The 143,436-nt window shown below is 45.0% G+C and overlaps 5 protein-coding genes across 11 annotated transcripts; 4 read left to right on the forward strand and 1 right to left on the reverse strand.

The window, feature by feature from the left end:
• The first annotated feature begins 36,122 nt into the window (after nt 1–36,122).
• Nucleotides 36,123–68,940, forward strand: CSF3R (colony stimulating factor 3 receptor). Of its 3 annotated transcripts, none has more exons than XM_029571225.1 (16): nt 36,123–36,170; nt 42,717–42,804; nt 43,323–43,622; nt 43,965–44,088; nt 44,980–45,161; nt 46,465–46,619; nt 46,757–46,925; nt 49,203–49,285; nt 51,637–51,850; nt 52,922–53,104; nt 54,412–54,513; nt 55,634–55,780; nt 56,063–56,203; nt 57,253–57,349; nt 57,840–57,921; nt 65,773–68,940. In XM_029571225.1, the coding sequence occupies exons 1-16, from the start codon at nt 36,123–36,125 to the stop codon at nt 66,319–66,321; spliced, it is 2,664 nt and encodes an 887-aa protein (XP_029427085.1). In that variant the 3' UTR covers nt 66,322–68,940. The 3 variants fall into 3 exon arrangements, with proteins under 3 accessions (XP_029427085.1, XP_029427086.1, XP_029427087.1); XM_029571226.1 differs by having other exon boundaries at nt 57,256–57,349; XM_029571227.1 differs by lacking the exon at nt 36,123–36,170 and adding an exon at nt 41,997–42,091.
• Nucleotides 68,941–76,180: 7,240 nt separating this feature from the next.
• Nucleotides 76,181–89,994, forward strand: MRPS15 (mitochondrial ribosomal protein S15). The gene is made up of 8 exons (XM_029571075.1): nt 76,181–76,389; nt 77,829–77,888; nt 78,913–78,988; nt 79,617–79,665; nt 79,857–79,941; nt 88,287–88,345; nt 88,897–89,088; nt 89,783–89,994. The coding sequence occupies exons 1-8, from the start codon at nt 76,197–76,199 to the stop codon at nt 89,885–89,887; spliced, it is 819 nt and encodes a 272-aa protein (XP_029426935.1). The 5' UTR covers nt 76,181–76,196; the 3' UTR covers nt 89,888–89,994.
• Nucleotides 89,995–92,073: 2,079 nt separating this feature from the next.
• LOC115072993 (cornifelin homolog) lies at nt 92,074–96,610 on the forward strand. Its single transcript, XM_029571076.1, has 4 exons — nt 92,074–92,221; nt 92,405–92,541; nt 95,643–95,757; nt 96,386–96,610. The coding sequence occupies exons 1-3, from the start codon at nt 92,110–92,112 to the stop codon at nt 95,742–95,744; spliced, it is 351 nt and encodes a 116-aa protein (XP_029426936.1). The 5' UTR covers nt 92,074–92,109; the 3' UTR covers nt 95,745–95,757; nt 96,386–96,610.
• Nucleotides 96,611–99,134: 2,524 nt separating this feature from the next.
• On the reverse strand, nt 99,135–120,053 carry OSCP1 (organic solute carrier partner 1). Of its 3 annotated transcripts, none has more exons than XM_029619669.1 (10): nt 119,924–120,053; nt 112,758–112,912; nt 111,911–112,078; nt 110,858–110,938; nt 108,663–108,766; nt 107,249–107,377; nt 102,453–102,522; nt 101,903–102,042; nt 100,813–100,876; nt 99,136–100,493 (listed from the first exon to the last, which is right to left on the reverse strand). In XM_029619669.1, the coding sequence occupies exons 1-10, from the start codon at nt 120,033–120,035 to the stop codon at nt 100,377–100,379; spliced, it is 1,140 nt and encodes a 379-aa protein (XP_029475529.1). In that variant the 5' UTR covers nt 120,036–120,053; the 3' UTR covers nt 99,136–100,376. The 3 variants fall into 3 exon arrangements, with proteins under 3 accessions (XP_029475531.1, XP_029475529.1, XP_029475530.1); XM_029619670.1 differs by lacking the exon at nt 119,924–120,053 and adding an exon at nt 119,694–119,837; XM_029619671.1 differs by lacking the exon at nt 111,911–112,078 and having other exon boundaries at nt 99,135–100,493.
• A 133-nt stretch (nt 120,054–120,186) lies between these two features.
• On the forward strand, nt 120,187–125,255 carry LSM10 (LSM10, U7 small nuclear RNA associated). Of its 3 annotated transcripts, none has more exons than XM_029619672.1 (2): nt 120,187–120,324; nt 124,485–125,255. In XM_029619672.1, the coding sequence occupies exon 2, from the start codon at nt 124,515–124,517 to the stop codon at nt 124,884–124,886; it is 372 nt and encodes a 123-aa protein (XP_029475532.1). In that variant the 5' UTR covers nt 120,187–120,324; nt 124,485–124,514; the 3' UTR covers nt 124,887–125,255. The 3 variants fall into 3 exon arrangements, with proteins under 3 accessions (XP_029475532.1, XP_029475533.1, XP_029475535.1); XM_029619673.1 differs by lacking the exon at nt 120,187–120,324 and adding an exon at nt 120,326–120,379; XM_029619675.1 differs by lacking the exon at nt 120,187–120,324 and adding an exon at nt 120,481–120,620.
• Nucleotides 125,256–143,436: the final 18,181 nt, after the last annotated feature.

A 143,436-nucleotide genomic window follows, 5' to 3' on the forward strand; every position in this document is an offset into this window, starting at 1 on the left:
GTCGGGTTTTCTGGATTTCCACAATGACTTATGCATGAGGGATATATTGCTATTTCATTGTGCAAATCCTGAAAATCAGGCTGGCTGGTGGCCTTCAAGAACAAGACTTGGGACCCCTTGGCTCCAGGGGAATTCTAGGAAATCTTGGCCGGATTTGTGCCTGCAACAAGGAAAAGTCATCCTTTTTCCTCCTACCAGTAACTGGCACCCTTCCAGGAGTGCCACAGCCGCCCTCTCTCTTTATTAAACCTGCCTTAAGTCTTCAGCATTTCACTTACTGTGCAGCAAAGCAGAAGAAAGTCAGGCACAAAATGGACTCCAGGAGGTTCTGTCTGAGAGCACCGCCGACCCTCAGTGCCCTCCCTCTGAGAGTGCACACTGGCTGGCAGGACTGCCGGGCTCACAGACGTCACGGGGCCCCAGCTCGAGCAGGTGACAATGACAGATGCGATTCTCTCTCCTCGGGTCTTGGGTGTATGACAAATGAAGGTTCTTTTTTTTTTTTTTAATATTCTGGCAGCAGAAATTGCCTTTTTAAAGCCCCCTCGGTTCCGCATGCAGATAGAGAAATATAACAAGACAGAGGTCCACAGGCCATTTGTATCTGGGTTTCAGAGCAGAGTTTTATTATTGCTGGGTTTACCTGAGGGTCCAACTCTGTGTGTGAACCCTTCTGAATTTCATCTTCCCAATGAAAGAGAGGAGGGAAAGGCACATCTGTGCCTGTTAGGAGGATTAGGTCTGAATGGATTTAAATGTGGACATTAATTAGGAATCGTTATCCCAAAGCCAGGGGTTAACTGGCTTGTTGACCCAGCTTCTGTTCTGGAGAACTCTGCAGCTCATTGTCCGTCCTCTGCAGTTAATGCAGAGAACTCGTTCAGAAGAAATGCAGGTCCCTGTGTCATACTAAGCTGTCAGAAACTCTCCCTTCTTGGGTTTGTAAAACCGATCCTCAGTGGAAACATCTTTGAGGGGTGCAGGCAAAAAGCAGGCATCCTGTCCTGTCCTGTCCCCCACTCTGTTTGATTCCAGATGTGAACCATCTCATCTGCGCATTTGTCGGCCATCAAACCTGAACAAGTGAAACCAGCCAGAGACAGCTTGAGCAAGGAGCTGCCCTCTGGGATGAAAGGCACAGGTACAATCACAGAGGAATGTGCTGCTTTTAATAAAAAAGCAGATGAAATCATCAACAATATCTGTCACATCATTCTGCATTTCATATTTGAAACAATACAAAAAAACTAATGAATTTTTGTCTTGGGCTGTTATGCCATTTCAGAGTGCACCATTAGTAAAGTACACAAGTTGTAAACCAAAACAGAATGATGGAAACCTCAGACCTCCAACACAAGCCAAAGCTTCTTTCTATGCCCACCTCCTAGAGTCCTGCTGGGCTGGCATCCCATCTCCACCAGGGACAAGCCGAGGCCGCTGAGAGGATGTGAATAAGAACGTTGTCCATCCCCTGTAACGTCCTGCACCGAGGAGGACACCACCCCTGACCATCAGGTTAAGGGCTGATCTATAAATATGTCTAAGCCCTTTTGGAACCCCCAATATAAAATTTGCTCCCACAAAATTCCACGTTAACTATCTGTTGTTAGAAGAAATGCAGAAGACACCACATTGTGTTTGAAATGGTGGATACTGTATGTGACTGTTAGTGATACATTTCTCTATACTTTTGATTTCCACAAAAAATTAAGGGGCAGATTTTAAAAGCCCTGTGCGTCGAGCCTATTTTGCATAGACTTGGCGACGCACGCAAGCCCTGGGACGCGCATATGTCCCGGGGCTTTGAAAAAGGGGCAGGAAGGGGGTGGGGCGTGGGCAGGGCGCTGGTCCAGGGGTGAGGTGGGGGCAGGGTGGGGGCAGGACCAGGCCTCCGGCACAGCGGCCGTGCCGGGGGATTGCGTGCTGGCAGCCGGCTGGTGCACACAAGTTACGCCTGCCAGAGGCAGACGTAAAAAAACAAAACAAAGGTAGAGGGATTTAGGTAGGGCTGGGGGGGGTGGGTTAGATAGGGGAAGGGAGGGGAAGGTGGGGGGAGTGGAAGGAAAGTTCCCTCCGAGGCCACTCCAATTTCGAAGCAGCCTCGGAGGGAACGGGGAAAGCCATCGGGGCTCCCCTAGGGCTCGGCACACACAAGGCGTACAAGTGTGCACCCCCTTGCGCGCACCGACCGCGGATTTTATAACATGCGCGCGCATGTTATAAAATCGGGCATAGATTTGTGCGCGCCGGGTTGCACCCACAAATCTACGCCCGTGCGTAAAATCTGGCCTAACTGTACTTCTATATCTGGGTGCATGGAATTGTTTTTTCCCACCTTTCTGACTGTTTCAAATGTAAAAGGTTCTTGTGCTCCCAAGTGCCATTTTCTTCCCAGATTGGCTCGGCCCACAGAGCGGTCACCAGTGCGGACAGTAGCGCTTCCTGCACCCCAAAGGAGACTTCTAACAGAAAGCTTGAGACTTGTCAGCAGTGGTGCTAGTCCAGGCTTCAGCCCTGGCTGCCGTTCACGTGCAAACCTTTTATATACATTCAATATTCAATCTTCTTAAAACAAATCTGCCATGGCAGCAAATCTTGCATTCACTCACCTCATGCTGCAAAGCTGAAGGCCTTTCCTTGGGAAAGGTAAATATCCGCAGGGGCAATAGACTGTAGGTTTGGGGGGGGGGGTGTAATTGTCTTGGGTAAGAGATCTACCAAGGACAAAGTATAACTTGCAAGGTGAAGGAATCATCTGACAGCCTCTCTCCTGGCTTTCCATCCCTCATCCTGTAATCTGAGGGGACAGCTGAACCAGAAGAGGCGAGGCACGTGCAGAGCAAAACGACCATTAGGTGTTCTGAGCTGTTAATGTTTTCATAAGAACATAAGAACATAAGAACCTGCCATACCGGGTCAGACCAAGGGTCCATCAAGCCTAGCAGTGGCCAATCCAGGCCATAAGAACCCGGCAAGTACCCAAAAACTAAGTCTATTCCATGTAACCATTGCTAGTAATAGCAGTGGTTATCATCTAAGTCAACTTATCCAATCCTTTTTTAAACCCAGCTATACTAACTGCACTAACCACATCTTCTGGCAACAAATTCCAGAGTTTAATTGTGCGTTGAGTAAAAAAGAACTTTCTCCGATTAGTTTTAAATGTGCCCCATGCTAACTTCATGGAGTGCCCCCTAGTCTTTCTACTATCCGAAAGACCTCCCTAAATTACGGTCTGCAAGAAGTCGAACCAAGAAACCTGGCTCCATCTCCTTCTCCAACAGGCGCAGGCTGTAAATCTGCTTTGCAGAGCGGCAGGTGTTAGCTGGACAGACGGCTGTTATTTCGAGGTGGACTGGATTTCTGCCATTGTAACATGGGAGGCTGTGATGAGCTATGGCTCTGCATTCCCCCTGGGTCAGTTGCAGCTCCTGCTTTATGGTGCATGGCAAGATGCAACTTTCTGTTTTCTTTTATCCTTGCATTGGCTTAAAGGTGCACTTTGTTGCCCTTTAATGACCTGCTGACAGCAGCTCCGCCATGTTCCTCACCGGACAGCAGAGGCTTTGAGTACAAGACGATTGTGTTACTGAAAAGAAGGCTTCCCTAGTGAGTGAGGTGCACAATGAACTGAAATCGGTGGGATCTGAGTTTTCACGCTCACACACGGATTTATCTGCTTGGTTTAATGGACGAGACTGCAGGCAATCTGCAAAATTGTCATCAAAGTAAGCAACACCTCCCCCTATTGCTCGATCACTTCCCACACCTTGCAAACTACTTTACTGAGAATAAATTCAGTCCTCAGGCATCCTGAGTGGCAGAGGGATTTCTCCCACCGGGCTCTGTTAGTCGATCCTTCTCTTCCCCAGTTTGTTAACAGGGCTCTTCCCTCCCCTCGGATGGATCAATAATGTGGCTTTTTCTCCTGGAAGGTTAACCCTGGCTCTCACTCCCAGCCTGCTGCATTGACTTTCTAGTCCCCTGCCCCTTTGCAGGAAAAGGACCTCTCCAATTACTGGGGCCCTGTGGGACCCTCTGAGCCCTGCATCTCTTAGCAAGGGCTGCTGCTCCAGAGATGGCAGTGGCCTGGCCACCATGGGAGTGAGGGAAAGATTTGTGACAAAACTACAAAGGATGGAGAAATAAGATGAGTTTACTCCCAGCATGGACTTAAGCGAGAAGGAAGAAAACAGCAAACCAGGAAATGAAAATCTTGTAGCCATATGGCCATCAAGATATACTTTGATCCTCTGGTGTTGGAGACCGATTGCCTGCTGTGTAAGGGTAATTTTAGGCAAGCTGGTTAGACCTCACGAAGACTTTGTACAGCAACTGGCCAGCTATGGATCACAACAGACTCCAATGATTGATAAGTATGAATCAATATATTGCATATAATGTAAGTGCAAAGATTGTACAAAGGCAGGACACTATCACCATGTGTTCCCTCATTCCTGAGACGTCCTGGCACCAATGTGCTGATAAAGAGCTGGGATGGACCCAAGGAAAATTCAGTGTCCCCGGGAAGTTCCCAGGGACACTGAATTTTATCAGCACATGAACTTTATCAGCACATTGGTGCCAAGAAGCTCCCAAGAAAGTCCCAAGCAAGAGACCTGGGAGTATTAATCATCCACTTTCATCAACCACACAACCAAGGACTGCTTCTATAAACTGCAGGTACTAAAAAGAATTAAACCACTTCTACACTTTCAGGATTTCAGAACTGTCCTCCAAGCCGTACTATTCTCCAAGATAGACCTCTGCAATTCCATCTTGCTAGCTCTCCCCGCCTCTTCCATGAAACCCCTTCAGATGCTTCAAAAAGCGGCGGCAAGAATCTTAACAAACACCTGCAGAAGAGACCACACCACACCCATCCTCATTGGCTACCAATAAGTTTCAGAATTCTACACAAGTCCCTCACCATCATCCACAAAACCATCCATAACCAAGCCCTCCTTGACCTTCAACTCCCGCTCAGAATACACACCTCGTCCAGACCTATCAGAGAAGCCTACAGAGGATCCCTGCACCCCCCCACCAAATCCACCCATCATCTAGCAAATAGAGAACGGGCCTTCTCCACAGCGGGACCAACCATATGGGACGCTATTCCCACTGAACTCAGACAAGGACCCTGCCTGGTGACTTTTAGAAAAAGGCTTAAGACTTGGCTATTTAAACAGGCCTTTCCCTAAATCATCGATCCGCCATAACTATCATTACCGAACTCCCAGCACACTGTAAATGTTTGTTTCTGTCATCGAGTTACTTTCTGCTTTGTCGCCTTCCCCCAGTTCCATTACCCCTGTTTCATTGTAATGTTTGCCTCTCACCTCTAGATTAATATTTAAGGTTATGGGTTTTTTTTACCCCGGTTCCTTGTAAACCAACATGATATGATTGTATCATGAATGCCGGTATAGAAAAGCACTAAATAAATAAACAAGTTCAAATGCTAAAGACTAATACAGATAGCAATGAGCTGATAATGAGTTATAACAATTGATGTCTTTTACCAAATGGGAGATCAAAGGACTGGTCCTGAAATGCCTTTGAAACATCTTCCTTGCAGAGGGATATATTAGGCATTGCATTTGCTTATTTTAGTTGGATGGGCTGAACAGACCGGAGCGTTTCAGAATCCCCGAGCTGGTAAAGTCCTCCAGATCTTTATGAACCAGGGGCGGATTGGGCTCGCGGGGGATCGGGCATCCCCCGGTGGGCCGATCGCTCCAGTCACGTGGTCTGCCGTGCGCGGCCGTGACGGAGCCGCGCTCGGCAGACCACGTGATGTGTCCTGGGCCGGCCTGGGCGGCGAATACCCGGGCCGGTCCGACATCGTGAATCCGCCGCTGCTATGATCACTGCCTTATATAGAGGAGGGTGTATAAGGGAGCTCTTCTTTTGTTCTTTATTGTTCTTTGATTAATGTTCCATCTTTATTTCTCTCCCCTTTACCTGTATTGATTTATGTACAGCTTACTGTGATACTGCATTGAATGTTATTACTTTGCTGATTTATTATCCATATATTTACAACATTTAGTAAGCTAAGTTTTGTTTCTGCATGTTCTACGATATAATATACCTCTTACGACCACCGTGCACACCTGATGACCATCGGCTTGCTTTATTATCTTCTCACCTGGCACCTACTATAGCAAAAAGAGAGTTGAAATGACTTCCCAGGCTGCAAGAGCTGAGGTCCTATTGCTGTGCCCCCTCATTCCGACCCAGACATCAAAACACAGCAGCAATTTGCAGGAAGCTTATGTCCCTCTAGCTTCTTGCCATGTTGCAGTCAAGGTGCCACGGGGCATGGGTCCTCCATCGTTTGGATGTTACAGGGACACCGATCTCACTTGCTGCCTGTGAGTCCTCGGACTACAAAGACAGACACGCAGCTCCTAGACATCCGTGTTTTCAGCTTTGGAATTCAGAGCTCGTGTGTGGCAGCAGGGATTCCTCTTCCTCTCCTCCGCAGAGATGGGAGTCAGTACGACAGAGAAACCTTCACAGCACACAAGACTCAGAAGGACAATTTGTGCTCCCGCACTAGAAAAGCCACAGAAAGGCTGGGTTGGTTAACGTGAGCTGTCATGCAATTTAAAAAGGGCACATCACACTAAAGGAGCGAGTAACATAAAATTAACTGTTCACAGCCTTTTTTTTTTTTTAGAAGTTATTGTTGTGTAGCTGGATGCTGCCTAATAACATCTCTAAAATAAGATGTAAATTGCTCTCCTGAAAGGCAGGCGTGTAAAATATTAACAGCCACGTAGGGTTCAGTTGGTGTCAATCACAGCTTTACAGAGGAATTAAAGACAAATCATTTATTTATTTATTTATTTATTTATTTATTTAACAGTTTTATATACCGACCTTCATAGTAAATAACCATATCGGACCGGTTTACAATTAACAAAGAATATAACTGGGGTAACAATTCAAGTAAACAAAAAGTAAACAGTAGGTAGGAATGAGTCAAAGTTACAATCAACAGGGTAAGAGAACTTGGAAGCTTGCAATAAGCTGGAAAGAAGATAAGGCAGGAAATAAATATGAAGTTATATCATAGGGCGCACGGGTTGAAGCTTAATGGTGCTTTAACCTGGAAGATTCAGAGTCCATTCGTGAAGTGTAATCACCATAACGGGTAAGCGTGAGGACAACTAGTGATTGTCTGGTGGGTCGGCGAAGGCTTGGTGAAAGAGCCAGGTTTTGAGTCTTTTTCTAAAAGTTAACAGGCAAGGCTCCACTCTAAGACTTGAAGGGATGCTATTCCATATGGATGGGCCAGCTATCGAAAAAGCTCTGTCTTTGGTCATCGAGAGGCGTGATGCTTTAGTAGGGGGAAATTTCAGGGTGCCTTTTAGAATATCTCTAGTTGGTCTGTTAGAGGAGTGGAGTTTGAATGGGATTTCCAGGTCGAGTTGAAGATGATGATGGATAGTTTTATGTATTACGATGATTGATTTATATAGAATTCTGAAATTAACTGGTAACCAGTGTAGGTTCCTGAGGATGGGAGAGATGTGTTCGCCACGACTGGTACTTGTCAGCAATCTCGCAGCTGCATTTTGTAACATCTGCAGTGGTTTGACAGTGGATTTGGGGAGGCCTAGGAAAAGGGCACTGCAGTAGTCTATTTTGGCGAACAGTAGCGCTTGGAGGATTGTCCTGAAGTCGCGGAAGAATAAGAGTGGTTTGAGTCGTTTTAGAATCTGTAATCTGAAGAAACAGTCTTTGGATGTTGTGTTGACCATTCTCTTCAGGTTTAGACGATTGTCTAGTATTACCCCGAGGTCTCTAACCTGCTTGCAGGTAATGTGAGAGATGTGTGAAGATGGTGGGGAGGTAATGATTTTGTTTGAAGAGATGTGGAGAAGCTCTGTCTTGGAGGTGTTAAGAACCAGGTTTAAACTGTTGAGTAGATTAGTGATGGATAGAAGGCAGTTGTTCCAATGGGTGAGCGCTTTTGAGATTGATTCTGTTATTGGGATTAGAATCTGTACGTCGTCTGCGTACAGATAATGAATTAGGTTGAGGTCTGTTAACAGTTGGCAGAGGGGGAGGAGGTAAATGTTAAAGAGGGTAGGAGATAAGGAGGAACCCTGAGGAACGCCTAGAGTTGATTTAGTTAGGGGTGACTCTTTATTGTTGATTTTGACTTTGAAAGTCCTATTGCTGAGGAAGGACTTGAACCAGTTGTAGGCAGATCCGGAGATGCCGATATCTGCTAGGCGATCCAGCAGGATGGTGTGGTTGACGGTGTCAAATGCCGCCGAGATGTCTAACAGGACTAACAGAAAGGAGTGTCCTTTGTCTAACCCCATGATAATGTGGTCAGTAAGTGAGATGAGAAGGGTTTCCGTGTTGCGAGATTTACGGAACCCATATTGCGACGGGTATAGGATCTTGTGGTCTTCAAGATATTCAGAAAGCTGGGTGTTTACCAGTTTCTCTGTTAGTTTAGCAACGAATGGGAGGTTAGAGATGGGTCATACCTAAGCTTCAGGCAGGTCACCAACCTGGTCCGGCCGAGTCACACCTGCTTTTGCCTGATTGCATCTCTGGACTTGTAGTTCCCTCTAGTTCTGAGAAAAGCTATTTGTAAAACGCCATCGCTGGGATAGGGCTGAAACCAGGACTGACTAGGTGACTTGGCTTCTCAGCCTCAGGTCCAGTTCCCAAAGTCAATGACAATTTTCAGTGCAAGCCCCGAGATCCCCACAAGGAAGTTCCACTATATCCACCCTGTCAGAATTGTGCAAATGTGGCCGCAGAGAGAAAAGATTTTAAAGAAAGAGGCAAGCCAAGGTGCTTCAATACCCAGCTCCCTCCTTGCTGTAGGTTGAGACTCTCATCCGGCATTTGGGTAGTGCATGCTGGGCAGTTGCCTGAGGTGCCAGGAGCTAGGGGGTGCCCTGGACACTGCAGCATCCCCCAACAGCAGATCCCATCCTGCCACAGCCGAAGAGAGGCCCGGGAGGGGGGGAGCACCCTCAGTTAGGGGGGGTGCCATTTGCCCTACAGCTGGCCCTGTGTGAGATTTCAGGAGACCTGGGCAATCGATGCATCACACATTCAGAGTGGCCTCCATCCACGGTGCCAGTTCCCTCCGCTGCTAGAGGATATGAACGGGGTGGGCCATACTGCCAACCTGCAGACTTTAAAAAACCCTATCTTGGAGAAGAAATTATGATTTAATGAGTCCAAAGCTTCTGCAATATTGAGCAGCACCGTGGGCATTCATTTTTCATAATCTACTGAAGGCAAAAAGAATGTGCTTTCATGTATCGATGTTATTTACGATTCTGTTTTCTTCAGATCACTGGCTTCCTTTCCACTCTGCTCAGAGAGCTGACTTTCAGCTGGCAAAGCTTCAGAATACGAATCCGTGAGGACTGGCGAAGGTTTGGCATCAGACGTGGCAGCAGTCGGGCAGATCCAGCGAGCCAGGCGCGCACAGAGGAGATGGGGCGCTCACAGCACCTTGCTTGGCCTTGCCCTTGCTGGTGAAGATTCGACATTGATTAATTCCATTTTGGAGCTCGGACGAGTAATTCTCGTCGCTGGGGTATTGCCGTGGGGGCGGGTTGCTGCTCAGCCTGATGTGTGCATTAAGTAGGAAGGGGAGCTTCTGAGTTCTGCTTGTCCTGAAATTAGTACAGATTAGCGGGGATGGAGATGACTGTGCACACGTTCCTCACGTTCCCAAATCTTCCCCCCTGCAGATAGGTTATTCCTGGTCCTCTCCCTGCCCTATATTTCTTTGCTCTTCGCTCTTTCCCCCCTTCCCCACCCCCTCTCTTCCCCCTGCCCCTTGTGCTTTCCATCTGCTTGTTTTCCCCTCTGCTCACCCTTTTTGCTGGTGCATTCCGGCCTCTTGCAGCTGATTGGTTCCGGCCTCTTGCAGCTGATTGGTTCCGGCCTCCTGCAGCTGATTGGTTCTGGTGACGACAATGAGCCAATCGGCAGCAGGGTTTGGGGAAGCCTTCCCGTCCATTCCTCCTCCTGCGATGGCCGCACTTCTGTGGGTCTTAGTGCCCACTCTGTGTGCCAGCTCCGTCTTTGGTAATGTAAATAAAATTTCAGAGTCTCCAGGTAGATCCCAGAGAGCTCCTACCTATGTAAATGGAAGACTCAGAAGCCTGAAAGAAAGACTGAGAAAAGTGCTTATGACCAAGGGTCTAAGAGCTGTAAATTGTGTGAACAGGAGTTGACGTGTTTTGAGATTCCCAACATATCCAGTCAGGTTTTCAGGATTTCCACAATGAATATGCATGAGATAGATTTGCATGCCCTGGGTCTCCAATGTATGCAAATCTATGTGATGCATATTCATTATGGAAATCCTGAAAACCCGAATGGTTAGGGGAATGTGGGCCACCCAGCTGCAGTGGTCTGAAGAAGGGGGGCTAACTCTGGGCCTCGAGAGCCACAGACAGGCCTGGTTTTCAGGATATCCACACTGAACGGGCACGAGTTAGATTTGCACCCGATGGAGGCAGTGCAGGCAAATCTATTTCAGGCCTGTTTGTGGCTCCTGAGGAGCAGAGTTGGCCCATGTGGTCGCATCGCCTTTGATAATTTCCCTGCTGCTCCAATGAAAAGGGCAGAAAGCATAAGATCCCTCTCCAGGAAACCCCAAATATTAAACTGCAGAGATTAACAGAAGGGAACGATCTCGTGGATGGAGAACTCCATCAGCCTGCCAGGATGTCATTGGATGCCAACCTGCAAGGACTCCAGTGCTGTCCAGAACCAGTCCAGCGGCCGGAACCAATCACCTCTGCAATAATTAATGCGGCCATTCTTCCTCTCACCACCCCCTTAACAAGAAGAAAGCAAAGCTGAAATCCAGAGAGATTTATCCAGAGAATACTGAAATGATTGGACAAGAGAGGAACGAATCCCCGTGTGCGCTGATTACGGGGGCAGCTGCTGGAGAGGTCCTGGGTGGTTGCAGCAGGCAACGCTTAATGTGCACAAAAGTCCTGTCAGGCCTTTCAACGCCGCAAAACCACTTTTGGAAACCCTGTTAAGCATCCTGTCCCCTCATGGGCTACTGAAGCAGCCAGAATCTGCCTTGGGGTATAGGAGTGGCTTCCACCCAATTTACATTTCATTTTTGTTATCAAGCTTTGCCCACACCCCACATCCCCACGCAGCAGCCAGGAACAGAGCAGGGAATTCCTTCCCTTGACATTAATTTTGTAGTCCCGAAGTACAGCAGAAACGCACCAGAAGGCTCACTGCATGGAGAATCGCTCTAGGCCAGACGCCAAGTGCCATGTGACCTGCTGACAGAGGGGATCTGGCTCGTCTTCCTCCTCTACCGCTTGCAGTGCAAGTGGTTAAAAGGTGCCCTGGCGGCACTGCCGTTCTCTGTCTCCCAGACGGCTGGTGACCGGGGGGGGGGGGGGGGGCCTGGACTACCCCCAGGGAAACCCTCCCTTCATTCCGGTGATGTCGGGCAGTGGCTGAACTCTTCCCGCCGCGCAGACTGAGCAGGAGCTTCCCCGCATGGAGAGGGTGCAAAGAATTCCAGTTATAGACTGGTTTGGTAAGAATGCAAGTGCACAATCCAAAAAAAAGAGAAAAAAAATCCCTAACCTTCAGTCAGAATGCGAGGCAGAGAAAGAAATTGACTCTGAGGGGATTTCATGATGATGAAAGAGAAAATCTAGTCCAGGAGGCAGAAATGTGAACGCTGCTCTGCAAATGCCAGGGGAGCCCATCACCAGTGTTATGTTACGTTTTCCAGAGTGAGACAAACACATCGCGTTATATACAGACGCAGGCGTGTGAGTGTGAGTGTGTGTTATTCTAGCAGAAAGGCCTGTGACATAGGACAGGCGGACACAGAGGCCCCAGCTCTCATGGCCTTCCCCCAGCCCACACCCAATCTCCCCTGCAGCACTGCCGGTGCCTCTCATGATGCTTCTGAACGTCCCTGAGCTGCTGGTCTCCAGGGCCCCGGCTGCCATGTGCTCCTGGCCTGCAGGGTTTGCCCCTGGAAGTCAGAGAGCAGCAGGGGGAGCCCTAGTTTTGGGGCAGCTTCAGAATTTGGTGCCTGCATTGCCTGTGCCTACATTCAGCCTTGCCTGGGCTGCTGTCTGTTTCAGTGGCAGACCCTATATAGTACTGCCCCCGCCTCCATGCATGCTGACATGCCCATATGCTCAGAACATACAGGGGCACCAAGATAGACAAATGTACATACAGAGCAGGATGAGGAGAGAATACGTAGGGGTAAATTTGCAAAGATAAGCAGTTCTGTGCCTAAGCAGAATGTTATGGACAGAGATAACTGCACTGTAAGCTCTATGGAGCAGGGACTGTCTCTTATGTACTGGGCATGAAGGAGAAGTAGTAGCACTGGTATTAGATAACTGGCCAGGTTTTTCCTTTTTTTCGATCCGAAAGTTCCTCAGTCTCCTTGGTGCTTCCATCTCAGTCAGAAGCAGGGCTGGGATCTCGTGTCAAGAGCCTTCGTTCAGAAATATCCAGGGAGTTTTACACATTTTATATTCCCCTCCCCCCCCCCCCCCCCCAATCTCGCCAGTCATTGCAGGGACAGTTCCTGTCCAGGGCCCATGCCCCAGGACTCCTTTCCAGAACCCTGTATTCCAGCCACTAGGTGACGCCATTGCGTGAGGACTGGGACTCCCTCCCTCCCCCCAGGGCTGTGAGGTCAGATTTTAAATCATCATTAGATGTGCAAAACTCCATCTGACTATCTGAATGGATGCTAAGCGGGCCTCTCAGTCGGAGGCTGAAATACCTGGTGCACTTCCTCACGGCAGATGCAGGCGTCTCAGTCCGTCCAATCGTAAACCATCACCGTAGCCCCCACCTAAGAGACGTGTGCCTTTCGGCTGTTTCTAAGACATCTGACCGCGCCCCTTGCACATCTGTACCCCAGCTCTAGATGCACAAGCATAGTGCAACCTTCTGAAAACGTAGCCCATAGTGCAGGCGTGCACAAGTACAGTCCCAGAGGGCCGGGTTTCCCAGGTCAGTGACCCCTCCCTGAAACAGGCAAGGGGGGGTCACCCTCAGACAGTGCAAGGTTGAGAGAAACGTGGCTGCAGCACTAGGATCAGGAGTCTTCCCTGGGGAGCAGGAAAGGCCCCAGGACAGCACTCACACCGTCTCGTAATAAAAACTGACCACACGATGAACTGGGATCCAAAACCTGAAGACAAAATCAAGTAAACTGCTTTCATGTAAATGTTTACGGGAAAGCGATATCTTAAGCTTACGAATGAACATAACCAAAGGAAAAAATCCGTACAACAGCAAGAAAATGTGCAGAGTTCCTCTCAAGCATCAATAGGCAAACAGGCTCAAGTCATTAGTAGAGAAAAATCATCCAAAGTCGGTTTCTCAAGCTGCTTGAGCATCACCAGCAGGAATTTGCACCCCTTTTAATCCCTATGGGCTTCCTCTCCCTTGGATCGTGTAATCCTCTTCTCGCTCCCCGACTCCCTGTTTGCTTGCACTCAGCCTCCCCGATGAATCTCCTTAGGGAAGTCAACTCTCCTAGCACTGCTTGCTGAGCACCTTCTGGAGCTCCCTCCAGCCCATGAGAAAGCAAACAGCCTTTCACGTGGAGAGAAAAGGCAAATCTGCCTTCTCCTCTGCTGCAGCCTTGTGCATGTGGAGACGCCTAAATACACTTCATAAAGACACCACCACCTTTTTTGGGATGAAGAAAATCGATCGAAAAACACTCTCCCCCCTCAGACCCTCCCATTGCTAGAATTGTCCTCAATTACAGATGAGCTTGTTTCTTAAAACAAATGCATGCAAATGTTTCCCCAAGAACATCCATCCTGCTTACTCTGAGAACCAGTATATGCCCGTGTTCCCTTTAAAAATCTTTTCATTAAAAGCAGCCGCCCGCATTTACACCTGCTAAGGTGCGTGCAGATACTTTCCAGGATTATCTGAGCACATTTGAAAATGCAAAAGCACGCACATAAATACAAACTCCTCTCAAACTGCACTCCCGGGAACGCTCCTGCAGATAAAAGTGCACACACGCAGGTCCTTCGCATTCCTCCCACGTGCATATCCGGCGGGCAACAGTGTAAAAGGCTGCAGGTGAGGCACTGTTATACCTGGGGAAATGTCTTTGAAAATTACTCTCCCTGGGAGCAATTGTCAGGTTTTATCTTTTTACATTGTTTATGCTTTTAGCAAAAAAATGATAAAGTTGTTTTATAACACAAAAAGAGATTCAATTAGCACAACGTTCGGCTATTTTCTGCATTTGTTAACCATGTGTCCAACACAGGTGCACGTATTTCTCCTTTTCACAGGAAGGCAACATATTCCTCTGTAGATCACTCTTCTTTCTTGGAGGGCAGCACCGTCCTCACTTCAGCCAATGTTTGCTGTTCTGTGCAGCTCCCTGTGTGTGTGTGCAGTAAGGGGTTTCTGCCAGCAGAGGGCATGCAGATATCCTCTGATGATTACTCTTCTTCTTTGGAGAGCAGAACCGTCCTTACTATCGGTCCACGTTTGCTATGTGTAAGAGCCCTGAGCCCTGTGTGTGCAGTAAGGGGTTTCTGCCAGCAGAAACCCCTTCCTCCCTGGAGGGCTGCACTCAGCCCATGTTTGTTATCCTGTGCAGCCCCCTGTGTGTGTAGTAAGGGGTTTCTGCCAGCAGAGGGCATGCAGATATCCTCTGCTCATCACTCTTCCTCCCTAGAGGGCTGCACTCAGCCCATGTTTGTTATCCTGTGCAGCCCCCTGTGTGTGTAGTAAGGGGTTTCTGCCTGCAGAGGGCATGCAGATATCCTCTGCTCATCACTCTTCCTCCCTAGAGGGCTGCACTCAGCCCATGTTTGTTATCCTGTGCAGCTCCCTGTGTGTGCAGTAAGGGGTTTCTGCCTGCAGAGGGCATGCAGATATCCTCTGATGATTACTCTTCTTCTTTGGAGGGCAGAACCGTCCTCACTATTAGTCCACGGTTGCTATGTGTAAGAGCCCTGAGCCTTGCAAACAGAGAATGGCTTGGTCCAGTGCAGCTCCCTGTGTGTGCAGTAAGGGGTTTCTGCCAGCAGAGGGCATGCAGATATACTCTGCTCATCACTCTTCCTCCCTGGAGGGCTGCACTCAGCCCATGTTTGTTATCCTGTGCAGCCCCCTGTGTGTGCAGTAAGTTGTTTCTGCCAGCAGAGGGCATGCAGATATCCTCTGTTTATCACTCTTCCTCCCTGGAGGGCTGCACTCAGCCCATGTCTGTTATCCTGTACGGCCACCTGTGTGTGCAGTAAGGAGTTTCTGCCAGCAGAGGGCATGCAGATATCCTCTGTTTATCACTCTTCCTCCCTGGAGGGCTGCACTCAGCCCATGTCTGTTATCCTGTACGGCCACCTGTGTGTGCAGTAAGGAGTTTCTGCCAGCAGAGGGCATGCAGATATCCTCTGTTTATCACTCTTCCTCCCTGGAGGGCTGCACTCAGCCCATGTCTGTTATCCTGTGCAGCCCCCTGTGTGTGCAGTAAGGGGTTTCTGCCAGCAGAGGGCAGGCAGCTATGACTCCCCAACCTTCCCCATGGAAAGTCTCCAGGGCTGAGGTGCGAGTGTGTCCCGGGCCTGCCATGTCTGGATCGAGGTCCTCAGCCTTCCGCAGCCTTATTTACTTAATTTGAAACTCGCTTCACATCAGACTCATATGCTTGAAGCAGGCTTACAATGCATGACATTAAATTACAACTCATTAAACAAATACTTCCTGGTCTGTCTTTCTCTGCCCCCATCCCCAAATTTTGGCTCCCTAAGTGATTGCCTGGTTTGCCTAATGGAAGCACGGGCCTTGGCCGCATGCTTTCCTGCACACTGGACCATTATTTGCAGTACCTCTTATTGTGGAAATGACCCTTCTCGGGCTGGGTATTCGGGCCCCTCGGAGCAGGCGATGTCTGCATCCCTGGGCTTTGGCAGGCGGTCAGGAAACGTCTGTCGTGTTGCGTTAACCATGAACAGAAAATGGGAATTCCATCCCGCAGAGAGGAGAAAACGCTGACCGACCCCTCTCTAAGGGCAGCAGCAGCCTTCTGCAAAGCTCAGCTTTCTACCGGTTTTTAAGTGTTTGTGGATTACCTTTTAAGGGCTTGAATAATTTTTATTTTATTTTTTTCGCATGTTGTAGTTAGGGTCAACCAATTTCCAGTGCAGTTCTATGCTCCGCAATGAGCACCTCGCTTGCTGAGTGCTGGGGAAGGAGAGGGGAAGAGTTTTGCTAAGAAAGGTGGGAGAACACTGCCATCTGCTGAAGAAAAGGGAACTTTAAGCAGCCGGGGGAGCTGGAGCACTTTATCGACTTTCATTCTGCAGGTAAGGGAGCCCGAGTCCTTGTCCATTATTACAGCAAGCTCTCAGTGACATTAGTTGGGTTGCAGGCAGTCAGGCCGCCTGTCAGGACCAGGGGTGCAGATCATCGGTGCTGTGCTCCGCTGCTGACGAAGCAGACAGCGTCACTCCCAGAGGAAGAGCCTCTGACAGCAGCGCACGTCACAGTGCTGGGCGTTTCCAGAGAGGCGAGGGGATCTGACGTAAGCAGATGCTGACGCCGCTTGGTGGAATTCAATTCCTGCATCTGTCCCGTGACCAGATTCCTGCTGAAGTGCAAGAAATGAAGAGTTAGTGCATCAATAACTGGGACTTTAGGAGAAGTTTACTTTACCTGGAAATCCACTGTTCCAGGGTGATTGCAAAGGAGTTACAGGAAAAGTCCAAATGGTCTTTTTCAGCAGATTAACAGACAAGCGTGGGTGCTAGGCAGCTTAAAACAAAAAATGCTTTCACTTTATACCACCGGATCAATGTGGCCCGCTGACTACAGGGGTGGGGGAAGGGGAAGTCCATGGTGGCGATGCTGACCCCAGAGAAAGCCGAGGGCACCTGAATCATTTAACAAGGACAGAGATCCGTTCTGGGTGACGCCGGGCACTCCTTACCAGGGAATGACATTTCTTTCTTTTTATTTTTTTTTTATTCTTTATTTTCAGAATTTTTACAATTTATAGCCAACACCATGACTTAAATGAAATACTTAAAGCAAATTACTTTCTTTTCATATAATCAATCCTAAAGGAACATTAGTTCAAAAGAGACCTCAATTGGGGACTGTTAAAGAATATATATATATATAAAAAAAGGAAATAAACCAATTATATTAATGAATATCCGCTATTTTCTTATTCCATTAAACACTTGTGTTAACATTTATGAGGAAATATTTATAGGGGTTGTCCTATTCTGCAAAAGACCTTCCAGCTGATCTGGATCATAGAAAACATATTTAACTGAGCCTAATTTTACCATGCATTTGCAGGGATACTGCAATAAAAATGAGGCACCTATTTCTAATACACGTTTTTTCTGTAAGAATACTTTCCGTCTCATCTGCGTAGGTTTAGCAAGATCAGGGAATAATGTAAGCTGTTGACCATAAAACTTTTTTTCCACAGCCCGAAAAACCATTTTCATTGTCCATATTTTATCCGGTTCAAGGGCAAACACTAAGAACATAAGAAAATGCCATATTGGGTCAGACCAAGGGTCCATCAAGCCCAGCATCCTGTTTCCAACAGTGGCCAATCCAGGCCATAAGAACCTGGCAAGTACCCAAAAACTAAGTCTATTCCATGTAACCATTGCTAATGGCAGTGGCTATTCTCTAAGTGAACTTAATAGCAGGTAATGGACTTCTCCTCCAAGAACTTATCCAATCCTTTTTTAAACACAGCTATACTAACTGCACGAACCACATTCTCTGGCAACAAATTCCAGAGTTTAATTGTGCGTTGAGTAAAAAAGAACTTTCTCCGATTAGTTTTAAATGTGCCCCATGCTAACTTCATGGAGTGCCCCCTAGTCTTTCTACTATCTGAAAGAGTAAATAACCGATTCACATCTACCCGTTCTAGACCGCTCATGATTTTAAACACCTCTATCATATCCCCCCTCAGCCGTCTCTTCTCCAAGCGTCTTGTAGAAAATCTGTCAGATTTTCCAATACATTTGGTTGTATAGGGGGAATAGTCAGATTTTCAATAGATCTTAAGGAAAGCAGTGCACTGGAAACTGGGGGAAATCAAACCTTCTATGGGCTGTAGTTTTAAAGGTGTTTCTGGCAAACAGACGACTCTGGTTCATTTAAGCCTTCCTGCCTCCAAGGTCTGCACATCTGCTCTCCCTCAGGTTGATTTTTATAAAGCTTAGAGATTTTTGGGCAGCACCAAAGCTGTAGGTTGGGAGCGGGCTCTGCCTTTGGATTTTCTGGTGCCTCCTCTGCAGCCTCCCCAGTCTCAGGAGGCCAGTCCTACCCTAACTCCGGTGCTGCTATGGAGAGGGAAGGGTGGGGGGGGGGGCGGTTTTAACTTGAGAATCAGACTGGAACTAATGCATCCGTTCCAAACCTGAGCTGAGAATAAAGGAATAGCAAAGGGCTATTCACTTCCAGCACAACCAGATAAAAATGAATTCCATTAAATCTTGAAACTTGCTCATGAATTTCTATCAAAAGAAGCCGGCCCTTCCTCAGCGTGCAGCAGTGTCGGCCTGCTGCTAGGATGGCCTTTCCTTCTTCTGCGGGAACGTGGGAGTCTGGGCTGGGGTCTGAGTGTTAGACTAATTGTATTCCCTGTTTTAATGGAGCTCTATAATTCATGCCTCCACGGGAGGCCTCCTTTAGCACCTGATAGATGTAGGAAATCCATCCACATTTATCCTTTTTCAAATTCCCTGTCTAGAAATCACATTTTCACACTTTTAAGTAACAGCACGCTTGTTAAGAGTAAGGACGAGAGGCACGAACCTGCCAAGTGATGCCAAGTCTGTCAAACTGCTGTTAGGAGAAGGCAAGGTACGAAAAGGGCAGAAACTCACCATTGTTTGGCAGAAAGTGACTGCAATAATCTGACTTTTCCTAATGTCAAAGGACTTTTTTCCCACAAAATAATGGAGGGGTAGGTGGAGTTTTCTCAATGAATTTGGGTTCGTGATAGATGGCACATTAATAGCCCTGGAAACCAGAGTCTTGCATCTTAGGCACAGAACAGGTAGTGCAAGCCTTCCGCCATGGCCCCTATTCTGAAGGGATCCACACCATGGCTGAGAAGGTGAGTGAGCCTTCAGTTCAAACCTTGGTGCCTCTGCTGAGAAAGCCAAAATGAATACCAATAAGTAGTAAGTACCAGGTTTTATACTGAGATAGATATTTGTCCATGAGGAACTGGTCTGAGGCCACCAAATCATTTCACATGAGCCACTGAACGGCTTTCAGTGGCTATGATTTTTGGATACTTCATTGCTGAGAAGACACAAATCCACGGTATTGAGGTAAAAAGTTGTATATTCATAAGCTGGGCCACTTTGGGTAGGCGTTAATTTCTGAAAGTAAAATGTGCGGCTTGGCTGCACATTTTACTTTCTGAATCGCGCGGGAATAACTAATAGGGCCAACATTTGCATGTTGTGGGCGCTATTAGTTTCGGGGGGGTTGGACACACGTTTTCAATGCGCTATTACCCCTTACTGGATAAGGGGTAAAGCTAGCGCGTCAAAAACGCACGTCTAATCGCGGGTTAACAGTGCGCTCCACCGTATCGGCCTGATGGTAAGATGAATGAGAAAATGAAGTCTGGTAGATGAAATAACTTGTGCTAGAGATTTCCTTTAACCATGGGAAATTCTCATAGCCCCACCATTCCTACAGATAAGACTCCTCTTGTTCAATAAAAAATATCCCAAGGCAAATCTCTGACCCCTGCACAACTCTCCCTTAACCTTCCATCATCCATCTGAGCTTCAAGAAATACTTTTCTGCTACTTTCTAAAGCTCATGTAAAATGCAGTAGGGATCCTAATGGCGGAGGAAATGTTACTACCCTGGCTGTGAAACAGAAATCCTGCAACCAACTGTGCTCAGTATCAAAATCAAAAACAACAAGAAGGATCAGTGAATAAATAAAGATAATAGTGGCGAGCAGTTCTTTCCACGTGAAAAATCATTCGTATCAGGGTTTCGGCAAGCCGGGCGCCAGGTAAGACCACCTCAGAAGCTGGTGGCCCAGATCTCTCAGTCATTCACCCCGTACACATGGGCTCTGGAATGTGTCCAGCTAACAAAATATACAAAGCATCCATTTTTTAAGGATTTTGTAAGGCACATAAGTAGGCAGAGGAATCAGCAAGACAAGAGCTCCAGTCAGCTGGCGTTTCGAATTCCTGCATCAGGGAGACTTATCTGGTCAGCTTGAAATTCTTCTCTCTATCCAGGTCCCCCAACCTCCGAAAATGTCAGGAACGGCAGCCACCACCCGACCAGTATATTTATTAATCCCTGGCTGCCCCGTTTTGTACTAACTGTAAAACCTGAATTACATTTTTGGGTAACCCAATAAATAAAGAGTTACAATAATCTATCCTAGAAAGTACCAAAGCTTGAACCACTGAATGAAAGTCGAGAAGTGAACACAACTGTTTGAATGAATGAATTGCCTGCAGTCTACCAAATGCAACCGTTGCCACTGCCTTAACATTTGGCTTTAATGTCCTCTTTGTATCTAATTGAATCCCTAAATTTCTGGCTAGGAAGCGTCACATCTTGAAATGTAGTCTCTAAATTTGTATCTACCTGCTTAATATTTATTTGTAATATTACTTCTTTTTAACATACAAGACTAACTTCTATTGACGTATCCACTCTTGAATCACAAATAAACAGTTCGGGCAATTTATCAGCAGCAAGAGGTAATGTGAATTGCAGGTATCTGCATAGATATAATACGATAAGTCTCCACACCGATTGGTGGCCAGTATACATTAAAAAGTGTTGAAGACAATAATGAACCTTGCAGAACCTGTAACCCCACCAACCACCAGGAAGAAGAATTGGGTTCCATCAGTATTTGCTGAGTTGGAGCAGAAAAAAAGAGGTGAACCAAGCCAATACAGTGGATTTAAGGCCAATAGAGGACAATTGATCTAACAGTAGAGAATGGTTCACTGAGTCAAAAGCTGCAACTCCATCGAGTTGGATTAATAGAACAGATTGACCCTTGTCTAACTCATGGATTAGGAAGGATTAGAAGAATATACCATCCGCATGCTAATATTTAACAACCACCAGCTAGGAAGGAAGATAGCCTGAAAGTGATGCTTTCCATTTTGCGGATGTGTTGGCAATTTTCTCTGTACAGATTTCTACATTGCAAAAGGACACCTGCTGAGAATAAACTGAGTTATTCCTTCTTTGAAACTTATCTGCTGTGTTATCTTTCCTATCCCTCCAGCCCCACCATATTTGCATGCACAGCTTATGTTCTCCCTGGTCCTTGCCTGGGGATGTCTGAACTGGTCCGCCGGTGCTAGCTGAGGGTGTCTTGATTTCATTTAAAGCAAAGTTAGTCTTCCTTCTGAGGGGTAGCACCATTCATCCCTGGCACGTGGGAAACATTTCAACCTGGCAGTTAATGAGGTTTAAAGACAAGCAGCGCAGAGGGACCCTGTTACATCTGGAAACCCTGCACTTGTCTTTCCTGATTTCATTTTCCAACTGTTCCCCAGCTGCGGAGAACCAGAAGAGACGCACAGATGCTGAGATTTGTCTTGGCCCTGCTTTTCTAGTCCCTCGGGCAAACTTCTCTTGTTCTCTTTCTGGAAAAGGCAGCTTTCAGGAAGTGGCAGAACAGCAAAGGACGGGAGTTTTCCTCTCTGTCTGTCAAAGAGGCTCCACACTTTGCCTCTGGCCTGCTGCATCATGGAAATCAATAGGCAGCTTTCTGCTGAAGGAATGTCATGCCTATAACGCTCCCTGCAGCCTGCACTTCTGTCCTTGAGTCCTTACTCAACACTTCAGCCCCACAACTGTTTGTGGTCACTACTGGCGCCAAAAATGTTCAGATCCATTCCAGAAGCTTGCTGACTAATTTTAATCTAAGAGAGGGGAGGCATTAGGTGAACTCTTTGGGACTGAAATGCTGGAGACTCCAGCAAAATGCAGAGGAGACTTCAGCAAAGTGCAGGGGATCAAAATGCTGCAAGAGCCTCCCATGAAATGGGATGCCGGGACAGAAAACCTCTTCAGCCTGCTCACCAGCAGCTAAAAACCTCCGGGATGCTGGGGGTGACAGGTATTTATTTATTTATTTATTTTGGCATTTTATATACCGCCGCTCCAGAATATTCTTACTCAACAATTGCATTCTGTGCCCGCATTCGTAATCTAGTTCTACGTCCCAGCAGATATGTTTTAGTTCAGTTACTGGAGAAAATTCACATTTCACTTTCCAGCTGTGAGGAAGGTGCTGAGAAATCCTGCCTGCCACGCCGCCTTCTCTGCCCAGCTGTGGAGTTTTCTGCCTGAGCAGCTGTTGGCAGGGCACAGAACGGCTGCAGGTGACAGTGGGTGGGTTGAGAATGAGAGAGATTATTAATGGTGGTATTCTCCGGAGCTGCTCAGCTGAAAACGTACTACATCAAACCTTTGTCGGGTACATAATAGCTGAGAGAATGTCAGGAGGGCAGGCAAGGGCGGAGAAGGATTTAATTACCTGTTTGGCATTGAATGACATTGGATGGAGGAGAGGCTTTGCAGAGCGAATTTCCCTTCCAGCTATGTCCTTTTCCATTACTATGTGTTGCAAGCATCGAGACTTCTTTCTGCTCCCATCTGGCTCTGTGCCTGTTCTTCCCAGTCCTGTCTTAAAGCAGCAGTAGCAAGAAATAAAGCAACATTTTTTCTGGGTTAATTAACCAAATCCTTAATATACCCCCTGCTCTGGTTTTTTTTTATGCACAAGGTGATATTAATATTTAAAAATATTTTGGAAGCACGCTCCTGCTTAGCTGCTCCCATCCTTATGAATCTAAGTGAATCAGGGAGAGGGTGCTGCTGAGCTGATGGTCATCAGAGACTCCCCACCCCCGTACAGCACAAACCATTGAGGAACAGAGAAAAATAATTGCAAAATAACAGGTGTGACCACCACATAAGGTGTGAGGGAGACAAATTACACCACAGGGAATAAAATGCACTAGGGTTACAAAAAGAAAGGAGATTTGAGAATAAGATCAACAGAGATTTAGCGGCAGTTATGAAGGACTGAAGCAGGTAGGGATGTGCAGGGAAATTTTCTTGAATCAATTCATTTTATTCATTTTCAGATTAGTTTTTCATTTCATGGGCTGTTTTTCCCTTCATTTTTTGCTTTTGGAAAATAGTGCACATTCTTTTCAGAAACGAATAACCCAAAAATGTTCAGTATTTTTTGGGGAGGTTTGTGAAATGAATCAAAATAAAATGCACAATTTGATTTGTATTACCATTAGCTTTAAAATAAATGTACATCCCTAGAAGCAGTTGAGCTGATGGTCCTGTCACTTTCTGACTGCCTGAGATGTTGACTGCTGTGAAATATCCTAAGAACCTGGAAAGATGAATAAAAACGTCAATCCTGAAACAATCCGCCTTGTCACGATGTTGAGCTAAGCATTCAATAGACTCTAAATAAATATGACTATCCTATAGAGACCCCAGATATACTCATTAATAGAGTTGGCAAAGTCTTGATAATCATTGGTCATCCATGTATGTTTTATTTTTAAAGATTGTTTATTGCAAATAAAAATAACCATATTTCTTCTCTAATATTGCCGCCCACTCAAGGTTATTTTCAAGCTAAGTAATTTTATTTGCAATGAAAAATGTCTAAAAATAATTCATACATGGATGACTGATGATTATAGAATAGACGCGGTCTTATCAGAGAGTTGGATCAAGGGAGAGCGCTAGACGTAGTGCACTTGGATTTCAGCGAGGGCTTTGACACGGTTCCACGCAGAAGACTTCTAAATAAATTGTGCGCCCTTAGGGGCAGATCTTAAAAAAATACATGATCGCGTACTTTTGTTCGCGCACCAGGTGCGCGAACAAAAGTACGCTGGATTTTATAAGATTCGCGCGTAGCCGCGCGTATCTTATAAAATCCGGGGTTGGCACGCGCAAGGGGGTGCACATTTGTGCAACCTGCGCATGCCGAGCCCAGCGCGCGCTGCCTGTTCCCTCCGAGGCCGCTCCGAAATCGGAGCGGCCTCGGAGGGAACTTTCCTTCGCCCTCCCCCCACCTTCCCCTCCCTTCCCCTACATAACCCACCCCCCTGGCCCTATCTAAAAACCCCCCCCCTACCTTTGTAGGCAAAGTTACGCCTGCTGAAAGCGCGCCGGCCAGCAGCCCCGCTCCGTGCTCCGTGTTCCGGTCCCGGGGGCTGGTCCGGAGATCTCAACCACGCCCCCGGGCCGGCGCCAAGCCCCCGAAACGCCCCCGAAACGCCGTGGCACGCCCCCGGAACGCCGCGTCATTTTGGGAACACCCCCGACACAAACCCTCCCCGCCCCTTTTCCAAAGCCCCAGGACTTACGCACGTCCCGGGGATTTACGTGCGCCGGCGGCCTATGCAAAATAGGCGCGCCGGCGCACGAGGGCCCTGTGCGCGTAAATCCTTCCGGATTTACGCGCACAGGCCTTTTCAAATCCGCCCCTTAGTGTGGATCCTAGAGGGACTGAGTGGGTTAGAAACTGGCTGAGTGGGAGGTGACACAGGGGAGTGGTAAAGTGAGTTTTCTCTGAGGAGGGGGATGTTACTAGCGCTGAGCCTCAGGGATCGGTCCTTGGACTGGTTCTTTTCATCATTGTTGTGAGCGACATAACAGAAGAGTTGTCAGGAAGGGGTTTTGTTTTTGCCAATGATATCAAAATCTGTAACAGGGTGGACAGTCAGGAAGGAGTGGAAAACATGAGGAGGGATCTAGCGAAGCTTGAGGAATGATGTAAGGTCTGGCAACTAAAATTTAATGCTAAAAAATGCAGAGTAATGCATTTAGGGAGGAAAAACTCAAGGGAGAGAGGTGCAGTATTGGAGGTGAAATTCTTCTAAGCACAAAGGAAGAGCGGGATCTGGGGGTGATTGTATCTGATGATCTTAAGGTGGCCAAACAAGTGGATAAAGTGATGGTAAAAGTCAGAAAGATGCCTGGCTGCATAGAGAGAGGACTGGTCAGCAGAAAAAGGGAGGTGATATTGCCCCTGTATAGGTCCCTAGTGAGACCTCACCTGGAATACTGTGTACAATTCTGGAGATATAAACAGGATGGAGTTGGTCCAGATGGAGGCTACTAAAAAGGTTAGTGGTCTTCAGTCTACAGCATATGGGGACAAACTTAAAGATCTAAATATGTACACCTAGAGGAAAGGTGAGATAGGGGAGATATGCTAGAGACATTTAAATATCTCAAAGCTTTCCATGCACAGGAGGTGAACCTTTTTCAATGGAAAGGAGGCTCTAGAATAAGGGGTCATGAGATGAGGGTGAAAGGGGGTAGGAGGTTCAAATTCAGAATCAACTTATCCAGATAACTTAGAATTTGTCCAGCTAATGACTATTTGGGCACTTATCTAGCCAAATTCTAGCTAGATAACTTATTACCTGACTAAAATTTGGCTGGACAATTTAAGGTTGTTCTGAGGGCATAACTGGGAGCGTAACTGATAAGTTATTCCGCTGAGTCTGGACATCCCATCGACCTGTCCTAAAGTTAGCCAGATAAACTTATCCGGCCAACTTTAGGATAGCTGGATATAGTCAGTGGCAAGGCCATGCCACTGAACATATAGGCTAATGGCCTGATTTTTAAACCCTTCCCCCCCACGCATAAAAAACGAGGGTTACGCGTGCGGCTGGGCCTCGCGCAAGCTGTGCACATTTTAGAAAAGGCCCAGCCGCGCGTGTAACCCCTGTTACGTGCACAAGAGCCAGGCCTCTATTAAGGGGCGGTCCCGGGGGCGGGGAGGAGCAGTCCGGGTGGGGGAGGCGGGGAGGGCAGAGCAGGAGGCCGCCGGTACAGCTGGCGTAAGTTCAGAAATAAAGAAAACTACTAAAGGTTAGGGCATTGAAAACGGTCACGGATGAGAGGGGAAGAGGGAGGGAGGGTAGGTAGGTGGGGAGGGAGAAAAGTTCCCTCTCAGTCCGCTCCAAATCTCCTCCCCTGCACACGCCGGCCCAGATTTTATAACATGCGTGCACTGGCACACACATGTTATAAAATCACGCATCCTCGTGCAGGCGCTGGGTAGCGCATGTTATAAAATCACGCATCCACAGGCAGGCGCTGGCACGTGCATGTTATAAAATCACGCATCCACGGGCAGGCGCTGGCGTGTGCATGTTATAAAATCACGCATCCACGGGCAGGCGCTGGCGCGTGCATGTTATAAAATCACGCATCCACGGGCAGGCGCTGGCGTGTGCATGTTATAAAATCACTCATCCACGTGCAGGCGCTGAGTAGCGCATGTTATAAAATCACGCATCCACGGGCAGGCGCTGGCGTGTGCATGTTATAAAATCACGCATCCACGTGCAGGCGCTGAGTAGCGCATGTTATAAAATCATGCATCCACGGGCAGGCGCTGGCGTGTGCATGTTATAAAATCACGCATCCACGGGCAGGCGCTGGGTAGTGCATGTTATAAAATCACACATCCACATGCAGGCACAGGGGAGCACATGTTATAAAATCATGCATCCACGTGCAGGCGCTGGCGTGTGCATGTTATAAAATCACGCATCCACGTGCAGGCGCTGAGTAGCGCATGTTATAAAATCACGCATCCACGGGCAGGCGCTGGCGTGTGCATGTTATAAAATCACGCATCCACGGGCAGGCGCTGGCGTGTGCATGTTACAAAATCACGCATCCACGGGCAGGCGTTGGGTAGTGCACACACATGGAGGCGCACGCGTTTTTTAAAAAAATCTACCTTTAAGTTAGCCGGATAATTTTACCGAATCACACAGTGGCTGTATGTGGCCCTCATTGTGTTCTGGTTTAAGAACATAAACAAAGTGGGAATTACATCTCCAGACATGCAAAGGGGCAAAAGCAGGACTGGCTCAGCCTGGCCTAGATAACGTGGATGAAAATATATCTTTTCTTAAAGACAAGACACAAATCCTGCAGTCTGCTTTTCGAGAAAAGATCCTAAACAGTGTTTACAGAGAGACAGGGCAAACTGAGCCATCACATTTACTGCATCAGTGGATACAAGAATGGGCAGGTGAAGCTATGGAAGGAAAGACTAAGCAGAGACCCAGATTTCAGACCCCAGAGGACCTTCCCAGATAGAAACAGCTCAGCACGGCGATGCCTGAACCACCTGTAGAAAGAAACGGAGCTCCTCTAATGATAGAAGCATTCGCAGGTGCGCGGCGCAGCACGGCGTGGCGTGGACCGTGGAGCTCTGCTTGCCTGTATGAGGGAGGAGTTCCCTGTAGCAATGGAAACGCCATCGCTTACTAACAGTTCTGGAAAAGCATCCGGGTTGTGACAAGGACATGAGAAGAAGAAGGTCAGGGCAATGCCTTCATAAAGCATTTGCTAAGTCCCATTTACAAAGCTGTGAGTGTGATTTTAGTTCCTGCTTTGCATACATTAACCAGCGTGACCTCATGCACTTCATCATAACTATGGAAAAACCCTGCAGGAAGAGCTTAAGCTTTCTTCTCCTTTTTTTTTTTTTTTGCTATTCTCAGTTCAGGATAACTCTTCCCCTGGCAGACATTTACTGTAAGCTGGGCAGACTCTTCTCCAAGACTTCTCCAGCTGCTACCACCACCCCCACCATCTCATCTTCTTCAGGCAATTCTGTCTTTCCATTAAGCACCTGCAATAAATTCCATTTCAGCCCTTTTGAACCAGGCCCCACTGCTTTTTGACTTGTGTAGCTCCGTTTTAGAAGCATTTGCCTGCTTCTGCTAATTTCATGCCGTATTCAGTGACACAATCAACATAACCTTGAATAGACCTTGTCTTCTTTCTTGTGCTAAGGTCCGTAGTGATCCTGTGGAAGGCTGAATTCCCCCTGCAGGGCGTGACACCTTTCTTTGCACCAGTGTAAGAGTTGGCCAAAGATGTTGATGGCCATAAGCTTGCCAGGCCACGTAGAAAAGACCCGGGTGGTTTTGAAAGTTCCAGCACCTCCTCATCCTCAGAGAGTGATCCAGACGCATCCACATTCCCACTCCTACTCTGATTGCTCATAGTGACGTCATGAATCCCCTGGAAATATCTTGCTCCACAATGTAAAGATCCTATCAGCATGCTGCCTTCTCTAAGAGCGGCATTGGAGGGAGACTGTCCAGCCGAATTCAGGGTACAGGAGCTGAAGTCCCTCTGACGGCTCAGATAAATAAAAGTGGTTTATTCTTCAGCAGCAGGGAGTCACAGGCAGAACCAAGTCTTCAATCCCTCACCCGTTCACATTTCTCCCTCTCGCTGTCCTTCTCAAGGGACTTTCTTGGCCTGACAGTTCATACCCGTGTTGCCAATACATCGGGGGCCAGATGGATGAAAGGGTTTTCCCCCAGTTTGTGCACACGGAAAACATGCTTAGTACATCAGGCCATCAGTGGCAAAAAGGGAAGAACTGCAGCACACAGAAGTGAAATAAAGACAATGCCAGGGTTGCACCAGGAGACCATTGGTCACTGGAAATAGATATTGGGGAAGAGGTAGACTGACTTGTATAGAAATAAAATTCCTGACGATATGAAAACAGTTTCTTTTCAATGACAACGTGAGTTAACGTGTCTAATAATGACATCACCAATCTATTAGCACAACGTGTGCCTATGTGGAATAAAGACATTTTTACCATTTGGAATGGTATTGACAGGAGGGCTCTACACATAGTGATATTATGGGATAAACACAGGGTATCTCAGAGAGCATGATGGGAATTGTAGAGCCATGCTAAATGGGCCATCCAGTCTTTTGCTGCTGTCACATTTCTCTGCATATAATATAATGAATTACCTGTACCTCTGGAACTTGCCTTCAGCCATGGGCTCGTCAATGAATTCAATGCTAGGACGCAGCAGTTCTGCCACATTCTCACTGCTGCGGGGAAGTGTGATGATAAGGCTGAGAATGAAGGCCCTTGGTCTGATAATTCAGCTGATTGCCGTCTTATCGCTTTACCACAGGCCTGGGTATAGTGTCTGGGCAGGTGCTTCTGCTTTGCAAGGCTGAGAGCCAGCACGAACCTCAAACGATATCACTGCAATGGGCATAGTGTGAAATATTCCTAAAACCAAGGCAAGCAAAAGAGTTATTTGTAAAGCCCATCCCACAACAGCACCAACATTAGTCCTTGTGACATCTGTGACAGTCCCCAGAGGAGGTGGAGGGACCTCCAGTGACATCTCTGAGGGCACCTCCGCGAAAGACCCAGCGAGATTGCTATGTGCTTGTGTGCAAAGTGGGATCTGTGGGCTCCCCCAGCCCCCCCGGTACATTGATACCATCATGTGCTTTTATACTAAGTGGCATCTCCGGGGCCCCTCTCCCCAGGAGCACATTGGGGTACCCTAACCCCCATCCCCCACCAGTGACATTGCTATTGCTGTGCACTCACTTGCCAGAAACTTTAATTTTATTCCTGACGCTGGCCACTGTTCCGAGGCAATAATCAGGGTCTCACCGCCGACCCATCGCAGCATGGATTATTACCTCCCTAACTTTCCTGACGAGGCCGCTCGGCCCTCCCCGCACCCACGCATTGGCGGCGCTCAGGGTGGAGTGGGAATCCAGGGTAAAATCCCCTGCCCCGATAAGTCCACTGCCAGCTGCGTTTTAAGATTTTAAAAAGTGATTGAACCCAAATAGAGGGGGAGAAACCGCTGAGTTTTTCAAAGTGAAGCTGCAGGAAAACAAGCTGTTTACCGGAATGGTGGTGGTAAATAAAGCACAGCATATTGTGTCAAATGTGTTAAAAAGTGAGCAGCGTTGCCCCACACTTCGGATGTGTCGTAACCCAGGACTCCCACATCCCTGGCAACTTTGCCGTGAGAAACGTCTGCCGTGCTGCCCTGCAGGGAAACAATTACATTCTGTGAGTCAGTGATCCCGGAAGGAGCATGCAACGCACTATGAGAAAGGTTTTATTTCTCTGGGGTTCTTAGCTTATTCTTTTTTTATTTGATTTACTGTATATTCTGCTTTTCAGGCACTTCAAAGCAGATTGCATTCAAGGAACATAGGGATTTTCCTATCCGAGAGGGCTTCCAAACTAAGAGAATGACTTTCAAACAACTGCAGGCAGCAGCCTATACGCGTGTACGCGGCCGCGCAGAGTTTTATAACATGCACGTATCACAGGCGCCCTTATTATAAAATACACGCATGTTTATCACCATGCGAATACATGGATGTGTGTACTCTATCCACCAAGTTTAAAAATATACACTCGTATGTAGGACTCGCGCAGCTAAGTAGGGATTTACACAGGGAAATGGGTGGATTTTAAAACCCATGCACGTGAGTGAGATTCCCAATTTAACCAGTTAGACCCCCAGTTTGCCCAGTCCTGCTTCAGGTCATCCAGACCCTCCTGGTTCTTCAGCCTGAAGGCCCCCCAGTCAGTACTGCCCAACAAACACAGTCATTTAATATCACTGACAGCAGATAATTATCAGGTGTATAAATGTACCCGTAAGCTGGAAAATGGATGCACGCGTCTTTTATAACAGTTGGCCTCACCCCCTAGACCCCCAGTTATATTTATCAGCATATATGTGCGTGCACAAGTGAAAATGCGCACGTATTTTGGACTTCTATACAATTTGGAATAGATGCTAATTTTTACATGTGCAGCTTTTGAAAATTCCTCTTTGAGTTCGTACCAGAGGCTATGGAGGGTGAAGGGACTTGCCAAGGTCACAAGGAGCAGCAGTGGCTTCCCTGATTCACAGCCCCTGCACTCCTCCTCCGCTCTCATGCTTGCAGGGTCATGAATCATTTTCTGTAGAGCCACTGGAGATGTGGATGGGAAAATTCGTATTCCTTTCCACTCCACTCTCTTCTCTGCTCTTCTCTTTCTACCTTTTCTGTGAGTAGGGGTCACAGTTGATTCCACTTTTTCCCGGTGCACTGCTCACCGCTTTGGACATCAGAAATGCAGGTCCCTCAGATAAGTGTGCGCTGAAACCATGACTGGCGCCAGCGGTTACCCTCCTAATCATGAAGGCCCCAGGGCAATAGCGGGAAAAAGGTTGAGAGGTCAGGTAAAAGACATGGGGGAGGGGGAAGTTGATGTTGGGGTGCACATGGGAATTTACAGGTGCAGCTTCACAAAGTGGAGACATCTCAGCTAGGTTGCATGGGCCATCATTAAATAACTATGTTACTACATAATCATCTGCACTTCCTTGTACTCCCTGCTAATTAGATAGGTTCCCAGTGTAGGAGAATCCCACAAGCTGAGCTTAAAATACACTGAGATTGGAAGGGTGCATGTGACCTGACTTGATCCCCAAACGACACTGAGGGACAAGGGTCAAGGGTCCCTCAGGTGGAAGGCTGAGCTTCAGAGCTCCTAAAGGTGGTGCTGGTCTCTGAGGAAGAATTTCAAGCCATAAATCAGGGTGTAAGGAAATTGGAAGAACCCTTCTGCCGCTGCGTTCATTTATCTGCTGAGGCACTTCCTCTTCAGCCCAAGATGTTCGTGCCTGGAACTGATAGAGACTTATCTGCAGAGCCCAGACTCAGAGAGAGCCCTGCATGATTTGGGGTATACCCACCGGCAGAGCCCACCGCAGCACAGAGAGGCAAGGAAGCTTCTCCTCGGGGCAGTGATGCAACTTTTTAATCATGGACTCCAAAACTGATTGCACAGGAACAGAGCTCTTTATTGGATTAAATGCATTTGTAAGCAGCTTTTGCAAGCAATGCATTGAGCTGATGAAGTAGAGGGTAGCTCTGGAAAGAACCTCACAAATATATTAAGGTCTCACCGAAAAGTTATTTGTTGACTTTTATTTCAAACAAAAACTCAAACAGCAAATTCTAAATAACAACAAAATATTCAAGTAGAGAAGAATCCAATTATTTTCATATACAAATAACTAATTCTTTCAAGGAGAAACATGGTATCAGATACGGTAATGCTTGTAAATTATAATCTACAGGCTCGTGCTCTCAATGGGCTTCAACCAATATCACATATCAAGCAGTTCTTCACATCATGTACCTTCCCAAAAAAGTCTTAAAATCAATAAACTTTTTATTGGTTTCTTCAAAAACCTTTAAAATCTACTTAACTCAGCATGCTGCTCTTTTCATGAACAATTAGGTCCCATTAAGTCCCAACGTTTCGGCATCAGAGGATATCATTCAAAATTCCTCCAGAAACCAGTCACACGGGTACAAAACAATTTAAATAATGGTGGATTCTCCTCTCCTCAAATATTTTGTTATTTAGAGTTGACTTTTATTTCTACAGATACGAGTGGATTAACACAGCAACAACATTGCTTTATTGAAACATAAAACAGAATGAAGAAGAGCGGGGGTCCTTTAATTCAAAAGAGTTTTGCATAAGTGAGGCTTAATGTTTTCAACTCTAAAATTAATCAGTATATTAAAATTATGCAGTAATACTAATATATATATATAGAGAGAGAGAGGACTATGGGTATTTAATATTACTGTATTTCGTAACCTACTTGGATATGGGGATGAAGGAATAACCTGATTGAACAATGATTGTCCAAATGTCCAGGGCTCTTGAAAGAAACAATGGAGCAGCTTGTATTATTTCTCCACTCAATTGTTGGTTGTGTGTTTCAGTGGCATTCAATACAAAACAACCAAGCTGGCTGCACAGACTGTCCGTCTGTCTGCTTCTGCCACGTACACAGCCCCCCAGCAGCTATCTGCAGTGCGTGGCTGATGTGCAGCTGGAGGCAGATGCAGTACGAATCAGCCACCGTATTACTATGTGTTTTCACCCAGTGTGAATGTGGTAATATCTGTATACTTGATCAGCCCAGGCCTGGACACCTTGCTACCAACGATGACGGCTGGTCCCAACAATACTTGTTGTGGTAGAGTTTCTCCGTTGCCTCATCCGATGGCTCAATGATTCTGCAAGTTTTGTAAGGCGTGCTCTTCCTCTTGGCGACTGTTTTGAAACACAGCAGACAAAGGAAATATTTGTTTTCTCCTTGGTAAATTTTGACTGGAAGTGACTGGAAGGGGTGAAATCACCAGACAGTACTTTTTTTCACAGAACAGTTGGGGTAATAATAGACCTGCTAGCTCCTTTTAACTCAGCGAACAGTTAAAAAAAAGTAGCATTGCCACCTGGCTCCATGTCATTACAAACCAGCTAATCCAGTTCTCCCAATGCATGCATGAATAAATGGTGACAATCAGACTTACAAGTCCCTGTGTTCACTGGGGTGAAACCAGGACTGGATCAGCCTCTTCTTATGGCATGGAGCCAGGTGACAACCTTAGTAAAAAGGGTCACTGTACATTATTCTTTTCTTATTATTAAGCCTTTCTGGTTAAAATCAAAGCAGTTTACAAATTAAAATACATTAAATCAAGAAAAAAAACATATTACATATAATAAAATAATAAAACATTCTAGGTCAACTGATAACATATAATAACGTGCACTTAAATAACTAATCCTATCCCAGTTACAGGAAGTTATACAACATCTCCAGTCATTATTAAAAGTTCCAAACGCCTGTTTAAACAACCAAGTTGTAATAATTTTCATGAATTCCAAGTGGCTGGATTCTTTAGGAAACTCAGATGGCAAAGAATTACATACTAAAAGAAACCAAATGACACAAACAAGTTAATCATTGGCAGATGAAATTTAATGTGGCTAAGAGCAAGGTGATGCTTATAGGGAAAAATAACCCATGCTATAGTTACACAATGTTGGGTTCCATATTAGGAGCTACCAATCAAGAAAGAGATCTAGGTGTCATAGTGGATAACACATTGAAATTGTCGGTTCAGTGTGCTGCGGCAGTCAAAAAAGCAAACAGAATATTAGGAATTATTAGGAAGAGAATGGAGAATAAAACGGAAAATGTCATAATGCCTCTGTATCGCTCCATGGTGAGACCACACCTTGAATACTGTGTACAAATCTGGTCACCGCATCTCAAAAAGGATATAATTGCACTGGAGAAGGTACAGAGAAGGGCAACCAAAATGATAAGGGGAATGGAAATGGAACAGCTCCCCTATGAGGAAAGGCTGAAGAGGTTAGAGCTGTTCAGCTTGGAGAAGAGACGGCTGAGGGGGGATATGATAGAGATGTTTAAAATCATGAGAGGTCTAGAACGGGTAGATGTGAATCAGTTATTTACACTTTCAGATAATAGAAAGACTAGGGGGCACTCCATGAAGTTAGCATGGGGCACATTTAAAACTAATCGGAGAAAGTTCTTTTTCACTCAACACACAATTAAACTCTGGAATTTGTTGCCAGAGGATGTGGTTAGTGTGCTTAGTATAGCTGGGTTTAAAAAAGGATTGGATAAATTCTTGGAGGAGAAGTCCATTAACTGCTATTAATCAAGTTGACTTAGAAAATAGTCACTGCCTTTACTAGCAATGGTTACATGGAATAGACTTAGTTTTGGGGTACTTGCCAGGTTCTTATGGCCTGGATTGGCCACTATTGGAAACAGGATGCTGGGCTTTGATGGACCCTGGGTCTGACCCAGTATGGCATGTTCTTATGTTCTTACATGGCAACAGATGTCGAACTTTCAAACCCCGAGGAAATAGAAATCAGCCATTCCAATTGGCCAATTTGACTTTTCTCACGGAGCCACTAAGAGCCCCATATTCAAATTCCCATTGAGCGGGTAAGTTATCAGGTTAAGTGGGTCCACAGAACATCTGGATAAATGTGCTTCACCCGCCATTGCTTGGGGTGAAGAGTTGAGAACCTGATTTACTAACCCACGGAATGGGAATCAAAGCCTTAGTACATCAGGTGCTCAGACTGTAAGCCCTCTGAGGGGGAAATTCCTGCCTTACCTGAATGCAGCTTGCCTTGATCTGAGTTAAATCTAAAACAAATAAAGTTATCCGGATAACATTAGGCCTACTCTTTGTGTGGACCAACTTATCTGCACAAAATTAGCCTATATCTATTCATTTATTTATCCCACCCCTCCCGAAAAGACACGAGACGGATTGCAGTACTAACAAGGATAAAATACCATCCTTGCAAAACGTAATTTACAATATAACAATTCCATGCCCATGCAGTAAAGCTGCCAGCCCGCCCTTACTTCGCCTCCCCTCACTCTTTTGTGCCCCTGTAATTCCATCTGCACAGAAAAGAGACAAAGTTGCCCACCCCAAGGGAGGGTACTTTTCAAGGTGCAGATTCAGGCGGGTAAAAGCTGCTTTTACCGGCACAAATCTAAGTGATTTTGATTCTGGAGGAGACGGGCCCTTTCTGGGATTTGAACTCAGCTTGCAGTGCTTCTCCTATTGAAGGTCAGCCTTCTGAATACCGATGCCTTTATTTATTTTATTTATTTGTGGGTTTTTATATTAGCTGTGTGTGTATGCAATAAAAGTCTTCCTTCAGAATATGGGCCGCTTGCTGGTTCTGCTAGAAAGTTTGGACAAGTGGCCATATGAAATAAAGGGTACCAGATGAGCCCAAATGGGTTTCTGCCTGTTGAACATCTTCACTAAAGCCTGATGTTTCTAAGCCTGTGAACGGTGGGTAACGCAGAGCTCTGGAGGCCACACTGGAGAAAATGTGGTTCTCTGCAGGTTGGACCGGCATAAGAATTATCCAGAGGAGTTGCATCAGGGTCCACACAGTGTTCACATCTGCAGAAGAGAACCACAACGTCTCCAAAGTTCACCTATGACAGTACCTTTGGGCGATGCCCATTCTCTTGCAATTGAACGCTGGTTTTTGCTTGATTGCTAACCTGCCAGGTGCTCAGTAATAAGTGGAGTTCCATGAAAGTTTGGGCTCAAGCTATGTCTGCAATATTAAAAATGGATATACAGGGTCTGAGTTTAGAAAGAGACCCTACCTCATTGAGTTGCCTTTCACCTGCTATTTGAGGCTCAGGTTCTGTGACTGCTGAGGCTTTTCTCCGGGGCCATGCGAGAGCTGTTGAGTTGAGGGGGAAGTGAGCTTGCACTTTTTGTTGCTATGAAACTCCACAGGCTGGACTGGCTCCATGCATTATGGCCGGTGCTGCCTGGACGACCCACCAAACTTCGCTAAGGTGAGTGCAGACAATCCCAGTTTCTTATGAGGCTTTGTGTGGACTTCTTAAAGTTTATTCTCCATAGCAGCAATGCAGGGAACCTTCCAGGGCAATTCTTTCTGCATTTTTTTTTTTGTTGTTTTTATTTGACAAGAAGTTGAAAAGCTGCTTTAGTCAACCTGCACAATATCTGCAGCAGCTCTGATTTATGGTGTCATTGTGGATGCAAAATTATCATATACATGGAGACCTTGCCATGATGTTGTTATGAATATAAAAGTTATGTCTAGCAAAACCTCACTATAAGAGAAGGGATGAGGCAAAATAAGGCACAAATTTTTAGTAAGAAAAGTAAAGGTTTCATTCTGCAATTTAGCACATATTATGTTGTTTTAGTGTGCACTAACGTGTTAAAAAAACAGGAGCAAAACAAAACAAAAATGTGTTGGTTTGTGTCATTTCAGATTGAAAACAACACAAAATGAAGCAAACAAAATGGTGGTGTTTTCAATATTGTTTTAAATGACTGCACATCCCTAAGGAAAGATTATAAATAAATTATCTTTCAGAAGTGAACGTGAACAAAGTGACAGGACCTGATGGTTTATGCCCCAAGTTACTAACTTTGGGGACGATGCACAAAATCAGTGCAGAAAATGGGCGCCCAGTGCTGGAGCGCCCAGCACCTCTCCTGGGCCCAAGATTGAATATTGAAATGAGGGGTCGCACTGCCAAGGAGGCGCCAGGGACAAATGTGCACCCCTAGCGCCTCCTCGGCAGCAGGCGCCCAGGAGAGATGACTGTTGGCGGGTCCGGAAAACTGATGCTCATTAATTGAGCGTCCCTGTTCCTAACCTGACCCCCGGCACATTCTTCTTTTTTTTAACCTTTTGGGTCCTCCAACTTAATATCGCCACAATATTAAGTCGGGGGATTACAGAAAATAGTATTTTCTCCTTTTCTGTACACTTTTTTGGGCTGCTCAGAAATTATGCAGATCGGGCGCACATTTTTTTGGGATCTGGGGAGAACAGCTAATAGCCTCATCAACATGTATTTGCATGTCATGAGCACTATTAGTTTCACGGGGGGGTTGGACGCGCGTTTTGGACGCGCTAATCCCCTTATAGTGTAAGGGGTTGTGGACACGCATCCAAAACGCACGTCCAACCATGGGTTAAACAGTGCGCTCGTCTGAGCGCACTGTATTGCATCAGCCCCGTTAAGAGGTGATATGAAAACCAGTAGATATAATTTACAGAAATACTTTGCAGATAGGGCTTTGCTCTGTTATTGGATGATGTTTAGTAATATGACTGTTTAAAAAGCCTAACTGAATGGAGCCGGGGAAGTAATGATTTGTCAGAAGGAAACCAGCAATGAAAATTTTGAAATCAATAATAGAGTAGAAGACAAGAGTATCTCAGAGCAGAAGGAATACAAATGGGGTCTTCACCTGTATTCTGTACCTGTCACACACACACGCAATAAACTTTTCAGCAGTGTTGGGTATCAGCTCACCAGGCATCCTTTTCATCAGTCAGAGGAGAGCCATTTCTCTCAGGTAAATGCTTTGAAACGCGTGTACTCCCCATGAAAGCAGGAGGGGGGTCTCTGTCTGTTTGTACAGCGGTGTCTGGGAAGTGCATTTCTTTGAAACAGAATGGGAAGTTTTAACAGTTTCTCCTTTTTCTTTCAATTTATTTTAAAAACTATTCACCACCATCCCTGGGCGCTCCTGCCCCACTGGTGGTGAACTCAGAAATGGCCACGGCCAGGGGCATTGTTAATCTCTTCCATAGGAAGGGTGCCAGTCAGACTCCAGCCAGCGCCATTCTGTGGGGAGGAAATTAACAATGGCATCGGACGTCTGGCTCCTGCCCTGTGAAGAAAGAAAATATGGTAACAGGATTCAGAGGGGTGGGGGCTTCCCTCTCCGCTAATTGTATTATTTTCTTTTTCCCTTTGGTTTTTTAAATTTAAATTATTTTATTGTTTTGTTCTTCTTGTTTTTAATAAAGAAGAAGAAAGGAAACAAACGTGGAATAAAGCAAATAAAAATAGAAAATAAGAGCAAAATGAAACAAAAAAAAGGTCTGTGCACACCCCTAAGTCTATGACAGTGTGAGGCAGATAGTGAGCTGCTCTGCAGCCGCATAAACTTACCTGGCTAGTTTATAATATATACATTCAGGGGCGTGGTCGCACTAGTGAATGTTATCTGGCTACCTTCAACTTAACTGGATAAGTTTATCCAACTAACTTTAGAGCAGCCCTATGGGCCAACCAGCTTAGGGCCAGATTCATTAAGGGGTAAATTTTTATAGGCACTCGCTCACGGACGCACCGATTTTCTAACATGCTCACGTCGCTGCGTGCGTGCTATAAACTCTGATACCCGCGCGCACACGGACGCACCGATTTTCTAACATGCTCACGTAGCTGCGTGCGTGCTATAAACTCTGATACCCGCGCGCGCACACGGACGCACCGATTTTCTAACATGCTGACGTCACTGCGTGCGTGCTATAAACTCTGATATGCGTGCTATAAACTCTGATACCCACGCGCACACGGACGCACCGATTTTCTAACATGCTCACGTCGCTGCGTGCGTGTTATAAGCTCTGATACCCGCGCGCACATGGACGCACCGATTTTCTAACATGCTGACGTCACTGCGTGCGTGCTATAAACTCTGATATGCGTGCTATAAACTCTGATACCCACGCGCACACGGACGCACCGATTTTCTAACATGCTCACGTCGCTGCGTGCGTGCTATAAACTCTGATACCCGCACGCGCACGGACGCACCGATTTTCTAACATGCTCACGTCGCTGCGTGCGTGCTATAAACTCTGATACCCGCGCGCGCACGGACGCACCGATTTTCTAACATGCTCACGTCGCTGCGTGCGTGCTATAAACTCTGATACCCGCGCGCGCACGGACGCACCGATTTTCTAACATGCTCACGTCGCTGCGTGCGTGTTATAAGCTCTGATATGCGTGCTATAAACTCTGATACCCACGCGCACATGGACGCACCGATTTTCTAACATGCTCACGTCGCTGCGTGCGTGCTATAAACTCTGATACCCGCGCGCGCACGGACGCACTGATTTTCTAACATGCTCACGTCGCTGCGTGCGTGTTATAAGCTCTGATATGCGTGCTATAAACTCTGATACCCACGCGCACATGGACGCACCGATTTTCTAACATGCTCACGTCGCTGCGTGCGTGTTATAAGCTCTGATACCCGCGCGCACATGGACGCACCGATTTTCTAACATGCTCACGTCGCTGCGTGCGTGCTATAAACTCTGATACCCGCGCGCACACGGACGCACCGATTTTCTAACATGCTCACGTCGCTGCGTGCATGCTATAAACTCTGATACCCGCGCGCACATGGACGCACCGATTTTCTAACATGCTCACGTCGCTGCGTGCGTGCTATAAGCTCTGATACCCGCGCGCGCACGGACGCACCGATTTTCTAACATGCTCACGTCGCTGCGTGCGTGCTATAAACTCTGATACCCGCGCGCACACGGACGCACCGATTTTCTAATATGCTTATGTCGCTGCGTGCGTGCTATAAACTCTGATACCCGCTCGCGCACGGACGCACCGATTTTCTAACATGCTCACGTCGCTGCGTGCGTGCTATAAACTCTGATACCCGCGCGCACGGACGCACCGATTTTCTAACATGCTCACGTCGCTGCGCGCTATAAACTCTGATACCCGTGCGCACGCGGACGCACAGATTTTCTAACATGCTCACGTTGCTGCGTGCGTGCTATAAACTCTGATACCCGCACGCATATGGACGCACCGATTTTGAATCAGCGCACACGGGTGCCCACTCACACAAGCAGGGGGGAGGGAATTTTTTAAACCATGCGCAGCAACGCAATAGGACCTTTTCCCAGTTCCCTATCTCCTTACCTAACCTTCCTCCCTTTTCCCCTCTCCTCCCTGCCCTCTAAACCCAACTCACCTACCCCATTTTTTTTGTTGTGGAGCTTACCTGCTCTCCTGAGCAGCAGTAAGTTCCGCACGCCAGTGCATGACAGAGCTGCTCAGAAAATGCGCTTGGTGCGTGCACAGCCCGGCCATGCACATATCTCCCATATTTGCACTTGCTGGGTTATGAAAATTTACCCATAAGGCTTTTCTCCCATTTTGTGTCTATGGGAAAAACCCTTTGTGAATCAGGTACTTAGCCAGATAAGTTATCTAGCTAACTCTGAATATCCAAGCTAGCTGGATGCCCTCTCCCCCTTCCTCTACTTAACCGGCTAACTATTTGGCCAGATAACTGGTGGCTGTATGGTGGGGCCAGGTATTCAGCCACTGCTGCGTAGCCCGATAACTTTTAACTTACCCTGATAAGTATCGCTGAATATCGACGTCTGCGAGTGGTTATGTACAATGATGTGAGTCTGACAGTGCGTGTATCTGTGTGTAGGGATGAATGTGGGTGACAGTGCGCCTGGTTATGTACAGTGGTGTGAGTCTGACAGTGCGTGTATCTGTGTGTAGGGATGAATGTGGGTGGCAGTGTGCCTGGTTATGTACAGTGGTGTGAGTCTGACAGTGCGTGTATCTGTGTGTAGGGATGAATGTGGGTGACAGTGTGCCTGCTTATGAACAGTGGTGTGAGTCTGACTGTGCGTGTATCTGTGTGTAGGGATGAATGTGGGTGACAGTGCGCCTGGTTATGTACAGTGGTGTGAGTCTGACTGTGCGTGTATCTATGTGTAGGGATGAATGTGGGTGACAGTGTGCCTGGTTATGTCAAGTGGTGTGAGTCTGACTGTGCGTGTATCTGTGTGTAGGGATGAATGTGGGTGACAGTGTGCCTGCTTATGAACAGTGGTGTGAGTCTGACTGTGCGTGTATCTGTGTGTAGGGATGAATGTGGGTGACAGTGTGCCTGGTTATGTACAGTGGTGTGAGTCTGACAGTGCGTGTATCTGTGTGTAGGGATGAATGTGGGTGACAGTGTGCCTGGTTATGTACAGTGGTGTGAGTCTGACAGTGCGTGTATCTGTGTGTAGGGATGAATGTGGGTGACAGTGCACCTGGTTATGTACAGTGGTGTGAGTCTGACTGTGCGTGTGTCTGTGTGTAGGGATGAATGTGGGTGACAGTGTGCCTGGTTATGTACAGTGGTGTGAGTCTGACTGTGCGTGTGTCTGTGTGTAGGGATGAATGTGGGTGACAGTGTGCCTGGTTATGTACAGTGGTGTGAGTCTGACTGTGCGTGTATCTGTGTGTAGGGATGAATGTGGGTGACAGTGAGCCTGGTTATGTACAGTGATGTGAGTCTGACAGTGCGTGTATCTGTGTGTAGGGATGAATGTGGGTGACAGTGTGCCTGGTTATGTACAGTGATGTGAGTCTGACTGTGCGTGTATCTGTGTGTAGGGATGAATGTGGGTGACAGTGTGCCTGGTTTTGTACAGTGGTGTGAGTCTGACTGTGCGTGTATCTGTGTGTAGGGATGAATGTGGGTGACAGTGTGCCTGGTTATGTACAGTGATGTGAGTCTGACTGTGCGTGTATCTGTGTGTAGGGATGAATGTGGGTGACAGTGTGCCTGGTTATGTACAGTGGTGTGAGTCTGACTGTGCGTGTATCTGTGTGTAGGGATGAATGTGGGTGACAGTGTGCCTGGTTATGATTCTGCAGCTCTTCATGTGTGGTCTTTGTGTGCAGGAGTGGCTGTACGTATGGTCTGTGGTTTCGGTCCTTCCTGTAAGACATGTTCTGGGAAGTGTCTTGCAATCCTTGTGAAGAGTGTCAGAGCTATTAACGACACTTGTCTTCAGAAGCAACAGTCACAGGAAAGTTTTGGTGCCCTGAAACTCTGCCATTTGCAGACTCAGGATGGAGAAATAGCAGCAGGAGCAGCAGGATGGGTATGTAAGAGAAATGTAAATGCTCATTTTCCAGCTGAAACGCAGGATGTGGCCTGAGCCCCTTGTCAGCAGCAGACGGGAGCGGAGCTGCTCCCTGTCAGTGTCGGGCCGAGGTCTGGAGCCAGAATATAGCAGAGCGCTGGCCGAGTGAGTGGACTTAAAGAGCAGGAAACGAGCTGTGGCTGGAGCTTTCCAGGGACGAACCCTCTCCCTCCGAAAATGTGACTGAAAATGCCCTTCTAGTCTTTCCATCTAATGCAGTGCCACTGCCTGCTTGCTTCCTAGAAGAAAGGTTTCACTGATGCTTCAGGCACCCTCTGTACGTTGGGCTCATTCCTTGTCCCCTGACTAGCAATCAACTTCACTGTTTCCTAAGGGTAGTGGCGAAGTCCCAGACGTCACATCCGCCAGTTTATTTTGCTGGGTATGTTTGTTTTATTGTCATCATCATTAGTAGGAGTAGTAATATTAAAATACCATGACTCAAATTCAATCTGCCACTTTCAGCCTGAGGGTATTGACCCTTGTGACTTGTAGAGGGTGCAGGGCTCTTGGCCACTACTACCGGTCCCAGGCTGCATCTTTCCAGGGCAGGATGCTTATTAACTCTTCCTCTGAATTCCAGGCGATCTGGGAGCCCGGGACCATGGTCTTACCTCATAACCGGGAAACGCTGCCTCTGGGGGCTCTGCTCCTGCTTCTCTTTGCCAAAGGTGAGAAACTAAGGCCAGGCTGGCGGAGCCTTTCTGACAGGCCTCCTGCCACTGCCTTCCTTCTGGGCTGGCACCTGAGCTCCCCAGGGGGTACTTTCCAGCTTAGAGAGGGTTCTTTGCGGGCCGTGATGCCTTGAATTGACACAAGGGAAAGCTCCCCCCGCCTTGATGACATTTCTCAGTTTTTGTCTCTGAATAACTCTTAAGCTGACCCAGTGAAAGACAGCGCAGTCTAGGGAGACTCCAGTTTTCTCAGGACCAATATAGTACTTTAAACAGGTGAGAGTTAGGGTCCAGCCTCCTTTCTGGGGTGATTTTAGTGACCTGCTGTGGGCTCATACATGCAAAGGAGGGATTTCTGGCTGCACATTCTACCAAGAGGGTCAGGCAGTAAATCTCCTGTGATGTTAGGAGTCCAGGAGACATCAGGGAAGAGATCTGATGCGCCTGTGCAGACGGGAGTGTTTACCACCGATGGGATGGCTTCCACTGGTTTGAACTTGGTTATGTTCCTGCAGGTGTCCAGCCGTATGCTCACGTAGCAGTACAGTCGCCCATAGTCCCGTTAGGCTCTCCAGTCACAGCCACGTGCACCATCAACAGAACAGGCTGCATCGGCTTGGAAGAGGAGGATATCCAGATCCTGTGGAAACTTGATGATGAATACCTTCCGGACCCCCAGCAAAATAACAGCACCGGGGCCATCAGTTCCAGGGTTACTGTCCGCAGCTTCAACCGCACCATGGCAATTCTCTCGTGCTATGCGGCTGGGATAGGGATACCTCAGCTGATGGGCAGAGTGGAGATCCATGCAGGCTGTAAGTCCATCCTATGCAGGGTTTGAGGAATGACTTTCATTGTATTTCCTGCTATGTTCAGGATTAGCCAAGGGTCTCTAAGAAAACTCTAGAAAACTTCTTAGCTATAGTCAGAAACCAGTTATGGCTACAGGGACATTTGAATAGCAGAAATGATCAGATACAGTGAGTGTCTGGGGTGTTTAGATCATGTTGAGTTTTAAATATTGCATTAATAAATAGTTTTATCTTTTGCCTACCTAAAACGAGTCTGCTGTTTGGAATCAGGGGTACAGTTATAGGGTGCACTGCTAGCACTGGAAGGGGGACGCAGCCTCTCTTTACCTGTTGCGTTCTGCTTAGATCCACCATCAAAGCCCAGCAACTTAAGCTGCATCATGAACCTTACGGAGGAAAGCTTGACCTGCACCTGGAGTCCAGGACAAGAAACTTATCTTGAAACCAATGTCACGCTTGAGAGGCAGAGGTAAGAGCAGCCTCGCATGTCTGTGCTGCCTGGAGAGTATTCAGGAGTTGGGTCAGGACAGTCAGACTCATTTCTCCCATTTTGGGGATCCAGAGGGCAGTTTTAAAACTATGCGCAGAAGGGTGGAATTTGCAGTACTTATTACCTGAAGAATCTACGGCAGTTTTCAAAGGGGAAAAGTACTTGAACAAACCCTGCCTGTGCTATTCATTATACGCATGTAATTTTAAGCCCAGAGCGGACGATTATGCCCTGCTGTAACTTTGTGTGAGCTCATTTGTGCGCATAATCCAAGGATTTTCAAAGCCAACTTACGTACTACGCAGGCCATAATAAGATTACAGTAATGTTATAACTCCCTTCATAGTGCTACTGCAGGCTTGAACATTGCACATGCAGACTTTTTCAAAGCAAACTTACCTGCATACGTTTGTCTTGCAAACCTCATGTAACTGGTCAAGTACGCGCGTGCTTTCACTGACGTAAAGTTACATCTGCTCTTTGGAAGGCATAATTTATGGGCACATGAGTTCCATCTCCAGCCTCCCTATCGCCTCTCTGCTTTGAGCGTAAAAGTCTGCAAGTCACAAGTTTCTATGCACATAAATAGCTTTAAACTACCCCCTAAAAGAGCAGCTAGTTTGAAAATTACTAACCTTGAAATTCTTACAGCTTGGTTTCAGATTCATTTAAATGCATCTCATTTTGGTTAAAAACAAACTATTTTCAAGTTTAAAAGCAGTTTGAAGCCTGTTTCCAAACTGCCTGGGTAAGAAGCTAGAAGAAGGACACATATTGTACTCACTGCTGCTGGGGGCGAGGATATTTGAATTTCCCAGCTCGGATCCTTTGTAAAATAAACTGGAGGTGGGGGGCATGCGTGTGTTACAGGAGTCGAGATGGAGCCCTCCCAGAGAAGAAGCCAGACTGTGCCCCACTAAAAGGCCAGAATCACTGCACAGTTCCTCGGGAACTTCTAAACCTGTACCAGAAAGAAGTCATTTGGGTGACTGCCCAAAACGCTCTTGGCAAAAGCGAGTCGGAGAAGCTGTGCTTGGTTCCCATGGATGCAGGTATGGGGGCTGTAACATGCTATGGGCTGGGGAATTGGTACTTATTTGTAGAGATGTACACTGCTCGTCAAAAAACTCCAAGCATATTCAAGCTGCATCAGGGCCTCTTTGCTTTGAGGCTCCTGCCCCTAAACTCCTAACTCCAATAATGCCGCCCTAGCAGTAAGTCTGGTCCGTTTTCCTATAATGTGGCCCCCAGCAGAAGGGACAGTAACACAGACTCATGGCAGAGCTGAGCCCTGCACATCTTCTTTCCACAAACAGAGAAGGTTAGGAAACCCCTGCCTGCAGCAAGCCATTATGGGCTCTGCCACCTACTAACTGGCGCCAACATCCACATCTTAAGCAAAATATGTATCTAACAATCTTTTTTACATTAAGCTACGTATTTTGACATTGTATTGATTAGCGCCCATTGAGTGGACGCTGCCTTCAGAATAGTCACATGACAACCAGCCAATCAAATGATTTGTTAAAAAACAAAATTGTGCTACTACACTAACTAGAAATATGCCATAAGAACATAAGAACATGCTATACTGAGTCAGATCGAGGGCCATCAAGCCCAGCATCCTGTTTCCAACAGTGGCCAACCAGGCTACAAGTACCTGTGCTACCGATGCCAGTAATAGCGGTGACTATTCTGTAAGGGGTAGATTTTAGAGGCGCGCACGCGCACATGCACTCACCAATTTTATAACAGGCGTGCGTCGCCGCGCGCATGATATAAACTAGGATACCCGTGTGCATTTAAGGAGCGGACTGGGAGGGAACTTCCCTATCCCCCTACCTAGCCTTCCTCCCTTTTCCCCTCTCCTCCCCGACCCCTAAACCCACCCTAACTTTGTTACCTGTTTTTGTTTTACTACTTACCTGCTCTAAAGAACAAAAGTAAGTTGTGTGCGCCGGCTCACGCTGTCCCAGCCGGCGCCCGCCCCCTTTTTAATGGCCCGGCACTTCTGTGCATACCGGGAGATACGCGTGGGGCCAGGCCATTTCTAAAATGCACTCGGCGCACAAACGGCGCTGCCCCACACGTATCTCCCGGTATTTGCGTGCGCCGGGCTTTTAAAATGTGCCCATTAGTCAACTTGATTAATAGAGGTTAATGGACTTCTCCTCCAAGAACTTATCCAAACCTTTTTTAAACCCAGCTACACTAACTGCACTAACCACATCCTCTGGCAACAAATTCCAGAGCTTTATTGTGCGTTGAGTGAAAAATAATTTTCTCCGATTAGTCTTAAATGTGCTACTGATTAATTATTTTGTTTTGTATTGTAAATCCTTTTTTTTAATTTAGTGAAATTGGATCCCCCGACTATCGAGACAATCAAATCCAGCTCTTTGGACGGTGGATGCCTGAGTGTGCTGTGCAGGAAGCCCAGAGAAGGCACATGGCTGAGTCAGTTGTATGAACTGCGCTATAAGGCAGAAGAGGATGCCGCGTGGTCGGTGGTAAGGGATTGCTCAAACTCATGGAGGACGGCAGCTTCTGAGCCAGATCCACTCCATATGGTATCAGGATATTCTGCAACGAGGCCAGGGAGCAAAAAGCCTACTCTTCAGTCTACAAACTCTCTTTTTTCTTCCAGATTTCTTCCAGTCAGAGTCCAGATGTTATGAACCGCTCCATGCAGATCAAGGGATGCGGCTTTCTCGCCGCCAGGGTCTACTACTTCCAGGTGCGCTGCATGAAGGAGTTCAGTCAGGGTCACTGGAGCATGTGGAGCCCTGTAATTACTTTCCTCACCCCAAAAACAGGTTGGTGCAGACCATGGAAGCTGCAGCTGGGCTATTGGCAGGATTCTGTTTATTTTGGGGGTAATTTCCCTGACACACTCATGCACTCCTCACAGCCGGGGTGTCTCAGTCACCCCAAATGTCTATTCAACTTCTAAGAAACAGGTATCAACAGGAAATGGATCTCTACATTTGGATGTGCCAGGTGCATCCAAGTGACCCATACTGACTACTAATGGAGACAGGACACTGAGACTGGGCTTGATGGACCATTGGTCTGACCCAACAAAGCAATTCTTACGTTCTTAGATCCCGAACAAAAACACAGACCATTAAACATTTAGAAGTCAATATTCAAAGCTGGCTGTTTAAGTTTATTTATTTATTTATTTATTTATTTAAAACAGGGGGTTATGCATGTGGCCGGGCCTTGCAGGCACCGCGCACATTTTTTGGAAGGGCCCAGCCACGCGCTTAACCCCCATTATGTGCCGAAGTGCAGGGCCTCTCAAAAGGGGCAAACTGGAGGGGGGGGGCATTAGCTGCTGACCCTGGGAAACACCACTGGCAGCCAGCCGGCATGCGGAGGTTACTTCAACTCAGAAGTAAGTATTAAAACAAAAAAAAACCTAATAGTTAGAGGGCAATTAGGGGTCGGGGAGGAGAGGGGAAAAGGTAGGAAGGTTAGGTAGGGGTGTAGGGAAATTCCCTCCCAGTCCACACCTTAATTGGAGCCGCCTGGGAGGAAACTGGGGAAGTCCTACTCGCATCGCCACACGATGCTTTAGAAAATTCCACCACCCCCTGTCCCGTCCCGTGCGAGCGAGTGCCGACCCACCTGCACCTGCATGTGCGGGAACCTTATTTTATAACATGCACGTGCCGACGCAGGCTGATGTATATTCAGCAGCACGGCGAAGCCACAGAATATACACACATATGTGCGTACGTCACTGGATAAGTCTACCTGCCTAAGCTTAGACCTGCTCTATGGGGCATCTAAACTTAGACGGACACTTATATCCCTAACTCCAAATATCGATATGTCTAACTCGCTCCGCCCCGATTCACCCAATTCACACCCACATTTTTTGTGCATACATTTTAGCAATATAAGGGACGTGTACAGCTAAGTGGTAGCTGCTGAACGTACATGTATATTCAGTGGCCACTATTGAGCTGCAAAAGTCCCGCTTATCTAGCTAAATAGTGCTTGAACATGCTTTGAATATTGACCTCTTAAAAGAAAAAGGAAACAAACCAGAAAATTGAGAATAGACAAAACAAAACCCAATCGACTGTAGCACCTTGTAAAACACGCGCCTGATGTCAAAACAGTTTTGTCTTCAAGTGGGTTCTCCAAGCCCAGAGCTTTAGATGATTTATTTATTTAAGGCTTTTATATACCGATGTTCCTGTACTAGTACATATCACGTCGGTTTACATAGAACCAAAGTTGGAAATTACATCACACAAGAGGGTACACATAACAGGGCTAACTTCGTATGAACTTATAGATAAAGCAGCGAACGACTTAAAATAAAATTAAATTATTATAACTATAAGACTAAATATACAAAATATAAATAAACATAAACATTCAACAAACTTGGATTTACAGCAGACTTGAAAAGCATGAGTGCATTATCACATACAGCTTGCGGGGAAATAATGAGATTAAATTATAAGATTAGATGGTTACGGCGTCGGACATCTCGCATCATCGTGAATCTGACCCTGAGGGAGAGACCTTTAAGTGAAGGCTTTTGTGAAAAGCCAAGTTTTGAGCTTCTTTTCAAGCTTCTCTTGATCAGTGTCAAGTCTTGCTGGAGACCTTCATGTGTCCTAGAAGAGTTCAACGCTGCCCCTCCACATGTAGTGATGTGATGCAGGTGCGCAGAATGCAATGCATGAGATTCAACCTTTCTCACTTGAATACTATGGCAATCATTGGCACATGATCTGCCTGCAGCCCTCAGCAGCCGACCATCCCTTTGGTAAAAATATACCAGACTTCCAAAGTGAATAGAAGGATACAGCAGAATTATGATGTGCGTTAGTTATAATTTGATGTTGTGACTTATACTGTATGGAATTCACTTACTGTGCTTCTTCTATTTGATGTTAAACTGTCTTGATTATCATAAGAAAGGTGGTGCAGTAAGCCCAATAAACTAAGCAATAATCTTGAAATACTTGTTGATTTTTGTGACACATTTGGGAGCGGGCAGGGGGGAGGTAAAGAGGAAGAAAAGATGAGGCACTCATGGTTTAAAGAAACTGTATTTTATGCTGTAGCCCCAGTAGGAAAACTGGATGTCTGGTGGAAGATGGATCAGCAGGGGTCTGGCAAGAAAACAAAGGTGCAGCTGATGTGGAAGGTAACTTTTCCCCTAAAGACAACCTAGAAAGAATCATATTTGTACTATATTCAAAAAAATGTTTTTTTATTGGGAAGGGTAACTTATCTTTCTGTAGGAATCCCTGCAACCCACAAGAAGATTAAGTATTTTATTAATGGTGTAAAAAGTGTCCTTCATAATTGTATTAAATGCAAATAAGTGCAGATAGGTCAGGCCAGGTTTTAATTGATGGGCTTTTAATATTGGATGATAATTAGGGTGGCCAACAAGCTCCATGCCTTGAGGGACATCATAAGAACATAAGAAGTGGCATGGGTCAGATCAAGGTCCATCAAGCTCAGCATCCTCTCTCTGGGTCATAAAGCAGATCTGTTCCTTGTTAGTGACTCCTAAGATGATAATAGCTTTCTATAGTCTACTGGTTAATAATGGATTATGGACTTTTCCTCCAGGAAATTGTCCAAACCCCTGTTAAACTCACCTCAGTCACAGATTCTGCAGCTTGATAGTGCACAAAGTAAAAAAGTACTTTCTACCATTTTTTTTTTCATTTGCTGATTGTTAGTTTCATCTATCAACTTATATTTCCAAACTTTGCTTATTTATTTTATTTCTCAAATTTTGAAGCTCCCTTTCCCTTAAGGCTCAGAATGGTATACAAACCAGCAAGCAATAACATAATAAAACAGAGAAATGTAATAATACTAAGAACAAAGAAATAAAAATACACACAAATAATAAAACCAACATTAATAAAACCTTTAAAAAATAAACAGATAATAATAAAACATTCCAAATGCCATAAATGCACTGGGGGATAAGATTAGGACTGACTCATCCAGTCCCATTCATCCTAATTATACCCCAAGAAAACGCAAGCAAGATGATGGGATGGAAATCTCATTGAATATGCAAAACAGGAAGTACCTGTTTCTTAGCAACCTACCAGAATGGCTGGAAGGAGCAAAAAAAATATGTTTTTAGGGGCAGATTTATCAGACGTTTACTCACATGCAAACATTGCTCTCAATTTTCAATATATAAAGCATCAGGGCAAAATGGAAGCCAAACTTTGCGAAATCTGCTCCCTTTGCATCTTTAAAAAAAGAAAAATGATATAGAAAATAACTAGAACATTCCCTGCTCATTATTTTCTGTCTGGGCTGGACCTTTCCTTTTCCCTCCCACAAAGACTTAGACTTAGTTTTTGGGTACTTGCCAGGTTCTTATGGCCTGGATTGGCCACTGTTGGAAACAGGATGCTGGGCTTGGTGGACCCTTGGTCTGACCCAGTATGGCATTTTCTTATGTTCTTATGTTCCCCAATCCCTAAGTACCACCAAATAAGTGTCACACTGCTACAAAACAGGAAAAACAGTCACTGCAAAGAAAAGAAATGGAAGAATACATTCCAGTACCATAACTAAAATATTCCTGGTAGCCAGCAGTTAAACAGTGAAGTTCCTGTGTATATGGCAAATGCATTTGGTTTGGTTTTTCATAGGCTTATCGAGTCAATATTGCACGAAGCCAGGAAGTTAAGGCCTTTTAGCATAAGCAGGCCCAAGCAATGGGTCAAAGGTCATTTGTGAAAGGGGTTTTAAGCAGGGTGCAGAAGAATGAAGTAGTGGCCATGGGAAAAAGCAGAGCAATGTTGCTTCCTTTAGAGATAAGTAAAGATTTGGGAGTTTTTTTGTGAGAACAGAAATTGCTGTTTAGGAGAAGGCACAATTGCATGACCTAAGGTGCAGATTTGGAGCTAAAAAGGACCATGAGCTATATTGGCTACTAAGATACAAGCATTGCAGGCCGACTTTTAATTCTAGGGGCTTTGCCATGTGTAATTAGGACTGTGCCACTCTCCCTGCCCCTCATCAGGAAGATAGCCTTGGTGTCCGATGGTGACCTCATAAACTGACCATACAAACACCGATCTCCAGCTGGACTGAACACCATCTCCCTCTTCACAGACAAACCCAAGAGAGGGAAGTTTAAAGCTCTCCAGTGGTCCAAATTCTGACAGAACACGTTTATTATCAAACCTGATCACATGAGTGCCTAGGGGACTTCATTCCCTAAGCAATATTTTTTCCATAACTTTCACCCATGAAAATTCAGATGTGGTAGAAAAGGGATGATCTGGCCTTCTGTTTCTGGAAAGAAATGGTAACCACTGGCACCATCTTGTGCATTTTTTATGAAGTGCATATATAGCCCAAGCAGCAACTTGAAATTTGAATTACAAACTGACCTCCTTTTCTTTCAGCACTGACCCTCAGAACTTCCTCTGGTCCACTGCATGTTGATAGATTAAAGTGTTTCTGTTTTTGCCCTTGTAATGAACGCTTCCTGTCCTTCATTCTGTGCAGCCCATGAGCAGGAAGGACAGCAATGGAGACATCCTGGGATACCTGGTTTTTCTCATCACTGGACAAGGGCAGGATGGAGTTATGATGTTATGTAATACAACCAAGGTTCTGTGTGACTTCCCAATGCCACCCAGGGCTGCCAAGGTTTACATCAAGGCGTATAATGCAGCAGGAGAATCCCCAGCAACAGACGTGGTCCTCTTCAGCAAGCAAGGTTTGCCATCCTTCAATCCTGCATCTTATTCACGGCAGTTTACAGGGAATGAGAAGATGGAATGACAATTCATAGTAATTAGGCACTCATTCCAGTATTCATCCAGATTTTATTTATTTATTTATTTAACATCTCTTTTATACCGATATCCGTTCGCACATCGCATCGGTTCACAAAAAACAATAACTTTTGGGCATGGCCCTTACATATAACAGATAATAAGTGAACTAGGAAAAATACAATTAACTTTTGGGAGGAGCCCTTACATATAACAAAAATCAATGACTAGATGCAATGAAAATGCATCTACTCATTGGCATTTAGATGATGCTAGGAAAGCCTTGGGAAGCAGATTTTGTGCCGAAAGGGACAACTGCAGTAGTTTTCTGATGAGAAGGTGCAGAGTGGTCTAGTAAAGCAAACACAATATGCAATGAGAGAACTGAGCACCTGTTTTCCTTGGCTTAATGACGTCTTTGGAGGTTGTGAAGAAGAGGTCTGTGAGGTCTCAAAAGTTCATGAGCTGCGATGTTATTTTTTGGTCCTTTTTGTATTGTCACAGCCGTATTAAGACTCCGTTTTCTCTAGGAGCAATAAAGCTAAAAGAACTCTGCTCCTTGAATGTTAAAGTTAATTTCTGCCCATTGGAATCTGCCAATGAATCAAAACACAAGTTTCTCATCATGTTTTCCATTCTGTTTGAAAATGCACACCCCTATTCAAAATGCAGAAGTATGCATGGAAGTGCAAACTCCATTCCAGAAATGTTTTACTCATTGTGGGTAAATTTTAAGCTGAAATTTCCTAAATTTTTAAGGACCATTTTAGACCTGCAATTGATTTTCCTAGATTTAGGTCCCTACGTTAGAGGCTTCATGCCAAACATCACCCCTAAGTGCCTATCTGTTTTTCTCCACCCTAACTCCACCCCTAGTAGCTGCCCACTTTGTAGATGCTTAAATCTTGTGAAAATAGGATCCAAAATTTAAGATGCTCAGCCCTAGTCAATTTTCAAAGGGCTAAATTAAATGCCTACCTCTCTAAATTAGGATTCTACTCCTTCTCTTGCAGGTCTTCCTCCGACTAGCATCCGTGCCTTTCCCAAGGATGATCATAGTCTGTACGTAGAGTGGGAAGCCTCCAAGATCTCTGTGGTCCGATACGTCATCGAGTGGTACAGGGTCTCCGAGCAAGCCAGCTGCAACATCAGCTGGAAAACTGAAGTTGGTGCCGGAACCAGCTCCCTCCTTCAAGGTGCCCATTCGGAGATGGTTTTGTTTCCTTGAAGAGATTTCAGCACTTTGCTTAGGAGAGTGGATTTTCTTACAGTAACACCCTGATTCTGTTTTCTGCCTGCGATTACAGCCACAGCTGCACTGGCTAACCTTGGCTTGCTTGCTAGTAACTGTAGGGCAGTTTAATCATTTAACAGCAGCTGCTGAGCCACTAAGGCAGTGGTTCTCAACCCTGTCCTGGGGACCCCCCCAGCCAGTCAGGTTTTCAGGATATCCACAATGAATATACATGAGAGGAAATTTGCATACACTGCCTCCATAACATGCAAATTTTCTCTCATGCATATTCATTGTGGATATCCTGAAAACCCGACTGGCTGGGGGGGTCCCCAGGACAGGGTTGAGAACCACTGCACTAAGGAGTGCAGCATACCTGTCATGCAAGTGAGATACCGAATACTAGTGAAAGAGTGGCAGAAACTTTGGTGTAGCATCTGCACCACATACAAACACTTATAACAGTGGTGGGGAGGGGGGGGGGGGGTGGTGAAGGCACTGGGCCAGCACAAAGACCGGTAATATCTGGCTCCATGTACTCAAGCAAGCCACATCACTGCAAATTTTCAAAGAGGCTCTGTGTAAAGTAGTGGCCCATAAGGAATTGTGCAACCGATGGACTTAATTTTAAAAAGTATTTACACGCTTAAAATAGGGTTCTACACATATAAATGCACTTTACCCAGTAAGTGGACTTTTGAAAATTGCTACAATATCTGCCATTGAATTGTCCCTAGGAGATTCACGTGTAAGTGCACTTTTCCAGGGTAAATGGCTTTTGAAAATTGCTATAATAGTAGTTACATTTATATGGGTAAATCATTTTGAAAATTACCCTCTATATGTGTATATTTTTACATATAGGGAAGAGGCGGGGCTGGGACTCACACACACATGCTTATTTTAAAAAGTATGGGGATAATTTTCAAAAGGATTTATGCACTTAAAACTGAGTTTTACACATGCAAGTGGGCTTTTGCAAATTGCTACGATACATGCTACTTTTACCCGTGTAACTCCTTTTGAAAATGACCCTCTCTGAGTGTAAATTCTCAAAGCATCACCACGTGTGCCAGACAGCAGACAGCAGGTGTAATTGTGTGCATGCAGTTTTGCTGGAATCATTTTCAAAGCTAACTTAGGTACATAAGTCCACAGTAAAAACTGATTTAACTTATGCGCACATTTGCTAGCAAACCGGTGCACAATGGTACAAAATGCCCCCTGAGAGCGCAGAGGATGACAACACCTTTTTTCCCTCACTTCCAGAGAACATAGAACCATTTCAGCTGTTTCACATATCCCTGTACCCCGTCTACGAGGATGCAGTTGGACTGCCCTTGCACACAGAGGCTTATACAAAGCAGAAAGGTCAGTGCCATATTGGAAGCAGGTCTTTATTCTGAGCACAACTTTCAAATGACTTTATCTGGGAAACTAAGCAGAATGCAGCAGTCCAGTAGTTATCCAGGCTGTAGATTGCCCCCTCCCCCCACAGGTAAACGTACCTGCGCCATTCCTGTGCCGTAAAAGGGCAGGGGAAGGGCATTGCCAGCAGACAATGTGCAGGGATTACAGCCCAAAACTCCTGCGGCATCGGCTAGCCCCCAAATGTTCAAAGGGAAACTGGGCAGGGCAGAAAGCCGTCCTTTCGAGGTCAAATGTAATAGGTTGACTATGTTTAGGGTTTTTAAGCTCATTATCCATGGTTACCCCCTCCCCTTGTTTCCAGATCTGTAAGACAATGTTTATACTGAGACTGCGGCAGTGACATTAAAAGGCCCGGTCCTGGGCTGGCCCATTGCTTCAATGACACTGCTGCACGCTGGCAGGAGAAGGAGCAGAGTTCAATTTCCTGGGCCCCATCTAGGCCAGGGGTGCTGCAGAGGTGGCATTCAGAGGTCCTGGGTGGGTGCAGAGAGTTTCAGCAGTTGCTTAAGGGCGACACCCTACTGCTTATAGTCAGGTGCACGCAGGAGCTGCGGTCTGGGATCTCTGACCAAGGACTGCGGTTGCAGTGGCTGCGCTGAGGTGGAGGTTTATAAAATAGCGAGGAGGGGAGGGGTCGTTCTAAATGAAGGCTTATGGTGCCATTGCCCAATACAGCCCAATTCCGATTGAGCTGGAGGAAATTACTATTCAAAATAATAATAATAATAATAATTTTATTTTTATTTATTTAACATTTTTCTATACCGAACTTCATGACAAGCTTCATATCAGGCCGGTTTACATCAATAATAATAAAGCCTTAGTCTATCCAAATATGCTTTCTCAACACCTAATAGGCCTCTAGAAACAGTAAACAAATGACTACTTACCAGAATACAAAATGAGAAATATTAAAACAGGTTAAGAGGCAAAATAATGTAATTCTAAAAATTAAAATAGCATCACATCTGACTTTTCATATTTATCACACTCTCTGGGCTCTAGGTTTAGTCATTTTGAGTTTTGGCTATAAAGAACAATCTTGTCTTCCCTCCTGTAGCTCCTTCAAGCTCCCCCAGACTCCATCTGAAGAGCATTGGCAGATCACAAGCTGAGATTGAGTGGAACCCCATCCCCATAGAGAAACGACATGGCTTCATCACAAACTACACCATATTTTGGAAAGATTCCAAAGGATGGGTTTCCTGTATGTCTTATAGTTAACAAATCGAACAGTATTGTGATTCGGTGACAGAATATTGTCAAGATGGGTTATTCTTTGGCACATGAAAGAAGCATTTTCCCTGTAGTCTTAGAATTACTACGCAACCTGAAAGAGGGCATCTCTTGCACAGAGAAGCTCAGGAAGCAAAATCCTGAATATGAAAAATAAGACCCAGACTTTAAGAGTGTCTTATTGCATCTCTGTTGAGTTTCTATTATAGCTCATTCTTTAGAGCCAATCTTTGTTGGCCTTTTGTGTTTTCAGATGCCATTTTAGATGCTTCTTCGAGAAACTTCCTAATCAAGAATCTAGAGGCATCAAACATCTATAAAGTGCATCTAATGAGCTCTACTGCTGGGGGACGCACCAATGGAACCATCTTGACTATACACACCACAGTATTAAGTGAGTCTGTGGGACTGGAATAAATATTTTGCCTTTTTATGCAAATCTATGTTCCAGAGCTAGCCTTAATGTAGTATTAACATGTTCTGGCATTGCTTTGTTGGGCTCAGTCTTTACCGGTACTGCGCTGATGGGCCTGATTTTTATCATTTCCCTTCTTTGCCAAGAGGAATATCTTTTGATATGTCTGGCCCCTAGGTTTCTTGGTCAACAGATTATTATTTGACTGCAATATGAGCCTCATTCTTTCTAGAAGAGTAGCAGGGCTGAAAATCCCAGAATTCATTGCAGGCAGAGGTCAATGTTTATTTATTTATTTACAAGTACTTATATCCTGCCTCTCCAATAGAGTCCGGGGCAGGTAACAAAAAATCATATACAGAATGAAATGCAGTGAAAGAAACAACTTTTCTCTTTCTTGGCTCCCTCTATTTAAATTATAATTCTTGAAATTATTTGTAAGTTGAACTTGACCTGTATGGTAAGTCCAAAATGAAGTCATTGACTCACAATGTTGGTCCATTTATCAGTGTTTATTATGACCTATAAATAAAATAAAGGCTATAGTTGTTGTTGGCAGATGAGAATCATTTGGCCCACCCAGTCTGCCTAGTTTATTTATTTATATAAAATAAAATACTGTGTTAGTGTAGGCTAATGCTGCCTACACTAGTCATGGATATCTCCCAGCTGTCAGTCATAGAAGCTTAACCACCTGCAGGATATTGGTTGTTCTCCTTGGCTGGGAAGTGCAGCCAGGTTGGCCCGCAGTCCATGTTAGGAAATTAGCCCCATCTAGTTACATCTAAGAATGCATAAAAACCCTGCTTCCATTTCATGTTGGTTGGCTTTGATACCTATTCTTGGGAGCTTAATGCAATTGTACCTCTGCTCTATGAAGTTGACGTTTTCCCCTTTTGACCCTCTGTTTACATCAAAATTCTAGAGGTGCCCATTAACAATGGTTCTAAATGGCTGCAAACCCTCACAAACAAATGGAGTTGATTGAGAAATCTTCAAAGCAATCCAGGTTGTGTCTTCTATTTCAGCAGATACAGAAATCTACATCGTTATCGTGGTGCTCTTTCTGGTGTTCACCTTGACCATATGTTTGGTATTGACCATCTACTTCAAAAAACACCAAAAGTAAGTTCATGAAGCAAGATTCAGCTGGTTTTGTACTGTAATACAAGATAGTATATTAGTTACATTGTAATGTCCTTATGGTTATTATAGATAAATTGCACAATACTATAACTATGTTGCAGTAATATTGTAATTATACAATATATTAGTGTAATTACATTGCAGCTATAGACTACATGCAGTGCTATTATTACACTCCAGTTGTATTGTAGTTGCCCTTCAATGTTAAATAAATGAAGTTGTTACAAAAACAAAGGGGTAACCAGCGTATTTACCAAGTTATCATATTAACTACTGGTAATTACTGTACATATCACAAAGCAGAGCCGCAAAAAGGCATTATTATGTTATAGAGACCCACAAAGGGTTCACCTTTCCCTCCTTCGGCTAAGCATATGCAAATCTGAGGCACTTGGTTGCATCTCATTTGCTGTTACTCCCTCTGAATGAATCTCTGTCTCTGCTGTCTACTTCCTTGTGCGACCAATAGAATGAAGAATCACTTCTGGCCGAACGTACCTGACCCTGCTAACAGCAGTCTAGGAGAATGGATGCCTACGAAGTTACAGGAGGTACTGAGAATATACAATAAATGTGGGGGGCTTTTTGCAAATAATTTTATTGAGTTTATCAACATGCAAGAAAGCAGCATTCAGAGAGTACAGGAGAACATTGAGTAAAATTACACTGAGCACAACACCATCGTAACTTACAGGCACCTGTCTAGTCGTTATAATAAACGCATTTAGCAACATTAATTTATGTGCCTCATTGTTAACCATTGTGACGGCTCCCAGCTTAACGATGGCATAGAAAAGAATTTAAATAAAATAAATAAATAACCATAATAATAGAAAGAAAAAGAGAATACAGTTCCTTCCCTCTCCCCTTACTTGGCAACTTAGAGACTTAACAAAGATTATTCTCCTACAAACCATCCTCAGCAACTGTTTCCTCACACAAATAACCTCATATCTGTAATCCCCCCTTCTCCCCCTTGAAAAATACTCATCCCCCAGCCCTATCCCCCCCCCACACACACACACACACACACACACACATTTACCATAGCCCTCAATCTAAGACCATAAGGAAGTGAAGAAAAAGGTTAAGAAAAAGAATATCACACAGCTCAGGATCCGGACAAGAACCAAAAACCGTTTTCTAACTAGTCACAGTGGACAAATATGGCCTCCAACCAGGGGTGGACTGGCCTATCGGGGGATCGGGCATCTCCCAGTGGGCTGGTCACTCTAGTCACGTGGTCTGCCGAGCGTGGCTGTGACAGAGCCGTGCTCGGCAGACCACGTGGTATCTCCGGGGCCGGCCGGGGCGGCGAATCCCCGGGCCGGTCGTCATCGGGAATCCGCCCCTGCCTCCAACCATCTAGTAAAAGGATTCCAGATTTCGAAATGTCTTTGCCTTTTATCCGGGCGGATCGTGGTCAGCTTTTCCATTGTGAACAAGTGATTCTCACATGGAATGACGGTATATAAAACACTCAAATAAGTCTATAAATCTCCATCCTTTTCCACCACATTGCTAAAACACATCTTGCTGCTATCGCCACCATGGCCAATAGCTTTAGTTGTACCTTGGATAAATTGTCTTTGGGAATATTTAGTAACCAAACCTCAGGAATCAGGGGGACTGGAACACTCATCATCCCCTCCACCCACTTACTGACCCTTTCCCAAAATTCCTGGGCCTGAGGACATAGCCACCACATGTGAAAGAACGACCCAACACCATTGCAGTTCCTCCAACATTGATTACTGTTGGAAAGGTCCATTTTCTGTAATTCAAGAGGCGATACATACCACCAATATAACAAGTTAGAGCCATTTGCTATCAACATAGAAGATATTGAACAGTGACCTATGGCCATAAAACATCTTATCCTCCCATTTCACCCCCAAGTTCCCCTTCCACATCTGTAAATGATCTATCTGAATTCAACAACACATAGATTTTGGAAATAATACCTTTTATCTTGGAAGCTTAAGCACAATGTCCTTCAAACAAAGAACAGCCTTTAACCAGACTGCCTTTTACAGATTTCATGCCCATGAAGTGCTTAAACTGAGCATATGCCAAGAAATCCATCTGTGAAATTCCAAAAGTATCCCTCAAATCCAAAACACTTCTCACCTCATTCCCAGCCTAAACTTGCCCTCACCTACTTAATCCATTCAGGTCCCATTTTTTAAAAGCTGAATACTATTGTCCCGCTAAAAAAAAATATGTTATATCTAATGGGAATTACGTAATGAAATGCTCTATCCCCAAAATAATGCTTTCTCCACTTATCCCAAGCAGATAACATGCAAATCTAACAAGGAGAAGACCGGGCGAGATCCTCCCTTATATTCTTGGCAACCAAAATAAATCTTGAATCGGGATGTACCGCAGCATAGCTTGTTCAATATCTACCCATTGTTTTCCATTACTCTCTACCTGACATGCCACGACATTCTTCAGCTGGGCTGTCGCCAAATACTGCATTACGTTTGCACTCTCAATCCTCCCTCCTTCGTAGTTCTAAATAATGCACCCTTAGCCACTCTTCCAGAGAAATGCAAATACCCTTTTTGGTAGAGTTTTACGCTGAGAGTCAGAGATGACACATGGCAGAGTTTGGAACAGATAACAAGAAATTCATTTGTACTGCCACCACTCTACCTAACCAAGACAACGTAAACCTATCCAACTTTCCCAAATCCTGTGTTAATGAAGTAATAATTTCATTTAAACAAATTCTGGTAACTCGCAGAAACATTCACTCCCAAGTAGTGCACCTTACCTGCACACCACCTAAACTGATGGGACACCCTTAATTGTTGTCTTTGTGATTCATTGAGGTGGATTTATCCAAGTTTACTTTGAAGCCGTAGACTCTCCTGAACTCTTTTAATTCCTGCACCATTGACAGCAAGGAGATTTCCGGGTCTGAAAGGGTAAACATAATGGGCTGAATTTAAAAAAGCCCCGGGACGCGTGTAAGTCCCGGGGCTTGCAAAAAGGGGTGGTGCGGTCTGGGGGCGGGGCCAGAGTCTCCAGGCACAGCAGCCATTTGCCCCAGGGCTGAAGTAAGTTTGGAAACAAGAAAGAAAAAAAGAAAAAGGGAGGGGGAAAAGGGAGGGGAAGGTAGGGGAAGGGAAGGGAAGGTGGGGTGGGGGGTAGAGAAGTTCCCTCCAAGGCCACTCCAATTTCGGAGCGGCCTGGGAGGGAACGGGGGAAGGCAGCGCGGCTCGGAGTGGGCTCGGCGCGCACCGACCCCGGATTTTATAACATGTGCATGCCTGCGCGCATGTTATAAAATTGGGCATATATGTGTGCATGCCGGGTAGCGCATGCACATGTACACCCACGCGCAACCTTTTAAAATCTACCTCTATATCATCGGCATATAGCAATATTTCAAAGTGTCTACCCCCCACTTTAATTCCCAAAATGTCCGAGGCCTTGCAAATGGCTTCCGCTAATGGTTCTAGGCTAATAGCAAAGAGAAGAAGCAACAAGGAGCATCCCTGTCTCATGCCTCTTTGTATCTTGAAAGTATCTGTATAACAAGCATCTACCTTTAAGCATTATCTATATAACAAACATCTACCTTTAAGCATTATCTGTATTACAAGCATCTACCTTTAAGCATTATCTACATAACAAGCATCTACCTTTAAGCATTATCTGTATAACAAACATCTACCTTTAAGCATTATCTACATAACAAGCATCTACCTTTAAGCATTATCTGTATTACAAGCATCTACCTTTAAGCATTATCTGTATAACAAGCATCTACCTTTAAGCATTATCTGTATTACAAGCATCTACCTTTAAGCATTATCTACATAACAAGCATCTACCTTTAAGCATTATCTACATAACAAGCATTTACCTTTAAGCATTATCTACATAACAAGCATCTACATTTAAGCATTATCTGTATAACAAACATCTACCTTTAAGCATTATCTGTATAACAAGCATCTACCTTTAAGCATTATCTATATAACAAACATCTACCTTTAAGCATTATCTGTATAACAAGCATCTACTTTTAAGCATTATCTACATAACAAGCATCTACATTTAAGCATTATCTGTATAACAAACATCTACTTTTAAGCATTATCTATCTACATAACAAGCATCTACCTTTAAGCATTATCTATATAACAAACATCTACCTTTAAGCATTATCTGTATAACAAGCATCTACCTTTAAGCATTATCTACATAACAAACATCTACCTTTAAGCATTATCTGTATAACAAGCATCTACCTTTAAGCATTATCTACATAACAAGCATCTACCTTTAAGCATTATCTGTATTACAAGCATCTACCTTTAAGCATTATCTACATAACAAGCATCTACCTTTAAGCATTATCTGTATTACAAGCATCTACCTTTAAGCATTATCTACATAACAAGCATCTACCTTTAAGCATTATCTGTATAACAAACATCTACCTTTAAGCATTATCTACATAACAAGCATCTACCTTTAAGCATTATCTGTATTACAAGCATCTACCTTTAAGCATTATCTGTATAACAAGCATCTACCTTTAAGCATTATCTGTATAACAAGCATCTACCTTTAAGCATTATCTACATAACAAGCATCTACCTTTAAGCATTATCTACATAACAAGCATCTACCTTTAAGCATGCCTCTGAACCTCTATACAGTTCCTTCACCCACATCAAAAAGTGACCACCTAATCCCATCCTCTCCATTACCTGAAATAAAAGCAGCCCGTGTACTCTGTCAAATGCTTTTTCTGTATCAACAGCAAATAGAATGGAGGATTGCCCTTGGCCACTTGAACCAGATTTATAATTTTACACACATTGTCAGCCATAGTTCTCCCAGGCATAAAACCTGCCTGATTAGGATGGACCATTCCTCCAATCTGCTGCCTTAATCTCTGTGCAAGAATCTTAGCTACCAGTTTCAGGTCGATATTTATCAAGGAAATAGGTCTATAGGATCTGCACAAATTATTGTCTATACCTGGTTTTGGAAGTATCGTTATACCCACCACATTCGCAAAGGGTAGAAGATGCCACCCCTTCTCTGATATAATTAAACATTTTTACTAGTGGAATCACTAATAGATATTTCGATTTTTTGTAGAACAAGGGAGTAAAGCCATCAATCCCTAGTGCCTTCCCATTTTTTAGGTCTTGGATTGTTTCCATCACTTCCATACTGCTAATAGGATGCCCCAGAACCTCCCCCATTTCAGGACTCAAATGGGTAACTCCACCTTGTCTAAGTATTCAGACATTTCCACAACTGAGGCATTTGTCTCCACTGACCATAGTTATTCAAAGAATTGTACAAATCTGGATTGGATTGCCTTACTATCTGCTATCATATGTCCTTCGCAATTCTTAATTTTTTAAATGAGAGACTGAGCCATTTTCTCTTTCAACTTATGAGCTAGCAGTTTGCCTGCTTTATTACCAGTTTCATAATATATCTGCCTAACCTGATCTAATTTGAAAGCTGCATCTTCAGCCCTTAACAAGGTAATCCTATCTCGAATGTCATCCATCTCTTTGGGTACATTTTATGTTCCAACTCCAGGGCTTTTAAAGTCTGTAGAAGGTTTTGTTTCTCTCTCTCTCTCTCTTCATTTTTGTTAAACATGCCCAAAGCTATCAGATTTCCTCTTACCACCGCTTTCAAGCAGTCCCATATAGTAGTTGGTAGCATCCCTTCAGTATCATTGTAAGATAAATAATCTTCTATGCATGATTTAAGCCACAGGCTGAAATCTTTATCTTTAATCAAACTGTCATAAGAACATAAGAAATTGCCATACTGGGTCAGACCAAGGGTCCATCAAGCCCAGCATCCTGTTTCCAACAGAGGCCAAGCCAGGTTACAAGAACCTGGCAAGTGTACACAAAAACAAAGTATATCCCATGCTACTGATGCTAGTAATAGCAGTGACTACTACTATTCCCTAAGTAAACTTGATTAATAGCCATTAATGGACCTCTCCTCCAAGAACTTATCCAAACTTTTTTTAAACCCAGCTACACTAACTGCACTAACCACATCCCATAGCAACAAAATTCCAGAGTTTATTTGTGCGTTGAGTGAAAAAGAACTTTCTCCGATTAGTTTTAAATGTGCCACATGATAACTCATGGAGTGCCCCCTAGTCTTTCTATTATCTGAAAGAGTAAAAAAATGATTCACATCTACCCATTCTAGACCTCTCATGATTTTAATAAACACCTCTATCATATCTCCCCCTCAGCCGTCTCTTCTCCAAGCTGAAAAGTCCTAACCTCATCAGCCTTTCCTCATAGGGGAGCTGTTCCATTCCCTTTATCATTTTGGTCGCCCTTCTCTGAACCTTCTCCATCGCAATTATATCTTTTTTGAGATGTGGCGACCAGAATTGTACACAATATTCAAGGTGCGGTCTCACCATGGAGCGATACAGAGGCATTATGACATTTTCCATTTTATTCATCATTCCCTCCCTAATAATTCCTAACATTCTGTTTGCTTTTTTGACTGCCGCAGCACACTGCACCGACGATTTCAATGTGTTATCCACTATGACACCTAGATCTCTTTCTTGGGTGGTCGCACCTAATGTGGAACCTAACATTGTGTAATTATAGCATGGGTTATTTTTCCCTATATGCATTACCTTGCACTTAACCACATTAAATTTCATCTGCCATTTCGATGCCCAATTTTCCAGCCCCACAAGGTCTTCCTGCAATTTATCATATTCTGCTTGTGATTTAAATACTCTGAACAATTTTGTATCATCTGCAAATTTGATTATCTCACTCGTCGTATTTCTTTCCAGATCATTTATAAATATATTGAAAAGTAAGGGTCCCAGTACAGATCCCTGAGGCACTCCACATTTACCTGTTCTAGACCTCTCATGATCTTAAAGACCTCTATCATATCCCCCCTCAGTCGTCTCTTCTCCAAGCTGAACAGCCCTAACCTCATCAGCCTTTCCTCATAGGGGAGCTGTTCCATCCCCTTTATCATTTTGGTTGCCCTTCTCTGTACCTTCTCCATCACAATTATATCTTTTTTGAGATGTGGTGACCAGAATTGTACACAGTATTCAAGGTGCGGTCTCACCATGGAGGTCTAGAACGGGTAGATGTGAATCGGTTATTTACTCTTTCGGATAGTAGAAAGACTAGGGGGCACTCCATGAAGTTAGCATGGGGCACATTTAAAACTAATCGGAGAAAGTTCTTTTTTACTCAAAGCACAATTAAACTCTGGAATTTGTTGCCAGAGGACGTGGTTAGTGCAGTAGTATAGCTGTGTTTAAAAAAGGATTGGATAAGTTCTTGGAGGAGAAGTCCATTACCTGCTATTAAGTTCACTTAGAGAATAGCCACTGCCATTAGCAATGGTTACATGGAATAGACTTAGTTTTTGGGTACTTGCTAGGTTCTTATGGCCTGGATTGGCCTCTGTTGGAAACATGATGCTGGGCTTGATGGACCCTTGGTCTGACCCAGTATGGCATTTTCTTATGTTCTTATGTTCGTATGTACATTCTTTGAATTCCAGCAATCCTCGAATCCTGATATTGGGGGCCCCCCATTATTTAACTTCCCTTTTACCCTTTTACCCCCAATCGTTAAAACCCTGCTGACTTGCCTAGCTTTTTATATTTTAATACTTACATGCTATGCATAGCAGAAGTAAAATTAAGCAAGGCGTGCACTTGTGTACATAAATACTTACCCGCACATTCCAAGGGAACTTCCTGGAACGCCCATGTTCCCAGACCACAGACCACATCCACACCCCACCCCTTTGAAACCTTTATGATTTGTGCGTGTACCAGGAGATATGCGTGTACTTGCACGCTTTTTAAAATCCATGCAGCATGTGCCAGCCCGAGACATGCGCGTATCTCCCGGCTTTGGTGCGTGTGGGCTTTTAAAATCGACCTTTTACTGTAGATTCAGGAACAGTTTTGCGTCTCTGGTTGATAGGTCTGAAGTATTCTCTCTTACTCTAGAAGGACTTAAGAAGCATGACCAGGAGAATCCAGCAGGGCAGTGAAACTTCTGTTTGGTTTACTAGAAATACAGGCAGTTCCTATAATGAGCCCCTTCTTGGGATAGAGAAAATATCCTCAGTACCTGAATGCAATCTGCTTTGAATTGCCAAAAAAGTGGACTATAAATAAATAATAAAATATATTAATACAAGAGCAATAAAGTATAGGTTTTAAAGCTGTTGCTCATCCTGATCTCTGTTATCATGCTAGAAACATGCTTAATTTTTATTATGCTCTTGGAGATTCACTCAGGTAACAGTGACTTTCCTGGGTGTGATATAAAATGTATCCACCTTGTAACATCTCCTTTCCATGTATTATTTTTTTTTTGTAGGGGAATAAAGGGTTCCCAAATACAAAGGACTCCAACCACATCATCACATCCAATATCACCATCCTGGATAGAGAAATTTTTAAGAAACCATCACCAACAAGAAAAGGAGACATCAGTGCACAAAGCCCGCAGATATCCCCAGGAAGCTCATTCCAGCCAAATGCTAGTGATAGACTTCAGGGATTCATCTGTCCAAGCGTCGCCAAAATGGGAGAAAATGCACAACGACCATCCTACATGAACATGAATAACACTGTTCAGTATGCAAAGGTCATTGTAGATCCCTTCAGAGGTCAACGAGTTCCAACACCTCTATACCTAAGGTCAGACTCCACACAGCCTCTCCTGTGCGATATGAGCCCCAGTCCTAAGCCCTATGAAAATCTGTGGTTCCATGGGGGAAGTCAGTACTTCCAGGAGGATGCTGTCTTCCAAGAATGTGAGCTGTCTCTAATGGACTTCCCACTCCTTCAAGGTTTAAAGATCCAAGGTATTGATGACCTCAACGATTCCCATAACTTCACAACCCTGAAGCATAACAGAAATTGAAGGAAAGATTAACTGTTGATCTATGCATTCATCTATGCTAGCATCACAATCTAGCAATGTCTCCACAGAATCAGAGGCAAAGAACATTTTATTTTTTAAAAGCCATAGATCAGGCTTGACCACCAAAGCTCAAATTGAAGGAGAAACAAGTTTATTTTCTTATTTTAAACCAGAAAATATCAAAATTGCATGAATTTCATCCCAGGGCTTCCAAAAGGCCTACATTTTCCAACAAAACTCCATCCTTCAGAAGCTGAAAGTGTTTCTTCCATGCCAATCCAAGTCCAAAGCATGAGCAGAGCTGTTAACCATCCCTCGGACAGGTGACCATTGCTCTAATCTGTTCAGTAATGAAGCAGAACAATAACACATTTCTGCAGTTAACTTTTGCCTCAAGATATTCCTCACAGAAAGAAATGAATCCAATTCCACGCATCTTAGTGAAACCAGGGGAAAAGCCTAGAGCAGGGCATTTTTTTCTCCCAAAAATATGTTCTTCACAATTTTCAGACACCAGCAGCAATACCCAGGAGTACCCATGAACTGCCCAACTCAGCTATAAAGCACCAACCACAGAGCTATGCCATCAGCTTCAATCTTACAGTCTCACTTGTAGAATCATATCTGCTGCAGGTAGGGCATCATAAGGGGTGTGCAAGACGGGTGACCGACCTGAGCGCCAAACTAGGGGAGGGGGTTGGGGATTTGAGTCAGTCTGCAAGCACAGCAAATCCAAAAGGGAAGGAGGAGTCAAAAACAACCTTTGCTCAAGGAACCAGTGACTGCCCGGGCTGCAGGGCATGCCGCTCCGCATTTACTTTACAAATACATTGCACCTTTATAATATAAGCTCTATAGAACAGTCTTCTATGCTTTCTCTTCACTTGTGTCGCTCACAAGGCTCAAGCATAGCTGGCAATTATGTTCTCATTTATATTCATATCAACTCTTTGTTCTATTTATTGGCCATCTTTGTGTTCAGGTTTTATACCTCATCAGGTTAAGCTAATAGTACTCTTTATTGTGTTTACTACAAGACTGCATACTGTCATTTTGTTACGGGAATCAGAGCCTTTGTTGAAGACAAAGGCAATATTTTTCAGATACTTATCTTCTCAGTTTGTGACTAGCGTCAGTATTATTAAGGCGTGAGAGCCCAAGAGTTCAAGAATCAGATTCTGATGACGATGCTGAAATAGTTTAATAGCAATCTCTATTCACATCTGTCTATTAATAACTGTTCTTCCTGCTCCCAGAGCTTTGGCTCAGCACAGCTATCATTAAAGCATGGGGGAGGGGGATGTACGTGTATGTGTGTGAGTACTGGGGAGGATGGAAGAGTATGTGGGTGTTATTGTATGTATGTGGTAGAGGGTATGAGCTTATGGGAAGCCTTGGTATTTCAATGCCCTTGAGAAATATGCCACATTTGTTTCCAACATTGCTGCAACCAATTTGCAGTTAGCGCAGTCTACAATTGTTTCATCCTACTGTGCCAAGCCTGCCTCTTAAATTCATCTCTAATGTGTTTCTGTTCTTGACTAACTCATTAACATTATTGGAAAAGAATCTTAGCATACAGTTTAAAATGTTATTTCTGCCTTGAATTATTTTTAAATGTTTTTAGAGATTTTGATTTGATTCTTTTTTACAACCTTAATCCTAACGCCATAAGCCTGTAGCATGCACATCCATTGAGATCCCTCTCTAGAATGATTTGTGATTCTATACCGGGGCAATGTTTGGCTGAAGTGCTTTAAAAGGAGATCCTAAGCACATGAATACAGGGGAAGTCTGGATTTAACTGGGCACTGTAAATATACTTCAAACAAGGGCATAAAAATTGAAAAACAATGAAGCAGGCTAATACATAAAGGAGAGCTGGGATAAGACCAAAAGAAGACATGATCCAGCCTAAAACCAGTGAGCTGTTGATCTGAGGAATCCAATTAGTTTTGCTTCATAAGGCAGCTGCAATTTGAGGGCACTAAACTGTATTAATGGTAACTCAGGCATTAACATGCATATTTTGCATTAGTGTTAAGGCAAAATCTATGCTAAGAGAGAATGAGATGCAAAAATATCCTAAGTGAATTATTCCTTTATTAGCACAGTGAAAAATAACACACGTTCAAGATGCACAAAATGCAATGCAGCTGCATTAATGAGGAAGGTATAATTACGTTTTTCCATTACATTCCACATTAATGCATGTACTTTTACATACATACTTTACTGCCTGTGTTGTGTGCCTCATTTAAATATCATTAACTTCATCCATTAACTCACGTGTTAATGTTTTGAGGTTAGCACAGTTTAGTGCATTGTCCTCTCAAATACACAGGTCAAAATTGCAGACTTCCTAGGCTGTCAATAACTAGATTTTAAAAAATTATACAATTTGTCTGCTACCTCCATAGGGTATGTCTATAACTATTCTGTCTCGCCACTCTGTCTTGTACTGGCTGCAAATGATCTACTAAAGGGGCATTGCCAATTTGCTTACAAATCAACTGCCAGTGTCTCTATTCTTGCCTAAAGTGTAGATCTTTTTCTTTCTAGCAATTTAACCTTATCATATAGCTATAAAAGAAAATAAAATGATAAAAACTACTTTAAGTACTCTGTGTCCATGTTTTACTGTAGAAGAATCCTTTTTGGAGCAGGATGGCATGTGGAACTCTCTATTACCTCCCCATCTGTCTTCTACGCTTGTTTCCCACTCAGGCATAGTCTGTGGTCCTAGCCACCCTCTGCCACACTACCCAGCCAATGGCTTGCTTACAGGAAGCAAATAGCAGGAAAAGGATTTAGACATCATCATTGAAAATACACTGAAATCTCCTGCTCAGTGTGCAGCAGCAGCCAGGAAAGCAAATAGAATGCACGGGATTATTAGGAAAGGAATGGGGAATAAAACAGAGAGTATCATAATGTCTCTGTATCACTCCATGGTGCATCCTCATCTTGTGTTCATATATCATACACAAACAGAATGCTGGGGATCATTAGGAAAGGAATGGAGAATAAAACAGAGAATATCATAATGCCTCTGTATCACTCCATGGTGCATCCTCATCTTGTGTTCATATATCATACACAAACAGAATGCTGGGGATTATTAGGAAAGGAATGGAGAATAAAACAGAGAATATCATAATGTCTCTGTATCACTCCATGGTGCATCCTCATCTTGTGTTCATATATCATACACAAACAGAATGCTGGGGATTATTAGGAAAGGAATGGAGAATAAAACAGAGGATATCATAATGCCTCTGTATCACTCTGGGTGCATCCTCATCTTGTGTTCATATATCATACACAAACAGAATGCTGGGGATTATTAGGGAAGGAATGGAGAATACAACAGAGAATATCATAATGTCTCTGTATCACTCCATGGTGCATCCTTATCTTGTGTTCATATATCATACACAAACAGAATGCTGGGGATTATTAGGGAAGGAATGGAGAATAAAACAGAGGATATCATAATGTCTCTGTATCACTCCATGGTGCATCCTCATCTTGTGTTCATATATCATACACAAACAGAATGCTGGGGATTATTAGGAAAGGAATGGAGAATAAAACAGAGAATATCATAATGTCTCTGTATCACTCCATGGTGCATCCTCATCTTGTGTTCATATATCATACACAAACAGAATGCTGGGGATTATTAGGGAAGGAATGGAGAATAAAACAGAGAATATCATAATGTCTCTGTATCACTCCATGGTGCATCCTCATCTTGTGACAGAATGCTGGGGATTATTAGGAAAGGAATGGAGAATAAAACAGAGAATATCATAATGTCTCTGTATCACTCCATGGTGCATCCTCATCTTGTGTTCATATATCATACACAAACAGAATGCTGGGGATTATTAGGAAAGGAATGGAGAATAAAACAGAGGATATCATAATGCCTCTGTATCACTCTGGGTGCATCCTCATCTTGTGTTCATATATCATACACAAACAGAATGCTGGGGATTATTAGGAAAGGAATGGAGAATAAAACAGAGAATATCATAAAGCCTCTGTATCACTCCATGGTGCATCCTCATCTTGTGTTCATATATCATACACAAACAGAATGCTGGGGATTATTAGGAAAGGAATGGAGAATAAAACAGAGAATATCATAATGCCTCTGTATCACTCCATGGTGCATCCTCATCTTGTGTTCATATATCATACACAAACAGAATGCTGGGGATTATTAGGAAAGGAATGGAGAATAAAACAGAGAATATCATAATGTCTCTGTATCACTCCATGGTGCATCCTCATCTTGTGTTCATATATCATACACAAACAGAATGCTGGGGATTATTAGGAAAGGAATGGAGAATAAAACAGAGAATATCATAATGCCTCTGTATCACTCTGGGTGCATCCTCATCTTGTGTTCATATATCATACACAAACAGAATGCTGGGGATTATTAGGGAAGGAATGGAGAATAAAACAGAGAATATCATAATGCCTCTGTATCACTCTGGGTGCATCCTCATCTTGTGTTCATATATCATACACAAACAGAATGCTGGGGATTATTAGGAAAGGAATGGAGAATAAAACAGAGAATATCATAATGTCTCTGTATCACTCCATGGTGCATCCTCACCTTGTGTTCATATATCATACACAAACAGAATGCTAGGGATTATTAGGAAAGGAATGGGGAATAAAACAGAGAATATCATAATGCCTCTGTATCACTCCATGGTGCATCCTCATCTTGTGTTCATATATCATACACAAACAGAATGCTAGGGATTATTAGGAAAGGAATGGGGAATAAAACAGAGAATATCATAATGCCTCTGTATCACTCCATGGTGCATCCTCATCTTGTGTTCATATATCATACACAAACAGAATGCTGGGGATTATTAGGAAAGGAATGGAGAATAAAACAGAGAATATCATAATGCCTCTGTATCACTCTGGGTGCATCCTCATCTTGTGTTCATATATCATACACAAACAGAATGCTGGGGATTATTAGGGAAGGAATGGAGAATAAAACAGAGAATATCATAATGCCTCTGTATCACTCTGGGTGCATCCTCATCTTGTGTTCATATATCATACACAAACAGAATGCTGGGGATTATTAGGAAAGGAATGGAGAATAAAACAGAGAATATCATAATGTCTCTGTATCACTCCATGGTGCATCCTCACCTTGTGTTCATATATCATACACAAACAGAATGCTAGGGATTATTAGGAAAGGAATGGGGAATAAAACAGAGAATATCATAATGCCTCTGTATCACTCCATGGTGCATCCTCATCTTGTGTTCATATATCATACACAAACAGAATGCTAGGGATTATTAGGAAAGGAATGGGGAATAAAACAGAGAATATCATAATGCCTCTGTATCACTCCATGGTGCATCCTCATCTTGTGTTCATATATCATACACAAACAGAATGCTGGGGATTATTAGGAAAGGAATGGAGAATAAAACAGAGAACTCATAATGTCTCTGTATCACTCCATGCTGAGACCTCATCTAGAGTTTTCTGTGCAATTCTGGTCAACACCTCTCAAAAAAAAAAAATAGCAGAATGAGAAACGGTACAGAGAATGGCATCCAGAACAATAAAGCTCCCTTACAGGGGGCGGATCCCGGGTAAAGATCGGCCCTGGGATTTTCCACCCAGGCCAGCCCAGGAGATACCCTGTGGTCTGCCGAGCACGGTTCTGTCACGGCAGGCGCTCGCAGACCACGTGACCAGAGCAACCGGCCCCGCTCCCTTATAAAGAAAGGCTAAACAGTTTAGGACTCCTCAGCTTGGAGATGACTGAGAGGAGATTTGGTAGAGATTTATAAAATCATGAGAGGTGTAAAACAAGTTAATAAGCCATAATTTATCCATGAAACTAAATGGTAGCAGATTTACATATAATCATACATAGTCTGATTTTAAAAGGCATTTACACACTTTAAATTATTTTTCGCATGTGTAAATGCATTTTACTCGAGTAAGTGGGCTTTTGAAAATTGCTACAATATATGCCATTGAATTGTCCATAGGATTCACTCAGGTAAGTACAATTTATGCATGTAAATGGCTTTTAAAAATTGCTATGATAGTAGGTTACATTTATGCACGTAACTCCTTTGAAAATTACCTCCATAGTAACATAGTACGTACCGTGTTTCCCCGAATATAAGACAGCGTCTTACTTTCTTTTTACCCCCAAAAGTCCCACTATGTCTTACTTTCAGGGTATGTCTTATATTGGAAAAAAAACCTGAGTGTTCAAAAAAAAATTATTTTTAAATACCTGTCGGAGGGCCGCGTGGGTCCAGGCGGCTGGCGGCGGGAGCCGGGTGGTTGCGTGTTAAATCTAGGCCGCGGGCAGGTGGGCGCTTGTTCCAGGCGGCGGCGGGGGGGGGGGGGGGGCGGGTGGACGCGCGTTAGTTCGAGACGGCCGGCGGGCGGCGGGTGGTCGCGTGTTAAATCTAGGCCGGGTCGCACAGGCGCGCATTCATTCACTGCCGGTGGGGGCTGCCTCGGCAGCCCCCACCGGCAGTGAATGAATGCGCGCCTGTGCGACCCCTGCGATTCGGCGCTGGGGGCTGCCGGTGGGGGCTGCGGCAGTGAATGAATTCATTCATCCAGGCGGAGGAGCCGGCTGCTTTCGCCGCTGCCGGCTGCTTTCGGCGCTCAAGGCAGTCACATGCCGACGAGTGACTGCCTTGAGCGCCGAAAGCAGCCGGCAGCGGCAGCCGAAAGCAGCCGGCAGCGGCGAAAGCAGCCGGCTCCTCCGCCTGGATGAATGAATTCATTCACTGCCGCAGCCCCCACCGGCAGCCCCCAGCGCCGAATCGCAGGGGTCGCACAGGCGCGCATTCATTCACTGCCGGTGGGGGCTGCCTCGGCAGCCCCCACCGCCGCCGCCTGGAACAAGCGCCCACCTGCCCGCGGCCTAGATTTAACACGCAACCACCCGGCTCCCGCCGCCAGCCGCCTGGACCCACGCGGCCCTCCGACAGGTATTTAAAAATAATTTTTTTTTGAACACTCAGGTTTTTTTTCCAATATAAGACATACCCTGAAAGTAAGACATAGTGGGACTTTTGGGGGTAAAAAGAAAGTAAGACGCCTCGGCAGCCCCCACCGGCAGTGAATGAATGCGCGCCTGTGCGACCCGGCCTAGATTTAACACGCGACCACCCGCCGCCCGCCGGCCGTCTCGAACTAACGCGCGTCCACCTGCCCCCCCCCCCCGCCGCCGCCGCCGCCTGGAACAAGCGCCCACCCGCCCGCGGCCTAGATTTAACACGCGACCACCCGGCTCCCGCCGCCAGCCACCTGGACCCACGCGGCCCTCCGACAGGTATTTAAAAATAATTTTTTTTTAAATGACAGGTACGTCTTACTTTCGGGGGATGTGTTACATTAGCCGACCCCCCTAAAATTCCCACTACGTCTTACTATCAGGGGTGTCTTACTATCGGGGAAACACGGTAGTAGTGACGGCAGAAAAGGCCAATGGTCCATCTAGTCTGCCCATCAAGTTTCCTATGGTAACAACTGCCACTCTGTGCACTTTGAGGTGGATTTTAAAAAAAACACATGTGCATCCATGTACGTGCGCTATAAAATACTCACGCATATTGATGTGGCCATTTGATAACATGCGCGTCAGCACACACATTATAAAATATATCTGCGCGCACATGCGCAGCGGATTTTAACATCCATGCGTGCATGTGCGGTAGTTGGCGTCCTCCACATGTTGGGGGGCAGAATTTTAAAAGACAATGCGCGGTGACGCGAGTAGGGCTTCCCCAGTTCCCTATACCCCTACCTAACCTTCCAACCCTTTCCCCTCTCTGACCCCAACCCTTTCATAGCTATAATAATTTTTGTTCTTTTTTACGTTGCTGATCCGAAGGAGCAGCAGTAGATTCCGCGCGCTGCCTGGTTGCCGGCGTGCACTTCCCCGGGACAGCGGCTAATGGCGCTGTCCTGGCCCGCCCCCACCCCTCCCCTCCATGCCCAGTCCCCGCCCTGAGAAGCCCAGCCCTTCAGCGTGTACTAGGGTTTATGCGCGTGGCCAGGCCCATTGTAAAATACGCACATAGACCCCAAAATTTACACATGTAGCCTTTGAAAATGTACTTGCCAATGAACATCTTTCTGTTAAGGATAGTAACTGCCGTTCTTTGCAGGTTACCCCCAAGCTTTATATATAAACAAAGCAACATTTTCACTGGGTGAGGAGCCTTCTTGAAAATTCAGACACTGCTGCTTAACATGCTTTGCTTTTAAATTTGACCAAAGAAGCAGCCCTGTGCTTTTTCCCTTATGCCTGCATATCAGTACCCCAGACCGTAAAAGTCGGAGCCCGTGTTATTTATCCTCTGAATCCAATTCCCCTTTTCCCCCCACATCATCAAAGCAGAGAGCGATGTCAAAGTGGAAAGCAATTGCATCAAAAGCATCAAGGCTTATTGGTTAAGGGTAGTAATCCCCATGCATATTGTTAAGGGTAGTAACCGCCACTGAGTAGGTTACCCCCATGCACCCATTTCTTTATTTTTATCCTTCAGCCTTTAGGGATCCGCAGTGTTTATCCCATGCCCCTTTGAATTATTTGACTGTTTTTGTGTTCACCACTTCCTCTGGAAGGGCATTCCAGGCATCCACCACCCTTTCCGTGAAGAAATATTTTCTGACATTGTTTCTGAGTTGTCCCTCCTGGAATTTCATTCATGACTCCTAGTTCTATTGTTTCCTTTCCAATGTAAGAGGTTCTAAGTACGTGCATCATTAAAACCTTTCAGGTATCAGAAGGTCTATATCATATTTTCCCTGCACCTCCTTTCTTCCAGGGTTACATATGCAGATCCTTCAGCCTCTCCTCTTAAGTCTTCTGATACAGATCCCATACCATTTTGATTGCTCTTGTTTGAACTACTTCCATCTTGTCTCTATCCTTTTTGAGATATGGGCTACAGTACTGAACCCAGTACTCCAGGTGAAGCCTCACCAAGGACCTGTACAAGGGAATCACCATCTCCTTTTTCTTTGTGGTTATTCCTCTCTCTATGCAGCATTCTTCTGGCTTTAGCTATCACCTTGTCACATTGCTTCACTACTTTCAGATCGTATCACCCCAAAGTCCCTCTCCCAGTCTGTGCACATTAGTCCTTCTCTGCCCACCACATACAGCTGTTTTAGATTTTTTCAGTCAACACATAATTAAGTTGTGAAAGTTATTGCCAGAAGATGTCAAGACTGTAGTACAGCTGGGTTTCAAAAATATTTGGCTAAGTTTGTGGGGGCCACGTCAATTATTAGCCTGGTAGATGAGGGGATCACCATCTACTGGGAGCAAGCAACGGAATGGATCTCTGTATTAAAAATGACAAGTATTTCCCAGTGATGTAAATTGGTCATGGTTGGAAGACAGGATGCTGGGCTCCTTGTCCTTGGACCATTGTTCTGACCCATCATAACATTTCTTACAGTTCTTACTTAAGTGGACATTTTGGGTACCACCCAAACTGGAACACTACACCTACACACACTTTAAATCTTTTTCGCGGGCTTCTACAAGTCACTGAACTCGCAGAACCTGAGGGTTTGTTCCTTTTTTTTTTTTGCAACTGGGAAGAGAAGGCGATGGTAGGAAACCGTAAGAAACCAAGCCATAGGCTTCCTTTGCCACCCGGAACACGGAAGTGCCTCGCCGCTTTTCTTCCCCAGTGACGTCGGCGCTCAGATGGCGACAGCGGTGGGGTGAGCACCTCCCTATTGGTCCTGCTTCGTGACGTAGTTGCTAAGATGGCAGCGGCCGTGGTGCCAGCGCCTTCCCATTGGTCTCCTAGATGACATCAGTACTAAAATGGCGGCGCCCTAGGTGCGAATGCCTCCGTTCCCGTGTTTCGGTGTCGGTGGGCTCAGACGAGCTCCGCGATTCTGGGGACACGATGCTGCCAGTGTTGCTCCGTAGAGCGATGGGCGTTGTCCTTAGCCGGCGAGGCCCGGGAGCGGTGCCCCATTTACAGCAGCAGCAGGCAGGTGAGGCCCCTAGGGATTCAGGCCGGATATAACCGTCATCCCCCCTCCTCTGGCAGGGGACGCCTCTTGGTATTTATTTATTGAATAAATCTGTATTCAGCTCTGCAGTTCTGTAGCGCTGATAGCGAATGTGCATGGTCGGATATAACCGTCATCCCCCCTCCTCTGGCAGGGGACGCCTCTTGGTATTTATTTATTGAATAAATCTGTATTCTGCTCTGCAGTTCAGTAGCGCTGATAGCGAAGCTTCCACAGTGTATGTGCATGATCGGAAGTTTAATAAACCTTCACTGAGCTCCTGGAATTAGGTGTGTCCCGTCCCCCCCCCGATCCTCAAAAGCTATTCTTCTTAAAAGTGTTTTCTGTAATTATTAATTCTGAGAAACACTGCAGGGCTCTTTAACCATACAGATGATGAAGGAGAACTGTGGGCCCTGTTGAAATTCCACCGAAACTGGGCATTGCAGTTTCTTGTGTGCAGCTACTGTACGGCATTCTGTACCCCGAGACCCAATGACGGAGTGATAATATCCCTGCTTTGTTCTGCATTGACTGACATTCGGGCCGATTCAGTAGGGTGTGCTCAGCCGAGCGCACCTTTAGCCTGTTTGGCCGTGTGTCTTCGACGCGCTATTTTTACCCCATATACACAGGCTGCGTTTTCAAAGTGTTAGCTTTACCCCATATTCAGTAAGGGGTAATAGCGTGGCGAAAACACGCATCCAAACCCCCCACCCACCCTAATAGCGCCCGCAACATGCAAATGCATGTTGATAGGCCTATTAGTTATTCCCGTGTGATACAAAAAGTAAAATGCACAGTGAAACCGCACATTTTACTTTCAGAAATTAACGCCTGCCCAAAGGCAGAAGTTAATTTCGGCCGGCACAGGGAAAGTGTACAGAAAGCAGAAAAAACTGCTTTTCTGTACACCCTCCGACTTAATATCATAGCGATATTAAGTTGGAGGCCCCAAAAATAAAAAAAAATTAAAAATCGGCCCGCAGGTTGGAAGATGGACGCTCAGTTTTGCTGGCATCCGTTTTCCAAACCTGTGGCTGTCGGCAGATTCAACAACCGATGCTGGTAAAATTAAGCGTCGGCTGTCAAACCCGCTGACAGCCGCCGGGCCCTCATTTGCATACCTTTGCTTCCTGAATCGCATGCTCGGGAGAGTGACCTGGGCGTGCGTCGGGAGAGCGGGCGCTCTCCTGTGCGGTTTACTGTATCGGCCCAATTATTAGTATAGAAGTGGTGCCATTTGTATTATCTTCATCATTGAAATGACTGGGCAGGCAGACAAAAGTAATTTTAAAAGAGAAAAAAATTGTGCGAGTTCTTAAAGATCATTTGTTTACCAGACAACAGATCTGTGCCTTGCACATGGAGGAAAGATTTCTTGCTTCATAGCTGAGGTTTGGGTTTTTTCTTCCTTTAAGGAAACGGCCTCCTTTTACAGGCAGCCAGAAATTATGCTCGGGGTGCAAAAAAGAGACAAGGTAAGGAAAGATTTTGAATTATTTTTGCTGAAAAGATCATTGATATTTATTTGATAATGAGTTGCTTTGATTGGTGAGTGCAAATATATAATTGTTTTTATTTAAATCTGAGAAAAACATATTGAAAAAAGTAATATAGAGTGATTAAAAGGAGATAGTTCATTGGTTGTAATGTTTAGATTTTTATTTATAGTCATTTAAAAGCAGGTCACATTCAGGTACTGTAGGTATTTCCCTGTTGTCAGAGGGCTTAAAATCCTAAGGCAGTTTTCCCTATTCTGTTTCTGTGTGTGCATGTATATATGTGTATATACATATATGTGGGTGGGGAAGGGGCATAAGATTAGTAAATCGGACCCTAAATTTGTACTTGAGGCAAAGGAAGGTGAACTGATTTGTCTAAGGTCACAAGGTGCATCAGGGGGATTTGAACTCTGGCTTCTCCTGATTGCATCCTGCTGCTCTAACCATTCAGCTATTCTTCCACTCCCCTGTATACTTAAAGTTATGATGTTTGCAGTTATCAAGAGACAGGTACAGAACCCCAAGGCAAAAAATGTAAAATAAAATAAATATAGTTTTAAGGGTTTTAGAACAATTCCAGGGAATATTTTTGGACTCCCATTTAATGGCAGTTAACGCCTTATACCACACTGCTTTTCTGAAGCTATGTTATAAGGCCATCTTCAACCACATTTTACATACATAGTAACAGTAGTGATGGCAGTAAAGGACCATATGGTCCATCCAGTCTGCCCAACAAGCTTCTTATGGTAATATCTGCTGCACCATGCAGGATACCCCCATGTTTCTCTTTTACTGTATAATGAACCTTCTTGAAAATTCAGACAGTGCTTGATGCACATTGCTTATTGACTTGGCCATTGAAGCTGTCCTGTGCTTTTTCCCTTATGGCTGCATATCAGTACCCCAGACTGTCATTTTTAATCTTAAATTGAGATTCTACTGCTGTGTGCTGTTTTTGAGCTTCATTAACAGCTGTTGTACCCATGTTGCATTTTAGAGGTTATCAGCCAGCTAGATGACTTGCCTCCCACCATGCTGAAGAAAGATTATGCTAGTGTCCAATTGGTAGAAAAGTAAGTGGAAATCATGGTGTATTTAATCACTTGGGACTCTGATGGGGTGAAAAAAAGAAGTAATACAAAGTAAATGGCTCTCTCTCCTCCACTAGTCCAGCGATGGGAGCTTCTATTTTCGCTCAGTGGTAGGTAGTTGGGTTTGGAAAGGTACTTTCTGGTAATCTAAACTGTAGTGAGTCACAGTGCTGCAGTAGATTCAGAAAAACTTTCCAATCCTGTGCACAGACACACATGACACAAGAAATACCTTTTTGAACAGGAAAGTTATTTGTAAGATTAATACTTTTAAATATGCTTAATAAAGAGATTTAGCTTTTATAGAATAGGAGCAGGATTGGTGTACACAATTTTGTTTTCAGAGCAGTCAGTGTTAAATTAGCATCAGAAGATGCAGCCATGGACAGTATATTTCAAATCCCCCAGAAACAAACTGGTCAAAATAATCTACAAGCAGAAAATGAGAATTTCTGGTTGTTAATGTTTTATATCAATATAGATCTTGCTACCCAAAGAAAGCTCCCACATGCTTAACAGGTTTATTGGGGTTCACTTAAAGTGAGGTTTAGAACAGCAGGATTTCCTGTACTTAAGAATTTCTTCTATGGTGTTTGCCCAATTTCTCTAGGGTGGATGATGTAGTTCGGCGCTTGTTATCTCTGGAAATGGCAAGTCAGGTGAGTTATATCCGCTGTATCACCCCGGCTGTTTTTCTTGCCCATACTCCGGCTGCTCCTTTTGGGATATTTTCCCTCTTGGCAGCCTGGAAGATATTTTAATATTACAGTGGTGTGTGTTCTCTCTGGTTTTCAAGAGCACTTGGAAAGGAAACACATTTGTGGAGCATTCTCTTTGTGCTTGTTTGCAGAAGGAGAAGATGAAAATAAAAACTCAGCAGCTGGTGGAGAAAGTGAAAAGAAATGCAAATGACAATGGTTCTGCCGAAGCACAGAGTAAGTAAGAAAGCCTCCGGCGAGGAGCCAGTGTTCCAGTCCCTAGCGCAGGCCACAAGCAAAATGAGGTCTGTTTGAATGGATACAGTAATCCTACACTCCCAGAAATGACTTGGTGCATTACAACAAGCAGAATACCCGATTTTACTCTGGGAGACAAAAATTCAGTGCACTATAACTTAAATGGTTCTACGACAGGGGATTGGCTGAAACAAACGGCAGCATCCAACAGATTAAAGCTGCAGTCCTCGGCAGCTAGCAGTGTGGATTGTACAGCCCCTTTCCTCGTGGTGGCTGTGTCTGGGGCCATCCTCTGTGACTTTTCTTAGTTTCTCCTTTGCAGTGGCTCAAAAATGAGACAATTTCACGATGGGCCAATCATAAATCTTATTTACCCCCAAAATCCAGAAAACTGCTGCTTTGTAATCAGTGTTCCCTCCAAGGAGTGACTAGGGATATGCAAATTTTTTTTTTTCTTGTGAGCAACATTTTTTTTTTTTTTAAACAAACCATTTTTGAGCTCCAGTATTAGCATTGCTTTTCTATATATAGCACAAAGACAAAGCAACTTGTAATTATTTTCACTCCAGTTGATTTGTGGTGATAGCATAGAAGTTACAAATACATAAGCCTGCCTCAGGCCTCCTAGCCACGACTCCCTTTTTGACCTTAAGCAAGTCACTTAACCTCTGTGAGCAAACATAGTAATTTTCAAAAGAAGTTACGTACGTAAAAGTAGTATATATCATAGCAATTTTCAAAAGGCCATTTATCTGTGTAGTGAGTCCTTTTCAAAAGGATTTACATGCTTAAAACTGAGTTTTACATGTGTAAATGGGCTTTTGAAAATTGCTACAATATATGCCAATGCAGATGACACAAAATTATGCAGAGTAGTTAAATCTCAAGCAGATTGCGATAAATGGCAGATGAAGTTTAATGTGGACAAGTGCAAGGTGATGAATATAGGGAAAAATAACCTTGCGGTAGTTACATGATGTTAGGTTCCATATTAGAAGTTACCCTCCAGGAAAGAGATCTGGGCGTCATGGTTATTACATTGAAATCGTTGGCCTTGTGTGCTGTGGCAGTCAAAAAAAGAAACAATGTTAGGAATTATTAAGAAGGGAATGGTGAATAAAACAATGGATGACATAATCCCTCTGTATCACTCCACAGTGACACCGCATCTTGAATACTGTGTACAATTCTGGTCGCCACATCTCAAAAAGATATAGTTGCACTGGAGAAAGTGCAGAGAAGGGCTACCAAAATGATAAAGGGGATGGAACAGCTCCCCTATGAGGAAAGGCTGAAGAGGTTAGGGCTGTTCAGCTTGGAGAAGAGACAGCTGAGGGGGGATATGATAGAGGTCTACAAAATCATGAAAGGACTTGAACAGAGAAATGTAAATTGGTTATTTACTCTCTCAGAAAATTGAAGGACTAAGGGGCACTCCATGAAGTTAGCAAGTAGCTCATTTAAAACAAATCTGAGAGAATTCTTTTTCATTCAAAGATAACTAAGCTCTGGAATTCATTACCAGAGGTTGTGGTTACGGCAGTTAGTGTAACTGGGTTTAAAAAAAGGTTTGGATAAGTTCCTAGAGAAGCCCATAAACTGCTATTAATCAATAAGGAATTGTAGCTTGGGATCTATTTAATGTTTGGGTATTTGCCAGGTGCTTGTGACTTGGATTGGCCCCTGTTGGACACAGAATGCTGGGCTTGATGGACCCTTGGTCTGACCCAATATGGCAATTTCTTATGTAATTCTAAAGGCGTTCTATTAAAAGGAGAAAGCAAACTGAGAACGAAGGGTTGTCTGAATAATTGAACACAGCACATGCTCCTCCTTGCAGCTGATTAATGAGTCTGCTAGAAATGCTGCAGTCCCCCCCCCCCTTTTTTTTTTTTTTTTGTTTCCAGTGACTTTTAATTCTGCAACAGCACAAAAGGCAAAAGATGAGGTTAGTGGGACATCGCTGTCAACTTTCAAAAGGCAGGAGCTGTCCATTGGAACAAAACCAACCCTAGTTTCAGCCAGCACTCAGACCGAAAGCTGTCTTGCATGGTTCAGCAAAGATTGTTTCATAGTTTTGTGTTTTTGTTTGTGGCTGAGTTTCTGAAATCCATTCCTCGTGGTAGATTATGTAGCAAGTTAATAGGAGTAAAATTGCCAGGTGCCATCGATCCATGAATTGTGTTAGGAATTTATCAGCAGAAAGTGAGAGAGATCTGCAGTAAAACAGTGACATCTGTGTGGGGTGAGCTCTTCTTTTCCTAGCGTGTAGCAGATGGATTCAGGACCAATGCGTATCGTGTGCTCCTGATAGCAGTTGGAGTCAGATTTCAATCCGACGTCAGCACCAGTACATATACCCCTGCGAGACTCCGTGCTCTTCAGTATTTTCCGTCTCTATAGCAGTTCGGGACTCTGTACACGCTTGCACAGCGTTAGAGTATTCTAACCAAAGAAGAAAAAAGATTCCAAACAAAGAAGAAATCTTACCACTCCAGACGAGCCCCGCTCTCCTGCGGTGATACCTAAAGGTCCCTCCCCCAGTTGAGATTCCTGAGGTGATTTCTGAGATCCCTCAGCAATAGGCCTCGGTCTGGTAGCCGGTTCCCGGCATGGACTTAGCCCCCGGCAATGGGAGCGGCTGAGAGGCAGCAGGTGCAATACAGAGCGGTGGTGAAGGTACTTTTCCCTCTCCCCCCGCAGTCGGAGACTGCCCGGAACGAGACCGGGAAACACCGAGACAAGGTAAGGTAGAAAACTTTTTTCTAAGTCTCCGGTCTCCGAGGCTCGGGTGTGCCCAAGAAGTGCGTGTAGGCCGGGTGGTGCAGCCGGCGTCTGTACCACCGGGTTGATCAGCCCAGTCCGGGCTAGACCCCGATCGGATTCGAGGGCCCTCCCACGTGGAGACCCTCCGGGGTGGTTGCCATCTTGCCAGTGTAATCGCCTTTGCCATTTCGCCGCTCTGTCCGCCTAACTGAACCGTGCGCACAGGGAAGAGCCGGGCGCACAAATTACTTGTAAGCGCAGCGGCACGCGCATAGGTGCCGTATGCACAGCTACGTGTGCAACTGTGCCGGGCGCACAAGCTAAGGCCGTGCGCACAGCGGTGTGCGCATCCCGGCCTACACGCACCTCTTGGGCACACCCGGAGCGCATAACTAAGCCTCCCGACATGCACATTAAACGCACAGACTGGGGTTTTAACGACCTACGCGCACAAAACCATGGTGCCACCTGCCAAGAAAACCAAGGCACAAGCCCTCTGCCCAGCCTGCCACATAAGAGTTGTACAGCAAGAGGAGCCCACGGCGCTGTGCCTTCAGTGCGAGGAGGCCCTGGGAGAATCTGGCCAAGGCCCTCCCCAGCCAGTACAGGAATCCGGATCCACCGATAGTACCCCGGCCCTCTCTATCCCCAGCACGACCCTCCCCCTAACAGGGTCCCTGGGGAACGCAGCGGCCTTTAATCTAGACCCAGGATCCTTCTCCTGGGTAAAATTCTTTAAGGGTCTACACACCTTTGTCCACATGCAACCACCACCGATGGCACAGACACATTCGCCACCAGAGGACCCTTGCCTTCCAGGGCCCTCCAGGCCTTCCAGTGACGTACTCCCCCCGGCCAAAAGCCTCACCATAGGGGAAACAGACACCTCGGACGAGGATCAAGACCCCCTGGAGGAAGGGGAAATATCTCCAGGAATGGAACCTTACCAAACCATGAGGCGTTTCTTCTCCAAAGACGAGCTTTCAGATCTCGTGGCGCTCAGCTTGAATGAGCTCACCATTCCAGCCACAAGTGCCTCAGAGGAACCAAAAATGAACCCTCTCCTAGAAGGGCTCCGACAGGCCTCCCGCCATTTCCCCTTGCTGCAAGCTGTACAACAGCTGATCAACTTGGAATGGGATGCCCTGGAGGACAGTTTCAAAGGGGGCGGGCCCTGGAAGCCCTATATCCACTGGAACCCTCAGCCAAAGAGCTACTAGTGTACCCCAAAGTGGACGCCATTGTCTGTGCGGTCACTAAGCGCACTACCATCCCAGTTGAGGGAGGAGCGGCACTCAAGGATGCCCAGGACAGACGTCTGGAATCCATCTTTAAACAGTCATTCGATGTATCAGCTATGTCACTACAGATTGCTGCCTGCTGTGCCGTGGTAACACGTGCCTGCTTATCCATGACCAGGAACACTGCCACGCCTGGCGAAGCAATAGAACCAGCAGTATTCTTCCTCACGGATGCGACCTCTGACCTGATACGCACCTCAGCCAGGGGCATCTCATCCGTAGTGGCAGCCAGAAGGCAACTCTGGCTCAGAGTTGGTCAGCCGACGCGACCTCCAAGACGAAACTCATGAGACTGCCCTTTAAAGGAGCCCTCCTGTTCGGAAGCGAACTGGAGAAGTTAGCCGACAAATGGGGCGAATCCCCAGCACCTCAGCTACCGGAGGACAAGAACAAAAGAAGCCAACGCCCCTCTTCCTGATTACCTAGGGGCAGAAGATCACATCGAATATTCAGACCCTACAAGAGTACATATCAAGCCCCTCGCCCCGCAGGCAGGGGCCAGTCCTTTCGGAACAAACACAACAAGAGGGTTGCTGGCCCTGGCACAGGTCCCAGCCGCATCCCACAATGAGAATCAGCCGACCCATCCACAGGAAGAAGCCATAGGGGGCAGGCTTGCTCTATTCTACCAAAGATGGGTCGAGATAACATGGACAAGTGGGTCCTAACCATCATTCGAGAGGGATACTATCTGGACTTCTACAACATCCCTCCAGACAAGTTCGTGAAATCTCCTTGCCACACACCCTCCAAGAGGGCGGCAGTGGAAACCACACTGGCCAAATTACTCACCCTAAAGGCCATAACACCGGTGCCCATGCAACAACAAAATAATGGGCACTATTCCATCTATTTTATCATCCCCAAGAAAGAGGGAAAGTTCCGACCCATCCTGGACCTCAAGTCTGTCAATCGCTACCTGAGGGTACCACACTTCCGCATGGAAACCCTGCGCTCAGTCATAAGGGCGATACAGCCGGGAGAATTCTTTACATGCTTGGACCTGTCAGAAGCCTACTTGCACATCCCAGTCCATCACGAGCATCAACATTTTCTACACTTCTCGATCCTGGGCCACCACTACCAGTTCCGGGTGCTACCCTTCGGGCTAGCCACAGCCCCCCGGACGTTCACCAAAATCATGGTGGTAGTGGCGGTGACACTGAGGAAAGAAGGAATCCTTGTACATCCATATCTGGACGATTTGGCTGATCAGGGCAAAATCTCCAGAGGAAAGCCATCAGGCGACCACCAGAGTCAAGACTCTACTGGAGAGCCTCGGGTGCATCGTCAACACAAACAAGAGCTGTCTGCAGCCCTCCCAATCTCTAGAATACATGGGAGTCCGGTTCGACACCAAACAAGACAAGGTCGTTCTTCCTCCTACAAGGAGAAGAAAACTGATGAACCAATTGCAAAACCTGCTAGGAGGTCTCTGCCCCAAAGTATGGGATTACCTCCACGTCCTCTGCCTCATGACATCAACCCTGGAAGTGGTCCCACGGGCAAGAACCCACATGAGACCACTACAGAGCTCCCTACTGTAACGATGGAACCCGATGTCCTAGGATTACTCCGTTCGCCTCCAGCTCCCAGAGGAAGTGCGGAACCAGCTCCAATGGTGGCTACAAGAAGACCATCTAAGCAAGGGAGTAAGGCTAACTCCACCGACCTGGGTCTTGCTCACCACGGATGCGAGCCTATGAGGGTGGGGAGCCCACTGCCAGGAACTGTCGGCCCAGGGGCAATGGGACAAGGAAGAGTCGAGGTTGAACATCAACCAACTGGAAGCTAGGGCGGTCAGACTAGCCTGCCTACGGTTCCGTCACAGACTTCAGGGCAAATCTGTCAGTCATGTCGGGAAAACGCCACAACAGTTGCCTACATCAACCGCCAGGGAGGAACCAGAAGCCAACAGGTGTCCCTGGAAATAGACCCCCTAATGGTATGGGCAGAAGCAAACCTACAAGGGATCTCAGCCTCCCACATCGTGAGAAAAAACAACCTCGCTGCAGACTACCTCAGCAGAGAGAGTCTAGACCCAGGGGAATGATTGCTGTCGTCCACAGCCTTCCAGTTGATAGTAAGCCGCTGGGTTCTCCTGGCAACCCGGTCCAACGCCCGAGTCCCCAATTTCTTCAGTCGCAGATGAGAACCACAATCCCAAGGGATCGATGCCCTCGTCCAGACCTGGCCACAGGAAGACCTGCTTTTATGCCTTTCCCCCGTGGCCACCACTGGGCGGGATCATCCGCAAGATAGAACACCACAGGGGGATTGTACTTTTGGTGGTCACGGACTGGCCAAGAAGACCGTGGTACGCGGATATGCGAAGACTCTTGACGGGGAGCCCTCTCCTGCTACCCCCACACAGGGATCTGCTCCAGCAAGGCCCGATCCTCCATGAAGACCCAACTCTATTCTCTCTTACGGTCTGGCCATTTAGAGGACACGCCTGAAGAAGAGCGGATACTCCAGAGTGGTGATTGACATCTTGCTCCGAGCACACAAGTTCTCCACATCACTAACCAACATACGAATATGGAGAATATTCGAAGCCTGGTGCAAAGACCACGACATCCTTCTGCGGACAGCCAAAATTCCCACGATCCTGGAATTCCTGCAGGACGGCTTACAGAAGGGGTTGTCCCGCAACTCCATCAAGGTTCAGGTGGCCGCACTGGCATGCTTCAGAACCAAAGTGAAAGGCATTAGCCTAACATCTCATCCGGACGTCTCCCGCTTCCTGAGAGGGGTCAAGCAGATCCGACCACCCCTAAAGTGGCCGGTACCCCTATGGAACCTTAGCCTAGTACTAGACTTCCTAGCGGGAGCCACCTTCCGACCTATCCGCGGTCTGCTCTATGACTACTAACTTTGAAGACTGCATTCCTAGTGGCAATATGTTCGGCTCGTCGCATCTCCGAACTTCAAGTACTATCCTGTCGAGAACCATTCCTCAGGTTCACACCGGGATCCATACAGCTACGCACTGTCCCCTCCTTCCTTCCAAAGGTGGTTTCTCGCTGCCATCTCCAGACGAGCACAAGGGCTCAGAAGAATCTTGCCGTCTTCGCCAATTTAACGTCGGCAAACTCCTATTCCGATACCTGGAAAGGTCAGAATCCGTACGAAAGACAGACCACCTATTCGTCCTTCACAGTGGGAAGAAACAAGGGGAAGCGGCCTCGCAGGCAACCATAACATGCTGGATCAAAGAAGTTATCAAGGCGGCCTACGTAGAAGCAGGCAGGCCTCCACCTCTACAAGTCAAGGCCCATTCCATGAGGGCCCAGGCAGTGTCCTGGGCAGAAACCAAGATGCTGTCACCTGCTGAGATCTGCAGGGCGGCGACACGGTCCTCCATCCACACCTTCTCCAGGTTTTACCGCCTGGATGTTCAAGCTCGGGAGGACACAGCATTTGCAAGGGCAGTACTAAGTGGGTCACGCGCAGCCTCCCGCCTGGTTCGGGAGTAGCTTTTGTACATCCCATTGGTCCTGAATCCATCTGCTACACGCTAGGAAATGGAGAAATTACTTACCTGATAATTTTGTTTTACTTAGTGTAGACAGATGGATTCAGTATCCCGCCCACGGCTGCCGCTATACATGAAAACCTCGGTTGACAATTCCCAAGAGCAAGACAAACACGGGTAAGCCACGCTTCCCTTCAGCTAGGACACCCATATCTACCGGGTGTCTGCATTTCTTGGTTGAGGGCACTGGCGGTCTCCAGCTATAGTCCACGTCAACCAGCTCAAGTTGATCACTATTCTCAAGTTATTCAAGTTAAACAAAGTTAACCAACTTAATCAAATTATCCAGATATACATATATCCACAATTGCTTTGCAAGGAGAGCAGAGCTTCCTGCAGGGGGTATATGTACTGGTGCTGACATCAGATTGAAATCTGACTCAGTCTCCAACTGCTATCAGGAGTACACTATACCCACTGATCCTGAATCCATCTGCCTACACTAAGGAAAACAAAATTATCAGGTAAGTAATTTCTCCATTTTTTTAAAATTTATTTTAATATGACAAGTTTGCTTACTAATTTACTAAAAACAATATTTCCACGGTTATTTGTCACCTCTGTGCTTTCTTATGAAGAGGAGAGGAAATCAGAGAATAGTAATCACATTTAGTCTTTCAGATTATTTTTTTAATAGTTTGCTATAACAAATTGTGCTTAAAACTAATTGGCGATGTGTATTCGGTGATAACGGGTCTAAACTGATCTTTTTTTTGTAGTTGCTGGTCTGACTGCCAAAATTCGCAATTTTCAGGAACACGTTCAGAAACACCCCAAGGTGAGTTCTTGCACGCACTTCCGGAGCCACCCAGGCCAGCCTGCTTCCACGTCTCGGGCTCTTGAGAAACACAGATGTTTAACTTTCAGTCCAAAAGGAAGTGGCAGGCAAAGGGAGAGAAATCGGCAAGTATCCAAATACTGAGGGGTCTTGGTGGGAATTTTTGGGACAGCAAAAGTTGTGATAAATGTTTAAAACACCACCAAAAAAAAAATCATGGTGAATATTATAACTAGATTTCCTTCTTAATATAGGAACATAAAGCAACAAACAGCTAAACTGTACATTGTTTTCTTTCATGGGGCTTTTCCTCTAACGGGAATGGATACATTTTTAAAATGGTTTTATTTAGAGGACAAGCTCTGATACTTTATCTGCCAGGAAGCAGCAGAGAATGCAGAAGGCTTAAACTGCAGAGTTTAGTGATAAGTGGGTTAGATTTTGTGATAGTGGTGGGGAGAGAAGAGGAATAATGTGCATGGGTATCCAGTCCCTAACAGCCCCCAGCCTTAGCAGTAAATGACTGACGGATGGGTTTACGCCCATTGCAGGACAAAGCCAACAAACGGTACATGCTGATGGCCATAGATCGGCGGAAGAAAATGCTGAAGTATCTGCGCCGCACCCGCTATGAGGCTTTCGAGAATGTGTGCAAGCAGCTGGACATCGAGTACGTGCTGCCTCTGCAGTACTGCAGGAGACCCACGCGCCGCTGGCTTGCCAAGAAGGAGCTTTGTATCAAGGTAGGAGCAGGGGTGGGGCCTGCCCAGGCCGATACGCATGGAGCTGGTCAGCGGCTCTTCAGGAGGCCCAAATCTGCTGCTCCTGCTGCTGAGCTGGCACATCCTCACCACCACAATCTGATTGCTAAAGCCTTTCAGGACGTTATAAACCACAAAAACGAATGAAATAAGAGTGCAACTTAATTGCAAACAGCAGTCAAACAAAAGTTTAAGAACAGGGTTGGCATTGGCATCTAAAGCAAATTAATCTCATTTGTGTTTTGGGAGCTCCTCGTTCCCTGTGGATGTAAGGGAAGGGCTTGGGACACTCTGAACGCAGCATGACCTCCGGGCTTGGGACACTCTGAACGCAGCATGACCTCCGGGCTGAACGCAGCATGCCCCAGTGCCCCAGTGCCCCCAGGGCTGGGGGCACTGGGGCAAGGATGGTCCTGAGTGGGGGGGGGTGACCATTGTAAACACTTCAGAAGTGGGCTTGGTTAAAGTAGAAGCAAGAACCAGGCATGCAGAAATGATAGGAAATGTCCTGCTGCTGTTTTAATTCATAAAGCAGAGGGATTAGTTCTCCCTTTATCCTGTAAATTAATCTCCACTCCTGTGCATCGGACGGGCAGTGCTGCCCAACAGCAGTTTGAGGAATTTTGGAGAAGGGAAAGAAATGCAAGAATAACAGAGATCTGTTTCTTCTTTTTAGGTTTTTAATGAAGTAAAGAAAAAGAGAGAGGCTGAGAGAAGTAAGCAGAGGCAAGCAGCGGCCGCCAAGGAGAAACCACCAGTCGGCGAAGGAGTTCTGCCATGAAACTGCGTAGCAGAACTTCCAGTGTTTGCTTGAAATTGCTCAAGAAAAACAATTCCTTCAATAATAAATTATTCGTATTTTTTAATAAAACGATGGATTCCATATTCCTGCTGCTTTCATTATTTTTTTTTTACTTATTTACTTACTGGTGCTAAGGAGGGGGAAGAGGCATCTCCACTACCCCCAATCAGCAGGGGCTCTCTGAGCTAATCGGCATTTTGACATTTGGGCTTCTAGTTCATGTGAAATAGGGCCACAGATCTCGGAGGGCTAGGAGCTGCGAGACAGAAAACCTGGACGCACTCGCATGGTAGAGAGTTAGGGAGCACCTGCAATGGGAAGTTAAACCAGGGTCCTATCAGTTAATGAAGAGTGAATGGTAGTGCCAGCTTCCCCTCTCCGCCCAGAAGACCAGTGCAAGCTTTAGCCGCTGCCTCACCCCAGAGCAGGTACGGGACAGGCGCCACCACTGCAAGCTTGCCCAGTCCTTCTCAGGGGGGTGCCTTTTCTTTTCTCTTCCCTTCAGGGCTGTTGACAAGTTCCATGCAATTTAAAAATAAAAACTTCCCTGTGACAGCTACTGTCCAAAAAAAGTTTTGTTGAGTTTTTTTTGCCTGGTGACTTGAGAGGGCTTTGTTACACCTATTTATTGTAAGCAGACTCTGAGGAGCCATGACACCAATTAGAGAAGTTTGAAAATCTTATCCAAAATTGGGTTGGTTTTTTTTTTTGGCATGACCCAGGCATTCAGTCCCTTCTGAGATAGGAAACTGTCATTTCCTGCCACCTTAAATACATTGCTCCCGCTAGACTCCTGCTGAAAAGAAGTCAGCCGTGTGACAGTAAGTGACAAATGGATATCATTTACAGTTTAATTTGTTATAGAAACTTAATTGCAATATATTTATATATATATATAATCTCCGGTCTGTGCAAAGTGCAGTATGAGGCACAGCACCGTGCAGGATAGTATGTGGTATATAGTATGTATACTGTTATGTAGGTAATTTAGGTGCAGTGTTTGGGAGAAATGAGCATGTACTGTATAGATTTGAGATTGTGCATCGAGCTAGTTGGAGTTCCAGTCTGTTCTGTGCCTGTTTGCCACATAGCTATATGAAAAGATGCATTCAGCAGGTGCTATAAGCTAAATGCTCACATTTAAATTGTCAATAAGTGACAGCATCATTTACTGGACCTAATTCCTAAGGCTGTTCTCCCATTTTGTGGCTATGTGGGGGGAAGGGAGAAAAGCTTAGTTTATCAGGTTCATTATGTGGGTGTCTTACAAAAGAATCTTTCTAGTGCCACAGAGAAAGTTGCTTCAGAAAGACCCTGTTGCATGGGCTAATCTGGATGAATGGTGGGATAACCTACAGTCAGTCTGGTAGCTGGAATTTTATCTCACTTTTTGAGGTCAATGATAATAGCTGTTTGCTAAGTCTGGCAGTTGAGTTACATTTGCTGTAGATGATTGAGGATCTGGATCTACCCTGCCAGCCTTTGGCAGTCTTGTGGGAGCTTTAAGGAGCTGCGGTTAACGTTTGCTGAACAGCCCAAATGCCTCTCATGTACTGAAAACCAATGAACACGCTTCTGAAGTTCCATCAAGCCAGATGCTCCCGGGCAGAGAACAGACGTCCAAGAGGAGAGTACCTGTGGCAAAGCGCTGCCTTTTGTTCTGAGGTCTAATAAGATATGCTATTCAGGAATTTGAGGAATAGAATAATTAGCAGCCAGGGGGCATATGGAACCAGTGAAAAGAAGCAGGCCAGGAGAGCAAGGGTGGTGGATTAGAGGTAGGGAGCCCATCTTTTTTAAAATTTTATTATTTATTGGCATTTGATATTCTTTTTAACATGAATGGCCTTCAAAGCAGATTACAATAAATTTAAAGTGGGTTACAGTTGTGTTAATTGTGCTCCATCAAGATTATCATGACGAATGCATGGAGGTGGTCAGATTCTTTGCAGCTCCTGTGGTTCATCCCATCCCCTCTGCACACGCATTTGAGATTAGGGGGTGATGGATGTCTTCAGATCACATGCAATGCAGTGTGGGTGGGATGTTAAGTAAGGAACTGCCACTGGCATTTGCATAATGACCTTCACGTTCAAATGACATTTCTGTAGTCAAGTTAGGAATGGGAGATTTTCCTGGTACAGTGAGACTCTTGTCTGTTTCAGGAGAAGCGCTAAGCCCGTGGCTATCTCGCATTAGCCATGTCCACGCCTGTGGTCACCCAGCAGCCTGGCACAGTGCCCAGCGCTGTGGTATCACCAACAGGGGAGTGGAACAGCAAGCTCTGTGACTGTTGTAAAGACTGTCCCGTATGTAAGTACTTTGCACGCTAATCACTCGCTTTTATGGTTACCTAGAGTCTGATGGGTACAGCTTACGGGACTTCGGGCCTGGGTCTATTTGAGCACTGGTGCTGAAGGGGCCCCATCTTTTCACCTGCACAGTGGTTTCTGCTGTACTATTACTCTCTACCATGCTTGTGTTTCCCTTTCTCAGGCCTCTTGGGGCTCTGCTGCCCAACGATTCTGGGATGTTACGTGGCACACAAATATGGAGAGCCCTTCCTCCTGGGCATAACCCCTGGAGGCATGACTGCGCTACGGACCCACATGCGCCTGTCCTATGGAATCAGGGTAATGCCATTACTTGCTCAGACGTTGCCAGCTGTCCCCATTGCTGTAGACCAGGTTGATCCGGTCTTGGTATGCGGGGACTTCTACCCACTCACCCAGGAAGAGAGTAGGGTAAAGCCTGGCCCGCATCTCCCCTGTCAGCAGAAATGGAGCCTATCAGCAACCCCGTTTGGCCACGGTGTACCTCTGCTTTCATTCAAGGTCCAGATCGGCTGAGAGTGGATAGTTCAGTCTTTTCCAGCATAGAAAAGCCAAGGTGCTCAAACCAAGTAGCCTAAAACCTGGGAGCAGCAGCTTCATTTTCTGCTCCATGTGTATCCAGAGCGATGGGGCCGTACCCGGGACCCTACGGGGCCTCTTATTTCTCTGCTGCTCTGCCCTCATCCTACCCCCTCCCCTTTCTTTTTACTCCAGAATCAGTCATTTTTGTTGCCCAGACCCACATGTCTCCTGTTTTTAAAGCTCTTGGCAGGATGGAAGGGTTGCCCTGCTGTTCTCTGCTGCTTTGGGAATGCACTTTTACATAAATGCGGCACAGGCTAATGAGCAGCTCTCATTTAGCAAAGGTAAACCTCCCTCTTCATTAACTGATAGGACCCTGGTTTAACTTCCCATTGCAGGTGCTCCCTAACTCTCTACCATTCGAGTGCGTCCAGGTTTTCCGGCTCTCAGCTCCTAGCCCTCCGAGATCTGTGGCCCTGTTTCACATGAACTAGAAGCCCAAATGTCAAAATGCCGATTAGCTCAGAGAACCCCTGCTGATTGTGGGTAGTGGAGATGCCTCTCCCCCCTCCCCATCCTTAGCACCTACAGTTTCTGTTTTGCAACATTCAACTGATCCTTGTGGCCTTTATCATTTTCAACTGCTCGAGTTTGTAACCCCATGACAGGAAAACGTTATACAATTGCAAAATGTTTCCTTACTGAGGGACACAGACAAAGCTGAACAACCAGCCTCTGTCAGGGGAGTCCTGCTGTGTCAAAATGCAGGCTTACCCGATAAAGACCATGTGGTCCCCTCGTGCTACGCATTCGTGCTTCCTTACTGCACTATCACGGATCTTACCCACCCTGTGGTGTTCTCCCTCCCTCCGCCTCCAAGGTCCCTTTGCATTTATCTCATGCATGATTGAATTCTCCACTGTTGTGGCTTCTGTTACCTCTGCTGGAAGTCTGTTCCAGACGTGCAGGACCTGCTGGAGGGGTTGCACTATATGGTAAAGAGAGCAGTGCGTCAAACAGGATAAAAGTTCTGCAGGAAACAAAATGCACTGTTGAATGTTTATGGATAGAAATTCCAGGTGGAAAAGGGAATAAAATAGTGGGGGGTGTATTACCATCCACCTGGCCAGAATGAACTAACAGACAATGAAAAGCTAAAAGAAATTAGGGAAGCTAACAAAATCAGCAGCACAGTAATAATGGGAGATTTCAGTTACCCCAGTACTGACTGAGTGAATGTTACCTCAGGGCACTCTAGAGAGGCAAAGTTCCTAGCTGGAATAAATGACTGCTTCATGGAGCAGCTGGTACAAGAACCAAGAGGGGAAACTATTTTAGACCTAGTCCATAGTGGAACACAGGATTTGGTGCAAGAGGTAACAGTCTCGGAACCACTTGGCAATAGTGATCACAAGATCAAATTTGACTTACCTGGAAGAAAAACCCAAATTATAGCTACAAAATGAAAGGTTCCACATTAGGAGTCACCACTCTGGAAAAAATCGTAGGTGTCATTGTTGAAAATATGTTGAAATCTTATGCTCAGCGTGCAGCAGCAGCCAAGAAAGCAAATAGAAGGCTCGGGATTATTAGAAAAGGAATGGAGAATAAAACGGAGAATATCATAATGCCTCTGTATCGCTCCATGGTGCATCCTCACCTTGTGTTCATATATCATACACAAACAGAATGCTGGGGATTATTAGGAAAGGAATGGAGAATAAAACGGAGAATATCATAATGCCTCTGTATCGCTCCATGGTGTGACCTCATCTTGAGTATTGTGTGCAGTTCTCATCCCCACATCTCAAGAAAGATACAGCAGAATTAGAAAAGGTACAGAGAAGGGCGACCAAGATGATAAAGGGGATGGAACGATTCCCTTATGAGGAAAGGCTGAAGAGGTTAGGACTCTTCAGCTTGGAGAAGAGACGGCTGAGGGGGAGATATGATACAGGCCTATAAAATGAGTGGAATGGAACAAGTAAACATTATTTAGTTGTTTACTCTTTTGAAAAGTTCAAAGACCAGGGGTGACACAGTGAAGTTACTATGTAATACATTTAAAACTAATAAGAGAAATTAATTCTTTGCTCATTGCATAATTAAGCTCTGGAATTTGCTGCCAGAGGATGTGATGAAAGCTATTAGTGTAGCTGCATTTAAAAAAGGTTTGGACAAGTTCCGGGAGGAAAAGTCCATAAACCATTAAGGTAGATTTGCAGAAATCCTCTGCTTATTCTTGGGATAAGCAGCTTGGTATCTCTCTACCCCTTGGGATCCTGCCAGGTACTTGTGACCTGGCTTGGCCACTGCTGGAAACAGGACATTGGGCTTGATGGACCATTGCTCTGACCCAGTATGGCATGTCCTTATGATGTTCTTATTGAGCTTTCCTTCCTTCAGCTTCAGTGGATGCCCCTTTGTCCTTGAATTTCTCCTTGTATGGAAAATGCTTTCTTCTGAAGCCTGCTAGATCTTTGGATGTTTGTATCTTCTCTCCCATTTCACATGCTTTTCCTAAAAAAATGTGTCTTTAGTTCTTTCAATCTCTGTGTTGGGCTCATAGTGCAGGTCTTGCACATTTCGGTGACCCTCCTTATCTATGTCTATTTTTGGATCTGGGCTTCAGCATGGGAGCTCTGACTGGTACTTGATCCTGGTGTAGTGGAACAGCTTGCTTCGGTACTAGTTTTCCTAGTAGTCGGGATGTTCAATGGCGCATCAGCTGCACAGAAACGTCCGACTGGCCCCTTAACCCATACTTGGATATGATTGCATGGTGCACAAGCTAAATCCAGGCCTGGATCGCCTTTACAGCAAAAAATCCTCCCATGCGATATCTGTGCTGATTATCAGTCTCTTCTGCCTTTCTCTAGGGAACGATCTGTAACGATGCCTTAACCATCTGCTGCTGTGGCTGGTGCGAGATGTGCAGGATGGCACGAGAAATCCGCCTCCGCTCTGGAGCCTACCATTAGCTGTGGCTACGAGGTACCCTTTATGTGAAAGGGCATCAGCTTTGGACAAAGCATTTCATTCCTGTAATCCAGTCTAAGCGTTTCAGCTAGCTGCATTAGTTGCCAAACAGTCAGTAATACATTTCTCTCCCACCTCCACCTCCTTTTCACTGGTTTACTGAGGAAACAGAAGTATTTCAAGGTTTTGAAAGCTGCTCTTGCTGTAAGTGATTAAAGGCCCACGACGCGGGTGCCAATAGGAACCCCCCAGCTAGGTGTCATGCTGATCCGTATTACCCATGAACAGTTAAAGTGGCATTGGGAAAAGAGGATTTCTTTAAAAATGTGGTGTGGCCCTACGAAAGGTGCCCACTTTTGTTTCAAATAAAAAGTATAATCATGTAAATAGGAGAGAGATAGGATCTGCACAGCCAAGAAGCAGGTGACGCTAGCTCCTACTGCTGCCTTACACCCATTGTACTGGAGAAGCAAAATTACATTTCATTTATTAAAACTTAATATCCCGCTTGCTAAAACATGTTACCCAAGCAGCAAATTTCTAATGAAAATGGGGCAGTGCTAACAGCTTTGCTTCAGGATTTGCTAGCAGTGCTTTCAGTCTGCGTTTTCCTGCATCTCACTGTTAACTCCGATTGTTTCAGGTTCATTGCTGCCTGTTGTCTAAAAAGCTGCTTTCCAAGTCATCCTCAACTGGCAACTCCCACGACTTCGCATTATTTTGATGAACACAGAAAATTAAGATGAAGAATAAAGGATGTGCAGAATTTTCAACCACAAGGAAGTTTAAAATGTGTCAGACAGCCCACACCACCTCTTTTCTTTAAAAATAAATATATAAGTTTGTAAAGCAGTAACTTAGAATAAAATCCATATCATTATAAACTGCTTTTTTCATTGTGGTTTAATTCATAAAATATAAGAAAATTATTCCTTACCTGCTAATTTTCGTTCCTGTAGTACCACAGATCAGTCCAGAGAGTGGGTTATGTCCCCCTTCCAGCAGATGGAGACAGAGAAAAACTTGAAGGGTGCCCCCTTATAAACTGGCGCACCCTCTTCTTCCCTTCAGAATTAAGAATATCAAAGCTTAAAGAAGAGAAGATGGATGGATCAAGGAGTCCAAAATTCCACCTTGAAACAACGAACATGGCGAATGAATTGTGGTAAAAAACCAAACTTGAAAATTGAAGCATTGAACAGTAAGAGAACCTTACTGTAGTTCCAATCCACCGGAGCAGAGCGGCAATCCCAATCCCAGAAACCTTAGGGAGGGCGTCTGGACTGATCTGTGGTACTACAGGAACGAAAGTTAGCAGGTAAGGAATAATTTTCTTTTCCCTGTACGTACCCGGATCAGTCCAGACAGTGGGATGTACCAAAGCTTCCCTACATAGGGTGGGCCCCGGATAGCCCTGCTCGAATGACCCGATTGCCAAAGGAGCCAAATTCCGGTGGCTGTAGATTCAAGCGATAGTGCCGAGCAAAAGTGTGCAGAGAGGTGAAACAGACTGGCTCTCCGCCCAGGAAGCTGCTTGAGCCCAGAGTGAATGTACCTTGATGCCCAGTGGAGGAGGGTGGCCAGAACCGATGTACGCTGCCGAGATAGCTTCTTTTAACCAGCGAGCAATCGTGGTTTTAGAGGTCTTGGTTCCCTTCTTGGGACTGCTCCACAGGACAAAAGATAAACGAAATTCATTAGTCACCTCCAGATAGCGAATGAGGATGTGTTTGACATTGAGTTTGTGTAGATCCCTGGAATCCTCCTTGGAGAAGGACGGTAATTCTACCGTTTGATCCATATGAAATGTGGAGATTACTTTAGGCAGGAAAGAAGGCACAGTCCGTAAGGAGACTCCCGAATCCCTGAAATGGAGGTAGGGTTCTCTGCAGGATAGAGCTTGAAGTTCGGAAATCCTGCGGGTGGAGGAAATAGCCACCAAGAAGACCGTCTTGAGGGTGAGATCCTTGAGGGTAGCTGAGTGCAATGGCTTGAATGGTGGCCCTCCCAGAACGTGAAGAACCAAATTTAGGCTCCAGGAGGGACACAGGGAGTGTACCGGAGGCTTTATGTGCTTCACGCCCTTAAGAAAACTTACGATATCCGGATGAGCCGAGAGAGGAGCTCCCTCCCGGTGATGGAACAGGGCGCTAAGGGTAGCTACCTGCACTCTTAGGGAATTGTAAGCCAATCCTTTTTCCAGACCCCGCTGTAAGAAAGACAGTATTTGGACCACTGAAGCGCTACGTGGAGAAACAGCCATGGAGCTACACCAGGTTTCAAAAACTTTCCAGATCTGGACATAGGAGATGGATGTAGAAGTCTTTCTAGCCTTGAGGAGGGTCGATATAACAGCCTCTGGGTAACCTCGTCGTCTCAGCCGGCGCCTCTCAAAATCCAGGCCGCAAGACAGAAGCGATCTGCCTGGTCAAAAAATACCAGACCCTGGCGCAGCAGATGTGGCAGATGCCCCAGGCGGAGAGGACCGTCCACCACGAGGTTGATAAAGTCTGCGAACCACGGCTGGCAAGGACCATTCTGGTGCTACCAGGATCACCGGTCCCTGGTGCATCTCTGTTCGTCGAATTACTTTTCCAACCAGGGGCAAAGGTGGGAACACGAAGAGCAGGAAGTGCTGAGGCCAAGGGAGGACTAAGGCATCCACCCCTTCTGTGCCTTGCTCCCGTCTGCAACTGAAGAATCGTTGAGCCTTTGCGTTCCTTAGGGTGGCCATTAGGTCCGACTGAAGAGAAGTGCCACCGCTTCCTCGGATAGCTCCCACTTCCCGGGATCTATGTGTAGAGATTACTTACCTGATAATCTCCTTTCCTTAGTGTTTGCAGATGGACTCAGCATCCCGCCCGGCTGCCGGTATACATGGGGATTCACCGACTCACGGTAAGCCATGTTTTCTTATGATAGGGCATCCACCCTGCCGGGTGTCGACGCCTTCCGGTTGGGAACGCTGGCGGTCTCCAGCTAATATCAATCGGTCAGGGGAATCCTGTTTCACTAATTCATTGATCGTCAGTACACATATATCCATAACAGCTTTTGCAAGGAAGATTACTGAGTTGCTTCACTTCCTGTGGGGGTATATGTACCCGTGCTGACGTCAGATCCGTCTCCAACTGCTAGCACGAGCACACTATACCCACTTGTTTTGAGTCCATCTGCATACACTAAGGAAAAGGAGATTATCAGGTAAGTAATCTCTACATTTATTTGCATATAATAGAGAGTCGGCAAGATATGCACGTACCCGCTGAAACAGAAGAAATAATTGCACAGCCCTAATGGCTGCTCTCAGACCCTTTTAATCCTCATAGGCAAAGTCATCAATTAAATGCTGTTCCAAAAGCATATCCAAAATCGATAGGGTAAATTAAAGTTTAACAAACAGGACTCCTTTTCATTAGATGATTTTGAGTTTAGAAGGAAAAAAAAAATCTCCCATGTTTCTCAAAGCTGCTTTTACTGAAACATCACCATTTTGATCTGCACTTTCATAAACTGATAAAACATTGATCACAGAAACATCAGAACGCAGAGCTTGTGTCCGCTAGAGCAGTAGAAAACATTATGCCCTAAAAGCAACTGAGCAATGTTGTCAGAAAGAGAAAACATTAAGGGCTGCGGTGAGTTTATCTACTACCAATCACTCTGTCAGGAGAGGAGGGCGGCCACTGGTAGGGAAGGGGCATTTCTTCCTTTTGTTTCGGAGGGTACATGCTCTCCTCGCCTATTTTTTAGTGCAGGCAAAAAAAAAAAAAACCACCAACGGATTTTAATCACATAACTCATTAAAAATACACGCATACTATCTGTTTTTTCGCGTGTACTAGAAAGTTGGCGAGGTATGCGTGTACCCACCGAAACTGATGTACCTAATGCACATCCCTAGCACTGGGTCACCTTTGATGACATTTCCCCCTCCCTCTGGAACATTCGGTCCTGAGAGCAGACATAAAAGCATAATTTGAGGGGCTATAGCTTAAAATGAGCTAGCAAGGCTGTTCTTGACTGCATGAAAGTCTGATGCTGTCTGCCACACTCGTCTTCCAGTCACAGAAACATCTAGCCTTAAATATCAGAACTAAACATCTTTACCTTATAGCACATAATTCACATCTACCCTTTTTTCTTTTAAATAATATATTAACATTTAGAGTTTTGCTTTCTTTTGTAACCATTCCAGTTCTTGTTTTTCTCCGAATATTCGATTTAAAAACGAAAAAAAAGTCCTTCAATGTAATAGTCCAGTCCAGATAACAACATCTGTGGCCCAGTTTTGTGGTCCGCTGCTAGCCTATTGTAGCCAGTGGTAAACCTGCATCAAATACAGGTTTAATGTCCCACTCAGAGTTGCAGTGAAATTTATTCCCCTTAAATGTCATGGGCACACATCCTACAGTACCATCCCAGCTAGAACTATTTAAAAGTGCACTGCAGAATCTGACATGATCACTGATTATATGGGGGAAACACATAGGTCAAAGGCATCAGCTGCTTCTCCACTACTGCTGTTAACTCAGTACAACCCGAATAGGTAAGTTTCCAACTCCTTTTGATAGAAGGCTAGCAGGTACATCTGTGTCAGTTCTGAGACTTGCAATCCTGTAAAAAGAAGTTCCTTAGAGCCCGTCCATCATGGCCAATAACTCATCTCCCTTGTTGGTGCTCTGTCTGGGCTCATCTTCAAACTTAAACTCGCCCATGATCCGAGCAAGCTCCTCATTCTCATGTTGGTCCTGTTTAAAAAAAAAAGACTGGACATCAGCTATAATCATACTGCTTTATGCTATCCTCATTTATCCCTTTAATAATCTTTTTAGGTTATACAGATCAAAAATAAACCTGCATTTTTACATGTATGATCACTGCTTTTCTTATAAAGGTTGCTACCATCTCAATAAACTATTTGAAAAAAAACAGATTTTAAAGTCTTAGCTAAATTTAGTATAATCAGAATCTTCCCCGGTATCCTAATGTTATTGCAATTTTCTTTATTTAATTCAATCGTCCAATACAGATACATGCATTTCTGCTTGTTTAAATGTTTATACTTACCTTTGTGGCCTGTATGCTGATAACTTTATATGACAACTCTTCAGGTCTGGTTTGTCCTGCTTGCCTTGATTTAAAACAAGTTTTATAAAAATTGCATTAAATTTCTCTGTATGCTTTGAAAGAGTCATCAGTTAGTTACCCTAAAGTCCTGGATTCATTTCTGTGCTATAAACACAGCTTTCCAAGCACGTATTCTTTTGTTAAAAATACTGTATTTCTGAATTTGATTATGCATTTTTATGAATCTTTTGTTATAACCTGCTTAGAGATGAATTTTAAAAGCCCAGTGCGCATTAATTAGGGAATGTGTGAATAAGCTGGGCTTGTGCGTGCCGAGCGGATTTTAAAAGCCACTGAAATATGCGCATAGCTCTCTCTCTCTCTTAACTATAGATTTTAGATTTTTTATTCTGCTTTTCACACTTTTTTCAGCACTTCAAAGTGGATTACATTCGGGCACTGTAGGTATTTCCCTTTCCCTAGAGGGCTTACAATCTAAATTAGCACCAGAGGCAGTGGAGGGTAAAGTGACTTGCCCAAGGTCACAAGGAGCGACAGCAGGACTCAAACCCTGGACACCTGCTCTAACCACTAGGCTACTCCTCCACTCTAAAGTGGTAAAACTGGGAATGGCGTTGGCATGCACCCCTTATAGAAAAGAATTTACACAGCAGAAGTGGGATTTGTGTGCATCCACTTAAATTTAGTGCACGTGCGCACAGCCCTTGATGCAGGCCGGCTCATGCCCACAGACGTGCGCCGCTTTGCACGTTACTGTCTTAAGGTAATAAATATTTTAAATAAATAAACTAGAACCCCCTCACATGGCGTGTGAATGTGCTTTAATCATGGGGGAAAATGTAAATGCCCTGCATCTATCAGAAATAAAAAGGATGAATCTGACTGGAAAAATCAGCCTTTTCTCTGGCTTCTGTATTTCTCTTGACCCGGCTGCCTACAATGATTTCATGTTGCCTTCACGTCCAGAACCAGCTGAAACTGCACATGAGAAGTGTACGAGGCACACCCTGGCTTCTTTACAAAGAGCAGCATTAGAGAAACGGATAACATCTAGAATTCAGAATCTTACTCTTCCTCTTCATCGGAGGTGAAGAAGTTAAGTCGGAAGCCTCCCTCTCCGCCGCAGGCTTTCTTCATTTCTAGTCCTCCCATGAGGCGCGCCAGTAGGTTCAGTTCTTCTTTTGCAAGAGGGTTAGGAACTGCATTCTCCTACAAAAAGAGAGGAGCACGTCAGCCGCCCGGGCGGGCGATGCGGGCGATGGTGCGTCACAGGGGGAGCCAAAGGGGGCGAGCCCACTGCAGCCGTCAGAAGGCGACCACTTCCTGTGGAAGCAGCACACAAAAATTATACCAAACGAACAGCGGCACAATCTGAACACCGGAGCCACACATTTCATTTCTGATGGTCAGAAGGCAGTTTACCTTCTCATGACTCATTTGCTCAATATTAACACTTATTACAATCATTTCGGTCTTGGGGCTTCAGATTCTGGAGGCAGGCAGTTTTATGTTTTAGTACCATTTCCCTGCAAGGTGCTATTTACTTACAAAAGAGAAGCTGCTCACAGCTGCTTTTAACCTAAGACAGAATTTTTTTAGCTGATAGTGAAGGCTCCAACCTTGGTGTGTGATGCTGAACTCTTGGATGTTCCTGACATGTGGGTCTCCACAGGACGACTAATGCTGTACCTGTACAGACAGAGAATAAAAAGAAGACATTTGTTCATGCTATGTTCTTCTCTCAAATCAGGACTGCTTTTTAACCCACCGGATACACGAGACTGCACACTGGATCTCAAAAGAAACTCATACGACTTGCAGAAAACGTATGATGCAGCACTGGGAAAATCCAAAGCAGACAAGCAAGTCAACTTGGTGGCTCTCATTCTGTGCTCTGAAATTTTAGTTCCACATTTTAACAATTCTCTACAGAGTCCTGCGAATTTGCCAAGAGCATGAAACAGGCCAGTATAGTACCAAGAAAGTAGACAGACATTTTATTATTATTATTATTTTTTTTTTTTTAACAGAGTTTCTACAAATGAGACCCAACACTCCAGTGAGACTATCTAAGGTAATCTGTTTTAAAAAGAAAAATAAACAGGCACATGCTTTATGGCTCGGATCGAGGCTGCGGATATATACCCATCAACGCACATTGTGTTCGCAAACAAATGGCTATTAAAATGTTCCCTCAATGCACCAATCCCACCTCGGGGAAGTAAGAAAGAAAGCATTTTCCATAGCTGGTCCCTTAATTTGGAACACCATGCCGGAAGAACTGAGAGCAACACCTGACACTAAAACATTCAAAAAATTGCTGAAAAAGAAAAATTGGTTCTTACCTGCTAATTTTCATTCCTATAGTACCACAGATCAGTCCAGACAAGTGGGTTTATGCATCCCTACCAGCAGATGGAGGCAGAGAACAAAACCTTGAGGAACAGCTACATAACAAGAGTGTGCCACCTGCAGTCTCTCAGTATTGACCTGTACCAAGCCAAGATGTGTAACTCCAAACCACCAGAATCTCTTCCTCTAAAAGAGCTGGGGAACAAGTTGAAACTCCCAACTAAACTGACCCCTGAACTATGGTCAAGAAAGAAAACATTTTTTTAAATCTCCAAACTGAGAGAACTATATACAATTATCTTCTGCAGAACAAAACTGCATCACCAGCAGCATCCAACATCAGGAGAGGTCTTTCGAAAAATAATCATAATCGGAATGGGCTGAGAGTCTGGACTGATCTGTAATATTCCAGGAATGAAAATTAGCAGGCAAGAACCAATTTTCCTTTCCCGTTCATACCCAGATCAGTCCAGACAAGTGGGATGTACCCAAGCCCCTTTACACTGGCTGGGATCCTAAAAGACCTGCACGCAGCACACTTTCACCAAAGGCACCCTCCTCTGGGGCCCTAATATCCAAACGGTAATGTTTAGTGAAAGTATGTAAAGAGGGCCACGTTGCTGCCCAACAAATCTCCTGCGGCGACACCAACTGACACTCCTCCCAGGAGGCTCCCTGAGCCCTAGTGAAATGCGCCCGCAATCCCTCAGGGATCGGCTGACCTTTACAAATATAGGCCAAAACAATCACCTCCTTCAATCAACGAGAAATCGTACTCTTAGTCACCTTACCACTCTTCACTGGTCCACTGAATAACAAAAAAAGGTGATCCGAGGTCCAAAATTCATTAGTCAGCTTGAGATATCTTAGGAGAACCCAATGCACATCCAAAACATGAAGCTCCCTCACGTGGGGAGAATTGGGCTTCAAACGTGAAAACCCCGGCAACTCCACAGTCTGGCTAAGATGAAAGGCAGACACAATCTTGGGCAAAAAGGAAGGAACCACCTGCAACAAGATCCCATCATTGGAAATCTGCAAAAACTTCTCTCTGAACGATAAGGCTTGGAGCTCAGAAATCTATCTCGCCGAGCAAATCACCACTAGAAATACCGCCTTCAGTGTAAGATCCTTCAAAGAAGCCCTGCGTAAAGGCTCGAAAGGAGGATCAGACAAGACTCACAGAACCAAATTGAGATTCCAGGATGGACAAAGTCTTCGAACTGGAAGGGACAATGTCACATTGACCCTTTGCAGATCCAGAATGGGCCAAAATGACCATGCTCCTCGAGCGGCGCCTGGAAGATGGCTTCCAATCGCTGCAGGCGTAGCAGAGTGTCCTGCACCACTGCTCACTTGGCGGGCAAAGCGCAAAGGAACATTATGAAGGCCTCCTTGAGAGGTTGAGAAAATTCTAACGCGTAGCCATCTCTTATTATTTCCAGCACCCACTGATCTGAGGTAATTCTGGTCCGCTGCTTGTAAAAAACTGGACAACCTTCCTCTGACAGGCACGAGGGAAGAGTGGACTAGCTTGCCTTCATTGGGCAGGCTTGGCAATTCCAGACCCCTGTCTGGAACGCTCTCTGGCCAGCCTACAGGTCCCCCAAAAGGATTGCTGCCATCCTGAACCCTGCTTCTGTGAAGAACTGGACAAACTTCTGCTGGCACAAAATCTCATCATCTCATGGAAGCGAGGGTGACCTATTCCTCCTTAGAATCTGCCAGATGCTTCATCAGCTTCTCCAGGTCCTCACCAAACAATAAACTGCCCCTTAAAAGGGAGATTAGCAAGCTGCGCCTTCAACCAAACATCCGCCAACCAACTGCGTAGCCACAGAAGCCTTCGCATGGCCACCGAGGACACCATGTTCCTAGCCGAAATGTGAAGCAAATCATAGAGGGAATCTGCCACATACCGGAGTGAAGGCAAACGCTATACTTCGGTATATAAAAAAATCCAAATAAATAAATAAATAAACATAAGCCACACCTGCTTCCAGGCAAGCATCCTGGCAAGCAGCCCCAGGGGTACCTCTGGCAGACTCCTGCACCTTCTGCCCCCTCTGCATAAGGCTGGCACAGACTGTAGCCCTCAGGCTCAGAGCCGAGACCTCAAACAGCCTCTTCAATAGGATCTTCAGCTTCTGATCCTGGACATCCTTCAAAGCCTCCGACCCAGCCACCGGAATGGTCATCTTCTTCGTCACCGCTGATACTGCCACATCCACTTTCGGCAACTTCCACATCTCTAAGATGCTCGCAACCTGGCCATAGCCCTGGCCACCTTCAATCCAGCTTCGGTGGAATCCCATTCCCGGTCAATCAACTTCTTCACTTGCTTCAGCAAGGGAAATGTCCTTGGAGATCCAAAAGACTGGGTTTACCCCTTCTATGTTGGAGTCCTCCTGCGTTACCTTAATCCCCAGTTCCTCCAGAACCTGAGGGATAAGGGGTCGCAATTCATCCTTGCGAAATAACCTAACAACTCTAGGATCATCCCCTTCCATCAAAGGAACCTCATCCGTATCTGGGTTCCCCAATGACCCAGCCCCTGGATCTGTGCCCTGACCAGCACCCTGGTCATCTTGCGGCTTCTGTGGATCATCGCCCGTCAGATCAGCGCCCTCGGAGGAAGTATCCTCATCAAGCGAACGCACTAGACCCAACAGGCACAATATGCCTTCCTTCCGCGGAGGCACCTCAGTCCAAGGCCTCTAAGGCCAATCCGGCCCGGCTGAGAGGCTGGCCGCTTATTCGCCAGCTCCTGCCTGACAAGATAGGCCTCGTGCATCAGCAAAACAAAATTTGCAGAAAAGCCACCAAGGGTCAGCTGCTCCGCGGTCACTGAGTCCTTTCCTGTATTTGCTGGCACCTCTCCACCCCCTGATCCCTGAACCACAGGAGAAAGCAGGGACTCCTGCCACGTGGAGCTAAAACGGCCACTGTCTCTGAGCCCCCACCCAGGGCCTCCTGCACAGGGCCTGCAGCATGAGTGAAGCATTTACCCCTAGGAGTCCGTGTCGAGGCTCCCTCGCCTCCAGAGACACAGTTCGAGCAGAGAAGGGCCGTGTTGAGGCAAAAATGCCTCCCCCCACAGGCCTGACAGTATTTCCCATGCTCAGCGGCAGTTGGTATGGCACGCGCAGCTCGCAACTAAAAATAAACCAAGCCAGAGAACGAATAAAGTTGCTACAGCTGTCCTGCTGTCTGGGCACCAGATGCTGAACGGACAGCACAAGCCACCCAAGTCTCTCTTCCCCCTGACGCCGAGCCGACAGGGCCGCAGCGAGAGAAAAAATTAGCCGCACCGAAGTCTCTGAAAGGCCCCAGCCTTCCCAGCCCCTCAAGGAAGGACAGAAAGGGGACAGAGAGAGATACTCTCCTGCTTCTGGGGCTTCAGGACACTTCCACAAGTCAGCTTCAGTGGGAGGCCCTCAGGGGGAGCGCGGGAACCAGGACCCCTGGCTTTCCCTCCCCCTGGAATCAAGGGTCGAGCCTGGCCAGGGATATCCAACCCCCCGCTCACCCTACTCAAACAGAGAGATGGCCCATGAAGGTACTTAACACCTCTGGGAGCACTGGATCTTCTTTTCCCTACTCTAAACTAACTTTACTATTTTTTTATTTTTTTTTTTAATTAACAGACTGCAGGTCTGCACCTCTACCATCTGCTGGAGACAGAGAAATACTGAGGGACTGCAGGTGGCACTCTCTGTTATGTAGCTGTGCCTCAAAGTTTTTGTTCTCTGTCTCCATCTGCTGCTAGGGATGCATAAACCCACTTGTCTGGCCTGAGCTGGGTATGAACAGGAACTTGGCTTTATTGCAAGCTTTAGGAACAGGGGACTAGTGGAAAAGGAATTTTCATTTTTTGTAGCATCCACATCTTCTCAATGATTGAAAGAGATACATCTGGCTGAATAATTTTATTCAGCAGATGTGTCGAGTCTCTGTGTATATAATATATTTATGTATGTTCGTAACTGTAAACTGCTTTGAGTATTAAAGAATGCGGTACATAAGACATTTTAAATAAATAAATTCAGCATACTATACTCACATATTTGTCCCCAGCTTAAGGATTCTCTCTCCATAAAGATCGTAAGAGCCCTCCCTGAGAGGACTGATATAGTTTCCGCCATTCAAGAATTCGACCCGTTTAACTTCTTCTCCACTAAGGTTAAAGATTCTGTAAGAAAACAAAGATGGGGCAAGCTGAAGAAATGGCAGAGAGAGAGAAACAGCTCGGGATGCCAGGAAATCAACTCTTCCCTCTCCAAATGGTTTCCTGGGCATTTTATTGGGTGAGGGAAGCCAAGCAAAGGTTAAACCATTCAAGTGAGGTGGGTAACAGCAAGATATCAGAGGCTGTCTGCATATAAAAGATAACGCCAAGAGCAAAAATATGATTAAACAGATAAAGGTGAACTTTAAAAGCTGCCCAGGTGCATCTGGAGTATGTGTGTTGCCAAGAGATGTGCGCATTCTTATGCAACCCAGTGCACCCATGTAACTTTACTTCTGCTATGCAGGAGGTGGAAGTTATTAAAAGCAAAAGCATCCACTTTGGAGGGGTTTAAAGGGTCTGGGGTAACTGGAGGGAGTGCAAGTTATTAATCCAGGGGCATTTGGAGGACCTAGCTCAACACTGGATGACCTGGTGAATCTAGTCATGGCATGGACCCTGGCTTATGTGATAGAAACAGGATTTGTGAGCCAAGGCCTGCACCCACGTAAGGTTAGGTGCACATGTGAACACGCTCAGGCTATTTTCTAACATGTGAGCAGATGTGCATGCAAGTTATAAAATCGCCATGTCTCCGAGCATGTGCACCAACATGTGCCCGTGAACGTTACCGTCTAAGAGAGCTCCCCAAATAAGCTTATAGTAACATAAGACATTTTTTTAAATTATATATATATATATATATATATATATATATATATATATATATATCTCAGAGTAATTGCAGTTTTTTCTCAGATTTAAATTTATCAATGTAAGAGACCCTCTTACATTGATAAGAAGCTTTTGCCTCATAAGGTGTTGAAAGCTATCTAACTAGCCGTTACGTTTATCACAACCTACAAATCTAGAACCCGTGATGTTTTCTCTTAAACATTCAGACCATTAATAATTTATTTTTATTGTTTCTAATTAAAAGCCCAGTTTCCCAGTAGCCATACTGGTTCTGGAGAAAGCAAGGCTCTGTGCATTGCAATATATTCCAGTAAAAAGTAAGGTGCATGCCAAGATGTTTATGTATTATAACAAGACTAATCATAACAACATTTTAATTACCAGTTTAAAACACATTATTCCCTAAACGTGTCTAGTAGCCAATCCTGGCATGGCTTTCTTTTCCACTGTCCCACTGGTGCACATTACAGTGAAGAAAGCACAGTGCCTCTGTGGCAGGGGACAGCCACTAAAATATTACACTGAGAATTAGAGAGAGTTCTTCTGAGCTCACCTGATGAGTCCTGGAACTTCGGTTCCCCATGGCACAGGCCCACAGATTGGCAGTACAAAGCGGCCATTTGAATTTTGCACTTTGTCCTTCAGAAAGATGGAGACCTGCAGTGAAACAACAGGTGACAAGGCGTTCAGATGGCACAAATTCATATTTTTTAAATGCTGCCATTGCAGAGCTCAGCAGATTAGCTGCTCAGGTCTTGGCTTTGCTTTCTGACCAACAATGGGAGAATCAAGAAAGAGCAAAGAAAAGATGAGAACAATACAGCATAGGCCTTTAAATAAAGTTCAGTTCTTGCACTACCCACAACTTCCAATTAACTGGGAAGGCTTTGGAAAGCTGAAGCATGGGATGTTTGACTGAAAACACAGTAAATACAAGCAGGGATTAGAGAGCAAGAGCAGACAATTATAAGGATAGTTTTTTTATTTAATAAATTTGCATTCTGCTGTTCTACAATTCTCAGCAGATTACATCAATACACACACAATCAAAAAACAGTAAATACAAAAGCATCAATGAGCAAAATACAAGGGGTTAACACACAGAACAACACCACAAAGCAGTCAACAACTAATAAGGAACAGCAAAATCATATCACATTGGGCTGCTAACTGACCATAAGTTATACACAAAGGGGAACAGGTACTTTTTAGCAGTATTCTAAATCATAGTAGATCAATCTCCAACCTAATCTCGTCAGGTAGTTTATTCTATAGGGTCCGGGCAGCTACAGTAAACATTCTGTGATGTGATGAAGATAGCTTTACTAACGTGGAGAAGGAATCTCCAGGAAATTCTGTGATGCTGAACGTAATGAACACACAGGTTAATATTTCGGAACAGAAGCGACGAAGCTGTGTGGAGCCTGGTTACGGAGAGCTCTGAAGACCAAGAACAGAATCTTAAACTGAACACGATTCATAACAGGAAGCCAATGTAAATTAGCCAATACAGAGGAGATATGGTTGCGCACAGAGGTGCCAGTCATAAGGCGGGCCACTGAGTTTTACACTGATTGTAAAGACCTAAGTGAGAATGAGGGTAAACGTAGCAACAGAAAACTGCAGTAATCTAATGGTGACAGAATTAAAGCTTGGACAACAGTCGGAAAATCAAAAGGAGAAAGGAATGGCTTCACAGATGGAAGCATTTGCATTCTGAAGGAGGAGGATTTGATTAAAGAGTTAATAGGCTGATGGAAAGCGAAGAAGGAATCAACAATCATTCCTAAGTTCTGGCCAAGAGTCGAAATAGGGATGGTTTGGCCCTCAAAACTGAAAGATGAGGGAAAATCACTCATTTCAGTCCTGGCCATTAGGATGATCTCTGTTCACAGAGATCCAATTCTTTATCCTGGTGATGCAATTCGTTAACTTGGCCAAGGCATTGCCAGGTGTAGGTGTTATGGGGGCAAAGTGTCATACATGCTGAATGACACTTCAAGTTTCCTAAGTACAGCGCACAGAGGTGAGAGATATATGTTGAACAGCAAAGCAGACAGGGAAGATCCCTCAGCACACCTATAGATAGGTATAGCATCACCGATCAGCACACAGAAAGTGCGATCAGATAGGTAAGAGGGAAACCAGGAAAATACAGTGGAAGTGATACCCAAGGATTCCAAACGTCCCAATAGAACAGAATGATCCAACCTGTCAAATGCAGAGATGTCAAAGAGCACTAATAGAAATTTGGTCCCAGAGTCAAATCAGCTCCTAATGAGGTCAATAGAAAAGAAGAAGGGTCTCAGTGTTGTGGTGGGCCCGAAAACCAAATTGGTAAACCTCAAACAACTGATGCTCATCAATGTATTCTTGCAGTTGATTAAACACTATTTTTTCCATAATCTTTGCAAGAAGGGCGATAGAAAGCTCTGTTGGATTCAAGATAGCGGCATTCAATATAGGTCGGACCAAGGCAGATTTTAATGCGAATAGAACATATCCCTCAATAAATGAGACATTAACTAGGTTGGCTATAAAGCCCAGCACCTCATCATGCAGGACTTTAATGAGTGCTGTAGAACATGTGTCAAAGACATGGTATGAGTCCTTCTTTTATTTACGATTTCCTTCCCTTAGCATTTAATGTAATTTTGCATTTGTAGGATAATTGAATACCCTATGCGTCTGTATACATAGAGTGCTGACAAGGTCTTTATGTCTTGTGATGAGTTGACCTCCACTTACCCTGATGTGCACATCCTGAAAGAAGATGAGAAGTGTTTGTCTGATTAGCTGAAACTCTCCAGCAGGGAGACAACTGTACAGCTGAAATATGAAAGAAATCTGATCACTGGAATGGCAACATGACCCCCAAATCACCACTACATAAGCTGCTAAAATGAAAAGAAGCTGCAAGTTTTGGTTTTCAGATTTCACTGTGACATTGTCCCAGTGTTCGACAAACAGCAAAAGTAAGTTTTCTGATTCCCAAAGAGAAAAGAATTCAATATGAAAGTTTGTCTTGTAAGGCAATACTCAATGTGAGAGATCAGTGCTAATCCATTAACCCAACTTATCAAGCAGCAAACACTGGTGTCAACTGGGGTTCCAAACTCCCCTTCTTGTGTCCCAGTCCAGATGGCAAAAGGAACTTTAACCAACCCAAAGCATTGATGATGCCTCAGCCCTGTTCTTTTTGCCTGGTTCAGGGAACTCCAGCCAATGGAGAGCATACTCAAACCCATTTCTGGCACCACAGTAGACAGTGCTATAGCCTAGGCCACTGGATCAGCCAAACATCAACTGGTTTAAACATAGTGACCATTTGTCCAAGATACTAATGATAAACCATGCAGCACTAGTGGTGAAACATCAGACCAGTGTTTTTCTTGGCCTTCTACAGTATGAACTTGGCAGTATTGTTTAAATGTATTATAATAAAATACAAATATTTGTTTATAACATTCTGTTTCCTGAAACTGCAGTATGAACACTGTATCTGCTCTGACAAGGTGGTTTATTTCTTCCTGTTGTACAACGCTAATCTACAGAAATTTCTAAAACCTATTGCAGTCTTAGTTTTTTGTTTTGGTTTTGTAGTCCTAGTTTTACTGATGAAAAAAAAAAATCATGAGCACAAACCACAGAATGTTTTGGAATAAAAGTAAAAAAAAAACAGAAAAGAAACTTCAACCAGCTTGCCCCCACCTCTAATGACCAAGGGGAATGTGTTCACCTCAGTATAACCATTTACTACAGAGGTAGGACCCAACAGTCACTGAATAACAAGACTCGTACGTCAATCAGCTGCCGAAACGTTTCATCCACTTGGTTCAGAATGCTTGGAGAATCCCGGACAAAATCCTTGATGGCATCCATGTGATTGAAAGTGACAAGTAAAACATCTTTAGGTCGAGGGCAAAGCAGAACCTGGTATTTGAAGGCCATTGTCATCAGATCATAGAGCTTTAAAAACACAGAAAATGCAAAGATGTTATACTGTTAGCAAAACAAGGCCGCAAGACCCATTTGCATTGTCCTGAGATACCTACAGTGCAAGGTCCTTCCTTGGTTATGTAACGGAATACCTGAAGGAGATCCTTCTCATATCCATATCTCAAAAGGTGTACCAGAGCAATAAATGGTTATCATGCTAAGTGCCAAAAAAAGATGTCCAGCCCTCTAAATGCAAGAAAGTTCCAGTTCTCTAGAAGTTTTACCAATTATGCATTTATAGCAAATATCTTTTCAAAATGTTTTACTGTATTGTGAATAATGTATGCCCAACTCCCAATCTACAAGTCAGATATCACAAATCTAAAGAAAATAAAATGTTTCTGTAGCAGAACTTTGATATGTTAGACTGCAGAGAAGGGTGGCTCAAACAAATGATCAATTAATCAGTTTGACAACTATTACAAATGTTCTTCCAGCCCCAAGGTGTACATCCAACCTATGCTTATACCCTTCTAGTTCAGGTCTCAATTTGCTTTAGATGGTAGAAAGAATCCATTTTATTTAGAACATGCAAATGGTTACACAGTCTATGAACATGACACCACCACTGGCTCTGAGTCTCCATTGCCGGTCTAGCAGCCCACCCTTAATTTTCTGTCAAACACCAGGAGGAGGGATTCTGGCATACCTTATCCATGCTAGCCTGGTTTAGCCTCATGATTGATGCATGAGCCAGACGGTCAAACACTGTCCTGAGGGCCTTCTTGGAATAGAGCTCCTGAGGTTTAAAGAGTTCTTCCATGAATTTCTTATTGAACATGGTGCTGATGATGTCATTCATCACTGTAAAAACAAGAAGGGCCATTTCCAGCTGAAATGGGTTGGGTTGGGTTTTGTTTTTTAAAAAAACTCTTTAGAAGATGCATAAATGCACTGCTGAGGTTTTGAATAGTCGAATGAGACATGAATGACAAATTAGCACAGATATCAACAAGAGAAAAAGGCATTTCCTCAAGGTAGTAAGCATAGTATTTGTTCCTAATAGAGAAAGTGCATTTTCAGCATCACTACTGAGCTTCTGGAAACAACTAAGAAAATAAATACATTTCACTCACCCTTCTGCGACTCTAAATAAATAAAAAGTATATGAGAACCATTATTTTTCTTGTGGCTCTAAATCTATCCACCTGTTAGGATTCTTTTGGTAGGGATTAAATCTGAACCCCATTCAATCAGATGGAGGAAGGTGGGGTTCTGAAAAAAAAAAATCAGTCAAACTGAGACAGGCCATGAATATACTCAGATAAAAGAGCTTGAATTACCATCTGGATTCACCCAGTTTGGATCTTTTTAACTGTGTTAATGTGCATAGTCACACTTTTTTCCCTTCTATTCCACGTAGCCAAAGATTCACCCCCATCTTCCAATCTAAATAAACCGAGAATGCATTCACAAGAAAAAAAATATTTATTCATTCACAGATTCGGATTAGTTTGAAGTACAAATCTGAAGATCTGAACTGGACTAGTGGAGGTTTGCCCATCCCATCTTTTAATGCAAACCAAACTCTCCCAAAATAGAAGTTGCGGTTTCATGTGAGCTTGTGATTCTGTCATCATGGCAATTACTGCCACTCCTGCTGAAAGCGACAGGATTGCCGAGGAAGTGTGTGTATAAGCTCTCCAAATCTACTGCATGCAGTTACTACGTTACAGTACCTCTTTTCCTGTCCTCATCTGTCCAATCATCTACTCGAAGCATATGAAACAAATAAAATGGGTTCAGGAACAAAAAATACATATTTTTAATCAAAGAAAATAGGAAAAAGAAAAGGCAAAGCTTCCTCATTTTTTGATTGGCGTTCCTTGCTGATGCATAAAAATAAGGTGTCTCTCACCTTTCTCAAATGACAGCAAGCAGTGAACAAATTATGCAAAAGAATGTTTTAGGAATCTTTATTCCCACCATTATCTTATAGCAGCCATATCATCATGACCAGCAACTGTGATTCTAACCCCTGCCTTTACGCTGGAGATTTGCCCACTGGTGGGTTTTTTGGATTGTGATATTATGAGCCCAGGAAGTCTAGGGGGAAATGTTTAAGCCCCCAAATGACACAGAGAAGAGACAGATCACTTTAAAATGAAGGGATCATTTTGTAAACAAAAGGGGTGAGAAGCTCTAGTAGCAGGGCCCGGGAACGTGCAGGCCTTGGAAAGGAAAGCAGAGACATATGAAGGGAAGAACGAATAAGGCAGGGTGGGAACATATACAAAAGAGAGCATGTCACTGATATATCCAGGCTGGCTGAACATAGAACGAAGAGCATAAAGGTGACTGAAGGCACTGCAGGGGGAAGCAGCAGCAGCCAAGGTGCCCCATTTAAGGGCAAACAATTAATCAGTTTTTCTCTAACAAGAGATGGGAGAAACAGAATATCTGAAAAAGCTAAGAGCAACTAGGAAAGAAGTCAGGAAAGCAAAGATGTAAAAATAATAAAAAATTCTTTCTATCCAAAATTCTTGAAAAATCCATATTATCATAACTAGAAGACTATCTAGATCAGTGGTTCTCAACCTTTTTTCTGTCAGGACACACCTGACAGATGGTTCTCACATGCATGACACACTGAACCCATGTTCGTCACAGGGCTAGATGTAAAAGTACAGTTTGCATCCACGGGAACCCCCCTGACCCACAATAATGGATGTAAAGCAGAATTACGACATTCCCCATAAAACTCACCCTACAAAAAAGATATTCTGGTTCTGGTGTCATCGCAGTAACAGCAACTCAAACTCCTTCTACTTCCAGGCTCAATAGCCCTACTTATGAAAAGACAGCAGTTTACCACCAATGCATGTCCTCTTGAGAAAACAAATAAGACTGATACAAACTCTTACATGCTAGTAAAATATCTCATCTCGGTAACAGACACAGAACCGACCTAACATACTCCCAGGATCTGTAGTAATGCACATAAACTAATCCGCACACAGTTACACCTGTATTATGGAATGCACTCAACCAGTAACAACCCTGTCTATGAAAAGGCAACACTACAAATATTAAATCAGGCCCTAAACATCAATACACCTCCTATTAGGAAAACAGAACTAGCAAGCAGCTATAGATCCTCACACAGAAATAATTATAAAACTATACTAATAAGCAGAATAAATGTTTCAAAACAGCTATGAACAGAACAACATCCAACAATTAAAAACTCATGAAAACTATTACAAATTCTCCAAACACCAATAAAATATTTCAAAAAAGCAGACACATCACATAATATTAAATAATTAAAATGGCAGTCAATCAAGAAAGATAAACTTAAAAAGCCACCTTTACTTACCCCTTCCAGCAGCTCTCCTACTCCTCTCCTCTTCCATGCAGGCCATAGCACACACCAGAAGTAGCAGTAGTGGCTAAACTCTATACTCATGGTCCTCTTCCTTAGGGCCCATAGCTAGTCTCTCACACACACACCATACCCAGTCACACCCCCATGACCAGCTTCTGTCTCTCATACACCAATCATCTCCCAACCAGTCTTTGACACACACACCAGTCACCTTCCTGAACAGTTTCTCTTAAATATCCGGGTTTTAAATATACGGGTTTCTCACTCCCATACTGTGTCTCACACACACCCACGTTTCTCACTCCCATGCTCACTCTCTCCACATGCACAGGCTTCTCAATCCCTTAATCACTTTCTTTCACATACACACCCCCCAGTCTCTCTCTCTCACACACCGTCACCTTACCAACCAGTCTCTCTCTCATGCATGCATACACACACACACACACAGGCTTCCCACTCCCATGCTCTCTCTCACATATACAGGCTTCTCAGTCCCATGCTTTCTTTCACACACACCCCCACAACACCAGGCTTCTTACTCCCATACTTTCTCACTTCCATGCTTTCTCTCTCTCACACACACACACACACACATACCAGTTACCTCCCTGATCAATCTCTCACACACACTCCAGTCATCTCCCTAACCAGTCACCTTTATTGTCTCTCACATATACCCACATCACCTCTCTGACCAGTTTCTCTCTCTCACACACTTACATAAATGCTCTCAATCAAATACATGCTCTCAATCACACACATAGTCTCACTTACAGGCTGTCTTCTCTCTCTCTCACTCACTTCCCCCCCCCCCCCCGAGCACAAATGGTAGCTGCAGCAGCCTCCTCCAGCCCCTGCATGCCAGGCCAAGAAAGAAGAATCCCATCAGCCGCGGGAGGCTTATACTGCTATCTCCTTTGCCGACTGCCGGCTGCTTCAATTGCTCCGGGCCACGCTACTGCTCAGAGGCCGATATTGCTGCCGCCGCCGCTACTTTTCCTCGTGACACGGCTTTCTCCTTCCTGCGCACTGCACTGTGTATCACTTCCTGTTCCGGGGCAGGCGCGGGAAGAAGAAAAGGCCAGCCGCGGGTGCCACAGCTTCCTCTAACAATGCTGCCGTTCCCATTGGGCTTGAACGTGCTGTTAGCCCGGCGGCAACGGCAGCAGGGAAGGAAGAGCAGCGGGAGAGACCAGGAGCACACGACACACCTGCCGGTGCTTGGCGACACACTGGTTGAAAAGCGCTGATCTAGATGACACCACATTTTACATCCAAACCAATTTGGATTCAGAAAAACATTGCTCTACCTAGATTTTACTCGTATCCTTAACAGACCCCATATTATGCAGATTTAACTATGATGAATCTTATATCCTGGTGCTAACTGACCTCTCAGCTGCCTTCGACACTGTTGACCAAACCCTTCTATGCCGAGAAAAATCGTAACTGACGGTGATGTAATGAAGTGGTTCACCTCCTTCCTATCAAAAAGGACATTCCAAGTCAAACTGGGTAACCACGTCTGACACCTTCCCGATCAACTCTGGTGTCCCCCAAAGTTCAGCACTATCTGCAACTCTCTTCACCATCTACATATTTCCACTATGTAAATTACTATCTGATCTAGGAATCGCCTTCTACCTATATGCCGATAACATTCAGTTCTACATACCATACACCACTTCCGTTGAAAATACAGTAAGGACACTGGCAACATACATGAAGGCCATTCAACATGAACTAAGCAATCTCAAACCATCTCTAAACACTAAAAAAAAACCAGAAATCATTCTGTTAAGAAGAAATCCTCCAATAACATCTCTGCAGACACTTGACCTGGGTGACTTCAATATTACACTCTCAGACCAAGTGTGAGACCTAGGAGTACAGATTGTCAAGAATCTAACTATGGAAAAACACAAATCTGGCTATGCTAAACTGCGATTACTACATAGACTGAAACCATTGCTAACTTATGTAGACTTCCATATGGTACCACAAACCCTCATTTTTTCAAACTTAGACTACTGCTACTCTCTTCTACTTGGAGCATTTAAAGGTCTTATTAAAAAACTACAACTTCTACAAAATGCTGCAGTGAGACTCCTAACATGATCCAGGAAATTTGATCACATCTCGCAAACACTGATAGCTCTGCACTGGCTACCGATTTAAGCCTGAATCCATTACAAAGTCTTAACATTAATACATTCCTCCCTCCATTCTGACAACACCGGCCTGGTAGGGGTGGCATTGTATCCATACACGCCACAGAGATCACTAAGATCTCATAATAAAGAATTACTAGCTGTCCCATCATTACAGAATACACACCTGTCAAAAATAAGAGACTGTACGTCCTCCATTACAGGCCTTACACTTTGGAACTCTGAGCACTGATGATATGATGATCTGAAGATGGCCAAACAAGTAGACCAGGTGACAACAAAAGCCAGAAAGATACTTGGATGCATGGGGAGAGGAATAGCCAGCAGGAAAGGAGAGGTGATATTATCACTGTATAAGTCTCTGGTAAGATCTCATTTGAAGTACTGTGTACAATTCTGAAAACTGCACCTTCAAAAGGATATAAACCAAATACAATCAATTCTGATGGTAACTACAAAAATGGTCAATGGTCTTCATCATAAAGCATATGGGAACAGATTTAAAGATCTAAAAATGTATACCCTGGAGGAAAGGAGCAATATGATGGAGACATATAAATACCTCCAAGAAATAAATGCATTAGCAGACAGGCCTCTTTCAATAGAAAGAAGACTCTAGAATGAGGAGTCATCAGATGAGAGTAAAAAAGAAAACTCAGGAATAATCTAAGGAAATATTTCTTTATAGAAAGGGTAATGAATGCACTGAACAGCCTTTCTGTGCAGGTGATGAAGACAAGGACGGTATCAAAATTAAAAATATGGAACAAGCACAGAGGATCTCTGAGGGAGAGGAAGGGACTATAAAGCTGAGCAGGAGACACGGATGGGCAGATTGGACGGGCTATATGGTCTTTATTTGCCGTCATGTTCTATGTTTGTATTTCTCTTCCCACAGAGTTGTAAAACATTTAAAATTTTAAAAATAATAAAACTGTGTCACCAAACTGCAGAATAAATTCTCAGTTAATGGCATCATGGTTTGTTTTACTACACCAAAGTTGTTTCAAATAAAGAGTTATAGGCCTGGCTAGCACATCATCTGGAGGTGTGTCAGGTAGTACTGTTCTCACATGTGCTACTGTTTTAATCTGACTAGCCACTGGTGAAAAAAAGTGGATCTGTTAGAAAATTAGCACAAGTTCATTTCAGCCACTGAATACTGAACATGATGCTTGTATATAGATTAGAAAGTTACAACCTGTTCCCCATTCCCTATTTGTCTAAACCAACAAAAAGGTATTAACAAGTGATGTCTGTAATTCACTGGACAACATGTGGCACAGCATGAGGCAAACAACCTCTGACCTCTTAACCCATCAATACCTTCAGGCAACTTTTTCAGGTGAAGAAGAAATATGCTAGCATGAAAAAGCTGCATTCTCTCCTACACAGAAATACCAATCTATCTGAAACAGCTGCACTGTCACAGCATTACCAGGACACTGGCAGATCCTCAGAGACAGGCTTATTTTGACAGCAAATTCCCAGCTCACAAGGCATAGCTGCAATTTAGAATCAGAAGTGCTGCAGTATTACAAAGCAATCTCAGAAAAGGTGCTCTCCCATACATTTTCACATTTAGCTAATGTAAAGAGTGACCCCATTTTCACAAAATGTTGTGGAACAGCCTTAGGATGAGAAGAATCCTTTTGAAAAGCGGGTCTTTGGGTTCTTAAGCTACTGATGATCTTCTTTCCCCCAAGGAACCTCTTTAGAACATTCTTTTATTGCAACTGCTTTGTCTCATCAGCTTGTATGACAAACGATGGTTTAAAAAGAAGAGTAAATACTATTTTTAAAAAAAAATGTATTTTTCCAACATGGCTAGCACTACCTCTGACGATTTACACCCCGGAACGTGAACCAAGCAGAGGCGAAGTAAACCAAAATCATTTGCTCGTTTTGGGAGGCAGGGTAGTGAGGAAAATAATATTTGGCTTTTCAACAAAATGAAGTATTGTTGCAAGAGGCTGGCAGCCAAGCAGCAAGAGCCGGTCCCAGGTCAAGAGAACTAAGAGGATGGGAACTGGGATCCCACCGTGCACGGCCTGTCTGTGCCACCCTGGGCAAGTCACTTTACCTGTGCCGCCATCCTATACCCCCCCAACGTGGCTGGGTGAACAGCGTTCTTCCCGCGTCCCTTGGGAGATGTCGGGCAGTGCAGGCCCCGGAATATGTGCTGCCCACCCCAGAGGTGGCTGCACGCCCGCCTCTCAAAAGGCAGATGCTACAAATGCAAAAGCGCCGCCGAAGCAGATGCACGAGCTTCATCAAGAGGGCCAACCGTGCCAGCCTGCGCCCGCCCCTCACCTTTCTTGGCTTTATCCGCCGGGATGTTCTGGGCCCGGAGCCGCTGGTCCAGGATGTAGAGCATCTCCCCTCCCAGGTTGATGAAGAGCAGCGGCAGGGTCCGCATCGACATGGCCCCGGCCGAGCTGCGCTTACCCGAAGGGAGGCCGGGCACAGGGATACGGCGACGCTGAGGACCCTGTTGATCCGCGCGGGGCCCCGCCGGTGCTGGTGCCGGTTGCAGAACCCGCCCGGCTTCGCACTGTCTCTCCGCAGCCCGGTTGCTAGGTCACTGGCGGCGCGGGGAGAAACAGACCAATCAGTGTGCCCGATGGTAGAGGGTCGGCGGGAAAGAAACAGACCAATCAGCGTGGCTGGTGTTGCGAGGTCGGCGCCTGCATGAAGTGCACCCTAAAGCGCCGGTAAGAGGCGGTCTGGTTGGTTTGTTTGTTGGGCGGCGGGGGAAGGAAAAGTTTGGTGAGAGATGTTGCAGGTTTTTCTCGCGATTGGTGTGTGGGGTCGCGACCGGCAGTGTGTCGGGAGGGGAGATGAGCGGAACTAGGCCTCCGACCGATAAGGTTCTAGCGCGCGCGCCGGATCTGGTCGTACCGAGTCCCATGTTGTGGTATTGGACTCGGTGAAATAATTCCCCTCCCTTCCGCTCGCAGAGTCGCCGAGTGGCCCTGTTCGAAGGGTGAGGGGGGTGGACAGAAGCTTGGTCAGTCCTGATTTGTTTTAACTTCCATGTTACTACATTGTGGGGGTTTGCGGTTCACGCCTTAGCCGGTGTTAAGTCCGCGCCGCTGGTGCCAGGATGCCTGGGGAGTGAGGTCAGAAGTCCACAACTGGTCTTAAATCTTTCTGCTTGAGCTGGGTCACCGTGCGACCCTCGCCCTGTCCCGAAGGGGGGGCTACCAATGGTGGGAAGACTCAAATCGGTGCCGGAAGCCTGGAGGGAACTAGCAGGGCTAGCATCTTTATTTAAAAGGGGTCGTCTTGGTTCATAACAATCAGGTCGATCCAGTAAGGCCGCGGTAGAAACAGTGCGGCAGTGTCAGGCGCACCCTTCCTCCCCGCACCCACAGTTCTCTTCACTAACTCCCCGATACTCTCCTCTAATCGCATGCAAATGCATGCCGCGGCTTTAAAGCGGTAGGGAAGGGTTATGGCCGCGTAACCCATTTTACTGTATAGGCGCTTAATACAGCGCCTATACAGTAACCAGGGTGCGACGGTACCTGTCATTTCAAATGTCATTTGGAATGACAGGAACCAGGAAGTGTAAAAAAACACGAAAAGTCTTTGTTGCTTCGTCGCTGTGTCTCTCCTCCCGGAGCAGGGCGCGAAAGCAGCCTTGCTCCGGGAGGAGGTGAGGCACAGCGGCGAAGACAGACGGGAGAGGAGAAAAAGCAGAGCCGAGCAAAGCGAAAGCGTGCAGCAAGCCGGCGAAATAGACCTGCGAGCAGAGGCAATAGCAGCGGTTCGGTAAGCCTGGCACCCTCCTTGATGTAGTACGTCCCGGATGCCCCCCTCCCCAGCGCGCCCACCGCTACCCCTTTCATCAGCTGCATCCACTGCGACCCGGCAGTCCCGTGAGGCCTACAAAAAAAAATAAAAAATCCCCGGCTCCCGCGCCCCCGCACTGCCCGCCGACTCCACCCCCCCCCCCCCCCCTCCTCCCGATCGGGCAAGGAGGCGGCGGCGACGAAAACCAAAGCAATTTTTTTTTTTCAAAAAGCAACATCACACATTGCATAAAATAATTTCTCCAGCCTTAAAGCGACTTACTTTTGGGATCTGTCAAGTAAGTCGCAAAAGTAACTTACTTTTCTGAAGCCATCACGATCGTAGCTCAAGACGAAGATGGCCGCCTGCACGGGGGAAAGCGTGCAATTGGCCGCTGAAGACGTGAGGTCACGTCTTCAGCGGCCAATTGCACGCTTTCCCCCGTGCAGGCGGCCATCTTCATCTTCGTCCGGAGGAGCTAAGATCATGTTCCTGATGGCTTCAGAAAAGTAAGTTACTTTTGCGACTTACTTTTGGGATCTTGACAGATCCCAAAAGTAAGTCGCTTTAAGGCTGGAGAAATTATTTTATGCAATGTGTGATGTCGCTTTTTGAAAAAAAAAAAAGTGCTTTGGTTTTCGTCGCCGCAGCCTATCTGCCCGATCGGGGGGGGGGGGGGGGGGGTAGAGTCGGCGGGCCAGTGCGGGGGCGCGGGAGCCGGGGATTTTTTTTTTTGTAGGCCTCACGGGATTGCAGGGTCGCAGTTGATGCAGCTGATGAAAGGGGTAGTGGCGGGCGCGCTGGGGGGGGGCATCCGGGACGTACTACATCAAGGAGGGTGCCAGGCTTACCGAACCGCTGCTATTGCCTCTGCTCGCAGGTCTATTTCGCCGGCTTGCTGCACGCTTTTGCTTTGCTCGGCTCTGCTTTTTCTCCTCTCCCGTCTGTCTTCGCCGCTGTGCCTCACCTCCTCCGGGTCGCAGTGGTAGCATGGCGCTGTGAGGGGGGCGAAAGGGTATATACCCATGAACGGATTTGAGTGGGAGCGCTCTGTGAAGCGGGACATGCCCGTGAGGGGCATAATGGGTGGATGCAGCTGATGAAAGGGGTAGTGGCGGGCACGCTGGGGGGGGGGGGGGGCATCCGGGACGTACTACATCAAGGAAGGTGCCAGGCTTATTGTTTTATTGTGTTTGAGTATCTTAAGCGGTGTCGATGGATTTGTTACACAGTCCTAACTCCTACTAGGGGGAGGCAGTAAACTAACAGGTTAAGGCCGCGGCAAAACCGCGTTCCTAAGGAGATAATATCAGCGCCCGTTACAGTATCGGAGGGGAATAGCTAATTCCTTCATTATACAGCTTTTTCGTTCATTTACATGCTGGGTGCGGAAAGGGTTAGGTGTTTATTTTAGGAAGCGCTAAGGACGCGTGAAACTGGAGACTGTATGGCTGGATGGCCTTACTCGTCTGTATTGTGCGCTCCCAGCACGTTACAGACGGGCAATCTTTAACTGCACGTTACTGGATCGACCTGATTGTTTGAGATGGTGGCCATAGTCCAAGCGACACTGCTTCCACTGGGCATGTGTCCATGCCAGTGAAAGGTGCTGACATATTTAATGCCTGGCACCTTAGCTGACAGGCTCTTGCAGGGAACTTAGATGACCCCCATGGCCCGGCAAACAGGATTGGAGCAGATTGTCGAGGCGTATATCTAATAAGTAGTAGGGAGCAGTACAGCAAATGTGGTGGTTTCATTTCTCATCTCTTTAGCATTGAAATCCTACAAAATATACATTAAAACATAGTTAGGGATTGAATGTATGTAGGGGCTTGCCAGTACATTGAAATTATCTTTTTCCTGATCATAGGTTAAACTAGTGGTAAGTGACACCTCCACCGTTTACTTTTTCCCAGTGGGAAAGGAAGCAAGTTCAGAAAGGTTTCAAGTCAGTGATCTGTAATGGCCTGGGAGAAGATCACTACTGGATAAAACTTAAATCTTGGGCCAAAAAAAAAAACAACTGAAAGTTGGATAACTTGCAGAATTATGAAATGAACCAGATGTACAGAGTGGGGTTTTTTTTCTCCCATAGACTCGAAAAGGAGAAAAAGCCATTTAGTACATCTGGCTTGGTGCTGCAGACTTTTTAAAGTGGGCGATTTCAGGTGAAAATCCAGCAGTGCTTTTTTTTTTTTTTTTTTTTTTTTAGGTTGGTTTGTTTTTTTGCTGCTGCTGTTATCTGTTAATTTTATTTTTTTTTTTTTTTTGCCTTTCCTGACTAGTATGACAGGAAATGCATTGTTTCCAAATGACACAAGCAAATTGACCTTTTATAGGTTTTCTTGTACCCTGTTCCATCTGGAACTTCAATCTTCTCCTGTTGCTTATTCTGGCATAACTGCTGTTTTTAAGGCACTTACCTGGAACAGATCCCACCATGGGTTACTAAGTCATTCATTCTTCCTAGATAGATGAAAACCAGTTGATGGTAATTGCATTGCATATCTGTAAAAAGCTTTGAATACATGTATTTTAAAGGATTTGTAATGCTGGTTTTATTATATTATGGAGTTTGGATAGTAGTTTGTTCTATATTACAATAAATCACTAGAGGGAGCTACTGCTTCAAACAAATGCACATACAGGGACTTGCATATAAAAAGTTTGCTGTGACTACAAAATGGGAGAAAACCTTTAGATCAATGAATTACGTACAATACAGAGTAATGGCGGTGAAATCATGTATTCCTTTCTCCTGTGATCATATCTTTGTTCCAAAAGCTGTTAAAACAGAGAGAAAACACACTGAAACAAATAGCAATAGGGATAGCAGCAGTTTAGCTAAGAATCAAGTATGTTGATACTGTAAAATATCTAGCTGATGTTTAGGATTTTCTTTTTTTTTTTTTTTAAGAATCTAATTTCTGCATCCAACTCTTGTGATAACAGCACAAAGTAACTGTCAAACTGTATGCCACTCAGTTTTTCCAATAAAATATTAAAAATTCTTACATTGAGTATTTGAATGTTGCTCCAGTACAGTGTTTTCAGTGGCTCATCTATTTTGCAGTTATTCTGACGTTCAAGGTAGTATTGCAAGATGGAGATCAGCCACTCCATCAAAGAACGCACCATCGCCGAGAACAGTCTGATCATATTGCTCCAAGGCATCCATGGGCACACCACCACTGTTGATCTCCGGGATGAAAGCACTGCCAAAGGCCGCATTGTGAATGTTGATGCCTTCATGAACATTCGCCTGGCTGAAGTGGTGTACACGGACAGGAAGGGCCGGGTTTCTCAGCTGGATGACTTTTTTGTGACTGGCAGGAATGTCCGATATGTTCACATTCCTGATGAGGTGGACATTGTTTCAACAGTGGAAAACCAGCTGCAGAAAATCCACAGGGTCCGCAACTTTGGCAGTGAAGGAAAAGGAAGAAAAGAGTTTTCTACCATGAAGTATAAGTGAAACTCCAGGATGGAGGTCTTTTACAAGAAAAGTGCAGTATACACCGACCTTTAATGTAGAGTGTATTCCAAAGAACTTGGTGATGAAGTGCAACCACTTCTGGGATAAGGCTGCAGATTTTTTTATAACCCTCAGCATTAGGCTACAACTGCAATGCATAGAGAGAGAAAAGAAAATAAAGGTTGGCGCTTTAAGGTTAAGAGCCAGATATTGAAAGGGATTTTCCCAAATTGTGTCTAGGGCAGGTGGTAAGGTGGAGTTTTTAGTACATCTAGCCCAAAGTGATGGATGTGGGATAGATATTAGAGAGTGCTTCTGTAAAAAAACAAAAACAAAAAAAAAAAAACAACCCACTTCTTTACCGCTCTTCAGTTGTTTGCTGTAGATTGATTTAACAATAAAATATTTTGCTAAAAATTGCAAACCTGTTCCCTCTGGAATATATCTGTGTATGTATACTTTTTAAGACGTAACATATTTTGGAGACATTGGTAACTTGCTGCTGTTTTGCACTAGCTTTCTATGCCATGTACTTTGCACATTAACTGTGGCTTTCCAGCCTCCTACTTCTAAGGTCTTTGAGACTCATTGCTCCAGTAGTTATGTATCAGTATGATGTTTGCAAAGGACAGCCAAGGGTATGTCCCCCGATTTTACTTTGCTTTTAAATGGTGAGAATAGCAAAGCAACAACAGCTTTCAAAAACTTTGAAAGTTTCTTGATTTTTATTCTGATGTATTTTGTTTCAGAAGACCAAAGGAGAATTTCTGAGTGATACTTTTTCTTGTATTTTCAGCCCTACTGCTTTGCGCTTCCTGTTCAATAGGAACTGGTGTGTGGTGGGCTACCAAGATGAGTCTTTATTTGCAATTTGTGTTTCTTTTTTAATGTATTCACGTTTAGCAATTAAAATGGAAAAGCAGATTTGTAATCTATAACAAACCGCTGTGGTATTGCTCCTATTTCCACCTTTTTTAATTTTAATAATTTGCCGTTGCAACAGTGGTTGTTGCTTCAGAGATAGTGTTTGCCTCTGAAATCCAGTACACATGCACCCTAGTTCCAGTTATTAGGTGCTTTGCCCTGTCTCACCTTTCCATCTCTCTTCCCTTGACTTCCAAAGCCTCCCCAGCCTAGGATGTGATCCTGCTCTGCCAGCCTAACCCTCCTGATTATTTGTTCCAAACCAATATCTTCTGGTAAAATACTAGGTTAAACATCTTTTTTTTTTTTTTTTTATGGAAGATACACTTGAATCCTTGAAGTTGTCAGGATGTTAGTCAGTGCAAGTGTTTGGTAGGGGAAATCATTAGAAGGCAAACATATTTAAAGACTGACACTTAGTTTTTGAGGGCGGAAGGAAGGAACGAATTTGGAAGATCTGAAATTATATCCTTGTTGCCTCCTACGACAGTGTTCAAAAAAAGAAATGTTTAGGCTGGGAAACAGCTGCGGAGGGTTGTGAGAGCCAATTGTGGGGGTGAAGCTTGGCTTTCTGGAATTTGAATGGAACAGGAAGAGCAGAAATTGTGTGGGCCTGAGCGGAACTAAAGTACAGTTACAGAGCTGACAATGTAACAGAAAACTACAGAAACTTTACAGAATGAATTCGCTGAGGCAGCTATGTGGCTGGCCTACAGAAACTAGATACCAAGCCACATTAAGATATCATTAGTCAATGCAACCAAACACAGTCTGGCTTTCGCTGTGTCCTTAGTTCACCTTTTACTGTGGCTAATGATTACAGAATTGGCACAGTGGGTTAAATGCCACTGGAAAAATGGAAATAAAAAAAAATGATGGTTATTTATTAAGCCCCTTTTCTGGCAGAATTTCTTGGTATCTTTTGGCACTGCTATTGCTCTTCCCTTTCTTTTCTAAGCTGGTGGTTGCAGATTTCTTGGATCCTAATGAAATACCCAATACTAGGAGCTCCGCCTGCTGGTTTCTCTGCCCCTCCAGGCAGGTTACCCAGTGCCTTCTTGGAAGCAGAATATATAATGTTTCCACTCTTGAAAAAAAATTGCAGAATACCTTCTTGGAAATAGCAAACCCTTAAAGGGAAGGTTTTACATTTTCAAGAAGCTTTAAAAATATGAATCATTTATTTCAAATTAAAATGCAAGGTGTTCTATTCTATTCCAAAAAGCAGTTTCATTCTAAAGCATGTAAATAGTTTTAATTTGTGTTCACACTGTTAAAACTGTGTGGTAAAGCATGTATGAGGGGAACATATTGTGCTAACAGAATTCAAAAAGACATGGAATGAACATAAAAGATCCTAAGTAGCAAGAGGATTGTAATGAAGCACTGGGTAACCTTCATGGAGCAGCAGTTCATCCCAAAACAGCAGTAAAACTGCATTATATATATATATACACACACACAGGGAAAGGAATTTTTTTTTTTTGCTTCAGACTTTGCTAAAGGGTTATTTCACTTGGAAGAAAGTAATTGCACAGAAATTGCTGTTGAGATGACTCACCATTCCAAATTATCACATTGAACAAGGCAAACAATTTAATGGCCAATGCCAGCTTTCTGCTGCCTCCCTCCGTGACAATTACAAGAGCTAGGGAGCCAGACAGAACTGCAGCCAAAGGTAATCTATGATTTCATAGTATTTTGACAAGTATCACTTTGTTGCACTGTGATTAAGTGGTTCTGGAGGCGGTGTGTTCCTGTGAAATATAAAACTGCATGAGATCCAGCTAATGGTGTCCATTCAAATTCCCATGTTCTGGTCATAGGCCTTAAAGAGAGAATTGCATGACCCTTATTTAAGTTTACATCTGCACTACAAGGTCAATTCAGGACTTCATATATTTTACTTCCAAAAAATTGTAAATGCCTTCAAAATCAGAGGGTGAAGATTATCAACTAAAAACTTTTATATAGGGTAGTTTTATTTTGACTTCACAAAATATGAGAATGCAATATTTCTAAATGTAAGTTCATGGAATCAAACTTCAAAACCTGAAAATGTAACCAATACCCCCCTTCCCCTCTTCCTCTACCCTGTGTAGATACCAGTGGTAAAGGCCAACACCAAGTGGGATGTGTGGCATTGCCTGAGGCACAGAAGCTAGGGTCTTCAGTCCTTATGTGCTATCTGTTTCTGGTATTCAGTCTGAGTAATGTTCTGTAGTTTAGCCACCAAGCTTCAGTATGATTCTTCTCTGCCACAGACTGTGTGTCCATCTAAGACCCTTAACTTCTATGTGCTCAGACTGTGTCTGAGACTGCATGGAAACCTCGTTAATCGGAAGCAAGACTATTGGTCCATGGTTGAAGAGGATTAGCCTATAGTCGATCAGATGGTGGGTTATTTTTGTATGGGGCCAGCCTTTTCCTCCTGCTCCTGTGGACTTCTTAGTATTCATTTGGAACCAGGGAGGGGATCTGGTGACATGAGCTTTTATTTGCAACTACCAGGGGCTTTTTCTCTTATTTTATATCTCCTCTCAACTTATTTCTGTCCAGTTGTGCAGTGACAGTCCTTGGCCAAATGCAATGCACCCCTGGCTCCTTCTAGAAACCTGCAATCATGGGCCCTAACTATGACCTCTGGATATCAAATTTGCTTAATAATTATTCCTTCCTCCCATAGGGGGTGCAAATGCTGCCTTCACTGTATCCCCAGCCCTGCTTGACCTAGGCAGTAGAGAACCTAGGTCCCTTGGCCTGTAGAGCACTGCCCCTAAGCTGACCCCAGTCAGAATATATTATTGAGTAAAACATCCATTCATTTGATTGGTTAAGGTTATTTTATTATAATTTTTAAACCATCTTCCAACACAGAACTCTAAACAATATAATACTCCATGCAAAACTGAAATATAAAACAAACAAAATAAACAATATCAAATTACCAAACCATCGACCCAAAAACCATTGAAGTCTGTATTTAGCCAAGCATTTGGTATTGAAATTTGAATGATAAGAATTGCTTTATTCCATTAGATAACAACAAGAGGCAGGAGGATGTTAACCAATATGGCAGACACACGAGTCCCATCTCAGAAGAGCTTCACCGTTTAAGGTCACTATGGGCAGGAAGAGGAAAATTAATGTGGCCCAATTTTATCTTCTGTGATTCGTCCTTTTGAATAGGCATCTGCAGTGTCTGAGAAGAATTGGAACCCAGGACAAAGGGTTCAAAAAAGGTTTGGATAAGTTCTTGGAGGAGAAGTCCATTAGTGGCTATTAATCAATTTTACTTAGGGAATAGCCACTGCTATTAATTGCATCAGTAGCATGGGATCTTCTTAGTGTTTGGGTAATTGCCAGGTTCTTGTGGCCTGGTTTTGGCCTCTGTTGGAAACAGGATGCTGGGCTTGATGGACCCTTGGTCTGACCCAGCATGTTATGTTCTTATGTAAAGCTTCGGCAAAGGTGGAGTTGGTGTTGGCATTGTGGAGTCCAGAGGCTTCATGAGCACAAACTCCGCCTCCATCATTAAGGGCATCTCTAGAGCGCCAAGTGCCAATGTGACCATAAAGCTGAAATCAGGCAAACTGCTGCTGCTGGAGAGTTCTCTGTGAAGCGTGAAGAGATGAGAGACAGTGCAAATCTTCAGCAATCCCCAGGAATCAGGGCAGGGGAGCAGACTCAGGCAGTGGAACTCTCTTGGAACTTGGGAGTGGACCAGAACCAGGGCGAAATCTCTGCAGTGGCAGAAGCGAGTGGCATTTTGATTCTGGCCCCAGTAACTTTCTCTCTTGCTGCCTTAATTTCCCCACCACCTGATATATCTTTAGGCCAAGTTCGGGCATGGTTGCCAGAATGGAAACATCTCTAACTGGTTGTATTCATCAGTTGTGTGTATTAGCAATAAATTGGCCTCAAGATTTAACTATTCAAAAGCAAGATGATCTTGCTTGACTAAATGTGAGACAGAATTATCATCTGTGCAAGATTCCAGCATAACACTCATCAAAGACAATACATCATGCAGGAATAAATTGGAGATTTTAGAAAATGAATCCAGGAGAAAGAATTTGCAATTTGACTAAATTTTCCTAAATCATTAACCATTCACTCCTTTAGACAGGCAAGGAAAGACTTTTTTTTTTAAGTTCTTAAATATCCTGTTGAAGAATTACCACCAGTTTCAAAGCTTTGTTATATACGGTGTCTTCTCTCAAGATCTATGTAGGGTGAATTGGCTTAAACGCAGATGGTTCTTGAGTTTCTGGCAGTGTATTGTTTTGGGGGCTGAAGTTTTTCTAAAACTCTTGTTCCATGTGGTGGTCAGTATGGTGGGAAGTTTCTGGAGCAGAAGGAATGCAAAGTACATTTTGAATTGTTCCTTGGGGGATGAGGTTCATATTTATTCTTACAGGTCTTCCTAAGTCCTTTCTAAACTTTATTCTCTTTTGCTTTACGCCTCCCCTCCTTCATTTACATGGACTTTTAATATCCGAGGGGGTCAGTTTAATTCATTTCTGCATGACCTTTTTGTTGCTTACTAAACTATGAACCCCTGGATAAATCAGCCCATCTCAGAGAACAGTTGCTGGCTACAAGAGGAAGTTGCCAAACTATTCAGATGAACCAGGGATTCTACTCCAATACTTCCTTATTCCTAAAAAATCAAGAGGACTCCGCCCAATCCTGGACTTATGAGTTCTCAACAAATTCCTGAAAAGGGAGAAGTTCAAGATGATATCTCTCAAGTCAATCCTTCCTTTTCTACAACCCGATGATTGGATGTGTTTGCTGGACCTCAAGGATGCTTACTCTCACACCCTATGGACCGTTCCTCGTGGCGATGCTTGTGTTTTCAGGTCATCAAACACCACTTCCAGTACAAGGTGCTCCCTTTTGTTCTGTCTGCCCCAAGAGTCTTCACCAAGTGCTTAGCAATAGTAGTGGCCCACCTCAGGAAGCAAGGAATCCAGTTGTTTCCTTACCTCGACGACTGTTGATAGTGGTACTGCAGCCTACAGGCCACAATCCAATGCCTGGAAGGGTTTGGCTTGGTTATCAATTACAAAAAGTCCAGTCATCAGCCAATGTAGAACCTGCAATTTATTGGGGCCTGTATAAGTACCGTGCAGGGCCCACACACTGCGCACCCTGGCCATTCAGCTGAGAGACTCTACTCACACCTAGGCCCACCAGATCTTGACCCTGCTGGGCCACATGGCAGTGGCCGTCTATGTTGTGCTGTGTACCCTTTTGCACATACAGTACTTGCAATGGGTCTGACCTGCAGCATGAGAGTGGACATAAACTGGTGGTTGCGCCCCCCCCCCCCCCCAGCTCTTTCTGACGAGTCACGCTTCGCCTCCCAACTCATCAGTTGATCCTCACCACAGATGCCTCAAGCAAGGGATGGACCAAGTACGAACATAAGGATTCTGGACCCACTGGGAAAGAGTCCAACAGATAAATCTCCTAGAGCTCCAAGTGATTGGAAATGCCATACGCACGTTCGAGGGGTTCTTACAAGGGAGAACAGTCATGGTACACATGGACAATCAGATGGCGATGTTCTACATAAACAAAGAAGGAGGGTCCGGTTCCTGGATGTTATGCAGGGAAGTGGTGCTCATCCTGGAATGGTCAGAAGAGCACTCCATTATCCTTCAGGCGACCTACCTACCCTGGGTGGAGAACTCCAGAGCAGTCAAACTAAACAGGATCTTCCATCCACACGAATCGGAACTTCGCTGGACATGGTGGAGGACCTCTTCCAGGCTTAGGGCCTCCCATGCATGGATCTTTTCGCTACAGAGAACAACAGGAAGGTACAGACGGTCTGCTCCGTTTATCCCAGCAGGAAGAGACTCACGCAAGACGTGTTTCTCATATCATGGACGGGAGGGCTTCTCTTCACTTACCCCCCCGATCCTGCTCATCTCGAGAACGATACATAAGCGTATCACGGATGTTGCCAACCTCATTGTGATAGCTCCGGCTTGGCAGAGAAAACTGTGGTACACCTATCTAGTGCGACTCTCCATCGAACCACCTAATCCCCTCGGCCACAGTGCGGATCTGCTGATGCAGGACAGCAGCACCTGTTTCTTCCCATGCACTCCTCATTGCATCTCACAGCGTGGAGGTTGAAAGGAAAGTATTAAGTCACCTACACTTGCCTTCGGAGATCCAAGAGGTTCTGGTGGCATCCAGCAAATCTTCTACCAGAAGGAACTATCAAGGCAAGTGACGTAGGTACTCTGCTTGGTGCGACAACAAGGGCATAGACCCCCTTCTCCTGCTCACCGGAACTCCTTTTAGAGTATCTCCATTCTCTTTTTCAGGCAGGACTGATGACAGCTTTGGTGAGAGTCCACGTCAGTGCCATTGCAGCCTACCATCATCCCTACAATAGCCATCTGGTGTCCAACCACCCACTAGTCTCTCTGTTCATGAAGGGCATTCTATTACTGCGACCATCTGTTCCATGGGATCTCAACCTAGTTCTAGAACAGCTGACACTTCCATCCTTTGACCCTCTGGAAAGGAGTCACATGAGATATCTATCGTGGAAAGTTCTGTTTTTGGTCGCTCTGACCTCCGCAATAAGAGTCAGTGAGTTGCAGGCTCTGGTTCACTATTCACCATATCTTGAATTTCATCACGACAAGGTGACTTTACAGACACAGCCCTCATTCTTACCCAATATAGTTTTGGCTTTCCACATCAATCAAACCAGTACCCTGCCGACCTTCTTTCTGAAGCCGCACAAAAACAAGGGTGAGAGATGGCTCCACATGCTAGACTGCAAGTGAACCTTGGCTTATTATAAGCGTAGTACGCACTCCGAATTTAGAACCTCAGCACTATTTGTTTCCTTCAGCCCAAATGCCCCAGTTCTGCCAGTCTCCAAGAGGACTCACTTGACTTGGATTTCGCTGTGCATTCAGTTCTGTTACAATAAAAGATCAGAGACGCTGACCAATTCGCCAAAGGCCCATCAGGTGAGAGGATGATAGCGTCAGTAGCTCACCTATGTGAGGTTCCAATAGGAACATATGCAAAGCCGCTATGTGGTCCTCGCTCTATAATTTCACTTCCCATTACTATCTCGACTAGCAAGCCACTGTGGATGCGGTAATGGGCAGATCCATACTCCAGTCAGGGACCACATAAGGAGACGGCCTGCTACTCTGGACCAGGTTGGGTGCAGCACGTCATACTCTGCCTCGAGACCTGCGCTACGTATCCACAGGGACCCTTCATACTGCACTCACAACCTTCAGCTGGGGACTCTGAGAGAGCACAGCTAATTTAGCCTGTTTATCTGCGGGGGGAAAAGTAAATTTGCTTTCCGTAGGTAGCAGGATGAATTAGCCATGCTTACCCGCCCACCTCCTCGGACATTCTCCACTTCACAGACACGCTTGCTGCGCGGGAAAGGACGTTCAGCGACACATAGAGCAAAGCTCTGTCCTCTTTAAGAAGCTCCGCCTGGCCGTCCCAGAATACGTCCCCAGACAGCATGGCTAATTCATCCTACTATCTACGGAAAACACCGTTTACGGTAAGCAAACTTGCTTGCTCCATCTTGTTCTGTTTTCAGTAGGAGATGCATTGGTCTTCTAGGGCCTGATGTAATATTTGCAGTGCTGCTCCTTCCTGGGTAGGGTTGTTGCTGTTTGAGTCCTGGGAGTTATTTGTGTTTGATATCAGAGATTTGTCTCTGGGTAAACTGTATTCTTGGCAGGCTGTGATTAGTTTTTATTGGATCTATGTAAGTATTATCCAAAAATGTATATGAGCTATTGAGACAATATAGGACCTGTCTTTAAGTGTGAATGTCTCTGAGCTGCACTCTGGAATAGTGGAGTAATATATGATCACACGTTTAAAGTCATATGATGCAAACAATGTGTGATGGATGGTAACACTGCATACTCCTCTGAAGCCTAGAAAATAAACAGCTCTTTGAAAACTTAAGGATTTCTTCGTACTGATTTTGAACAATGTCTCTGATCTGACATCTGAAGAAGGAACCTATGTAATTTTAAAAGCTTTGGTACAATATTTTTGGGTTCCTGTATTTTAGGCAGCCTGCCTTCTTCTGTTTTCCAAATAGGAGATGTATTGCGGTAGAGCTTGCTATAATATTTTCAGTGTTGCCTTTTCATTGGTAGAGTTGTTACTCTTTGAGTGCTGGCAGTCAGTGCTGTGTGTTTGGGGTTTTTTTTATATGGGAGATATTGTGCTATATTGTTTATTCCTGGCTTTCTGAGGGCCCGGCCCAAACCCATTACCCGCTATAATAGGCCTAATGCTGCATGGGTTCCATGTGTCTACTGCATTTTGGTGAGGGCGTTGAGGGAGCAAGATTACTGGTGACTTGGAGGGGGGTGAGATGGAATCCCCCATTATAAATGCCGCCGCGTGCCACTGAAAGTTATCGTCGGACTTCAGTGGCACCAAAGTGCCTTTTCAGCCCAGAGCAGTTTTGCACACGAGTCAGTGGAACTGGCTTTCCATCGGCCTTCCTGTCCTGCTGGTGGAGAACAGCATGGGTGGGGTTTTTTTTGTTTTTAATGATGGATCCCTGCCTTTCAGCAGAAAGCCGTCCCTTTTTGTGCTTCTAACTGCTGTGCTTTGGGCTTTTTGCCACCCACGTGCAAAACAGCGAACAAAAAAAAAACCCCCCAAAAGATGCAATTATTAAAATCTTTCCGTGATGCTGCTGCTGCGCTGCTATGGAGGTTACACGAGTTCAGACCTTGATTAGTAAAAGAGAAACGTTGTGTTTAAAGATTGAGTCACCCTGTAGAGTTTTAGCCAAGCCACGTCAGCCCTTGCATACTGAACAATCAAAACATGCTGAGGCATTTCATGTGTCCGTGGGAATACGAGAGGCACTCCCCCCACCCCTTCCTGAAACCGCTTATCTCCACACATCTCACAGTGTCACCGATCAACACCACGAAAACCTGTTCTGCTCAGACCTTTACAGATTACTGCTTACGCTGCCCATAGCTTTTCCTGCACCTTCCCCCAGCGGCAGAGGAATATTTGTTACTTCCTCTCTAGCTCTTCTGGCTTTTCATGCACCAATGGAAAGGAGGAGATGGGAGGGGGAACCCCGCGTGGCTGCGGGTTTAGTGGCATGCCGGGCTCCATCTGATGATGTCACCCGTGTGTGAGGACTAACATCCTGCTGTCCTTGGAGAACACCTGTTACAGGTAAGCAACTCTGCTGTATGTGTGTGTGTGAGACAGAGAGAGACTACACGTGGAAGGATAAGAGAGGTGAGAGACTGTGTGAAAAGGAGCGAACATGTGAGTGTGTATGAGTGAACGTTTGTGCACATTCTGCTGCCCCATTATTCCGCCCGCCCCCCGACAATCTCATGATGAGTGGAAATAAGTTCTTTAGAGTGTCAGGCATCCCAGCTGCCTGTTCCAGCTCAGCCTAGTCTCTGGTTTCGTGCTGGTACAAGTTGTCGGCGTACATCTAGTCACTAGTGAATTGTACATTAGGAAAACATGTAGTTGGAAAGGCTGGATGGCCAGATCAAAGTTGAGTCAATGTAGTTAAAAACCAGACCTAGCTTAGAAGGCATCAGCATGTTGTATTTATTTATTTATTTATTTATTTATTTTTTTTTAAATTTTTATATACCGGAATTCCTGTATGCAATACAAATCAGTCCGGTTTACAAGTAACGAAAGAGGTTGCCCTGGTCTGGGAAGTTAGACCTGGGTTTTTTTACATAGAACATGGAACAATAACAATAAACCATTGAACATTATTACAAATAACATAGAGTGTAACAATAGCGTTTAACAGATTTAACCTTTTTTACAAGGAACTTTAGTAGCGAATATGGTCTGCAGTAGACGGTTATATAAAGGTGAATAATGACTGTTAGAATTGTGAATAAGCAATTACGGTATGAAAATTAAGTGGAAAGGTGTAGCTGCAACACTGATGCAAGCTCAGGATCAGGAACCCAGGAGAGGGGTGGGGAGCAGAACTGAATGTAGCACAGGAACAAGGCCAGAAGAGTAGAGGTTCCAAAAGACGTATCCCAGGAATCTGTTGTACCAGCTAAAGATGTCTTTTTATTGCTCTCCTTACAAACTGTTACCGATCAGGGCACTGCTCTTTGCTAAACCAATGGGACATTCCAAAGGTATGTCTACCTGGCAAATGGAGGGTAAATGTCCCCTGGCCACCTTCCATCTCTATAATCTCCTATGGCTCCTCTGCAGCTTCTTGACCTCTACCTTCTAGGGTCATTGATTCAAGCATGTAAAACCATGTGCATGTCCACACCAACCTAGGGCTGGATTTAGGCATAGGCAAGATAGGCACATGCCTAGGGTGCCGAACTCTGGTGCCCACAAACTGGGTCTCCTCCTTCTGCCTTTGATTTCCAGGTGCAGAACCCTCTGTACCATGTGCTCTGCCTATGAGTATCATATTCTTAAATCTGGCCCTGTCCTCACGTCTCCCCGCCACCTGGCCTTCAGTTTCCCACAATTCAGTGGGGCTATGCCAATTCTGGAGCAAGGACCATATTTTGCAGCTATCGCCATCACTATGGAATCACGGGAAACCAGAGTCCCTGACAATGCTGCTCCCTGATACCGGAAATAGGATCTAAATAAGGCAACGCTACCATTGCTTGAGTCCATGACAAGCCTTGTGCATGACTTGATACAGTCTACTAGCACACTGGCTAGGGAGAGCGGGCAAAAAAGCTTAGAAAAGCAGTCTTCCCCCTCACCACACTTACACATTTTTCTCTTGAGTTTTTATTTATTTATTAAAGACATTTCTATACCATCTTTAACAATGTATAATTGACCAAATGGTTTACAATAGTATTAAAATAAAATAAAGTAAAAGTATAACTAAAATAAGAAATACTATAGTAAGATAAAATTAAAATAAATGAAGTAAAATAAATAACAGTTGGAGAGAAATGCAATTTCTATAGTAAGACCCTATACTTTTATGGCATCTTAATATGCCATAAGCTATACTCCCTATACTTAAAATTACAATGAAAATCAAGAACAGTTAGAAAAGACGAAGAAACCGAAAACCTAGGTAAAGAATATCAGGTATATAGGCATTCTCTGATGTACCGAGCTGTTATTGGCCTATAACTGCGAATGCTTCTTTAAAGAGTTGTGTTTTTAGTGATTTTTTAAATTCTTTACAATCTGTGATTTGCCTCAGCACCACTCTGGCTGTAAGAGTTTGCCACAACAACGGCGGCCATCTTCCCTTCCTCACAATGGCCACCATGATGCTTACCCCATCAGACGAGATTTGAACTTGAATCCCCTCTGCTCTGGTGCTTAACTGATACTGCATGGTGTGGATTCCAAACTGGCCAAAGTTATTTTTTGGTGCTGCTGGTTGATACCATCAATGATAAAATCTTAGTCCTGCAACTGGAAGCGTTTGGCATCACTGGGCCAATTTTGGGATGATTTAACTTGTTTTTCCCAGCAATAGCACCTCAGAATGGCCCCAAAGGGATCATTATTGTCAGCTTCGTTGTTTGATATCTATTTGGCCCCTCTATGTAGGTTGCTGGGTGGGTTAGGGTTGAACTTCCGTTCTTATGCTGGTGGCATCCAGTTTTTCATTCCAGGCAATGCTACAATTGCATTTAAATATTTGGAGGTTTACTTTTCAGCCATACAAAGGTGGCTTTTCCACAATAGGTTATCATTAAATATTTCAAAAGCAGAGAGAATGTATCTGACTAGGCTTTCAGTTGTGAGTAAATTCCCTCCGTTTGGTCACAGAATTACTCTTGCTGCATCCGTATGTGATCGGGGAGAATTACTGTGTACAGGCTGAACACGAGGAGGTACATTCGTAACACAATCACGATCGGATGCTGTGGTGTTTAATAGGGATATGGATTTGTTTCATCCGTTTCGGCAGCATGTGCGTATCTCGCCAGCTGTATAGTGTGCACGCAAAAACTGATACCATGCGTGTATCTCACTATTAAAAATACACACATGCTATCCGTTTTTTCACGTGTACTGTGAAAGATCTAGGCATCATAGTGGATAATACTTTAAAATCGTCGGCTCAGTGTGCTGCAGCAGTCAAAAAAGCAAATAGAATGTTAGGAATTATTAGGAAGGGAATGGTTAATAGAACGGAAAATGTCATAATGCCTCTGTATCACTCCATGGTGAGACCGCACCTTGAATACTGTGTACAATTCTGGTCGCTGCATCTCAAAAAAGATATAGATGCGATGGAGAAGATACAGAGAAGGGCAACCAAAATGATAAAGGGGATGGAACAGCTCCCCAATGAGGAAAGGCTGAAGAGGTTAGGGCTGTTCAGCTTGGAGAAGAGACGGCTGAGGGGGGGATATGATAGAGGTCTTTAAGATCATGAGAGGTCTTGAACGAGTAGATGTGACTTGGTTATTTACACTTTCGAATAATAGAAGGACTAGGGGGCATTCCATGAAGTTAGCAAATAACACATTTAAGACTAATCGGAGAAAATTCTTTTTCACTTAACGCACAATAAAGCTCTGGAATTTGTTGCCAGAGGATGTGGTTAGTGCAGTTAATGTAGCTGGGTTCAAAAAAGGTTTGGATAAGTTCTTGGAGGAGAAGTCCATTAATGGCTATTAATCAATTATACTTAGGGAATAGCCACTGCTATTAATTGCATCAGTAGCATGGGTTCTTCTTAGTGTTTGGGTAATTGCCAGGTTCTTGTGGCCTGGTTTTTGGCCTCTGTTGGAAACAGGATGCTGGGCTTGATGGACCCTTGGTCTGTCCCAGCATGGCAATTTCTTATGTTCTTATGTTCTTATGTCCACTGAAACTGATGAAACAAATGCACATCCCTAGCATTTAAGGCCTTTGTTGGAATCGGAGGATTTTAGAACAATTCTTCAGACCCTCTTATTTTCCAGAATTGCTTATTGCAATTCCTTGCTACTTGGTTTATCCAGCAGTATTGTCAGATCACGTCAATTACTTCAGAATTCAGCCGCCCAGGTATTAATGTTATCATATTTCTGCTATTCTTGCAAGGTTGCACTGGTTACCTGTTCAATTCCAAATTCATTATGAAGTAGGGATGTGAATCGTTTTAGGACGATTAAAATTATCGTCCGATAATTTTAATATCGTCTTAAACCGTTATGGAACACAATACAATAGAGATTCTAACGATTTATCGTTATAAATCGTTAGAATCGTGAGCCGGCACACTAAAACCCCCTAAAACCCACCCCCGACCCTTTAAATTAAATCCCCCACCCTCCCGAACCCCCCCCCCAAATGACTTAAATAACCTGCGGGTCCAGCGGCGGTCCGGAACGGCAGCGGTCCGGAACGGGCTCCTGCTCCTGAATCTTGTTGTCTTCAGCCGGCGCCATTTTCCAAAATGGCGCCGAAAAATGGCGGCGGCCATAGACGAACACGATTGGACGGCAGGAGGTCCTTCCGGACCCCCGCTGGACTTTTGGCAAGTCTCGTGGGGGTCAGGAGGCCCCCCACAAGCTGGCCAAAAGTTCCTGGAGGTCCAGCGGGGGTCAGGGAGCGATTTCCCACCGCGAATCGTTTTCGTACGGAAAATGGCGCCGGCAGGAGATCGACTGCAGGAGGTTGTTCAGCGAGGGTTCCGGCGCCTCGCTGAACAACCTCCTGCAGTCGATCTCCTGCCGGCGCCATTTTCCGTACGAAAACGATTCGCGGCGGGAAATCGCTCCCTGACCCCCGCTGGACCTCCAGGAACTTTTGGCCAGCTTGTGGGGGGCCTCCTGACCCCCACGAGACTTGCCAAAAGTCCAGCGGGTCCCGGAAGGACCTCCTGCCGTCCAATCGTGTTCGTCTATGGCCGCCGCCATTTTTCGGCGCCATTTTGGAAAATGGCGCCGGCTGAAGACAACAAGATTCAGGAGCAGGAGCCCGTTCCGGACCGCTGCCGTTCCGGACCGCCGCTGGACCTGCAGGTTATTTAAGTCATTTGGGGGGGGGGTTCGGGAGGGTGGGGGATTTAATTTAAAGGGTCGGGGGTGGGTTTTAGGGGGTTTTAGTGTGCCGGCTCACGATTCTAACGATTTATAACGATAAATCGTTAGAATCTCTATTGTATTGTGTTCCATAACGGTTTAAGACGATATTAAAATTATCGGACGATAATTTTAATCGTCCTAAAACGATTCACATCCCTACTTCATAATGAATTTGGAATTGAACAGGTAACCAGTGCAACCTTGCAAGAATAGCAGAAATATGATAACATTAATACCTGGGCGGCTGAATTCTGAAGTAATTGACGTGATCTGACAATACTGCTGGATAAACCAAGTAGCAAGGAATTGCAATAAGCAATTCTGGAAAATAAGAGGGTCTGAAGAATTGTTCTAAAATCCTCCGATTCCAACAAAGGCCTTAAATGCTAGGGATGTGCATTTGTTTCATCAGTTTCAGTGGACATAAGAACATAAGAACATAAGAATTGCCATGCTGGGACAGACCAAGGGTCCATCAAGCCCAGCATCCTGTTTCCAACAGAGGCCAAAAACCAGGCCACAAGAACCTGGCAATTACCCAAACACTAAGAAGAACCCATGCTACTGATGCAATTAATAGCAGTGGCTATTCCCTAAGTATAATTGATTAATAGCCATTAATGGACTTCTCCTCCAAGAACTTATCCAAACCTTTTTTGAACCCAGCTACATTAACTGCACTAACCACATCCTCTGGCAACAAATTCCAGAGCTTTATTGTGCGTTAAGTGAAAAAGAATTTTCTCCGATTAGTCTTAAATGTGTTATTTGCTAACTTCATGGAATGCCCCCTAGTCCTTCTATTATTCGAAAGTGTAAATAACCAAGTCACATCTACTCGTTCAAGACCTCTCATGATCTTAAAGACCTCTATCATATCCCCCCCTCAGCCGTCTCTTCTCCAAGCTGAACAGCCCTAACCTCTTCAGCCTTTCCTCATTGGGGAGCTGTTCCATCCCCTTTATCATTTTGGTTGCCCTTCTCTGTACCTTCTCCATCGCATCTATATCTTTTTTGAGATGCAGCGACCAGAATTGTACACAGTATTCAAGGTGCGGTCTCACCATGGAGTGATACAGAGGCATTATGACATTTTCCGTTCTATTAACCATTCCCTTCCTAATAATTCCTAACATTCTATTTGCTTTTTTGACTGCTGCAGCACACTGAGCCGACGATTTTAAAGTATTATCCACTATGATGCCTAGATCTTTCACAGTACACGTGAAAAAACGGATAGCATGTGTGTATTTTTAATAGTGAGATACACGCATGGTATCAGTTTTTGCGTGCACACTATACAGCTGGCGAGATACGCACATGCTGCCGAAACGGATGAAACAAATCCATATCCCTATTAAACACCACAGCATCCGATCGTGATTGTGTTACGAATGTACCTCCTCGTGTTCAGCCTGTACACAGTAATTCTCCCCGATCACATACGGATGCAGCAAGAGTAATTCTGTGACCAAACGGAGGGAATTTACTCACAACTGAAAGCCTAGTCAGATACATTCTCTCTGCTTTTGAAATATTTAATGATAACCTATTGTGGAAAAGCCACCTTTGTATGGCTGAAAAGTAAACCTCCAAATATTTAAATGCAATTGTAGCATTGCCTGGAATGAAAAACTGGATGCCACCAGCATAAGAACGGAAGTTCAACCCTAACCCACCCAGCAACCTACATAGAGGGGCCAAATAGATATCAAACAACGAAGCTGACAATAATGATCCCTTTGGGGCCATTCTGAGGTGCTATTGCTGGGAAAAACAAATTAAATCATCCCAAAATTGGCCCAGTGATGCCAAACGCTTCCAGTTGCAGGACTAAGATTTTATCATTGATGGTATCAACCAGCAGCACCAAAAAATAATAAATGGCGCCGGCTGAAGACAACAAGATTCAGGAGCAGGAGCCCGTTCCGGACCGCTGCCGTTCCGGACTGCCGCTGGACCCGCAGGTTATTTAAGTCATTTGGGGGGGGGTTCGGGAGGGTGGGGGATTTAATTTAAAGGGTCGGGGGTGGGTTTTAGGGGGTTTTAATGTGCCGGTTTTGCGATTTTTCACGATATTTTACCCCCCCAAACGGCAACAATACGATTCCCTCCCCCTCCCAGCCGAAATCGATCGTTAAGACGATCGAGGACACGATTCACATCCCTATTATGAAGTCCTGATAAAATAGTCAGTAATAGTGCTGCCCTGTGGTTGGGACGAGCACTGCATGTATGTACTCCCCAGTGAGTATATATTATGCAATGCTTATGTTTTTAATTTTCGTAAAGCGCCAAGATCATGTGGCGTGGCGGTTGAAAAATAATTTTAAATAAGATGACCCGAGTCACCTGGCCAACATCAACTGCCAACTCATTTCAATGCACTGTCTCTGTTTAGCGAGTGTGTGTATTTTTATTCATTCAGAATATTTCTATAGATAGATATACACCCACACCTTAAGGAAATTCAAAATGTCAGAAATCTGTGAAACTTGCCTTGAATGCTGATTGAGGGAGTTAAAGTATCCAGATTGCTTGGTGCTATTATAGCCCTTTAAAAACCACATCAAATGTCCTCTTGAGTTGAAAGCCAGGAGTTACTTTGCAGCATTGTTCAGCAGCCTCTCTCTGGAGCTTCTGACTCACCAGACTGCCCCCACCTCCCCCAGGTTTCAGGTCTTCCCCAGCTCCTCTGTCACTTCAGCTCCAATCTGTCTGTGCCGTGTGAGGAGGCTGCTGCTACCCATGTGTTCTCTTTGCTCAGCACTAGATGTGCACAGACCAAAACTCACAGCTCTTGGTGCTGGAAAAAGTACAGCACTTTTTCTTTCTTTGTCATTATTTGAAAAAAAATAGAAAATGGCTGCAGGTTTGTGTTCAGGAAAGCTGGCGGCCTGGCCTTGTACTAGATCAGGCGAAGCCCACATTGCCTTGTCAGTAGCTTCGCTCTATCCCAGACGCTGCACAGCATCAGCATAGACGGAATGGACATGAAGTCAGAACACCCCTCGCGTGCTCTGTACAGGATTAATAACATTTCCCCACTGCCAAGAGGTAAATTAATGAAGGGAAGCTCTGTATGCCACGTCTGTCTATGGCAAGTGCAGGGTTTCTGTTTGCAGTGCTCTTTATCTGACACACTGTCACTGCAGATAGCTGATTAGTCCTCCTGACCATAGTAAATGACAGCAGATAATGCCCAGTTGTCTCACTCTGTAGTCCTTTACCACTTTGGGTAGGTCAGCAGCACCAGCTCCCCTCATGTCTTGTACTGAACTTCACAACCCTGTTCTTACCACTGCCCTCTGTCTGTGCAACCAGATTTAAATTCTGTTACAGTGCTGGTCTGCACCACTTCTGCCCTGGTAACTATTTCAGCTGTTGTTTATACACGACCCACACCGGTCCCCTTACCACCAAGCTTCATAATCATCAAAAAAGAGCCACCAGAGCTTGTCTGAACTATCCAAATTCAAACTTTATTTATAGTCTGCTCTTCCCAATTACTCAGTGTGGTAATATAAAGAAAATTACCATAAGACATAATACAA

The sequence above is a fragment of the Rhinatrema bivittatum genome, chromosome 11 (assembly GCF_901001135.1).
Source record: "Rhinatrema bivittatum chromosome 11, aRhiBiv1.1, whole genome shotgun sequence".
In the NCBI taxonomy this organism is placed as follows: domain Eukaryota; kingdom Metazoa; phylum Chordata; class Amphibia; order Gymnophiona; family Rhinatrematidae; genus Rhinatrema; species Rhinatrema bivittatum.

Bases quoted from the DNA above. Each gene is read 5' to 3' on its own strand.
- CSF3R (XM_029571225.1), top strand. From the start codon at position 36,123: ATGCATTATGGCCGGTGCTGCCTGGACGACCCACCAAACTTCGCTAAG. The intron at 44,089-44,979 runs GTAAGAGCAGCC...CGTGTGTTACAG, and splicing joins GTCACGCTTGAGAGGCAGAG to GAGTCGAGATGGAGCCCTCC. The intron at 46,926-49,202 runs GTTGGTGCAGAC...TTTATGCTGTAG, and splicing joins TTTCCTCACCCCAAAAACAG to CCCCAGTAGGAAAACTGGAT.
- MRPS15 (XM_029571075.1), top strand. From the start codon at position 76,197: ATGACATCAGTACTAAAATGGCGGCGCCCTAGGTGCGAATGCCTCCGT. The intron at 77,889-78,912 runs GTAAGGAAAGAT...GTTGCATTTTAG, and splicing joins GGGTGCAAAAAAGAGACAAG to AGGTTATCAGCCAGCTAGAT. The intron at 79,942-88,286 runs GTAAGTAAGAAA...TTTTTTTTGTAG, and splicing joins TGGTTCTGCCGAAGCACAGA to TTGCTGGTCTGACTGCCAAA.
- LOC115072993 (XM_029571076.1), top strand. From the start codon at position 92,110: ATGTCCACGCCTGTGGTCACCCAGCAGCCTGGCACAGTGCCCAGCGCT. The intron at 92,222-92,404 runs GTAAGTACTTTG...TCCCTTTCTCAG, and splicing joins TTGTAAAGACTGTCCCGTAT to GCCTCTTGGGGCTCTGCTGC. The intron at 92,542-95,642 runs GTAATGCCATTA...GCCTTTCTCTAG, and splicing joins GCCTGTCCTATGGAATCAGG to GGAACGATCTGTAACGATGC.
- OSCP1 (XM_029619669.1), bottom strand. From the start codon at position 120,035: ATGTCGATGCGGACCCTGCCGCTGCTCTTCATCAACCTGGGAGGGGAG. The intron at 100,877-101,902 runs GTAAGATTCTGA...TTTTAAATCAAG, and splicing joins ACCTCCGATGAAGAGGAAGA to GCAAGCAGGACAAACCAGAC. The intron at 100,494-100,812 runs GTAAGTATAAAC...TTTTTTAAACAG, and splicing joins TCAGCATACAGGCCACAAAG to GACCAACATGAGAATGAGGA.
- LSM10 (XM_029619672.1), top strand. From the start codon at position 124,515: ATGGAGATCAGCCACTCCATCAAAGAACGCACCATCGCCGAGAACAGT.